This window comes from Cyprinodon tularosa, unplaced genomic scaffold, assembly GCF_016077235.1.
Source record: "Cyprinodon tularosa strain WSP-4 unplaced genomic scaffold, ASM1607723v1 ctg703, whole genome shotgun sequence".
Lineage (NCBI taxonomy): Eukaryota > Metazoa > Chordata > Actinopteri > Cyprinodontiformes > Cyprinodontidae > Cyprinodon > Cyprinodon tularosa.
In genome coordinates this window covers 271,121-407,068 of record NW_024039456.1, presented here as the reverse complement: position 1 = coordinate 407,068, position 135,948 = coordinate 271,121, and the positions used below count along the sequence as shown (strand labels likewise).

Below are 135,948 nucleotides of genomic sequence, written 5' to 3'. Positions count from 1 at the left end.
TTTGGTTTTGATTTTAAGTTATAGTTATAATAATGGACAATTGGATTGAAGTCATTTTTAATTCTTGGGGTTTTTACATGAATTAATCAAGGTCACTCTAAAAGATTAAAATTAGCCTGACGCTTCAAAAATAATACACAAAACACATTAAGGATAACTTAAGACTTTAAGGTTCTTCTTTGCAATTATCACCCAAGCTGAGATATATATAGGCTATATATATTATTATTTTATTTAGTTTTTTTCTTTCTTTTTTTGGTGAAAATCAATTTAATCTTTAATCAATTCTTTTGCCTAATCCAAAAAGTAAAAAAATAAAAATTGACACCAGAATAGTTTACTTTTTTAATGTGGAGTAAAAACTAATGGCCCAAATAAAGCGGCTATGATTTGGCAAACCCATCGAGGCAACAAGGTTCTCAATTTGCTTCATTACCACATTATTATGCGCTTTTTGACGCTCAATACAACTTTAACCAAATTATACAGTTTATAGACGTTAAAAGTTGAGTTTTAATTATATATATAAAAGTATTTGACTCCATAATTACCTTCAGAGAGAAGTTAAGCCGAAATCAAACCAGCGATTTCACATGAAAGAGACCGCCTCCGTCTGTGTTCTGCTCGTGGTGCTTTCAACTACACTACGTAAATGAGAAAGTCTGACTGTTTCAATTTCAAATCTACATTAATACCAGCGCCTTTGTTTAAATAACATTCATAGGAAGCAGTTTAAGCTTAGATAGAAAGATTTAATATTTTTCTAATTAGCTTAAACCCTAAAATAGATGTTTGTTTTACTCCCTAAGAGACACTGATATTTTAATTCCATGTTGTAAAATCTGTTTATACCACTAGATGTCGCCATTGTTGATAAAATGGAGAAAACTGAATTATATATGTTCGATGAGGAAAATCATCTAAGGACATAGCTCAAATATAAGGAATTAATGGTTTGTCTTTATTATATCTCAACTAAAGTGAATACTCCTCCATATGATCACTCCCACTGCTAACTGTTAAAACCTTACAATTTTCTGACAGAGAACCTGAGTGGGTACTGAATTTTCTTAGATAACAGCAGCTTGATCTTTTTTTTTTCTTTCTTTTTTTTCAGAATGTCTAGTGCAAATAACATCAAATCATACATATAATGCTTAATATAATCTGTATATTTACAGCTACTTGTATTGAGCTCCATAGAGGTTTTTTCTTTGTCTACAGCTCAGAGGGGAAGAGAAATGAGAGAGAAAGAAAACAAACTAAATCTAGAACACAGATATATATCATATTCAGCACAGCAGTCACAATTACCATTAGTTGAGGTTTGAAATAAGTGTTTGAAATGGGGACCATTTATCCAAGAACACATCACTTTTCATCTGTAATAGTGCTCTGATTTGTTCCATATGGGCTACTTTCATTACCCAATTTTCCATTAAATGCAATAGGGGGTTGGGGTTTCAGCCGGGAAACCTCGATCATTTTCTTTGTATGAAAAAAATTGAAAATCTTTAGCAGATAAAAATTTCAGTGAGTTAAGATTTTATTCTTAAATATTTATAGTAGTATTAAGGATTACTCTAAGGGGACCCATGTGTTCAGCAGCAGCCTGTTTTTCGTGGAAGCCAATGAAAAGTTGTTAAAACCCCAACTAATCCATTTTTATAAACAATAGGCTGCAAATTTAATTTAAAAAGTCTGACAATGAAAGTTCAGCTTATCTACTAAACATGTATTTCTGATAACAAGCTTAATCATTTTTTTTTTAGTAGACTCTTTGTATTGCTTAGCTCATACATGGTTCTCAACCAGAAAAAATCTCTTTCCTTAAGTTTTGAGTCAGTATAGAAAGTATCTTGGTGTCTTGATAAATAGATGATAAGATAAATTTACCAGCCTGTTTAAAATTACTTTGACGGGTTTTAAATCACCAAAATGAAGAATACATAATCATCTGTTTTTCAGCTCGACTCATTCTTAGGATGAGGAGCTGTCTCATCCAGCTCAAAGAAGAAGAAGAGTTTTTGCTCCTCCACTTTAAAACAAACCAACAGACAGATACAAAATGTCTTCTCCCTGGCCTTACTTATGAGGTTTTCTAGGAATTTCCCACTGATATATATTTTATATTCAATAAACTCAATTCTAGATACCATGGGGATATAAAATCACGAATGATTAAAACCAGAAATAAATGTTAACATGAAAAACTCACCTTCTTCAATCTAAGTATGGATTTTTCTCAACAGAATCACAATTTCTACTTAAATAAGTGTGCAAAAATTAAAAGCAAAATGAATAACCCGAAATGTAACACAAATCTGCAGCATTTTAAGGGTGTCTGAGGTAATATTTTAAAGTGCAAAATTGAAAATAAAAACAAGATGTACAACAATCAATGATCGACAGTTACAAAAAATAAGAGGATAAAATGAAATCCTGAAAGGAACATTTAACACATTTTGCACCAACGGTTTACATAGTAAAATGATAAATAGCCTTTACTTGTGTAGCACTTTGTTTTGCTTCTGTTCATAAGATATATTAAATTAACCATTCATAGGCATGATAACACCCTCACATATGCCAAGTTGTTTTTTTTTTTTTTTGGTACATCGTTTATAAATAGCAAATTACAAATTTGTGCCTAACATTTATTTAGAAATATTCAAAGTTTAGAAATTAATTGCAAATGATTGAGAAATACATTAATTATCGTAGTTTTTCAAGCTTTGTCCCTTCTGTCCCCCCAGTAAAAAGGTCTAGCTCAGCCACTGCTGGGATCTCTGAAACTCTCATAAAGCCCAGCAGAATAAAATTGTTAAGATAATTTTTATTGTTCATGTATGTGCCTGTTAAACCCTAATAATGCCTACCCGTTAAGCATCAGGTTTTCCCAAACAGTTCAACTAATTAGGACAAGATTTGGGAATGAAATAGGAGCACAGACAGAGTGGATCATTGATAACAGCGAGATATCTCTATTTGTGCATTTGTAGATTCCTTGATCTAAAAACACTGGCATATTTTGATATGACTGGAGCCAGTAAAGTCTCCTCATGTACCAACATGTGTATTATATAATGATGTGGCAGACTGTATGTATAAAATCTTTCTTTAACCGTTATTCTCGGCTACTGTCGACTCTCTGATGAAGCGAGCCTGATGGTACCATCAAATCTGTTCAACCTCTCTGTTCTGAGTAAGATTGCAATTCTGCTGAAGTTGTTTTCTAGTCATTTAACACATAAACCTTACAAAGTGATATTGAAAGTGTTTGGTCTGAGGGATCTCTAATCAGGAAAGAATCGGAAAGATAAAGTTTAAATATGTGAATAAAGTGCTTTCCGTTATAGAATGTAGATAGAACGGAGGGACAGTTCTACCTTAAATGACTAAGCTTCACCCTGCGTTTCTCTGCAGATTAATTGAGGAACTGATCCCAGCCGTCAGTGTGTGAGGACACAACCTGGACAGGACATGCACCAGTCCATCACAGGGCAAAAAAATAATATGAAATACACAGAGAACAGACATGAATAAACCACCTCACACATTCTCATCTTATAGGTAGTGAGGACCATGTGTTGACTCCCATTAACTTCCATTGAATTTCAGAGGTTTTCCATGCCCTATATAACCTGGAACATTAACCCTAAACCTAACTACTACTAGTGCATGCCAAACCTTGACCTAAACCTTAACTCCCTTCACACCTTAGCCCTAAACATAACTCTTATCAAAACAGGAAATACAGATTAATTCAGGAAGTAAAAACTGTTCTCCATTTGATGATAAAATCAGAAAAAACAGTCATCCCTTTGATGCCAAAACAGGAACCAACTGTAATGATGAGAAAACAGAAGACCCAGAATTCAACCAAATGCAACAAGTGGCACCTAAACAGTTTATTAAATTTATAAAACTGTCGCAGGTCGGGAGGGATTCACCAGAGTCAGCAACCAGCACTTCTGGACAGAGATTCAGAGAGCCGAGTGACCAGGCAGAAACAGACGGCAATGTTCCCAATGTTAATTTCTGTTTCACCTTCTCGGAATTTGAGGACAAACTTTGAAAGTTTCTGAAGAAATCGATTGCCGTGTGACGTCGCTGGTCAACCTCTGAGGATTCCTGATTCCGTCCGGGTTAGTTTGGAGGAATCCTTCTTTGGCAGTTGCTCGTTGTTCCTGGGAAAAGCACAAGGTCAGGTCCGTGAGAGCAGAGACAGACAGAATGATCAAGGGGGCAAACCAGAGTACAGAATTCGAGAGTCAGCCCAGAGTCAGAGTGATACAAGATCCCGAGAGGAAAACCCTGGAGCATAGTCAGGGCACAGGAAAGGTCAGGTCAGAGATCCCAAAACACACTGTGACAGGTCTGATAGGGTTCAAGCAAGCTCAGAGAGTCAGGGGTCAGAATCAGGCAGGCAGACAGGTAACAGGAATGTTGGAAAAACCTCATGGATGGCTCGTAATAATCTGGGACTAGTAACTGGTCTGAGAGCTGGTTATATAGTCAGGTAAACAGGTGAATCAGACGAAGGCTGATTGGAAAAAGGACAGAGCTGACAAGTGTGTCGAATGATGAATCATTTTATTTATTTATTTATTTGTTTATTTGACAGGGACAGTACAATTAAACATTGCAACCAAACAGGTGGCCGATGTCCAAGTACATAAGGCTTGTAGCCATGGGCTAATTTGCAGCCTTGGTCCCTGGTTAGGCTTTTAAAAGGTGTTAGCATTGAGGGGGAGGGAGGTTAATAACGACACACAAATGCATAAAAACACAAAAAAAAACAAAAAAACAAGAGAAGTTAAAACAAAAATGTACAGTACAGGCCAGTTTAGTGCTCACACTCTTGATTGCCTTTGAGCCATTTTTTGAATCTTGTGGAGAAAAGTCGAATATCAGTCTGTGACTTAAGCTCCAGAGGCAAAGAGTTCCAGAGATGTGATGCTTTCACTGAGAAGGCCGACTGACCCATAGACGTCCGACATCTTTTAATCCTGCAGTTCCCACTAGCTCCAGCTCTTGTCCTGATTCCTTCATTTGCATACTTTAAAACAAATTTACAGATTACCTCAGGGGCAAGATCATTAAGGCATTTAAAAATAGCTTTTAAAAATGAGAAATTTATAAAATTTTCAAATGTAAAGGAGTAAAGGTTTTAAAACAGACTTTATGGCCTGGGCCTAAACGATGGCACAATAAGACATATGAGATAAAATCATTGCATGTAAATATACTTGCGCAGCTTGATTTGATACATAAGGTCGAATCATTCGTAAACAGTTTATATTTGTCTTTATAGTTTTTGTCATTTTCTTAATATGGGCATCAAATTTCAATTTTGAATCTAAAACTACACCCAGATACTTAAATTCACCAGCCGGCTTTATTTCATGTTGATTAATAATTATTTTGAGATCATTGTTTATAATTTTCTTAAGGGAGAAACACATGGAGACAGTCTTGGTGTAATTCAGAGTTAAGCAGTTATTTTTGAGCCACTCTGATAAGATGCACAACTGTCTGTTTAACGGATCAGAGGCCTTTTCAGGTGTGTCTGCTGCCACATAAATTATTGTATCATCTGCATACATTTGACAGATGGTATCTTTGCAGATGTTTGGGATATCATTTATGTACAAGCAGAAAAGTAATGGGCCCAAAATAGACCCTTGTGGTACACCCACATTACATTTTTGGATTCCCAGATTTGACGCCATTAATTTTGACGCACTGATGTCGTTGCTCAAAATAAGATTTGAACCAGCTTAAGGTTTGTTTAGAAACATGTAGTTGTTCAAGTTCCATACCAGCACTAATGCCAGGAATCATGACACAATACAAACACAGGAGTATTTAGTTGATTAGTGTTCCACACATTTGGGCTGCAGAAATAATCTGCAATACCCAGAGATGTACCCAGGCATGCATGGAAAAGGCATTTTAAAAACAGCACAGCTCTTCAAGAGGATCAGGATTTTTAATCCATCAGTTGTTCTTTGGATGACTGGGTTGCTGGGATGACAGATCAAGAAAAGAAACCTATCTCGGTCTTTAGGTCAAGATCACATGTTAGGGTTGGAACAATGATGCATTGATTTTTGCACAGAACAGACTGGAACAGGGCCTGCATTACAGCCAGAAGACCAGGGTCCAGTCTATTCATCCACCTCCCACTTTATCTCATCATCATAAATGAACCAGACGCCATCATACCTGAACATCTTCTGTACTTGGATGAGAGGCTGACTCCCCAAACCGGAAGGAAACTGGCAACTTTTTTTCCCAAGGAGAAACATGGCCTCAGACATAGAGGAGCTGATTCTCAAAACACACTTAAATTTAAGTAATTGCCCTATACATTTCCAGGGTTTAATGCTTATACACTCCAAATTGTTTCTCTTTTTAAGATAAGCATGATGGAGTGGGCAAAATATTGTGAGGCCCTAAAGGTGAGAAAATACTACATTTGTTCTCAAATCACGCTGACTTCTGTTTAAAATTTAATCTAGGGCAGATCTAAATGTGTGCTTAATCTAAGGCCCTCGGACAGATTCAGCCTCACTGATGTGCAAAGAGAGATCACATAGACACATTAGGTTGACGCCAGTTTTTGTATAAACTCTTTAGTCTCCTGCATGAGGTGTTGAATTACATATCATGACTTGCAGATTTGCACCATCATCATGTGACTTTCTTCCTGATGTGCTTCATTTATGCAGTATGGAAAAGTCTGCTTACCTTCAGTGAAAATTCAGTAAGCAAAGTCAAATGGTTTCTCAGTGGGTAAATACTCTATGAACATTTTCTTCTGTAGTAATCCTACAAGGACAAACATTAACAAATGATTTTTTTTTTGTTACCAACCAAATTTTGGAATAATTTCTGTTCAAGATGCTCTACAGAATATAATTTAAATTTTGTTAAATTAAATTCGGTTTATTTTCAAAGCATCTGCTTACACGTTAGGCACTTAACAAAGACAGTTTAATTAAGTCTTCCAGTCAGATTGGTTCCAATCTGTAGAGGAAAACCCAGATGACTGCAGCCTGTCACTGGCTTTGAAGGATTTGCTCCTCCTGGTAGAGCATGTAGCGACAGAAGATATTTGCTTGCATTGTTTCATTGATGCTATAAAGCAACCCCTCACATTGAGCATGCAGCAGTGACAGTGGAAAGGAAAAACTCATTTTTAACATAAAGAAACCTCCAGCAGAACCAGGCTCAGTGTGAGCAGCCTTCTGCTGAGGCCGACTGGGGCTCAAGGAGACAGAAGCAGACATACAAAATGAATATAGAAGCACTGATCCATCAATACTTTCCATATTAGAAAAGGTAACAGGAAAATAGATCTGTATGATGAACTATTAATCAGATTTCAAGTAAAAAGAGATGATAAAAGAGCACATAAAGTCTGTGATGTAGCCAGAATTTATTTACAGGGGTGACTAGGCAGGGACTAATGTGCATTGAGGCAAGGCAAATTTATTTGTATAGCACAATTCAGTACAAAGACAATGCAAAGTGCTTTACATGATTAAAATACAGGAATCAAAGCAAGTAGGAAAAAATAAGGAATAAATAAAATAAAATAAAAAATGCAGAAACAAAAAAAGAATATTAAAAATAGTTGAATTAAAGAAAACATGTTTTTGTTGAACTGTTTAACTAGAACAGTGGAAGGCAATCCTAAACAAATGTGTTTTTAGTCTTGATTTAAAGGAACTCAGGCTTTCCGCACTTTTACAGCTTTCTGGAAGTTTGTTCCAGATAAGTGGAGCATAGGAACTAAATGCTGCTTCTCCATGTTTAGTTCTGGTTCTAGGTCTGCAGAGCAGGCTGGAGCCAGAAGACCTGAGTGGTCTGGAGGGTTGATACACTGATAGCAAGTCTGCGATGTATTTAGGTGCTAAGCCATTCAGAGATTTATAGACTAACAGAAGGATTTTAAAGTCTATTCTCTGAGATACAGGGAGCCAGAGGAAGGACTTTAGAACCGGGGTGATGTGCTCTACTTTCTTGGTCTTAGTGAGGACACGGGCAGCAGCGTTCTGGATCAGCTGCAGCTGTCTGATCCACTTTTTAGGCAGACCTGTGAAAACACCGTTGCAGTAATCAATTCGACTAAAAATAAACGCATGGATTAGTTTTTCCAGATCATGCTGAGACATTAGTCCTTTAATCCTGGAAATGTTCTTCAGGTGATAGAAAGCTGACCTTGTAATTGTCTTTAAATGCTTTTGGAGGTTCAAGTCTGAATCCAGCACTACACCTAGACTTTGAGGAGTTGTCGAAAGTAGATAGGCACCAGAACCCAAATGGAAATGAACAAGCATAACAACTGTATCTTCTAAATTAAGAAACATTTGTTTTTCCTAAAGCTTTTTATAATAAATAAACACATGTATTCACACATCCATACTGCCTAAATTAAAGATAGAGCAGATTATCTCTCAGCATTGACTCCTAGATGACCTGCAGAGACACATAACTTTTTCTTTACCCCATAAACATTAAACAGGTGTATGGGCTCTGTATTTATCAACGTTTTTTTTTTTTTGGGGGGGGGGGGGGGGGGGGTTACAGCACTAGGGGCTCGTTTCTTGGACAGTAGGCTGAGTAGGAAAGAAGGGTGTAAGTGAGAGGGACATGCGGCAAAGGACCATGGGACAGACTGAACCCGTGTCGGATACATTGTGCACTAACCACTGCGCCACCAAAGCACACCCCTGTAATATATCAACTTTAATGTTAGCACATTGATGTAATTAACTGTCAACTATTTGTTTTCAGTTTTTTTTTTTTTTTGAGCATTCCACTTGAGAGTATCACTCCTGCCTTCCTTTGAAGAGGGGAACTGCTTGTAAATAATGTCTACACTGGATTAACTGATGGGGTGGCCACAGTTACAGTGGCTACAGTTAATCACTGTATAAGATGAGCCCATATGTTGAGGAGAGAAACAAAACTAAACAAGCCCAGTTCTGTCCTCTATAGCTGTTAATGGCATTAGTCCAGCTGGTGTCTTGATTCAGGATGGTGTCCCAGCCAAAAAACACCAAGTAGAATGAAGCAGAATGATGAAAAGTGGACACCATGTCCTCCAGTAGCCTAAGCCTATAGCAGCATAACTATAGAATTAGCTCAGGAAAACCTAAGTCACTCGAACTATAGGTTTTATCATAAAGCTTATGCTTAGACCCAACTATGGTTATTGTTTTATTATTAATTCTACATTAGGGAACAATGGAAACTTCTTTCAAACATACTCAGATAAATATTGTCCCCAGCAAAACTGATAGATCGTAGCAGCATAATTGATTCAATTCACCCTTTAAAACTCAACTAAATGTCTCCCAAAAATTGGAATTACTTAAAAAAATTTTATACTATTGCCTTTATATATAATATTTTTTTGTTTATTCAAAATGGGAAAGGTGGTCATGAAGACTTTAAAGATTATGTACAATCAAGAGAAGGATGGAGGAGCTTTCTTGTGCTTGGATCGTAAGAGAGCGCATCCACTAGAAAACAGCAGGGGTATTAATATTTGATGTATATCCTATTTCATTCTTAACTCACCAATCTGGTCAACCATCACCTACCCACCTTTAAACTGGGCATTTAGTTTGCATAAAGTGATGCCTATCATGAAATAGCGTGAATCTGATATAAAGTTCATCAGTGCCTGTGAAGTATTTTCTGACATTTACTTATTTGTACCTTTTGGATAAAGCAGAACGGTTACAAAGGGTTAAAACATGCTTGTTTACCAAGGTGTTTGTCCAGAATATACAACCAACAAACAGTATATAACAATAATGTCTAAGTTAAATAATTAACAATCAAGAATCAAGATTATTTGTTAAAAGTTAAAAAAGTTAAAAATAGTTCTTTAAAAAATATGAAAAAGAAGAATGAGCATCCTTAGCAGGGACTTAAATATGTATAGCCGTCAATTAACTAAATATAAATACAGCGCTGATTGCTCACGTTGTTCTACTTATGAGAGGTCTGTAATTTTCATTATAGGATCACCTAAACTACGAGAGACAAAGATTATTTAAAAAAATCCAGGAAATCACTTTGAAGGATTTTTTAAAATTATTTCTTTGTATATGATGGTGGAAAAAAAGTATCTAGTCAGCATCAAACAAGCAAGATATCTGATCCTCACAGACATGTAACGTTTTAAAGAAGCTCCTCCACTTCTTAACTCTATTAATAGCGATTGTTTAAATTTATCTGTATAAAAGACACCAGTCCAAAGCCTCAAACAGTAAATCTCCTCCATGTTCAAGACCAAAGAGCCCAGAGGGACTCAAATCCTGCAGGGCCAGTTGTGTCTTACTGGTGGAAGGAGGTTTAGCTGATGCATGACCTCATTCATTCTTCCATTAAAAGGGATCAGTCACCCTGAACCCTTTGCAGATAAACAGTCCCAAACCATGATGTTTCCATCCCCTTGCTTCACTGTAGGTACTGTATGGTGTTCTTGGGATGTAACTTATCATTCTTCTTCTTTGAAACCCAACAAGTTGCGTTTGTACCCAAAAGGTCTGTTTTGGTTTAATCTAATATGAGGTTTTCCATTCCTCTTCTGGATCATCCACCTTCTCTTTGGAAAACTTCAGATGGGCCTGGGCATGTTCATCTTCAGCAGGGAGACACACCTGGCCCTGCAGGGTGGGAGTCCCTCAGTGTGTTACTGATGGTAGACTTTGTTCCTTTGGTCCAGCTCTCTACTGGGTTCTTTCAGCAGGACAATGATCCCAAACACATCGCTCAGGCAATGAAATAGAAGCTCCATAAAAAAAACATTTAAATGTCCTAGAGTGGCCTAACTAGTCTCCAGATCTCAACCCCATGGAACAGTTTTAGAGGGAGCTGTGTTACCCAGCAACAGCCACAAAACATCTCTGCTTTAGAGGAGATCTGATGGAGGAATGGACCAAAATACCAGCTACTGTGTGAGGAAATATGGTGAAGACCATTTCAATTCAATTCAGTTTATTTATACAGAGCCAATTCACAACGCACTTTACAGTTCACCAGATCATACAGTCAAACCAGAGGTGTCAAGTTACAAAGTACAAATATTTTGTTACTGTATTTAAGTACACTTTTCAGGTATCTATACTTTACTCCATTACTTATTTTTCTTCCTACTTCTGACTTTTTTTTTTTTTATTACTCATTACTCTTGGCTTCGATTTAATTTTTATAAATATTTATTTCCCGTCATGTGCTCCATCCAATGCAGATCATTGGCTCCATCCACATCTAGTGAAAACTAGTGTGATTGGATGAGTCATAGAACGCAGACACTCATTGGTTAGCGAAAGCAGCGGTCCCCGGCCCGGTGGTTAGGGACCGGTACCGGTCCGTGGGTCATTTGGTACCGGGCCACACAGAAAAAAAAAAAAATAATAATAAAATTTTTTTTTATTTTGAAAAATATAATAAATTGCGGTATTCTCTCCCAGTTACATCAGTCGGTGCATCTGTGCCTCTTGACACAGGTTAATTCAGTTCAAGACTCATCCTATCTATAACGACCTATCTTTGTGAAGCAGGATTTTCTGCGGTTTCAGCGACCAAAACAAAGCTACGGAGCAGACTGGGACATCAGGAGCACACTTCCTCTGTCATTGTCTCCGATTACGCCACGATGGGACCGGCTTATTGTTTTATTGTTTTTATTTCATTTTATGCCAGTCGTATCATTTTACTTTATCGTAGTTACCCCCCCGCCCAGCTGGTAAGTGCGGGGGGTGGGAGGTGGTTTGGATGTTGATTGGGTAAACACGATCAAGTAACAAACGGTCCGCCGCCGCAACCCCCCCCCCCCGGTCCGTGAAAATATTGTCTGTCATGTAGCGGTCCAAGCGGTGCAAAAAAAGGTTGGGGACCGCAGAGCTAAAGGACATCATCAGAAGCAAGCAGGAGTTCTTCAAACTGCTAACGTGAATTGTCTATGCCATGCTACAATGTGGGATTCAGAAAAAGATGTTGAAATGTCTGAAAGGTCGGACACAGGCGAGAGCGAATCGGGAGACGGAGACCAACAAGACCTCCCTCATCCTTGGCCCTATCTCAGAGGATTTTTCAAAATAGTCGAAAAATGTAGCTTTCCATTCATAGAGTGGCATCTGGCTGTTTTTTTTAAAGGTTACTTTATTCTTTTATATTTTCAGTAGCTTCTGGAGCACATACTTTTTCACTTTTACTTGAGTAAAGAGGTCAAGTTGATAATTCAACTTTTACCAGAGAGTTTTTAAACTGCAGATTCTATACTTCTACTTAAGTAACAAATGTGTGTACTTTTGACTCCAATGGTGAAGACTGACAGAAAGAAATGTCTGACTTCCTTCATGGGTTATGCCACAAAGTGCTAAGGTGAATTTTTGTGATTGACCAAAATACGTATGTTTGACCATAATTTACAAATACATATTTAACAATCTTACAATGTGATTTCCTGGATTTGTTTTTCATTTTGTCTCATTAATGTGCAGCCCTACCTGAGATGAAAATTACAAACTTGTTATCAATCTGGCTGAATAAATAATCTTTTTGCCTGAAGAACATTACTTAGGGCCAGTAGTTTATTACTGTACTGAAGTAGCTTTTTTAGGTATCTGTACTTTGCTTGAGGTTTTCTTTTTCTTTTTCTGAGGACTTATTACCTTTTATTGTTATCTGTGATCACATCATCACAAATATCTATCATATCTTTTCAGAATTTTTTATTCTGAACAACATTAAACAGATTCCTTCTTTTTTATTTTTAAGTATCTATATTTTACTTAAAGGTATAATGGAGTATTATCGCAAATATTTGAAAATACCCACCCTCTTCACTTTAAGAAATATGCACATGCACAACACTCTGGCCGCTCCTAAGAGCGTGCATGAGCCCATTTCTCCTCGTGCACACTGTTAAAAAGTTGCTGTATGCATCGGTCATAATTTGCAATTTTTCCACTATGTCAGAATCACTACTGGTAAGTGAAAATGGACAGCCTTACCTAGGGGAAAGAAGGCCGACACAAGGCGGCAACACAGAGTAACTTAAAAAATATAACTGCTTGAATATAACACGAAATAAAAGAAACCAATGATAAAGAAAACCCAGATTTACATAAATCAAAGTGTAACTGAAAACTCAAAAACAAACTTAAACACAAGTCCATAAAGGGCAGAATCATGATAGTACCATCCCATTTATGGTGGAATAGATTATTAAAGTAATATTTTTAGTTTTATCTCACAAAAACTTTGACATCTTTTTGTGGGAGTGTTTACAAAGGTATTCTTAGCGGTTTCTGGAAGAAAGCACATAAGAACTGAAAATGGTTGGAAAAAAATATTTAAACATTAATGTGAAATCTTTAAAAATAGAAAATAGAAATAGCTTTCCTGCAGATTTGAATGGGCATAATAACTCTTTGTTGGCTCCTCTGTGATTAATGTATGACACGGTTTCACTTACTGTCATTGAATTTAAGGAGCTAAAAAAAAAAGGAGCATTGCAATAATTACTTAATTGTCAAAAATTAGCCCATTTTCAGATCTCTTTGATTTCCTAGCGCAATTTGGTTGTTGGAGATACAAAAAAATAGGTATAATCCTTGTTCTTAATGTGATCATTTAGCTCTCACATTCATATTGGGGCCTATTTTGCCTGTGGGGGGTTTTCTGTTGCCATGCCAATCTCATAAACCTAGAAATAATCCTTAAAGTTAATGTTTTTACAAATGTAGAGAGAAAATGAGGTTAACAAATAAAAGATTACACCACATTTCTTACAAACACTTTACCCTGCAGAACCTATCATATAAATGAATTAATCCTAGGATTCACATATTTACTTTGTTTCTCCCTGTATAATTAATTTCCCCAAAAACTGATTAATTGACCCAGTTTATCTGACTTTAATTCTGTTGAACCATCGGTTTCCAACAGAGTGCTTAAATAAAGTGTGGTAAATTGTTCAACCCCTTTTTCTTTTGATAAACATTTTTCTAAATGCATCTTTCTGTGCATTTTGTTTGCTAAAATGCAGACTAAGTCATGTAATGTCAAATTAAAGATGGTAAAGTTCTGTTGTGTAAGAAGAAATATATGACTGCAGCAGTGTGGTGTGGTGGTGTCTGGTGGCGGTAAAATTATATTGCATCGCCTTAGGGGGCAGTCTGCAGTTACGGGAAAACTGGGTCAGGCTGGAGTGATTAACTGCATGTCTTCATCACATGTAGTTCACATCCCTGACTCTTACTGCTCTGCTTACGCTGTGATTAATGCCAACAACAGTGGTGTCAAACCATTATTATATAATCTATTATTTTAAAAAGAGGTGAGGCGCTGGGTGAAATGTTAACAAAAGCAATTTGTTTGAATTATTTGAAATAATCATTTATATGAAAAAAAGGCCAATTGACATAAATTTAGCACTTTTATTTTCCCCATTAAGGTATTTACTGCTTTAAATAAAGTTAATAGGGCATCTCTATGTACTGATAGATAGATAGATAGATAGATAGATAGATAGATAGATAGATAGATAGATAGATAGATAGATAGATAGATAGATAGATAGATAGATAGATAGATAGATAGATAGATAGATAGATAGATAGATAGATAGATAGATAGATAGATAGATGTTTCAAAAGGAACCTGCTAAAAGTAACTAACTAAACTCATTATCTTAAGTAAAGAGAAAAAGTGCAATTTTTGTATTGTATTTTCGTACAAAGGTAAAACAAAGTAATTGCCCTAAATGATACAAAAAATTTACAATTTCTATTATTAAAAAAACAAAACAACTCTGCACAGAAGACAGGCTTAATGTTCTACATCAAATGTTCAGTCGGTATTGTTTAAACTGAACAGAAGTCCTGCATAAGTGGTTGAATGCTTCCGGGGGTCTAATATTCTCAGCATTAAAGTTTCAAATAGCTTTAAATTCCACTGGAACTTAAAACATAATCAACATGTAAAATTTGAAATCTAATAAATGGGAAATGTCTTCATCCACGTCTCTATCATTGATTTTTCTATAAACAAAGTCAGCTCCAGCTGGACCTATTCCCTTCCCGCTCTGCATTTTTCCACTGTTTTGTTGCAGCTTTTACGTCATGTCGTTATCAATGTTTATAAAAGTGATGAGGCAGTTTTGAGAAAGTAAGGAGTAGAAAGTACAGATACCTGTGTTCAAATGTCAGGATAAAAAGTAAAAACGTTGAAAATTATATACAGTAACAACACTTATGTTTAGTTTCTATGAAAAAGATAACCCAGAGTCTATCTTTTGTGAAACTTTTGATGAATTGTTTCAAAGCCATGCATATTTAGTTGTACCTCCATAATACCTCACAAAAAAAAAGGAAGTTAGAGGTTGTAATGGAGAAACTGCATAAAGTTCGATAGATTAGGTTAGATATTTATTAATTCCTTTGTTTAAAGTAAGGCCACATTCTTTCTTTCATTTTTCCTTGTTTTCATACTTTCTTTCAGCTGATTTAAGATGAGGACAAACAATCTGAGTCCACGGTTAACCCCCCCAAACATGGTGCCAAAATGTTTTCTCAAAGTCAAAGCATAGCCTGAAAATAGCGCTTCCTGTCTTTACTGGCAACAAACTATTCTCGAGTCCTGCTGAGCGGCTTTCCCTCTCTGGTGCACCTGAATTAGAGCAGCTATGGATGTCAGGTTGTCGGGGTGTTTCCCGGCACGTTAGCAGGGAATCACCATGATGACAGCCCCAGCTTGTACTTCAGTTTCAGCCGTCTCACATTATGTCTCCTTGTTAATTCATCTTTGTCACTTGTCACCACAGTGAATGATGAAGTTTATGGGAATTACTTGGATATCACTGTGAGATAACTGTCTTTTTAAACCATCCCATCCATTTTGCATGCCACAGGTGAACCCCCTCTACAGATTGAAGGAGCATGAGGTAATGAGGATGAAAAGCTGCGGGACGTAAGCAAAGGTTAAAGGTTAATGTCTTTGGTAGATGAGCTCTCAACAAGCTGCGGCCCGTGTTGTCAGTAATAATTTTTACGGAAGATCAAGAGGAGGTCAGCCTCTCGCAGGGGGGCTGTCCCGACCACCACACATCGTGCCGCGCTTGTATGTAAACAGTTTAATCTGCTGACCGGTCAAAGTGTTTATTTATGAACCAACATGTGCAAAAGTTGACCACACTGGACAATAAAACGCATTTTCTCGCACTGGAAAAAAATCTGAATCTAGAAAAGTCATTTTTTCTTAAAATAGGTGCATTTCTTCTTGGATTAAGGAGATAAAAGAACAATTTTTTCCAATGGAACCGGACAATTTACACTTAAAATAAGAAAACATAATTGAATTGTCTTATTTTACAAGCGCATATCATCTAATTATCTTATTTTAAGGGTAAAAATACTCATTCCATTGGCAAACTATCTCATTTACCTACTCAAATTAAGGGTATATAAACTATATTTAAGATATATTTTTTAATTATTTCTAGATAGTTTTTTCCAGTGTGCTGGTGCCGCTATTTGCTAGAATGGACATTCTATAGGAAGGAGTGTTGTCCTAGTAGGTTAGAGCAGTGCGCTTGTGCTCTGAGAAGGTTGCAGGTACCTGGTTCAATCCTCACAGCCTCCACTCTGGGTTCCTGAGCAAGGCCCCAAACCCCACAATGCCCGGACGCCACACAATGGCAGCCCACTGCTCCCCAAGGGGCAGATATATTTCTCCAGTGTGAGATCAATTAAGTTCTATCATTATTATAAGCTTGAGTGATATACATTGATTTGGCCTCTGAGAATTAAGATTTGTACTACTCATTTGGTTGTTATAACGACCGATAAAACACTATAACTACTAGAGAAGGGTCTAATTGATTGCATGGGGCATGCATTTTTAGTTGGGATTCACCTCAGATTTCAAAGCCTGTAGAGCTGCTATATTTAGCAAACTCAACCCATCCTGGTTATGTAATATGTAATGTATGTGACCAAAATAAGAAGCTTGGGGCTTCTTTTCAGTGCGAGCTATTTGCTGCTAAAGATCAGTGACCTTTGGGGGGGTGCAACCTGAAAGATGAGTCAGTACAGATAGGCTGGATGGTCGTATGACAGACATGAAGGGGAGGATTTAAGATGATTGTCAGATTAATGATCAATCAGTTGACAGTTTTAGGAGAAAAGAGACATTATGAGGTACATTTATACTTGGAACATCTGAGTTACCTTTTGTAGGGGTATATGAGTTAAGAAAAAAAGCTGAAGAAGTGAACAATAAATCAGTTTTTCAAGGCATATTCTTTCAAGCATCCTTAAGAACTTTAGGCTTGTCGGCATCTATGAGCTTTTTAAGTTCTCTGCCTCTTCGTGTAACCCCAGACTGACTGATTGGGGGATGTTCAGACTGAAGTTTTTCAGGGAACATATCTGTTGCAGACAATTTTGGTCACTGAAGACAGAATGTATGACTCTGCCTGTCTGTCTAAGCTCGCTATCAGGCAACAGCCTTAAACTGGGACATCTCACAGCTGTATTGCAATGGCTGGAATTTTCAGGATAAATTCCTCCATCCAATTAAACAATTGCCGCAAGGCGATAAACTGAGAAAAAATATACAGACCTGTGAATACCTGATGCTCAGTGACCTTGAATGACACTCATGAACACAAACCCGTCAGTCATGCGTTCGAAAGTGACGACAGCGGTGTCGACCAACAACACATATTCCAAATTCCCTCATACCCTTGGATTCAAGATGTTACCTCTGACGTCAAGTTGGTATAAAAGCTCTTTTTTTGAGAGAGAAAACTCATTAAAACAATGTTAATTCTTGAGTTAAGTGTCTATGTAACCGGGGAGACTCTCTAATAGTCAATGAGAGTCATAAATCCATCCAAATGTTGCCTCTATTGTTGTTAGGCATGCTTGCAGTGGGACAAAAAAGGTCACATCAGATGTGGACCGATTGGTATGGGCCGGAGGGAGAAATGTGGGAAGAAGCTCCTAACAGATAGTTTTGGATAGGAGGAAAAGTTTAGTAAAAAACTCAAATAAAAGCAGCCTCTAATCATTGTATAATTGTTTTCACTAAAGTAATTCATTGGATGGAGTAATTCAACAAGGTATTCAGTGCTTTTTTTTGGGACTTTATGGTAATTGAATACATAGCTTCCTGTAAAATTCTTGGTTTTTCTTTCAATGTGTTTTCCTTTTTCCCAGTCACTAGGGTTTGAAAGCATTTGGGTTCAAAGCCATTCCCTTGATGCCATATGACAGCGGTGAAGAGGAGGTGTTGTGGTTCATGTCCTGCCCCCAGAAGCTGGAGGTATGACATCAACAGCAATAATGAAAGCAGCTCATCAACAACTGGACACCGGGCTATAAAAGGAGCCATTGGAGCCCAGTGCTTATCATAACTAATAGGAGCTAACCACCAGACTGGCTCGCTTTAGAGACTATTACATCAAATTTTATTTTTCATAATACAGAGGAGAAGGAGCCAACGGCAACACAGGTATGTTCATTTTGACCTATCAGTTCAAGTTAAGTAGAGGCCCAATGCCTAAAGTACAATCGAATTACTCTATTATTTTTTCATAAATAGCTATTTCTATAAACATTATACATGTAAAGGTATGAGGACATTTTTTTAGACAAGTAAATCCTAATTTCCTGAGGATTCTAACAGCAGAAGGACTTTAAATAGTATGAACATATTTGTTGAATGAAAACATTATTTTCTGTTTGTCTCATCAGATTTTTAACTGCAACATGAAAAACATGGATTTTAAAATCCTCATCATCTTCCTCTTCTGTGTTATACATCTTTCAATTCACTGCCAAGGACGTCCCCTAAGGTAATTTCCCACTCACATCCACATTGTCGAAGACAGTATTAAACTTTTTGTGGTGTTATGATTAATTTAATGTTGAATTGAATTGAATGTATTGATCATTCTGTAGTAAAAGGACAGTGAGTGAAGTGCAGCTGATGCACAACCTGAGACACCATCAGCAGGTGCAGGAGCGCCGGGAGTGGCTGCAAACCAGGATCCAGGACATCCACAATGCTGCAGGCCAGGCCAGCAACGCAGACACGGCAAACTGGAAGAAGAGATTACATCCTGATGAGCTCACCGAGCTGACACCAGAAGAAATCCAGCAGGCTTTGGACTTTCTGGAGAAGCTCCTCAAGTTAAAACAGTGATCATTTATTTATATTTTAATAGTGAGAGTTTTTTTTTTTTTTTTTTGCAGTTAGATTTTTTTTCCCAACCTCTTAGGTTTTAACAAATTTCTAGTTTATTTTGTGTTTTTTCGTATTCAATTTTTGTCCATTTTGCTTTTGCATTTTTATTTATTCAACTTTATTTATATTTTTATTTATTAGACAGTGCCTCTGTTAGGCACACCTTCCTTTATAGCTGCACTTTTGTCAACGGTTTGCTTTAAAAAGCAAAAACTGGAGGAGTAATTTTGAAATGGACCAATTATGTGTTTACTTATTCTTTAGACAAAGCCCTAATGTTGGGGTTATTTATTTGTTAATCCTTGGAATTTTTGTATGTTTTGTGTGTTCCTTAAATGTTTGATCTGTTATCTGATCCTAAAGGGCTAAAATATTTAGCCGTCTGCAGATTTATTTTTATATACAATAAATTAAATAAATTAATTCTAAGAAAAAATGATTCAACTGCATTATATGAAATGTCAGGATGAATTTAATCAAATGATACGTTTATTGTTTGTTTGTTTTATTTAGTTTTTTATTTGAGGCTTCAGATATTTCAGAACATGAGTAAAGAAACTAAACGCCAGCCTTTTATGGAATGCACTGTAATCTCGCGGTATCTCAAAACGTGACTTTAAGACCAAAACAAATCTGCTAGCAACTAGTAGTTGAAACAGGTGACGATTTCTTAAAATAAACTGTATTTTTGGTCTTTTACATCTTTTGTTAATGTTCTGTTTAATTTTTTGAGTAACCCGGCAATACATCACACTGGGATGTATCAGCAAGAGGTAATAAGAAAATATATATTTAACTCTTCTTCATAGCAGCAGCTAGCTTATGTTAGCAACCTAACGGTTGTGCTTTGAAGCTTAACGCAATGCTACGCTAACTAAACATCACAAAGTTCTCCTACCTGCTGTGCTCCTCGTATAAAATGCGATGCGAAATATTTTTGTCATGTTTTACTGAAATAATAAATCCACACACAGGAGAAGTTTGTTTACGGTTTAGCAGATTGCTGAAGTCTCACTTTACCTTCTTTTATACTGCGTTAGCTTAAACGTGACCCTATTTAAACTTGTTAAACTTAGATTTGGTTATTCTACAATAGTAGCAGAATCTTTCAAACCCAAATTGTGATTTGTGAAACCTTTTTTGTGAGGTAAATTCCACTCCATCTGTGACTGCTTAATGCAATCAAACTTAAGAAATGTTCTCACGTTAGCTAAATGTTTTATACACACACACATATATCTATTTATATATATATATGTCAAAGGTTCTTTAAAGAAGATTTTTTACTAAATGAAACCAGGTGAAACTAAAAACTTTTCCACTTGAGGAGCTCTGGATAGAGCACATTGACAGACGACAAAATTTTCTTTATCTTAAATCTAAAAAATTTATAAATTTTTTTTTTTTTACAAGTTTGGTATAATTGTTGCTCTTAATGTGTTGCTCTGAAAGCTTTAGTTAAAGATTAATCAGTTACTAAATTAGTTGACGACTATTTCAATAATCAATTAATCATGATTATTCTGATTTTTTTTGTTTGAGCCCTAATATATCAGCTTATAGTGGTCACAGATATAGTAATCAACTGCTTATATAGATCAAAATGCCTGGGACAAAATAATTTCTATACAAATGCTGTTTAAATAAATCGTTTATAGTAATCAAGAAAAACTTTGACCTTTTATATCATTTTTGAAAAAGAAGTGAACTCGGTGTTGGACATCACTCTGATCCAGGGAACCATGGATAAATATGTGTAGTGATTTCTTAATGCGGTGCAGCAGATCCGCAACACAAAACAGAGGTAGGCTAGCTTTAATTTTCTGTAGCCTATTATCTTCTATATTGTTGTTCTATGAAACTGTTCAAACTTTATTTTCAGACATGTTAAAAAAATGCACCGGCGGCACAGCAGAGCCGACACACAGAATAAGTTACAGAGGCATACTGTAGGGTATCAGAGTTATGGCTGCACACTGCGCAGTACTGTGCTGTGATTAAGCATTTGTTTCAAACTTTATTTTCAGAGTTGTTAAAAAAATGCACTGGCAGCAGAGCAGACGCACAGCACATAATAACTTACGTAGGCTACCAGAGTTATGTCTATGTACAGCGCAGTATACTGTAGTTAAACTTGCATAGTACTGTAATAAAATTCAGTAAATGCGGAGGCTCTCCGTTACATTTAATTTTTCTCATTGAAAAACCATACAAATGGCATTTAGATTACATTCGCATAAAAAATAAGGGAAAGAAACGGTAAATTCAGTTTTAGTAATCGAGCGCTTATAGTGTTCAAACTGTTCACCACGATAAGCGGATTCCACTGTGTATATATAACCTGATATATCGGAATAAAAAAAATATAAAACTTGTTAGTGTGAGTCTGTTTATGCGAAACCTTACGACTTTTATACTGTGTCTCATGTTGATTTGATTATAAAAGATTATAAAAGTATCAGAATAGGTTGTCTAAAATAATCCTTTTCAGGTCAGATTATACAGAGTATAAGTGAAATGTATAACTGAAAGTTACACAGACATATTTTCTTACAATTTTACATTGCCATATAAGATCGTTGTCATCTTAGAGATTATTATTCTGAAAGATAGACAGATACATTGGCCGACCAATATTTATTGCCAATGTTAGCTCTTTTTTTGTTGTTTTTTGTATCAGATTATACGTGACATTTTGGTGTCATTTTTTCATGCAAGCAGAGGAGGGGGATGCTATTTTGGCTTTAACAATCGGACCAAAACAACCAGCAGCAAATATCATGGATCAGGTAGACAGCAACCAACTAGACAGCTGTTTTCCAAACATGTTAACATCAATCAGGTTTGCTGGACAAAATTATCATTTTTGATTTCAAAAGGTCATAAGTTACTACTTAACACTTGATGAATTCAGCACATATAAACTTAGTAGGAGGCATTTCATCCCTACAATGACTGAATGAAATGTTACCCTTTGTTACATTTGATAAACTAATTACATTTAATAAATATGGCAGTGTAGATAAAAAAAAAAAACTAAGTCAGATATTCTTGAGGGTTTAAGTGCCCATTAGGCATATATTAGTTGCTTTCAAGAAGTTATTTTTCTTTTTCATGTAACCTCATTCCTATAAATTGTGTTAAACACATGTTTATCACTCAGAGAAATAATCTACAAAAGAGTAGGAAATCTGGTCCAGATGGGAACGGTTTAATCTGCAGTTTTTGTATGATGTCCTCTGAATTTGGATGAACTATTGTGTTTTTTTTTTTATGAACAAAGAAACGAGTGCTCTGTAAAAATGAGTGTTTGTGAAAATATATTCAAATTTCTATCAAAGAAATGCTTAAGTCAACTGATAAAGTGGTTTGAAGCAGTACATTAATTTATGCTAAATGAGTGTTTCATGCAGTTAAAGGTGCTGTTTGGCCTAATTTCTGCCTAGATCTCTATTCTTAGAGGACATACCCACCAGATTTTACATCGCTGATGTAGATAAAAAGGTTCTGCAAATAGTGTATGGATATGTTTATTAACGTACTCTATTTTTGTAATATTACAACTTTTTTCTTGTAAAGTTATGACTTTATTCTCAAAAAAAAAAAAATAAAAAAAATCTCTAACCTGGCACTAATACTCCATCCTATTTAAGGAACATTTTGCTATCTGATAATTAATCGATTTATCGAAAAAATAATCAACAGATTAATCCATTTGAGAAATAATCCTTAGTTGCAGCTCTAGATCTAATATTTGTATATTTAATCTACCCTGTCATATGTATGGAACAGGATTAGGGCCACTGGGGGAAAAAAAAGTTAACTAATCTTTTTGTTTTCTTTCAGTTTTATATGTTAAAAAATGTCAGAAATTTTTAGATTAAAGTCAGAAATTCTGAGATTAAAAGTCAGCATTCTCAGAAAAAAGTCAGAATTCTGAGAAAAGGTCAGTATTCTGAGATTAAATTCCGAAATTCTGAGATTAAATTTAGATATTCTGAGAAAAAAAAGTCAAAATTCTGAGAATATAGTCAGAATTCTGAGATTAAAGTCAGATTTTGGAGAAAAAAAGTCAGACTTTTGAGATTAAAGTCAGAATTCTGAGAAAAGGTCAGTATTCTGAGATTAAATTCCGAAATTCTGAGATTAAATTTAGATATTCTGAGAAAAAAAGTCAAAATTCTGAGAATATAGTCAGAATTCTGAGATTAAAGTCAGACTTTGGAGAAAAAAAGTCAGACTTTTGAGATTAAAGTCAGAATTCTGAGAAAAGGTCAGTATTCTGAGATTAAATTCCGAAATTCTGAGATTAAATTTAGATATTCTGAGAAAAAAAGTCACAATTCTGAGAATATAGTCAGAATTCTGAGATTAAAGTCAGACTTTGGAGAAAAAAAGTCAGACTTTTGAGATTAAAGTCAGAATTCTGAGAAAAGGTCAGTATTCTGAGATTAAATTCCGAAATTCTGAGATTAAATTTAGATATTCTGAGAAAAAAAAAGTCAAAATTCTGAGAATATAGTCAGAATTCTGAGATTAAAGTCAGACTTTGGAGAAAAAAAGTCAGACTTTTGAGATTAAAGTCAGAATTCTGAGAAAAGGTCAGTATTCTGAGATTAAATTCCGAAATTCTGAGATTAAATTTAGATATTCTGAGAAAAAAAGTCACAATTCTGAGAATATAGTCAGAATTCTGAGATTAAAGTCAGACTTTGGAGAAAAAAAGTCAGACTTTTGCGATTAAAGTCAGAATTCGGAGAAAAAGTCAGAATTCTAAGAAAAAAGTCACAATTCTGACTTTTTTCGATATTAAACTGAAATAAAATTTTAAAATCAGCTGCCATCTGCCTTACATATTATGCTTGAAATACCCCGATCAAATAAGTGTTTTGTTTTTTTTAAACAGCTGCAGTGGAACCCCGAATCCGCACTTTACGAACAGTCCGTGAAGGCAGCAGCTGCGATTCACTCGAGCACGCGGCCATTCACAGTTTCTGGTCCCTCCGGTGACTGAATGACCAGCCAGAGCTGAACTCATTCTCCCTTTTAGAGCCGCGTTGAGCTTTTATTTCCCTCCGTTTGAGCCGGTGTAGAGTTAAAGCCCGGCTCGTCGGCTCCAAACGATGCTGCTGAAGTTGGAAAGTAATGAGCGAGGATGCTGAAACTGCTGGCAAGCCCGCTTTGTTCGGAGGAGCGCAAGGCTTCTGTGCCGCCGTCATTCCGCAGCTGGTTCCCTGCTGCTTTGTCTTCTCCTGGCCCGGTGAAATTGACCGGTATGTGAGCGTCCTTTTAAATATTTATTTTCTTCATGAACACAGATAGGTTTTAGTTCTGCCTTTATGTGATGAGGACGGCTCTTTGTTTGTGAAGAACTAAAGAAGAAAGCGATGGAGGCAGCGACCTGAGTCACATCCTCCACGGGACTCTGCTTCCTTTGTTGTTAAACAACATGCAGCTATAAGGGGACATTTTACATTTGCTGGTGAAAATGTATTTAATTATTTGCTATAGATGAGTAATTGAGTAATTAGTTTGATTCCCCTCTTTTAAAGCAGCCTATTTGCCTATTGCTGTGTCAGTGTCAGCAGCCCCTAAATAATTGATCAACCCTCATGACTCTCACCTCCTGCTTTTAATAGACTGCCTCTTACATCTTTGTCTGAGCTATTCTGTTTTAGATAAGTCTATGGACTTGCTCTATCTTTTTAAAAGCGTGTTATTAACCTGTGTCTTGTTTATTTATTTTTTTAACTAAGAGAAATTGTTTTTTTGTTGTTGTTTTTTTGGCCCTCAGGAGCTGAAAACAAGAAGGGAAATATTTCAGCTAGACTACTTTTTGTTTTGGCAGCGTGAAATCTTGGCTGTTGTAGATCTGTAAACCTGTGAGAAAGATGAGCAGATCAGCATACCCTGTGTGAAATATTGCCTCTTCGGTTCCTTTGTTCCCTCCACCCTGCTGCATTTAGTTATCGGGCTATTTATATTCCCCAATTAAGTGTTTTTGAAGCATCGAAAGTCATCTTTGGCGGTGTTCATGTATTAAATATCACCTCACAGAAGTGTAAAAAAATCGTAGAAATTGTGCAATTTTTATGATTAGCTTCCTTTCAGACGTTTTACCTGAAAGACCTGAACTAGAAGCTGAGGTGCGTGCATGCATTCCTCACATTTCTTCCTTTTTTCCTTTTTTTTTCCTGTGGTGACCCTTTCTCTTCAAGGACATTGCCACAGCGGATGCACACATTTCTGTGTTTGCAGTGATCTGGATCTCAGAGAATTTACGCAGGAAGGCACAGTTTTGTTTTTCACAAAAGATAAAATGTTTTGTGTGTAGAATTTGCACCATAATGTCAAACTGATTTTAATCCAACTTTATTTTAAAAGGGCCTTGTGTATATCTAGTCTTTTCTACCTAGATGGACTGTTGGGGAAACAATCTATCTTAGACTCTGTATCAGAGGTGTGTTTGCTTCACGCTCAGCGGTCCTCCTTTCATTTTATCACCGGCTTGCTGATCTTGCTTCATCACAGTCTGTCCTGTTAGTCCTGTCTGCGTCTGCTCACCCAGACAGTGAACCAATTAGCCACTCAATCAGTCTGGTAGGCAGCCCTGCAACCTTGCTTTCCAACGCAATTTGAAGTCCACCAAAATCCAGGAAGCCTGTTTCTTTTATTGACCAACCTTTCAGCTGCCATTAAAACCTATATTTATAGCGTACAGGTTTTGTTTTCATTAAATTATTTTAAAGAATCAAACTCAAAAAGTTTTTTTTATATAAACATTTTTGAGTTTAGATTCTTCTTTACTGGTTAGGGCTTCTTTAGAATAGAGGTGGGCAATTAATCGCATTTGTAGCCTAATCGCAGTTTCACCTTTTAGTCACCTTCAATTATTTTAATGTTATAATTTTAACTTTCTGATCTGAATTCCTGAAATAAACCAACTATTTTAAGATATTCTTACACTGGAAAAAGTATAACCTTTATCGCTTAAAGAAATGATGTCCAGATATCACATCTAAAATATTTTACTTCACAGAATCTGAATTTAATCACTTGTTATGACCTGATTATTTTATGTTGATATAAACAATAATACTGCATTTGACCCAACTTAAAAACTTTGCCCTGTTACAAATGATGATTTTCTTAACAATTCAGTCGATGAACCAAACTAATATATAGAAACATGAATTAATGTTTGTATTGACACCAGATCATTGATTTAAATATAACCAAATTATAATTTTCACATTTCATTTGACTTTACTTCAAAAATAATTTCCATTTCCCATCTTACAAACTATAACAAAACCACCTGGCCAACAGATTAATTCAAATGTATTTATTAATTGTTAACAAAGCCTTAAATTGTGTTAATCTAGGTGGTTTAAATTGACGTCAACCTCGTAACCTTGGCAAGCGGTAGCAGTTAGAATCTGACGCTAACACGCTCACCACCACAGCCCTCCTGGTCTTTATAATACTGGAGGCTCCCGCTGACAGTGAGTTTTATAGTTTTTACGGCAATAGTGGCCCATTTTTATGGACAGTAGACTGAAAGGAAAGGGGATATGAGAGAGGGGGAGAGACATGCGGGAAAAGACCACAGGCTGGATGCGAATCCAGGTCGCCCGCATCAACAACTAAAGGCCAATTTATGCTTCTGACGCATAGCCTCTGCAAACATCAAATCTGTCTCAGTGCGTGATTATGCCCCCCGTGCAGAGGTTCTGCTACCATCGTTGCGCACCTCAAAAAAATCCTGACTATGCGTCGGATGCTCGCGAACCCGCGCAGACCTCAAGTGGAAGTGCACAGACAAAAAGCAGCTGTGGTTTGTCCTTGGTATGCCTTTCCGGCTGTCTGTGTGGTCGTCCTTCTCGATTCGGTGCCAGGGCACACCGTTTTTAAAAACCGAGGAACAACTACAATGGACAACCTAGGCGTCCTGCTTTGTCTTTTTGCCAACTCCATTAACAGAACCTGTTCCTCTTCGATGTCTAGAAACTCTAGAACCATCTCCGTGACCATGATATCTTGCAGATGTGCCATTGCTGTTTTGGAAGATAAACACTCCCGCCAGTGCCACCGACGTTCTCGTGACCATCAGCCGAAGTTCTCTCGAGTTCTCGAATATGCTCCACCTTGCGCTTTGGTGGGAAACTGCTATGGTCCCTAGAAATTCCAGACCGACTGTTCAGAAGCATACCAGCAAAACTGGTTCGCGACCAGACCCAAGCAACATTTGATGTGTGCAGTTGCTGAAGTCTAATCTGCCCTTAAGGCCTCCATACATGGGTCGTATGCGCTAACCACTTCGCCATCAAAGCACACTCCGGGTATCCAGCATTTAACTCAAACAAAACTCCACTCTGCCTTAAAGCAATGTTTGTTTAGCTCTGGATGTAGCCCGGTTGAATGAGCTAGGGCTTTTGGCTAGCTAACATTAGCAATTAATTGTCATAACGCCGTCGGTAAATGCATAAACCCTCTCAAACGTCAGCTAGCAAATATTAACTAGTTAGCCAGCCAGCTATAACATTGATTATATGCAACTGCTTTGCTACTTGCGTTTATTTATAAGCAACCCAGGATGTAGAGACGACGAAAATGGCGCTCTCTCACTGTCTGGGACTTGGACTTGATCACCTGCTCTGACTGCAGCATGCAAAGCGCAATTCACATGTGACTCAAATGAATAAATATATATACATATTGAGAGAAATCAATATGTATATTTAGATAAGAAACCTTTGTACATTTATTATGTTCAGGTTAAATCAATCTTGATGTCTCAAAATCCAAAAAGAATGAGTTATACAATCAAATCAAGAATTTTATCCAGTTTAGAGTGACAGTCATTAGTTTGAAGCTACAGCTACATGTTCGCTTTTTTCAGTGTATTTCTTAAAACCAAACTTCTTGGAGCTTAAATATGTGCATGGAAACAAAAGTTTGGACTGATATTTGCATTTATTCCATTATTGAAGGTATTGCTAGTTGAAAGGCTTGAATATTTAGAACGTTAAGGGTGTTTTTATTCCGTGTAAAACTGTTCAAGTGTAAAGTGAGAGTTCCTGTTTTCTCCTGCTTCTTGTGTTTCTTCCATTTGTTGTCTCTCCGGTTTTACAGTGGATAGTTATCATGTTTCACTGCAGCTTCTCCCAGGAGAGCCAGCTTCTCTTCATTAGTAGGACCTGAATGTGTTTTTGTCGTAAACGCTCTGTGCTGCTGATTAAATTGTCAACAGCAATGCTGCAGATTTACTCAACAGCGTACAGTAATTAACATGAATCTAGGGAAGGAGTCTTTATTATAAAATAACTATTAAAATGACGTTTGGATTAGAACATGTTTTTTTCTCATTAAGGACATATTTTGTTTACTTTCTTTGGTATTACATCATATGCTAATATTTTGTAAATGATTCTGTCAGTGTGGGAATAAGGCTTTTTTTTACAGATATAAAAACTATGATTTTATTAAAGAGAAACGGCACAAAATTTGTTGACATGCTGTGTTAAATTGGAGCCGCATTGTTTAGTCATTCAATGGATCCTGCGGAAAATCAATAGTTAGCTGTGCTCATATTGACTATTTTGGTGAAGGCATTTAACAAATTGATGTTTTCAGCCTCCATGATGGGAGGAATTTCTGTCCATTTGAGCTTGTTTTTCTTTCTCTTATGGACTTTTCTTTACAGTAATGTTTTGTTTTTTTAATGCTGCAAAACATTTTTAAATTGATATAGAGATGAACGTTATCTATTCAACATAGATGAGAAGAAGATTGATGGATAAGAAAAGACAGTTTATCTGGTGTTAAAAGTAAAAATAGTTTCTCTAAAGTTCTGTCTAGGGCTGCAACTAACGATTATTTTAAAAATCGATGAATCGGCCGATTATTTTTTCGATTAATCGATGAATCGGACAAAAAAAAAAATTTTATATTAACCTCTTTATTCCAAAATAAACATTTTAGACAGAACAAACAAGCACACAAGTACAGGTTGCTCATTAACTGTCCTGGTGCAATATGAAAAATAAATGTTTGTGTAAAAACTACGCAAACTTACATGAGAAATGTAGCTGTACATCCACAAAATATAGTCTACTTTGTTTCATAAAGCGCAAAAAGAGACAGGCATTTTTGTTTTTTAAAGCCCCTAAGGGGTTCAACAATAGGCCCCCCCATTTCAAGAAATGAGTTTTTTTTAGACTAGAAGAGTTCTGCCTTTTAAGACAGGAAAGTATAGCAGTTAAAGTTGCTGCTTGAGAAAATACTGAACCATAGAGATAAAAATAGCCCTGTGATTCAAATTATAAATTGTATTTGGAATAAAAATGAGAGAACTAGGGGTGCTAAAAAACACATCCTCCAAAGACAGATATTTACATGGAAATGTGGCAGATAATTAATTGACATATTACTGATCTTGCTGGATTTTGTTCTGCTTTACTTCCATAAATTGCAGGATCTTCTTTTCTTTATCTTTGCCAGAAGATTTAAACTTTAAAAGCCTTGCCCTCATAATTTGCAAGTTAATTTATTTATAAAGAAAATATAAACGCTGCTTAAACAAATGTAAATGAAATTAAAAGTAAAATAAGTAGCCAACCTTATCACTGTCTGTAACCTACTAACAAGGTAAGGAAAGCATCAGATGAGCTACCTGAGAAACTAACGTTACGTTTCCCCACTTTAAAACCAAACAAACATGGTTACTCATCCTGCTGATCAGCTCTCTTCACTGCCATTGAAGGCTCCAACGTGTTTTCTTTTCAGGTGCTGCGTCATAACAGTGGTGCTTCCGTGCCATGTTCATTTCTTTTGAAAAAAGTTGCATGTTATCACTTTTTTCACTTTACAAAGCGCAGGCTATTTTAATTATTGTGATCAATTTGCGCCGTCAATCCCGGCGCATGCGCGCTTCATTTGCAGTCTGGACGCTGAGGGTAAACTCCTCACTAAAATCCTGCGGCTCTGACTGCCGCGCTGAGAGGGATTCCTGTGGGAGAGGGAGAAAGGCGTTGGGATGGGGGAGGCGCCCCACGGCAGGCAAAAGCCGCCAGTGACGCCGTAAAAAGTCGCCAGATTTGTCGCTAGTCGCTTTTTTGAAAAATAGTCGCTGGAGGGGTCTGAAAAGTCGCTGAGTTGGCAACACTGCAACTGCGGCGCTGACTCGCTCCGCCATATTTTTTTTTCTTCCCCGGCGGCGGCGGATGACGCATTAATCGCGCGACACAACTAATCGATGATGAAATTCGTTGCCAACGCTTTTAAAAGTCGATTTTTATCGATTTTATCGATTCGTTGTTGCAGCCCTAGTTCTGTCCTTCCGCTATAAGGTCAAAGCTCAACATGGACGACTCCTGCAGATTTCTGCCTTTTCTAACTCCCCGATTACCATGCTGTAAATGCAGGGTCGGCTCTTTCTCATAACACTGCATTGTGGGCTTAGACACAGTGATTTAAAAGTCAGACATTTCTCTGACCACAATATCAGTTTTATGCTAAATAAGGACTCTTATGCACAGATGAGCTGATTTTTTAATTGTTCTTCCGTGCTGGCCATGATCTTACTGTGATTCATTTTTCTGCAGTTAAGAACCGTCAGCAATAAATTCTATAAACAGTCTAAAGTCAAATAGGGACAATATTTTCAGTCCAATTCTCCTGAGAAAGCCTGAGCTCAGTCAGGCTCCTGAAATATTTAAAGGGTCTTTAAAGTTTCCTTGAGATTTAGAACCACAGTGTGGGTATTTAATTAATGATGCTAGCCTGATAGTCGACCAATCGAATTCACTTTATTCACTCGTGTAAAGTCGGGCACCACTCGGGAGAATTCGGTGATGCAACAGTTGGAACAGTTGCTTCCCTACGACTTTAAAAAGTATTCAGTCATAAACAATATCCCATCTTCTTGGTGATCTTCTCCTTTATTGTCTCCTGCCTCCTTTCCTCCTTTATCATGTCTGTTTACTTTCCCCATCCCTTCATTCCTTTCCTTCTGCCGTTCTTTATTCCTTGTGTCCTTACCTTTATCCCTCCTTTAGTCTCTGTGGTGCTTATAATGGCTGTTTTTAATCTCTTTATCAAAATGGGATCATAACAATGATTGATTAGTCTAAAAAGTGTTAACCTCATTTTAATCCCAGTCTGCTGATCTAAAAGATGTTTATCATCATAGGGATTTACTGTGTCTCTGTTCTTTCTCTCCACAAGTGAGCAGCGTGGTGTGTCCGGGTCGGACTACCCCCGCCGGTCGCAGTGCCATCCTGTCAGAAACATGAGTCTGTGTGGGGCCGGGGCTAACGGTGGGGCCAATGGTGGGGCCAATGGTGGGAGCAGAGAAAGAGGAGGAGGAGGAGAGCATTTTAGGGAACAGCGTCGCCGCTCCAGCGATCGCTCTCGGGACTCATCGCATGAGAGAGGGGAGAGCCAGCTCACGCCATGCATCAGGAACATCACCTCTCCGACGCGACAGCACGGTAATAATGACATTCAAATGAAACTGAAACATCCTGAAATATTTCATCAAAACTGATTTCTCCTATCATTATCACTTTAACTTCTGCAGATCGCGAGCGCAGTGAAGGAGGCTCCTCATCCAGATCGTCCAGCCCACGTCCTCCGAGAGTTTCTCATTCGTATTCACATATAGGTCTGATTGGTGGGCAGATACCGCGACCTCTGGGGCCCCCCGGGGTAAACCACCACTCCAAAATCTTAGGCCAAGGGCCCTGCGACATGATCTATGTGTACGACATCGGTAGCAAAGAGCACCGCAGTGGTCTGCGACCAGGAGAGAGAGTCACGCTCATCGTGGACAACACCAGATTCGTGGTGGATCCTGCCATCTTTACAGCTCAACCCAACACCATGCTGGGCAGGTAAAAAGCTACAAGAACTAGTCTGTTTGAAAACGCAGAGCTGCACCTAAAAACTGAAGCAGGAAATACACACATCTGTCATTAAAGGACTTTATTGACTGGTTTTTCATTGAGCATTAAATGAAAAGATGAGTTAATTTTAATGCTCAGTGATGGAGATCTGTTTTTTTTTTTTGATTATAAGATTAGGTTAAATGGACTTTAACACTTTATTGTGTCAGCAAAGATTGTATAAAGATTAAAATACCGATTTTTCTAAAAATGTAATCTTCATAAACGGGAAATCCGATTAATCAATAAAATTGATTAATCGCCCAGCCCTAAAATCAAGCTTATCGAAGTCTAAAACTCTGAAACACTGAAATATTTCATGCTGCTGACAAATCCTTATCATTCTGACTCCAGAGTTTTTAATTGCGCAATTCCAGCTTTGATCTGCAAAAATGTGAGTCATTTAACAATAGCTGTGTCTGTGTCCAGTCTTATAGTTAATACGAATAATCAATGTCAGCCTGAAACTAATGACAAGAGATCGACCAATACAGCTTTTTTAAGGCCCATTTTGATAATTCCATGATAACAAATGTTACAGAAATCTCAGTTTAAAAACAAATTAATGCTCGGATTGGCTAATACCATCACAAGGAAAAACAGGAATGAAAAATACCTAATGGTCACATGTTACTGGCTGCCGTTAGCCTCGGAGGTCCGCTGGTTGCCATGGTCCTCTCAACTTCGGAAATGTTTTTTAAAATTACGCATTAAATCGGTAAATGGACCATATAGTGAGGCTTTAAAGAACACTCACCGGCCACTTTATTAGGTACACCTGTCCAACTGCTCGTTAACACTTAATTTCTAAGCAGCTAATCACATGGCGGCAACTCAGTGCATTTAGGCATGTAGACATGGTCAAGACAATCTCCTGCAGTTCAAACCGAGCATCAGTATGGGGAAGAAAGGTGATTTGAGTGACTTTGAACTGGGCATGATTGTTGGTGCCAGAAGGGCTGGTCTGAGTATTTCAGAAACTGCTGATCTACTGGGATTTTCAAGCACAACCATCTCTAGGGTTTACAGAGAATGGTCAGAAAAAGAAAAAACATCCAGTGAGCGGCAGTTCTGTGGGCGGAAATGCCTTGTTGATGCCAGAGGTCAGAGGAGAATGGCCAGACTGGTTCGAGCTGATAGAAGGGCAACAGTGACTCAAATAACCACCCGTTACAACCAAGGTGGGCAGAAGAGCATCTCTGAAAGCACAGTACGTCGAACTTTGAGGCAGATGGGCTACAGCAGCAGAAGACCACACCGGGTGCCACTCCTTTCAGCTAAGAACAGGAAACTGAGGCTACAATTTGCACAAGTTCATGGAAATTGGACAATAGAAGATTGGAAAAACGTTGCCTGGTCTGATGAGTCTCGATTTCTGCTGCGACATTCGGATGGTAGGGTCAGAATTTGGCGTCTACAACATGAAAGCATGGATCCATCCTGCCTTGTATCAACGGTTCAGGCTGGTGGTGGTGGTGTCATGGTGTGGGGAATATTTTCTTGGCACTCTTTGGGCCCCTTGGTACCAATTGAGCATCGTTGCAACGCCACAGCCTACCTGAGTATTGTTGCTGACCATGTCCATCCCTTTATGACCACAATGTACCCAACTTCTGATGGCTACTTTCAGCAGGATAATGCGCCATGTCATAAAGCTGGAATCATCTCAGACTGGTTTCTTGAACATGACACTGTACTAAAATGGCCTCCACAGTCACCAGATCTCAATCCAATAGAGCATCTTTGGGATGTGGTGGAACGGGAGATTCGCATCATGGATGTGCAGCCGACAAATCTGCGGCAACTGTGTGATGCCATCATGTCAATATGGACCAAACTCCCTGAGGAATGCTTCCAGCACCTTGTTGAATCTATGCCACCAAGAATTGAGGCAGTTCTGAAAGCAAAAGGGGGTCCAACCCGTTACTAGCATGGGGTACCTAATAAAGTGGCCGGTGAGTGTATAATATTCTTGCCTCAAATGATCTTAAAACGAACTTTTATTGAACCACAGCATCAGTAAGGAGAACTTTTAACTTAATGCTCTGTGTGCGCTCCATTCTGAGCTGCTGCTGCCACAGTGCATGCTGGGACAGCTGTCAATCTCAAGAACGGACAAGTCTGCTCTGATGCATGCTGGGTAAATAGGGAGGGGCGAGAACAACATCTAGGGACTTCCGTTCTCGGTCTGCTGTTCTTGTGAATTGGAACAGTACTAGTGCTGAGGCTGCTGACGTTTCACGAGGACATGAGAACGCACAAGTACACATATTGGGAAACAGCCATTGTCTGCCTATACAAATGGGAGCAAAATCCATTTGATTTTGAGAAAATACGGTTATATACACCAAGCATCCGTCCTGATAATGTAGAGATTATCCTTTAAGAGCCTTAATAAAGCATTAGCCTTGTTAATGCAGTTTGCCAAACCTTCTTGCTAAACCAGGTCCTAGAAAAGGATGGTTCTTGCACCATGTCTGTCTCTGTCTCCAATGCGCCTCCAACTGCCGCGACTCGATCACCCGCAAAATGTCTGCGCTGTGGTGGGAGGGGGTGAGCAAATACACTACCTGTCAGCGGAGTTGCGCCCCGAGCTCTCCCATACCTTTGTATTGCAGAGGAACGAATGGGCATAGACAACTTTTAACGAGAGTCTATGGGCAAAGAGTTTTGCACCCTACGGAAATACATCCTCAATCCGACGAACAATTGAATGACGCTTTATTAGTCAACTAATAATGTATTTCAAAAAAATTTAAATGTTAATTTAAGGGCAGTGGTTAGCGCACACGACCCAGTTATGGAGGCCTTAGTTCTCGCCACAGGCGACCCAAGTTCGCATCCGACCTGTGGTGCTGTAGTGGTCCCTTATGTAAAAATATATATATTTTTTATGTCTTAATCATGGTCATTGGGTGGGTGGGCGCCCTCTATTGGCCAGTCGCTACTGGTACTAGGATTAGACAACATCTCATCGATTTTTATTAATTCATTACATTTTTTTAGTTTTCATTCTTTGGGCTTCCGTAGCTCAGACTGACATCAACTCATAATTTTTGCTCTTAATGTCCGCTCATAACTGATGAACTAGCTCACTGAGTGATACCACCAGCTGCTAACATTTATTGAGGAATTTTCATTGTTGTGATACATGATTATTTTTAGGGGTGTGCAAAATAATCGTCATGATGATGCATCGTGATTCTAATTGTCGTGATCTACTGCATCGATTCTTGACGCCAAGTATCGATTATTAATTAAAAAAAAAATTATAAATAAAATTGCATGAATGGTTGGTGAACATCAGCCAAAAACAAGTGTAATACAACTTCCAGTCCAGTAGATGTCGCTGCGGATGTGTTGACGTACGCTGCCTTGTGTCACAAGCATTTCCGGCCGCGGGATACTGCGCCGAGTCATTCAAAAACAAAACATGGAGGAGATTGAGAAACTTTGTCCGGCTCCATCACATTTCAAATCCGATGTTTGGAAGCATTTTGGTTTTAAAACAAAGGTAAAAATGAAGTTGATATATTGTTACAGTAATATTTGTTTTCATGGCAACACCTCCAAAAGTCATTTTAATAAATACAGCTATGTATGAATGCAGTTGCTTTCAGTTATTTATCAATTGGAAGACACTACCCAGATCATACTCAGTCAGCCACTGGTAATGGCTGTATTTTTTTGTAACAGTGTTTAGTAAAAATATTGCAATGCATCGCAATAATTCAAGTATCGTGATACATCGTGATAGAATCGCATCGTGGCATGTGAATCGTGATTCAAATTGAATCATGACTTCTTTGGCAATACCCACCCCTAATTATTTTACAAACCTTTTTCACAGCTTGTATTTCGTTGCCCTTTTAATTAATACAGTGTGAGCTGTTGCTGCGTGCAACGATTGAAAAAATTGCACAGTGTACACCCTTAACAAGTTGAGAAAAACAAAGCTTAAAACACAAAAATAACAACTAAAACTCCAGCAGTCATTTTTGAGAAAACCTTTGTATGAAGAGATGCAGTTATACTGGCGTATAAATTTGAAATGTCTTATAATGCGACTATGCACCTTTAAAAGTGCATAGTGCAAAAGCGCACTTCTAGTCTCTGTTTATATTGGGTCAGCTTGATTGAATTTTAGCTTCTTTTTCTTTTTTTTTTTAGTGTGTATAAATAGTTTGCCTGGATTGCTGCTCATGTCTTTATTGGTCCCCAGTTTGACGTAAAATGTTGAGCTGCAGGATTTATTTTTTGCTTAGATACATTTTAAACAGGAGGCCCCCGAGTAGTCCAGCTTGTCCTTCTGTATTACAGCCTTAACGTGGGGTATGCACCTCTACTTGTCCTAATAAAGTCACTTAGCTGATTTTCTAAAATCACAAAAAACATTCTCATTGGAAAAAGTGAAATCTAACTAAACAAACTAATTTGCACTTCATGCAGAGAATAACAGGCTGCGGTTTTATATGAGCATAACTTGGTGAAGCTGTGATCCGATTGGTCTGTCCCTAATAGTCATAACTAACAAATCTGAATAGTATCAGTGTTTTATGAATCAAGCTAATACTGTTTAACACTTGGGGGGAGTGTTGGTCGAGTGGTTAGAGCAGTGCGGTACCTGGTTCGATCACCACTGCCTCCACTCTGGGTTCCTGAGCAAGACCCTTAACCCCACACTGCTCCCCAAGGATGGGTTTAAATATAGAGAGTGAATTTAGCCATAGTGGGACTATAAACTATGTGTCTGTGTTTTCAGGATGTTTGGTTCCTGTCGGGAAAACAATTTCACTCGGCCCAACGAGAAAGGAGAGTTTGAGGTGGCCGATGGCATCAGCTCCACGGTGTTCCGAGCCATCATGGTGAGATTCCAAGGACACCCGTCTTTCTCTGCCTCACTTTTATTTTACCCTTATCTCCTACTTGTCCTCACTTTCTTTTTCTTTTTACTTGATTATTTCTGTTTCATGTCTTACTTTTAGTCAGTTTTTTTCTCCTTGTTTCTTCTCCTTTCTCTGTCCCGTCATCTGCTGTTTCCTGCATCCCCAGCATTTTTTCTTTCTCAAGTTCTCCTAAAAGTTTCTTCACTCTTAATGTTTTCCCTTTTCTCCTTTGGGGAACATTGAGTTCCAACTTGTTCTGCTGCCCGATTCTCATGTTTTATTCACTTAAATTACATCTCTGTAAATCCATCCATGCCTTCTATCCAGCTCAGTGGTCAGTATAAAAATATATTTCATGTTAAGAGCAGCCAATTTGGTTTGACTGTATGCAGTAAAAAAAGTATTTTTTTTAAAGGAGAATTCCGGTTTTTTACACTTTAAGCCCATTTTCTGTAGTGTTCAGGATGAAATCGAATGATCGACACCAAAAGTTTGACAATTGCTCCTGTCTCTGCTTTTTGGCTCATGCAGAATCCCCCCCTGGCTGCTTCAGAATGGCTTCCATTGTGCATGTCCGATAATGTCCTTAAAACAACCTTAAACGTTCTTTTTTTTAAATATGCTACTCACCGTGTCGTCAGCGCTGTTCAATGACGTTCCAAAAAAAGTTTCGTAAAGAAAAAACTTTCCTGTAGTGTTTTATTTAGCATTTTGTAAATCCCATTGAGTTCTGTTGGAATAGTCAATATTCCCCTGCCACCGGAAACGGAAATGGGGCCTGTTTACACAGTTGTAGTCTTTTCGCTTCACTCTGTGTACTCCGACGTCGAGGTGCTAACGTCTCTGTTAAACACTTTAAAAAACTCTGAAAATGGAATACGAAAGGTGGATTCTTGATTCTCGACGTCGGAGTACACAGAGTGAAGCGAAAAGACTACAACTGTGTAAACAGGCTCCATTTCCGTTTCCGGTGGCAGCGGAATATTGACTATTCCAACAGAACTCAATGGGATTTACAAAATGCTAAATAAAACACTACAGGAACGTTTTTTCTTCAGGAAACTTTTTTTGGAACGTCATTGAACAGCGCTGACGACACGGTGAGTAGCATATTAAAAAAAGAACGTTTAAGGTTGTTTTAAGGACATTATCGGACATGCACAATGGAAGCCATTCTGAAGCAGCCAGGGGGGGATTCTAAATGAGCCAAAAAGCAGAGACAGGACCAATTGTCAAACTTTTGGTGTCGATCATTCGATTTCATCCTGGACACTACAGAAAATGGGCTTAAAGTGTAAAAAACCGGAATTCTCCTTTAAAGATTTATATCCTTTCTCATTTGTTTCTTTTTTTCTACTTCTTCTTGTTGAATATTCTGTTTACAGAATTGTCAAATTTTAAACACATTTGAACGTCAGGTTGATGAGTTGGCCATTAAAAATCATTAAGTCATTAAATTATTATTTTTTAAATTAAGGCCTTAATTGGCATTAAAATTCATTAAATTTGATTGTCATGGCATTTAAAATCTTTATAAAAAAAAAAAAACGTTTATAAAAACAATTTTGTCAGATATATAAGATAGAACTGATTCCGCATTTTTGCGCGGAACTGCTTCCCGTTGATCGTAAAGCCGAATGTTTGGAAAGAAAGCTTGAGGCGGAGAAAAAGCTAGAGAATGGGAAAATGCTAATTTAAACAAAAGTGGCTGGAAAACCAGGAATTCGAGACATGGCTGGTGCCTGTCGACAGTGAAGTTGACAAAGGATTAAAAAGCATTAAATTAGTCACTCATTCCTGTATAAACCCTGTAAACTGGCTCCTACAGCGTGGAATAAGCTCCAATCTGAGCTCAAGATGTCAAACAATATTTCATTGGACTTATTTCAAGCAGTTCTCAAAGATAGGCAACAAGCTTCTATTAAACAGTGTCACTGCTTTTGAATAGTTTTTATTGTTTTATATTTGTGCATATGTATTAATTGGTTTTATTTTTTGTAACCAGGTTGCAGTGTATTGCTGATCTCTGCCCAGGTCCCCCTTGAAAATGAGATCCAGATCTCAATGGGGTTTACCTGGTTAAAGAAAAATGAAAATTACCGTATTTTCACGACCATAAGGCGCACCGTACTAAAAGGCGCAGTCTCAGTTATGTGTCCCATTTCTGTATTTAACACACACATAAGGCGCACCGGACTATAGGGCGCGTTTTTTATATACAGGTACATGTCCTCTACTACCTTTAAATACCTCTACTGCGTATTTAAAAATACAGCGGGGGAGAACCTGAGTATGACTGTGCTTTATTCATGTATTTATTACAAAGCATTAATCAAACCTGGGAGCTGGCCGTGAGACAGACACGTCGCAGATGACAAAGCGCTGTGGTCACTCCTAAATTAACTTAAAATCCTGAAACCTGCCGACGGAATATGTTCGCTTTTATTGCCGGTATCCTGGTGCCTGCAGCTAAAATTATTTAGATGAAAAACACCTGCCAGCCGCCGCGTGAACCCGGAGGCGACCAGGCCCAGAGGCTGCTGTTGAAGGGATTTCTGCTGTCGGTGCACCGCTGGTATGTGGGGGTCTGAGCGCCTCCGACAGAAATAGATAATCTGGATGAACTGACTGCAATTATTAAGTTTTCAGGTGGACTTTCTCACTTACAAACATATTAAAACTACTTTATTCCCACTGATCACAGCAAATATAGCTGCAAGATTTAGATTATTTAGATGAAAAACACCTGCCAGCCACCCCGGTGAACCCTGCCCAGATGCTGCTGTTAAATTAAGTTTTCAGGTAGAAAAATAGAGCGGGAGCAAAACTGAGTATGATTGTGCTTTATTCATGTATTTATTACAAAGTATTAATCAAACCCATCAAAGTCATCATCCTCTGTTTCTGAATTAAACAGCTGCGCTAAATCAGACATGCCAGTTTCCCCTTCTTCGCTGTCAGAGTCACTTTCCGTGCAGCGCGGCTCCTCAGAAATAATGCCGGCTTTTTCGAAAGCTCGAACAACAGAGCCAGCAGACACGTTAGTCCATCTACAATCCATCCGCAAACGGTGGCGTAACTTGCCCGGCGCTGCCTTCCAATTTTCGTCCCGGCGCTGCCTTCCACTTTTCGTCAAACCACCTGGTCTCCTCACATACACCTGCCTCAGCCACTCTTTCATCATCTCCTCATCCATCCAGCCCTTTTCATTTGCGTTAATATCATATGTCATCAGAGCGCTGTGTCTGTTTCGCTGTCAGCTCCCAGATCAGCTTCTCTGATTGGTTGATGCGGCGCTTCCAGCAGCAAAACTTCAATTTTTCCATCTCAAGCAGCAGCAGCGCGTTGGTGGTGCGTCAGATGCTTAAACGCTCCCGACGCAGCGCCTGCTGCTCAAAATGCGCTGCGGGACCTTTTGCTGCGCCTATACGCGTGTCAACCATTGACTTTGCATGTAAACTCGCTGCTTCTGCTGCGCCTGCTGCGTCCGGTTCACACCGATGTCGAGCGGTTGAATAACAGCGAGCAGAGCTTAATTTGTTTCCCCATGTTTTTCACATCAGCTGTGAGATGGGCAGGCATGGAGTCACATATTAACAGCGATGGTGATGAGTGGAAAAAAAACACCTGGTCTCCTTACATTCAGCCACTCTTTCATCATCTCCTCAATGAGGTGGTCTCAAAAGTCGCAGTTGCAACACACATAGGGCGCACCGCACCAAAGGGCGCACCGCACATTTTGAGGGGAAAAAAAGACGTTTATGTGCGCCTTAGAGTCGTGAAAATACGGTAAATGAAAGTTTCCTTGGTCTATAACAAAAAGTTGAAAACAACAATCAGAATTAAAGATGTATTTGAAGATGTTGAAGATCTGAACCACAATTTTAGCTTTTATTTTTTAATAGCTTTTGGTCGTACATCTGAAGACATTTTCATCTCAGAAAGCTGTCCACTGCTGTTCCATGGTAAAAGGCCTTGGAGAAAAAAAAAAAAGCCTCTAATTGTGTGTATAAATCCTTAAATGAAAAAAGCTCAAGTTCCAGATAATTTCTGATTCAAAGAAAACAAATGAACGTACCAGCTATGAAAACTCATTTGAACCCATCTTTGCAGAGTTGATGTAATTCAGCCACATTGGAGGCTTTTTAAGCAAGATCTGAACTTTGGCTAGGCCACTCCGAGGTCTTTTTTTTTTTTTTCTTCAGTCATTCAGAGGAGGACTTGCTGGTGTGTTTTGGATCCTTGCTCTGCAGCACATTTCAGGTGTGTTTCAGCCTGAGGTCATAGGTGTCTTCCCAGACTGAGAAGCACTAAAACAGCCTCAGACGGTCACATGATAACCTCCGTATTTTGCTCTTGGTGCGGTGCAGGCTACTCTGGGGTGATATTAACATTATCCAATCTTAATATTGCCATGATGACTTTTATATGGCTACCAAAAAAAACCAAAAAAAACCACAATGCTAAATTACTTCTCTGCTTCAGTTAAATAACAACAATCCTGACCCCCACTCCCTCCTGAAATAAAACTGCAACTACGCAGACATAAATATCAGCCCAGTTTTACTTTTCTGGCCGATACTGATATTCCTAATATGAATATTGGCATTGATATCAATAATAATGTCGTGCATCCCTCATTTTGTCCTAATAATAAACAGTGAATTGAGGCCTGCAGTACTTAGATGTTGTTCTCAAGTCTCTTGTGATCTATAGGAGATACCAACGCTGCCCTGGAGTTCTTTGCTTAGCTAGCTGTTGCTAGGCAACATCCCTGTACTATGTTTTCTCCATTTGTTCCGACTGTTTTCTGCTAAAGTACTACAGTTGGAATGCACAAAATTATATGTAAAACCTAGCCAATATTTGCTTGAAATCTAAATATTGGACATCAAGCCTTCCACCGACATTTGGTCGAGGATGAGGAAGGTGAACAAAAAAAAAACAGCTTCAGCCACCGTTCCAGATTTCTCTGTTGTCTTACATTCAATACTTTTCATTCTGACAACCATTCCTGAGCTTCCAAGACCTCTGCGCTTATATAACCTATTGGCAACATACCTGCACTTGAGTGGACCAGCCGACCGTAAACAGGTAGAAAAAAAACAACAACATCTAAACAGAGAAACAAGAATGAAATTATGAATCTTAATTTACAAACTAATCTACATAATGAAAGAGTCTGCAACATAAACAATGTGATACAAGATAACTCAGAAAGTTACAGAAAAACAAACAAAGCATTACTCCAAAGAAATCCTCTAAATGGTAGAACCCTGCAAGGTAATCAATGACATCATCTAGCTAATTTAGCAGGGAATACTTGGACAAACAATGGTGAGTAAAAAGGAAAACAAATACCATAAATATACTTTGAAACAAAATACACAATATCAACCAATAATCTAGATATAATAGCTTCAACCCAAACATATAGATGGAAACTGCAACATAATGCTAACACAAACAAACCCGGGATAGTAAGTGAAGCAAAGTTGCAAACTAATGTTTAAATGTAAGCATTACTAATCAGAATAAAGACTAAGGGACAAGTGGTGAACACACTTTGTCACACTCGTGTGCAGCGCCTATAGGTTACCCACCTGATTCATGCCTCTGACACAGGAGACACGCTGAAGCAAAAAATGCTGGTTAGATAGACATTTTTAAAGTTTTAGAGACAGATAGCTAAACCGTAATTTACAATAAATGCACGGAACAGGAGGGAAAAAATACACAATAATTGTGGAGAAAAAGATCATAGGGTCGTCCATTTGAGCTTAAACATATCAGATTTTAGCTAAAAAAAAACAAACAATCAATTACCTCTATGATGTGTATCGATTTCCATTCTTTCTCATTTATCATGTGGTTTCTTTAGGGGAAGGTTAGTAGCTCTGAGTTATTTTAGCTTACTTCATGTTGGTAAACAGGTTATCTGAAAATGAATGAAGCTTACAAACCCAACACATCATCAGCGGGACTTTTGAAGACTGATTTTTAGTATTTCTAAACTTAAGACTTTGGCAAAAGTAATAAGAAAATTTGCTCATAATTTCTATTTTTTTAGCAAACATAATCTAGATAATTCAAACTGAACTGACACTTAAAAGGTTCATTTCGTATTATTTTCAGCCTGAAAGGGAAAATATGTGTTTTAAAAAAACAATGTTTAGAAAAATCAGCCTTCAACAGTAGAGATGAAAGGAAAATACTGAGGGAGGATAGCGAGTGAGGCAGAACAGGAAGTGGGTGGAGCCAAAGGTTTGTGTCCTTTATGACCGAGGAGTCTCCTCTGGTTTCCATCAGTAGAAACTCCTGGGAAACTGTCGCTGTGAGAGCAGGAAGGGACAGTGACGTCAGCAGCTTCATGTGTCCTCTCCTTTCTCTCTCTCTCTCTCTGTGACGTCGCTTTTTTTTTTTATCAGTTGCTCTCCATCCCTCCCTCTTATGTCCTCCTCCTCCTCTCTCTGTGAGGAAGCATTAATAATGGCGGTTTGTTTTCCCTCCTCTGCTCGTGTGCGCGCCTGACTGTCCTCCTCACTGCGTGCTGTTATGTCTGTGCGCGTGCTTGCACTGGTGAAAATGGCAGGATTACTACAAGTCGGGGATAATCCGCTGCCCTGACGGCGTTTCCATTCCCGAGCTGAGAGAGGCATGTGACTACCTCTGCATCTCCTTCAACTACAGCACCATCAAGTGCAGAGATCTCAGTGAGTACACCAACTCCTCAACCTGCTCTTTCAGTTCTTCCAATGTGTGAAGCCGCGGAGTGATGTGCTTCCCGTTTCTGTTCGTGTGCAATTAGGTGAGTCTCTGCTTTTTGCGGTCGTGGTTCAAAATAAAATTTCATAACTTTATCACAGATTAGTGTCAGACTCACAATTTAGAAGAATTTAACGCAAGTTTTATATTTAAATATTTGAATTAACCAAGTTTGTTCCTTGTTTGTGTTTACAAACCTGGCCAGTGAAGCCAATTCTTCTCAGAGTTTTAAAACCTTTTGCATCACCAGCCTTGATAAAGATCCTCCATATGTAAAGGAGAAACATTTTTGCTTAAATGCTGCCTGCCTTTGTGCACATTTGATGCAGCTGCACGGAGCTGACAGTGGGATGTTTTTAATGAGTCGGTGCCCCTTGTTTTTTGTTCGAGTATGCAGGAGGAGGAGCTTCTGCTCTCTGCTGCTGTTTCCGCGCCTCTAAGTAGGTCATGATTAGCTGTGAGATTTACTGCTGGTTATGTGGGTAAAAAACAGACCAAGCTGCAGATTTGATTTATCCCCAAAAGGGTCCTGTCATGACTTCTTGTTTTACGCTGTGGTTATACTGGGTTTCATTGACATTAGATGCTCATCTGAGTATTGAGTTATTGTTAGAAAACTTTTGGTTTTGAGACATCACTGCAAAGTGATTGAGCAAAATATATCATAAAATACAGAAATGGGAATGACCAACAAGATATGTAATTTAAAAATGTAATGATCATTCTAATATTTATTTTCTTATTTTTTTCAATGATTATACAATTAAATTGTAAAATGCACAATTAGATATTTTAAATGTTTAATTCAAAATACATTTAAAATGATACTAAATAATGTTATTTGGAAATAAAGTAATTTTTAGATCATTGAAAGTGCTTTATATGTATAAATAACTGTTTCGGTATTCATTGTTTTTCTGGTTTGTGTGTCAACTATCACTGTTGCTAAGCGACAGAGTGTACGGCGGTAAAAGCCAACGAAGGCTAGCCCTTTTTGAATTCACAGCCAAAACTCTTCCGGTCGTCTTATTTTGAAGGACTTCAAAGGATCCAGTCCAGGTAGAGCGCGTCCTTGGAAGACGCAGCCCATGAATTCGAACAGAGCCCTTATCTGGGAGACAGAACAAAGACAGGACTAATGAGCTGATTGGAAGCAGGTGCGAACAGAGGGGTGTAGAAAGGAGCCCAACACAAGAGGGCAACAGAGGGCAATCAAGAAATATCTAAGAACTCAAATATATCCAGAAAACACCACAAAATAGGAATTAAACCAATAAAACTAGAAAACAAAGAAAAACTAGAAAAAGCTGTTTCGGAGAAACAGCAAGTGGGAATGCTTTTGCTGAATGAATAAAGCTGAAATTAACTTAAGAACATATGAAAATGTGATAGGAAGTCATCAGAAACTTCAAACTGCAGAAAACAATTGAATCATCTGAAGATTTTTGTAGGGTAGAATTATTTGGCACTAAAATGGCAGAAAGAAACTCATCTTAAAAGCTGCACAGCCAAACCATACATAATATGATAATTGATAATTATTATTGATAATAATAATTGATATTGTATCCACTTCCTAATGTTAAATCAGTGTTGTCTCCCTCCATTAGATTAAAATGTGCTGTTTAAAGTGGTGGAGGTAAAATCTCTTTGAAGCACGGTTACCTTGACGACGTTAACGAGCCTGTCAGTGACAGAGAGACATGCGCATCACTTTCGTTCCTTAGTTCTCAGGCTTTTTTGAATGGGATTATCAGCTCCGAACAAACGAGTGCTGAAGACAAACCGTAAATGGTATCTAAAAAATTCTTTCAGTCTAAGCGAGAGCTATCCTTTGTCTCCAATTGGGGTAACTTTCATGGATGTAGCTCATTCACAACCTTAATGGGAAGGAGAAATATAAAGGTTTGAGAAATCCTGCTGGTCTCATTGAATAACATGCAGCACAATGGTAGAGCAGAACTCTCAAAAGCAAAACTTTCCCTCCGAACAAACGAGCGGTGAGCCAAAACCGTATTAGGTATTCAAAAAATTCTTTCACCGTGAGCGTCAGCCATCTTTGGACTACAACTGGTGTAACTTTCATATTTCTACAATATTTCGTCTAGGCGTGGTGACGATGTAAAAAAGTGTATAATTGTCAAAATCTTGATTTTGGGGTTCGGACAGATTTGTTACCCCCGAACAAACCTTTTTCCTAGCTAAACGATAAAAGATATCGACACACTTCCTTCAATGTGAGTGCTAGGAAGGTCTGAGGAACAACTTCACCAAGGCTCATGTTGCTACGTCGAACGGTTCCCGAATGGGAGCGATACGAAAAAGTCTGTTTTTTTGAATTTTCAGTTCGGATTTTCAGAGAGCTCTCATTGGATTTCTATTGGGGAAGTGTGGACTTCTTCGTGGTCTGGGCCAAACTGTCGGAAAACCGTAAATGCCACACAGATGAGGGTTACATTTCCTGAATCCTGACAAAAATCCCTACGTTTTGATGTAAAATTTATCTAGATAGAGTAAAAAATGAGCGAGTGAGTTGAAGCTGTTCGGCATGAGTGAAATGTTTGAAAACGCTAGAGTGGCACACTCTAGCAGCTGAACATTCCGTCCATAGACTTCCATTATAAATTTGAAAATCTTTAAAAATTGTTTAAAAGTTTGAAGCTTCACTGAAGCAAAACTGTAAAAGTTAGCTGAAAGCCGAGTTAAACAGTAATAGCAGAAAGATACGGAAACATTTTAAAAGTTGAATGGTGTTTCTAGCTGAAAGTATGCTGAAGTAGTTAAAGGGCAAAGTAGCTGAAGATTTAGTGGAATTTTTGAAGTTTTACATGCATTTCAATGGGGCCAAAAATCGCAGAAAAAGCTGAATATCGCGAAAACTACGAACAATATCTTTACCAAAAGATATAGCAGAATTCTCCTGAACAAGCTGAACGTTTTGATACCAAATTTGTTGAAATCGGCTGAAAACTGTTGAACTAGTTAGACGAAGAAAAACCTACGGAATAATAATAATAACTAGAAAAAGTTGCATTTCCTGCGAAAATGCAGTGTGAATGCTGTACGCTAAACTGTAAGCTGTAAGGTTTAAATGGCAGAAACAAGCTGAAATTTAAAGTCAAAGCTGCTGAAATGGTATGGAATAGCAAAAAATGTCTAATTAGTTTCTTAAAAGTAGCTGAAGCCAACAGCAGAAACATGGCAGACATGTTATGAATTAACAGCAAGCAGAAAAGCTTAATGCCTTTCCAGAAAGAGAGCAGAATCAAGCCAAAATTGGAAAAAATATGCAGAAATTTTATAAAATAGCAAAAACGGTAACATAAACAGTAAAAAAGTTGAATCTTAACTAGTTGAAGAAAAAAATGAGTAGCTTAAGGATAGGAAGATAAATGTTGAATATGTATAATAAGTATTAAAGTCTGAAATCATATGTGGAAATGTCAAGACTTGTAAAAAAAATTTGAAATTAATTAAAATGTGTCAGTTGATCAGCATAGAGAAAACAGTGTCATCCTTAGAAGCTTGAAAATCCACAAACCAAAGTACAAGACTGACCATAAGAAGCACAGGAAGGACAGAGAGAGAAGCTTATAAAAAGAGAGCTAATAAAATTTAAGGAGCTGAATTTATCAAAAAATCTAACCTGCATGTTATGAGCCACTGTGTTGATGACAGCACCGTTGGCAGGCTTAGGCTGCATGTTACGAGGTTAGCAGATGCTTTATTACAGTGTAAATCTTAGAACCTGATTAAGAAATATGCACTTAGGTGTGGGGTCAACAGGCCTTGGTAGTGTAATTTGAAGAAATTGGTTGAGTTTGGGTCATAGCTACAAGCCATATGGCACAATGAATGAGTGTATGTAAGAAAGAGGCTTTTATTTTGTAGAGTCCCTTTAGTCTTATTTTGAAAGTCTATCATGGATGTGTGTCAAGGGAAGGGTCATGCCAGGCAGTGATATAGAATCCATTTCTAAATATGCAATCACTTGTTTTCCATGTTATTGGGTGAATAGATGCTGTGTTAGAGCATAAATGGGAGACTTTTATTGTGAAATTCGCTCTGGGGTATGTTTTGAAAAGGTCCCTAGAGTCTAATAGAAACAAGCTGGTAGAGTTTGGGTCATAATGCTGAGCCATTTGCATCAATTAATACACAAGTATAATATAGAGGCTTTTATTTTGTAGGGTCACTGGAGTCTTATTTTGAAAGTCTAGCATGGTTGTGTGTTGAGTAAAGTGGTCAGACCCAGCAGTGATATTTGATGACTTTCAAATCCTTAAATCACTCTTTCCCCTGTTATTAGGGCAGTAGATGAAGTGGCAATGGGAGGCTTTTATTTTGAAATTTGCTGTGGGGTGTGTTTTGAAAACCCCCCTAGAGTCTAATTTTAAAAAAGTGGTTGAGTTCGGATCATAATGTTGAGCCATATGCTGGGAAAAAAATATGAGTTTAATGTAGGGGCTTTTATTTTGAAGGGTCCCCGGAGTCTTATTTTGAAAGTCTATCAGGGTTGCGTGTGAAGGGAAGGGTCATGGCCAGTAGTCATATTGTATCCACTTCCTAATGTTAAATCAGTGTTGTCTCCCTCCATTAGATTAAAATGTGCTGTTTAAAGTGGTGGAGGTAAAATCCTTTGAAGCACGGTTACCTTGACGACGTTAACGAGCCTGTCAGTGACAGAGAGACATGCGCATCACTTTCGTTCCTTAGTTCTCAGGCTTTTTTGAATGGGATTATCAGCTCCGAACAAACGAGTGCTGAAGACAAACCGTAAATGGTATCTAAAAAATTCTTTCAGTCTAAGCGAGAGCTATCCTTTGTCTCCAATTGGGGTAACTTTCATGGATGTAGCTCATTCACAACCTTAATGGGAAGGAGGAATAAAAAGGTTTGAGAAATCCTGCTGGTCTCATTGATTAACATGCAGCACAATGGTAGAGCAGAACTCTCAAAAGCAAAACTTTCCCTCCGAACAAACGAGCGGTGAGCCAAAACCGTATTAGGTATTCAAAAAATTCTTTCACCGTGAGCGTCAGCCATCTTTGGACTACAACTGGGGTGACTTTCATATTTCTACAATATTTCGTCTAGGCGTGGTGACGATGTAAAAAAGTGTATAATTGTCAAAATCCTGATTTTGGGGTTCGGACAGATTTGTTACCCCCGAACAAACCTTTTTCCTAGCTAAACGATAAAAGATATCGACACACTTCCTTCAATGTGAGTGCTAGGAAGGTCTGAGGAACAACTTCACCAAGGCTCATGTTGCTACGTCGAACGGTTCCCAAATGGGAGCGATACGAAAAAGTCTGTTTTTTTGAATTTTCACTTCGGATTTTCAGAGAGCTCTCATTGGATTTCTATTGGAGAAGTGTGGACTTCTTCGTGGTCTGGGCCAAACTGTCGGAAAACCGTAAATGCCACACAAATGAGGGTTACATGGGCGACAGTGGCGTTGGATGGAGGAGTTTGCCCTGTAATCGAAGGGTTGACGGTTCAAGCCCCGACTCCGACTTTCATTGTCGTTGTGTCCTTGGGCAAGACACTTCACCTGCATTGTCTACTGATGGTGGTCAGAGGGTGGCGCCAGTGTACGGCAGCCTCGCTTCTGTCAGTGAGCCCCAGGGCAGCTGTGGCTACAATGTAGCTTGCCACCATCAGTGTGTGAGTGTGTGTGTGAATGGGTGAATGAATGTAGTGTAAAGCGCTTTGGTCAAGTCTCCTAACTTGAATAAAGGCGCTATATAAGTACATGCCATTTACCATTTTACATTTCCTGAATCCTGACAAAAATCCCTACGTTTTGATGTAAAATTTATCTAGATAGAGTAAAAGATGAGCGAGTGAGTTGAAGCTGTTCGGCATGAGTGAAATGTTTCAAAACGCTAGAGTGGCACACTCTAGCAGCTGAACATTCCGTCCATAGACTTCCATTATAAATTTGAAAATCTTTAAAAATTGTTTAAAAGTTTGAAGCTTCACTGAAGCAAAACTGTAAAAGTTAGCAAAAAGCTGAGTTAAACTGTAATAGCAGAAAGATGCGGAAACATTTTAAAAGTTGAATGGTGTTTCTAGCTGAAAGTATGCAGAAGTAGTTAAAGAGCAAAATAGCAGAAGATTTAGCAGAATTTTAGCAAAATGCCATTCATTTCAATGAGGCAAAAAATTGCAGAAAAAGCTGAATAATTTAAAAAGCAAAAGAGGTAGAAATACAAAAAGACATAGCGCACATGTCCTAAATGAGCTGAATATTGTGAAATTTGAATGGTTGAAATAGCATAAAGTATGCAGAAGTAGTAGCGTGACAAAAAAATGGTCGGAAGAATAAAAATAATAAAGAATAAAGAGAAACAGGATCTCAATAGTGTGAATGCCTACAGCATTCACACAATAATAAAGAGAAACAGAAAAACAATAAGTGGGAATGCATAAGCGTTCCCACTTATTGTTGCAGTATGAAAAGTTTGGAAGTTCCTGGTTTGACTGATCCCTGATATGTGCTGCTGGTATTAGAGGCCCGATTTCTTTAGGACAGTGTTGCTTTTTCTTCCTCCATGTGCATGGCAAAAATCACACAATAATAGCTAATGTTACACAAGTCTTAATTTAAACAGAAAAACTACAATTAGAATGTTAACAAAAGAGCGCGAATGCACACACTTCACATGATCTAAAAACATGGCTGGTGAATGCATTAATGAGTCCATGACTGCATGCATGCATTGATACAGGAATAAAAAAAACAGCTGATAACAGTCACATCTATGCAGATTAAGGTCAAAACTGCAGTTCTTCCAGAAGGTTCCAGTAGCTAAATAATTAAATATCAGACAGTGTTTAATATGAGCTCAAGGGACATTATGTCGAGCTCCATAAACAGCCACTAAACCTCTGCTTCTTTATGGTCAAACAGTTGAATGCACAATATGCTGTGTGTTTCCTGGACGGGGCCGCCTTTTACAGTTGCCTTTTGTATCACTGTTTCTTTCTGTATCTCTGCTTCTGTCTCCTTGAACCCCAGTGGGCCTCAGCAGATGGCCGCTCACACTGAGCCTGGTTCTGCTGGAGGTTTCTTCCTGTTAAAAGGGAGTTTTTCCTCTCCACTGTCGCTACAAGCATGCTTAGTGTGAGGGATTGCTGAAGAGTCAATGAGTCAAAGAGTCGATGCAATCAACTGGTTTTCCTTAGATAGAAAACTCTGAATCAATCTGACTGGATGATCTGGTGAACTGGAAAGCGCCTGGAGATGACACGTGTTGTGAATTGGCGCTATAGAAATAAACTGAACTGAATTAGAGTCCTATCAGATTCAACAAACACCATGAGAAAAGATAGACGCAGGTTTTGGGAACAGGAAGCTCAATAACTTTTTAAGTCCTCCTTTCTACCTTTATGTTTTAGAAGATGTTCATATTTTTGGTGTCAGGTGAACTATTTTTTTTTTTTTTACTGTGTATCATTTATTTGCTCATCAGGAGATCATACATATATTGATCTTACATACATTGTACAAAGCTTACATGACTTCTCCGATTTTTTGTTTTCTTTTTACACAGTTTTTTTTTCCCCCCTTCCTTCCCCTCCCCCCACATTCCCTCTTCTTTCCCAAGTGAACTATTCTTTTGCAAGTTTTGACATTCCATTGATTGGAAGCGCAAAAATACATACGTAAAACGGAAAAAACTGAATTTTCAAAAATTTAAACGGAAAAAACGGAATTTGGGAAAAAATAACAGATTTTATAGGGCCCTAAGTTTTAATTTAAACTCCATAAATGTTTGATAATGTGCAGTTTTCAATTATAAAAATTTCTGTTTAGTTTGATGCAAAAAAAAAAAGAGTTTATTAGTAGTTTATTATTCAATCACTCAGTGTTACGCAGCAGTTTATGCATACTTGGATAGTTTTTTTTTTTGGTCTATTTTTAGTGTTGCGTCGATGCCATATTTTGGTCCCGATATCGATACCCGGTACCTGGCTGTGCATTATTGGTCGATAAAGATACCATCTGTTAGAAATTGATGTGTGTGTGTATATATGAAGAACTGCATACCTCTTGGATGTAATTGCCATCATGGCTTCATGTCAAGCTGCTGCCTTCCTTTGTGAAGCAGGAAAAATTTGAATACAAGAAGAAGAACTTTTTATTGCGTACCTGGAATGGCTGACAATAGTTGAAGAAACTTTTGGCTCTAGAAATGGTATCAGTGCCCTATTTGTTAGTAGTCGCTGATACCGACACCACCATTTTAATGCAGTATCGGCGCTCTGTCCGTTACTGATATCAGTATTGGTGCACCAGTATTTTTATGAGGTTGAATTATTGTTTTTTTTTCGTGTGTATGTTTAAGTTCATTATGCATTTGTTTTCATCAGTGCTTCAGCAAAACAATAAAAAAATTAAAGGAAGCCTAAAGGAAGGCAATAAAACAATAGCAGTGAAGACATTTCTGTTTTATTTTATGTAAATTAACAAATTGAATGAAAACTTACATTAAAAATATGTTATCACATGTAATCCCAAAAAACACAGGACATGATGTAATATGATCAGCTTGGTGTTATTTAGCGTCTCATACCCCTGCCCTTCTGCTCAGGCGCCCTGATGCACGAGCTGTCCAACGACGGAGCACGGCGTCAGTTCGAGTGTTACCTGGAGGAGATGGTGATGCCGCTGATGGTCGCCAGCGCCCAGAGCGGCGAGAGGGAATGCCACGTGGTGGTTCTGACCGACGACGACGTGGTGGACTGGGACGAGGAGTACCCGCCACAGATGGGAGAGGAGTACTCACAAAGTAAGATGTTGTTTTACCAAGAGAGGTCCTGCTTTGATTGCATGATCAGAAAATGATACAAAGCGATACCGGGAAGCTGTTTAGATACTCGGCTACATTAATATCATTTCCAGCTGTCAATTCAATTCAATTCAATTCAGTTTATTTCTATAGCGCCAAATTCACAACACATGTCATCTCAAGGCACTTTACAGTTCAACCAGATCATACAGTCAAATTGATACAAAGTTTTCTATCTAAGGAAAACCAGTTGATTGCATTGACTCATTGACTCAAATACAATCCCCCACACTAAGCATGCTTGTAGCGACAGTGGAGAGGAAAAACTCCCTTTTAACAGGAAGAAACCTCCAGCAGAACCAGGCTCAGTGTGAGCGGCCATCTGCCGAGGCCGACTGGGGTTCAAGGAGACAGAAGCAGAGATACAAAAAGCAGCTGTAAAAGGCGGCCCCGTCCAGGAAACACACAGCCAGGCAGACGAGCTCCAAGGCAGCTCCCATGCCAGAGGACGAAGAGAGCACATCCACTCAGTCACGGTCAGAGAAACAGGACCACACTGGAAAACAGGCCGATCTCCAACATCTATTAACAAGGGTGTTGATAGAAGCAGCACAGCTGATGTTTTTTTCAGGATGACGTCACAGCCAAACAGGAACAGACGAGGCAAAGCTACTCTGAGGAAAAGCAGAGAGAGCAGAAGGTTAGAGATTGAACTAACAGATTCTGCAGAATAGGAGAACAGAGAGAGAATGAAGCAGAATGATGAAATGGGGGTCCCTATGTCCTCCAAAAGTCTAAGCCTATAGCAGCATAACTATAGAGATAGCTCAGGATAACCTGAGCCACTCTAACTATAAGCTTTATCAAAAATGAAAGTTTTAAGCCTAGCCTTAAAAGTAGACAGGGTGTCTGCCTCACGGACTAAAACTGGTAGTTGGTTCCACAGGAGAGGAGCCTGATAACTAAAAGATCTGCCTCCCATTCTACTTTTAGAAATTCTAGGAACCACTAGTAAACCTGCAGATTGAGAGCGAAGTGCTCTGTTAGGAACATAAGGAACAATCAGATCTCTGATATAAGATGGAGCTTGGCCATTTAAGGCTTTATATGTGAGAAGGAGGATTTTAAATTCTATTCTTGATTTAACAGGAAGCCAATGAAGAGAAGCCAGGATAGGAGAGATATGATCTCTCTTTTTCATTTTCATTAGAACTCTGGCTGCAGCATTTTGGATCAGCTGAAGGCTTTTAACTACAGTTTGTGGACTTCCTGATAGTAAAGAATTACAATAGTCCAGCCTTGAAGTAACAAATGCATGGACTAGTTTCTCAGCATCACCCCTGGACAGGATATTTCTAATTTTTGCAATGTTCCTCAGATGAAAGAAGGAAATTCTAGAAACCTCTTTGATATGGGATTTAAATGACAGGTCCTGATCAAAAATAACACCAAGATTTTTTACTTTATTATCTGAAATCAGTTTAATCCCATCCAAATGAAGTGACTGGCTAATCAGTTTCTTTTTCAGAGACTCTGGTCCAAAGACTATAACTTCTGTTTTGTCTGCATTCAGAAGCAGAAAGTTAAGAGTCATCCAGGTTTTTATGTCTTCAGACATGCCTGTAATCTATGTAATGGGTTAGCTTCATCTGGATTATAGACAGATATAGCTGGGTATCATCAGCATAACAGTGGAAATTAATCCCATGCTGTCTAATAATTCTACCAATTGGGAGCATGTATAAAGTAAAGAGAATAGGTCCTAGCACTGATCCCTGTGGTACTCCACAGGTAACCTTTGAGCGTGTTGAAGATCTATCATTAACATGAACAAACTGAATTCGATCAGATAGATAAGATTTAAACCAGCCTAGTGCTGTTCCTTTAATTCCAACAAAATATTCAAGTCTTTCTAAAAGAATATTATGGTCAACTGTATCAAATGCAGCACTAAGATCCAACAGGACGAGCACAGATACAAGTCCATTATCTGAGGCCATGAGAATATCATTAGTGACTTTCACCAGAGCTGTTTCAGTGCTATGATGAGCTCTAAAGCCAGACTGAAACTCTTCAAAAAGTTCATTATGGTGGAAGTGATCGCAAACTTGTTTGGCAACTACTTTCTCAAGAATTTTGGATAAGAAGGAAAAATTGGATATAGGTCTATAATTGACCAAGTCATCTGGGTCAAGAGACGGTTTCTTAAGCAGAGGTTTAATTACAGCAATCTTAAAAGCTTTAGGTACATATCCCTGTAACAGAGATAGATTAATCACATCTAAAATGGAGGAGGAGATCAAAGGGAATACCTCCTTAAATAACCTGGTTGGAACTGGATCTAACATACAAGTTGAAGGCTTAGATGAAGACAATAATTTTGCTAATTCAGAGAGTTCAACTGGATCAAAGCAGTCTAAACCCGGTTCAGATTCCATGACTACCTCAGGTACAATCGCGGATAGAGGAGTGCTTATGATCTTATTTTTAATAAGATCAATCTTATTTATAAAGAATCCCATAAAATCATTGCTGCTAAGAGCAGGTGGAATGGACGGTTCAACAGAGCTATGGCTCTGGGTGAGTTTGGCAACTGTATTAAAAAGGAATCTAGGATTATTCTTATTCTCCTCTATTAATGAGGAGAAGTATGCTGCTCTTGCTTTACAAAGGGTCCTCTTATACAGCAGTAAACCATTTTTCCAGACTAGGAAGGACTCTCGCAGGCCTGTGGAGCGATATTTTCTCTCCAGTTTCCTAGCATTTTGCTTCAAAGTACGCAGCTCTGCATTAAACCAAGGAGCAAGCTTTCTATTTTTAACGGTTTTCATTTTCAAAGGAGCTGCGTTGTCTAAGGCAGTACGCAGAGAACTAGCAACCCCATCAACAAAATCTACAACCTGTGAAATGGAATAAGCTAAGCTTTTGCACTCTGCAGCACTGCTCAGCGACACAGAGGAGAGAGAAAGTGAAGCCGATTCTTTAAAATTTATAACTGCACTATCTGATAAAGATCTACTAAAATTGAACCTTCTTTTGGGGGAGGAGAACTCTGTTAAAGTAAGGTTATTAGAAAGTGGTCAGAGAGGACAGGGTTGTGAGGAAATACTGTTATTTCTTCACATTCTATGCCGTATGTCAGCACAAGATCCAAAGTATGAAGATGAGAATGCGTGGGACTATTCACATTTTGAACAAAGCCAATAGTGTCTAAGATAGCATTAAAGGCTGCTCTTAAGCTATCGCCTTCAATGTCAGCATGGATGTTAAAATCTCCCACTATGATGACCCTGTCAGTATTTAATACCAAATCAGAAAGGAACTCTGAAAACTCATCAAAAAATTCAGAGTAAGGACCTGGTGGACGATACAAAGTTACAAAAAGAAGAGGTTTTCTTGCCTTGAAATTTGGATCAGGGAAATTAAGGGTTAAATGTTCAAAAGAGTTGTAGGAATTAATTGTTTTGGGAGTAATCAGTAAGTCAGACTGGAAGATTGTTGCTACTCCTCCTCCTCGCCCAGAACTTCTGGGGATGTGAAAATTTAAATAGCTTGAAGGAGTTGCCTCATTTATGCTCACATAATCCTCTTGCTGCAGCCAGGTTTCTGTAAGGCAAAACAAGTCAATGTGATTATCACAAATCAAGTCATTAACTAGTAGACTTTTAGAGGAAAGCGATCTTATGTTAAACAGACCGCATTTAATTGTTTTAACTTTTTCCCCAATTGGAGTTATTTTGATTTTAATTAGATTATCATGATTTACTCCTTTGGGAATCTTTGCTAATTTATTAGATTTTGGTCGTGGGCAAGACACTGTCTGGATGGAGTAAAGAGTGGGTAACAGTAGAGAAGCTGCAGAGATGTGTGTTAAACTACAACTCTGCTTCCTGGTCTGCACCCTGGGTGGTCAGGGTTTTGGAGGACTAATAAATGTGGCCAGATTCCTAGAAAGAAGAGCTGCACCATCCAAAGTGGGATGGATGCCGTCTCTCCGAATCAGACCAGGCTTTCCCCAAAAGGATTGCCAATTATTAATGTAGCCCACGTTGTTTTCAGGGCACCACCTAGACAACCAGCGGTTGAATGACGACATGTGGCTAAACATGTCATCACTGGTCAGATCAGGGAGGGGACCAGAGAAAATTACGGAGTCCGACATTTTTTTGGCAAACTTACACACCGAAGCAACACTAATTTTAGTGACCTCCGATCGGCGTAACCGGGTGTCATTACCACCAGCGTGAATAATAATCTTACTGTATTTAACCTTATCCTTAGCCAGTAGTTTCAGGTAGGATTTGATGTCGCCCGTTCTGGCCCCCGGCAAACATTTGACTATGGTCCCTGGTGTCTCTAATGCCACGTTTCTGACTATGGAGCTGCCAATCACCAGAGTGGGCTTCTCAGTGGGTGTGTCACTGAGTGGGGAAAACCGGTTAGAAACGTGAACGGGTTGGTGGTGACCAGTGGGCAGAGATCCACGACTACGCTTTCTGCGTACAGTTACCCAATCGCCTGGCTGCTCAGGCACTTTTGGAGGACAGCTACGTGGGGGGCCTACTTTAACTCCTGGATGTTCAACAGCCTGAAGCCTGGATTCTAACTCTGACACCCTCGCCTCCAAAGCTACAAAAATACTACACTTTTTACACATCCCATTATCACTAAAGGAGGCAGAGGAATAACTGAACATCTGACACAGAGAGCAGGAGAGAGGAGAGGAAGAAGGAAGAGTTGGAAAAGAGTCAAGGGAGGGAGAGAGAGAAGCCATAGCAATGCTAAGCTAGCGCTAGCCTAGGCTAGCTACTTCTTGCTATCAGAAATAAAACCGTGTGAAACTGACAAGTGCTCAGTAGAAAAGTGCAGCAGAAGGTGCTATGTTTTAAAGTAGTCAGTTAGAGTTACTTAGATACAGAGATATCACAGAGAAAATAACTTAACTTCAGATGGAGATCCTCTGAACAGCTGCACACTCAGTTAATCCAAACAGGAAGTGAACAGGTCCAAAAAAAAAACTGTCACACATCTGCAGACCAACGTCGTCCTTCCCAAAGGAAAGAACAATGTTTATCTCTGAACGGCTGCTTCCTTTAACATCAAACTCACTTCATCAAAGGCTGTTTTAATGATTTCGATCTCTTTTAGTGAGTTTTACCATTTTTTTCTGACAAAATTTTAAAAGAAAACAGATAGATAAATTTTTTTTATTTAATATGTACTTTATAAAGCTGATTTCTATAGCTGCCAGTTAATGAAACATGATTAAAGTTGTAGGGAATTTTATATTAAAATGTCAAATCATTCTGGCTTAAGCATGTATATAAATGTACTCTTTATCAGACAAAAAGGAAGTTTTTCCTCTCCATTGTTGCAACATGCATGCTTATTGTGAGGCATTGCCTTTGAGTCAATGAGTCGATGCAATCAGCTGGTTTTTTTTTAGATAGGAAACTTTCAACCAACCTGACTGGATGATCTGGTGAACTGGAAAGCACCATGAGATGATTCGGAAATAAACTGAACTGAATTAGAGTCCTATCAGATTCGTCATACACTATGGGAAAAGATAGATGCAGGTTTTGGGAACAGGAAGCTCAATTTTCCGTAGCATTTGTTCATTTAGCCAGGCTTGTTGCAAACTAAAATAAAATGAGTAACACTGTTAAAGACATAGAGCCACAAAACAATAGTTTACAAAGACGGAGCCTCTTCCAGCAATCCCCACTAATGTGTTTGACATTGATAATCACAGTCAAATCTCAAAATTCTGCTTGATTAATGTTTTTATCTCCATTTTTTAACAGTCATCTACAGCACCAAGCTCTATCGCTTCTTCAAATACATCGAGAACAGAGACGTCGCTAAATCAGTGCTGAAGGACAGAGGACTGAAAAAGATCCGTCTGGGAATAGAAGGTAATTTACTCTTTAAGAGGGAAAAATATTTTGAAATCCTTTGATTGTTTAAATATTACATTTGTTAAACAAATGTAACAAACAAAAAAAAAACTCTTAGAATTCTTAGAATAAAAAGAACCAAACAAGACAAATTGCTTTTTTTTGGCCAGTAGGCAGACAGGACAGGGGGTATGAGAGAGGGGGAGAGACATGTGGCAAAGGACCACAGGCCGGATTCGAACCCGGGTCAGCCGCGTCGAGGACTAAAGGACAGGTTATCCTCCTGCAGCAGTGTGTCCCAATGAGCTGGACTCAGACATTTTTGATGTATGCCACATATTGAAGTGTGGTCTGCGTGTTATTCCACGCCAACGCAAGAGAGACAATCAGGAACTAGCTGTGGGTCTAGATACGGCCGAGGCGGCGAGGAAGTGGGGGGCAAGTTTGTGCAACAACGGAGGGACATGAGGGCGAAAAGAGCGGGGATCCAGGTTGAAAAAGGGTCCCAGCGTTCTCAGCCAACTCGCTCTTCTAGCTGATCCATCTTCACGAGTCGTTTTCTGCAATGGCGGTCATACGAACAAAACAAGCCGGTAAGGAACCACACAGGAAATGCACAGTGTAGAAAGGATGGAGATTTGACCAGTCAAAGGCCTCCTGTCTGCGGTCACTAACAATTTTGGAGTGGTGTCTGGGGGCGAGGACGCCTCTGCGTTCACTGCGACACACACAGACGACCTGGTTTGGAAGTATAAATCAGCCTTAAGGCCTCTGAACATGTGTTGTGTGCGCTAACCACTGAACCAGCGAAGCACGCCCTGAGAAATCCCATTTTAAACATAACATAGATCACAGAAACATTCGCAGGAAAACATCCAGAAGAATAAACCAACCAGGATAGCAAAGACCTTAAAGAAGAGAATTGATTTTCTCTCCTTCAAAAAGGTTTGGCTGATCTATCTGCATCGTAACGAGTCATGGCGGCGTTTTCTCTGGACTGTTGCTGTGATTAATCAAAAAGCTGCAGTTGATTTAACTTTGCTTCATTCCTCCCCAGGTTACCCGACATATAAGGAGAAGGTGAAGCGACGTCCAGGAGGTCGCCCAGAGGTCATCTACAACTACGTCCAACGCCCCTTCATCCGCATGTCCTGGGAGAAGGAGGAAGGAAAGAGCCGCCATGTGGACTTCCAGTGCGTCAAGTCCAAGTCCACCACCAACCTGGCCGCAGCTGCAGCCGATATCCCCCAGGACCAGCTGGTGGTCATGCACCCTCCAAATCCACAGGTGGATGAGCTGGACACCCTCCCCCCTCTGCCAGGTGCTAACGAACTCCACCAGCCGATAATCGGGCCGGCGCCAGATAACCACCCAGGAGCTCAGCCTTCGCAGCCCTACGACGGCCCAAACCAGCAGGAGAACCAGAACCAGGGTCCTCGCAGCCACCAGCAGCCACACGGCAGCAGCAGCCACTGTCAGACGACGTACCACTACGGTCCGGACCCCGACACTCCGTCCCCCTCAGCATGACCTCCTTTCATCACTCAGCGCCTACGTCACAGAGAGAAAAGAAAGCAAAACCAGACTATCCTGACTGCCAAGCGCACAGTCTGACTTTTCAAAATAAAAGCACCTCTGTACAATGTGAACGCTCCCATTCCTCTTCTTCCTCCTGAGGCAAACCACCAGTCTGCCTTCTGCTGCGACACATCACAACCGAAGAAGAGCTTCGAAGCACATCAGCAGCCGTTGGTTTTATTTATCCGACCAAATCAGCCGCAGAGTTAAGAGCGCAGATTACGGTTTGACATTTCATTGGAGCGAGTGTGACTCCGACTGATTGGTCGATTTGTTTTCAGTGCCTCGTTATAGTTTGATATTAGCCCGATATATTTAAAAGCCTTTATAAAAAACCAGTTTTACACAGAGAATTCACCCCGTTTACGGATTTATCGTCACTGATGTGAGCACACAAGATGTCAGAAAAGATGGACTGTTTTTTTAAATAAACTCTATTCACAAGTTTCTGGTTTCTTTTCTGTTGAAATCTTTCTTTGTAGCTGAGCTCAGAGTGGATTATAATATATAAAAGGGAATGTTCCTCATTACCAGCTTTATATTGAACTCCAGCAGGGCTGCCCTCTGTCATCGGTCCTGTTCAGAACCTTTATGGACAGGATCCTGGGAATAGCCGAGGGCCGGAGGGGTTTGGTTTGAGGAGCAGTGGCTCTCTCTCCTGCCCTCCTGCAGCGGGCACCGGGCCGCTTCCCTGCCGAGATAAGAATCAGCTCCAAGTGTGATGCCTTGGTGCGTTACCAAGAAAATGTGGCCTGTCCCTTTCAGGTTAGGGGACAGCTCTGCCTCAAGTTCAGATATCTTAGACTTAGATTTATTTTGTATACACAAGTGTAAACAAAAACAATTTTCGTTTAGAACAGCTCTATAGTCAATTTCATTTTTTAAAGTGCAGCCTTGATAAGGTAAGATGCAGTTGTTGAGCTGCTACTACTGCCTCCAGCTCCTGAAGCGCTCGCTTCTCCTGGCTCAGGGGAGGAAGAGGACGATGATGACGATGCTGTGAGGGTGTTGCAGCAGTGATGCCATCGGCAGCTTTAGCAGCGACCGGCGATGCTGGAGGAGGTGTGGAAGCCGGAGGAGCCGGCTGGGGATGTTTCAACATTTGGCAGGGAAGCATCTAGAGTGCTCTCCTCATTTTCACCTGCAGAGGGCAGTGCTTCCCCTCTAGATGCTGAAGATTTCCTGGGAACAGTCTCAGAGGAGCCTCCATTCACACAGAGCTCTTTGTTCCCATCTGCGTGGTACAGCATCAGCCCCCCCGGCCAACAGCGCCCTACAGTACTGCTGGATGCAGCAAAGACCCCGTCAGAATGATGGTGCAGCAGTTACATATCTCCTTTTTTAAAGAGAGTTCAAGTCAGAGATTTTCCATTTTGTTTTCCAATGATCGGAGGTTGCAGAGCAGAACTGCCTTGGAGCGTTGCCATGGTAAAAAATCTTAGGGTCTGATTAATGAGTGAGGGGAGACTGATCTGTCTATCGATAGTCAGCCCACACCTATGGTCATCGTGACAGAAACGAGATCCCCGACACAAGCGACCGAAATGAACTTTCCCTGCATGGAGGCTGGGCATCCTGTGAGATAGGGTGAAGAGCTCCGTCATCGTGGAGAGGCTCCAAGTAGAGCCGCTGCTCCTCCACACCGGAAGGAGACGGCTGAGGTGGCTTTCTGCCTACAGCTATCAACACCTACATTTGCTTAAAAGAAAAAAATGAGTTACTGCAACATTTAATCCCTTTGGCATTATTAGTTTTAATTTGAATGAGTCTCCCATCATGCAGAAGACCGACTAGAACAGCATCAGCTGTACGTGAGAGGCTGCATGTTTTATTTATATATATATATTTTTTTATTACTGGAAGAATGGGTGAATGGTCAAAAGATCAATATGCACGGATGACTGAGGGTAGATGGATGAAGGACAAAAGGAAAGGTGGAGAGATTGCTGGGCTGGAATATAAGCAAACACAATGCATAGAGGGATGGATGAACAGATGGACATTTAGACAATTGGATAGGAAAAGGTAACCTGACAACAGCCAGATGCATGTCTCGAGCGAGACATGCATCTGGCTCTTGTCAGGTTAAGGAAAAGGTACCGATTCATAGATTTCTTTACTCTGGTAAATCCCTGAATTTTTTATTTTCCCCAAACAGCAGGAGCTCGGAAACTCAACATTTCATTTTGAAGTTCTGGTACAAATTCTTGGACTCATTCAAGTAATTTCCTGGTAAGGTTTGAATTTTATACTTGAAAATGGATCAAACTGCATCCTGAACCAAAGATCTCATATTAAAACATGATGTTAAAAAGTTCTTAAGACAAAAAAACTAACTAAATAGAATGAAACTCTAAAGTACTTGTGGCCTGATGAGCAGCTGACATTCAAAAACCTCTAAACCACAGCCTTTCTTCTCATTTTGCTGATGAACATAAATATTTAAGCAATATAAAGTCAGAATTTAATAAGGGAGAGATAAAAGAAATGCTAAAGAACTGAGGAGCAAAGCAGCCACAGAAATGGAAATTTTTAAATGAATTATACATGAAGAGCTTCCACTGAGCCCTTAATTATTTAATGCATCAGTTCAAAGTGTTCGCTCAGGCTTTAAATAACTTCCTGAACCATAAAATGAGGCATGAAAAAAGGCCATTAGATCATTATTTAGTGTTTACCTCTCAGCATCTTCTGCTGACCTCCATTCAGCTGAAGAAAGACCATGTTTTCCTAGAGGAGGCAGATCTTCCTGCGCTGCATGGCAACGTCATTTAAAAATAAAACCAGGCGCTCCGATTGGCCGAAAGAGGCCATCAGGTACAAACCAAACAAAAAACATGTAAAAAAAAAAAATGACAATCCTGCTATGACAGAAACAATTTTTATTTTAAAAATAGTTCACTGCTGATACATACAACACACTCATCATACTCATATATTTATTTGCATAAAGTATACTCTTAACATGATAATATTTAAAGATTTGATACATTATCATCAGATGGGGGGGGGGGGGGGGGGGGTATATAAACAAAGGGAAACACTTTTTTTTTTGTAGTGTCGTGTAGAAACGCTGAATCAGAAACAAGTGGAACAGAAACGGACCTCGCCAGCTGAGCTCTGATTGGAGGAGGAAGAAAAGTTGATCAAATAAAATAAAAAAAGGCCAAAGTTTCAGAGGGGTGTCAAAACTTTCTGCCTGTGTGGAAAGAACACTTCACTTTCATCTGGGAATCTGGATTATGTTTAGTCAGAGGTTAAAAAGGTGTAACGCTACTTTTAGGGTGAAATGATTCTATAATTAATTAATTGGATTGCATTAGAGAATTACACCTGAAGATTGTTTTCTTTTAAAGGTTTTAATTTAACTTTTGTTGCTTTTGGTCACTTTGATTTCCTGTCACTGCTTTTAATGTGACTCAATCAACTTTTCAGCACTGAACTGCTCTCCTGATAAGAGTTGCAATAATTTATCGGTAAAGAATATGAAAAATAAACTACAGGGTGATTTAGAAGAGCAGCTGTTTTTAACTTCCTGCATTTATGCTCCTTAAATGTTAAACTATCAATTTTTATTTATTTGTAGTAAAAGTATCAACATGAATCAGGAAAACAGACTAGCTAAAATCTCATAACTAATATTTCCGTTTATTTTAAACCGTTTTAAACAATCAAACTCCTGATCGAAGCAAAATAACCGAGCCATATTTTATATTCTTTTTTTTTTATATTACTACTAATTTCACGGTTTTCTATTGTAATATAGAGAGGCCATTTTTTTACATTATTGGTGAAAGCAAAAAAAACAAAGGGAAATTTGAAGAAAAAAAACTAATTTGTAAATTAAAGTTTGGAAAAATAAAAGAACCAAAAATTAAAGCATTTTAATAAAAAAATAGGTTTTGAGAGCAACTTCGCTTTTTTCCTCAAATGTATTTTTCATATATTATATTGCATATATATATTTTTTTGTTGCAGATTTAAAAAAAAATACATATCTGCAAAAAAATAATATATATTTTTTTAGCTTGAAAAGAAACATAAATTTGAAAATACAAAATCTGATGAAAAAAATAACATTAAAAAAACATTTGAAAGAGAAACATTTTAAAACAAACTATGAGAAAATGCATAGTTTTTATTTCTAAATTGCATTTTTTTTGTAATCTCTTAAAAAAAAAAAAAAAAAAAACTTTTAGCTCAAAATAATGAATCAAAATTCATTCCATATTTATGGAAATTTGGGGTCAAATTCTGGTTTTCACATTTTCCTGTTAATAATCATGTATTCCTATTCAGACCCCTTTACTCTGACACCCTAAAATAACGCTGAACTGTTCCACTGAACTTTGGAAAAAGGAAAGTAACCGTAGCAACAGCAAAGCCTTGAGCCTTGAGCAACATGAGCCGGACAAGGAGAGCTTCCATCAGAGGAGAGCCAAGTCACTCTGGAGGAGCTGCAGAGATTCACAGGTGGGAGAATCTGTCTACAGGTCATCTATGCGATCCAAATCCAAATAAATGCTTTTTTTAAAAGAAAGCCCAGAGCTGCTGTTCACCCATTAGCCATGCAGGGCGTAGAGTAAACATGTGGAACATACTGCTCCTTCCAAATGAGACCAAAATGAGACTGAGATGTAGAACATCGCCCTGAAAGACATTCTCTACAGTGAAATATGGCGGTGGCTGCATCATGCTGAGGGAATGCCTTTTTTCAGCAGGTAGAATCAAGCTGGTGAAATTATCGGGCTAGAAAATGGGAAATAATTGAAGGAAACCTGTGAGGCTTCAAAAAGCTTTAATGTTTAGATGTTTAAAGCTGGTAGAGCAAACATCAGCAGACAAACTACAGACTCATCAGGGCTGAAATGAATCCTTCAGTTAGTTTTTCTCTCACTTCTGAATCATGGGCTACTGTGTTTTGATCTCTTATATAAAATGCCTGTTAAATACTTTTAAGTTTGTACCAAGAAGCAAACGAAATTTAGAAAAAGCTGGAGTTGTACGACGGAGTTTTCAAGGCACTGTTCTGTTACAGTAGAAGTTGTCTTCTTTGCCCTCCAGAGTGTTTAAACAGATGCTTAGTGTATTTAGTGCTCTACTAAAACATTGAAATAGAGTCAAAATAAAAGGACATTTTCTCCTGTTCAATGTTTTTTCTAAATAAGCTAAATTTATTTGCAGGATCCACTTGTTTCTTTCCACACAGGCAAAGATGGAGATGCCCAGACCTCCTCTAAACAAAACAAAAGGCCCCATCGCTCTTGATCTGGCATTCAGCAGCCCCCTCCTCTACAGAGGTTGGTTTGAATGAACAGCTTAGTGCAGCCACAGCACAATCTGCTTTTTAGCTGGAGATCATTTGATCAAATTTAAAACATTCTAGTGTTTCTTTTTTTTTTATATATCCAGAAACTAATTATTGTTTCAGCAGTTAAGTTATAAATGAGCTGTGAGCCAAAATAAATCATGAAGTTCTGAGGACCTGTCCTACTTGATCCATCCCAACAGATTAGAATTTACTCTCCACCAGCCTGAAGTGCTTCTTAAGAGTAAATAAAGTAGAGGCAGTGAAGAAGAGCTCTTAGAGATTTGAAAATACAAACGTATGAAACACCCCGGCGAGTCGGATTCTTTGCTGCAGCAGCTTGAAGGGCCTCCAATTGAGGAATCCTGTTAAAGTCTGAGAGCAACATGGAAAATCAGGCAGATTAGCTACTTTGTGTTTAAGATCACTTTTCTTTTTTTCCCCCCCGTTTTATTTTATTTCTAATGCATTGTAGGAGTTTTAGTCTGTGAGGCCGACACCCTGTCTACCTTTAAGGCTAGGCTTCAAACTTTCCTTTGGATAAAGCTTCTAGTAAGAATGGATCAGGTTATCTCTATAGTTATGCTGCTATAGCCTTCGACTGCTGGAGGACATGGGGACCCCTTTTCATCACATTTCTATTCTCCCATTCTGCAGTAATTTAGTTCCACCCATACCCTTTTGTTTTCTCGTTTTTCTCATCACAGCAGCTTTGGCCTGATTCTGTTTGGTCTGGAGAGAAACATCAGTTTGGTTGCCGCCATCAACATCTTCCATTACTGATAACAGAGTTAGGTCTGTTTTTCAGTATTCAGTCCTGTTCCTCTCATAGACATAGCTATGGGCTCAGCTTTGACTGTGACTAACTGGATGTGTTCTCTTTCATCCTTTTGGGTATATGGTCATCGACTCTGTGATCGTCAGCTTAACCATTTCCTTCCTAAACAGAATTAAATAGTAAAAGGAACCCAGATCTGGTTCTGTTTTGGAGCTTCCCTTCTACAATCTGAAAACAATAGGTGACGGGTTTCCCTAAAAAATGAGCTTTTACCGGTTGATCAGATGAATTTGACTGAGCTGAAATATGAGGCGCCACACCTTGAATGGATGAAATTGACTGATTTTAAAGAAGATCTGACTGAATTCAGTAAAACAGGATCTGAATGAACCCTGCCTTAACAGACATGGAGTAAATGGTGCTATAATAATAAACAGCTTTTAATCCAAATTAACTAGTTTCCTTTTGCTCCATTAAAGGATGGTATCTAGATTACAGGTAGGAGTTGGAGCAGTAAAGAGACGCAGCTCTGCATTTGAATTTACTTTAATTACAAGATGCTCAAAGGTTCTTTTTTCCCTCAATGACGACCAAACATTGAAAAAAGTTTATGATGTGAAAACGACCGAAGCCAAGAGCAGCTTTTAGGAGAAGCTCATCAATAGAAGGACGCTGCAGCCTTCAAATTGTTTTATATCGACGGTTTTTGATCCAGTCCAAATTTTATTTTTGTTTTAAATTCTGTTCGTGACGCCAAACCTGCCATTTTAGCAGAGCTTTGTAGACTTAAAAAAAAACATTAAAGGGGCTGATTTCCACCTCGATCTGGACCTGATGGGACCTCTACTGAACATATATAGAGTTCGCTCCATGTGAAGCACTGCAGGCTGCTTTGGGATGAATTCTCAGTTTCTATGTCAAACTGAATGCAGGACAGATGGAAAGAGAAGCGTTTACGGTTTTAATCGGAGAAATTGGCAGAAAAGATTTTTAAATGTTTTTGATAATATCGACTTAAACTAAAGTACACCTTTAAAAAAAAAGGAAAAATGCTTTGTGTAATCTTCAAAGCGAACCATCAAAACGGTTTATTTTTGCTTCCAGCTGGCTGAGATGAAACGGTGTCCTTATGTTGGGGGGGGGGGGGGGGGGGGGGTCCTGGACGTGAACCCTCAGAGGGCGTTTAGACGTCCGCAGCATGGTGCACAAGTTGCACAACAGAATTCAGTCTTTCAACCCGTCAGAAGTCCAGGGTTGGTTGGTGGGAGGGAGGTTGGTCATTGACCTGTTTTTGCTAGGTGGGGGAGGGGGGGTCCCAGAGCCACTGCTGGACAGGAGTCAGTGAAGCAACATGTACATGTTAGCACCACATTTCTGTAACGTTTGCTTCCGAGGCCGCGGTCTGAGAGGCCGTCGCTCACGGCGTGACGAGGCGCTCGATCTGCTGGCAACCGACACTGGAAAAATGAAGCGTCATTTGGTGCAGGAGCTATCAACACCACATAGTTTGTCTCCATGAGAACCAGGCCCACCTACAAGGAATGATGAATCAAAGAGTAGGAGAGTGGAAGTCTAAAGCGGATACGTCTTTCCTGGGAATAAAAAAATCTTCAGTATTTACAAACTCAAAATACTCTTTTCAAGACGCCATTTTTTTCAGTGTAGTTGTGCACAGATTGCAAAAAAAAAAAAAAAAAAAAACTTGAGATCCAAGGAAAAAATAAAAACAAAAAAATAAAAATAAAACAGGATGACCAAACTCTCTCCATCAGTGGCTCCAGATCTTCCCTTCCAGATGCCTCACAAAGGCCAGGGCAGGTCACTGAAGTCGACGGGGCCGCCCAGCCCGGCGTCGGCCTCTAACAGAGACATGATGACCGCCATGGCGGCTTCATCGTTGCTGGGGCTGCTGGAACCCGGCTCGTCCATAATGTCTATGCCCAGGTGGGAGTTATCACCTAAACAAAGAAAGGATTCATAAGAAAAGGATGCATCTGTGTGATGTGAATGCTGAAGTATACGGAGGGCCAAACGCGCCTTAAATGTATAAATGTCTGATACATTACAATACATTTACAATGAAATTATTATTTATATTTATCTAAAGTATGATTCAAATCTTAAATGTACAATTTAATAATAGAAATAATACAAATATTAATGAAATAAGACCCAAATGCAGTGAAGTAATTCTCCATATTCTAATGGAGTGACCAGCCTGTTTTAAACGTGTTTTTTTGCGGGACTCACTCATGATGGATTGGTTGGAGTACGGGTAGCCCACAGAATCGGGTCCAGGAAGGATCCCCGAGCTCGGCAGCTCCGGTGTCCCACCGTTCTGAATCTGCAAAGGAAGCACAGAGGAGGTTTTCTCAGTCTAAAGCAGAAACAGGACAGGAGGCTCCTGGGAGCGAAGCCGGAATCCCATGTTGACGGATTACTTGATTGTCGGTTTTTGTTCGATAGAAGCTGGTTAATAGCTACAGACACATCAGCGAGTAAAGTGGGCTCAGTTTATAGGACGGAAAAAAGGTTTTGCAGGGAAATAACTTGAGCAGAACAAGTTATCTGTATCATTTTTGAACCCCTACAATAAAATCCAATCAGTTTTTTTTTTAGGAGCGAAGCTGACTTGGATGTAGACTGAAGGTAAATACACGTTTATTCAATAAATATGAAATCTCTTAGTTATTTTTGCTTTAAAGTTTGCCATAAAACGAAAACAAAAAGGTTTTTTCTATTAAACGGGTGAAAAAACTCACATTTGCAAGAGGACCAAAATTTGTACAATATAGTGTTACCAGGATTTTATTATTATACAGATGATCACAAAAATATTAAAAACTCAAATGTTTATGATTTGCAATGTGCAATGTGATTGGCTGCTTTTCAGGAAATCCCGCACCTCGAGAAAAGACTGTCAGTTTCTCACGGATGCGTCCTCACCAAGTCTGTGTTTGAGAAGAACACAGGAAGGTCTGGACTCTGTGAGAGAACCGGAGCACGCAGCATAAATATTGGTCAATTTCATTTTGTGGGGGAGTAATAGTTAACAAAGTCAGATAAACACAAATAAACATTTTGCAAAATAAATTAAAAAACGGCCATCAAAGCCAGCGTTCCTTCACACACAGCTATGCCCAGAGAGGGCTGCTGCAGACGGGTTAACGTTAGCCGTTAGCCTCAGAGGTCCGCTGGTTGCCACGGCCCTCTCAACACAAAACATTTTTTTTAAATTATGCATTAAATCAGTAAATGGGCCATATAGTGATGCTTAATAAGTATAAAATTTTCACCCCAAATGATCTTAAAACGTACTTTTATTGAACAACAGCAACAGAAAAGAGAACTTTTAACTTTCAGTGGAGCGATCTATTGAAAGCTGCTGCTGCCGCAGTGCATGCTGGGACAGCTGTCAATTTCCACAATGGACAAGTCTGCTCCGATGCATGCTGGGTAAACAGGGAGGGGCGAGAACAACATCCGGGGACTTTGTTCATTCTCTGGAACAGTATTAGGGCTGAGGCTGATGACGTTTCACTAGCACACGGGAACACACACAAGTACACATATTGGGAAACTGTCACTGTTTTCTTTCTTGTTGCGGCTAAAGGTTACGTTAGTAAAGCATCTTCAGGCTAATAGCCATTTTAGTTACAAGTTAAATCCTGACTTCATATCCAGCATCCATTCTTGTCATCAACTGAAAACGGAACGGAGAAAAAAACATTGCTTAACAGTCGCTGAAAACTGATTAGAAATGTAAATGCAAGCTTTCAACATAAAACAAGTTCATTCAAGCCTCACTTTCCTCAATAAATAGATTTTTTACTTATTTTTGAGAAAAATGACCAGCATGAAGATGCTTTGCTAACACTACTAGCCATAACCAGGAAGTAAACAGTACTGTCTCAAGAGGCGGGATTTCCTGAAAAGTAGCCAATCACAGGAAGGTGCTTTCTTAGGTTGGCTCCACCTTCAATGCTTGTGATATAGTGGAAGCTTCATGGTATTGATTCTACGCGCATAAAATATTCAAAATGCACATGGGGAGTACTTTGTATCTGCGTGTTTTAAATAAAAGGACTTGTATCGGCATTTATTATATGTAGGAACTTTTGGCAGAATTCTGACCCCATAAATAATTATGAGCTGAAAATCTTTTAGTTCTGTATAAAATACTTTAAATATGATGTTTGCATAAAAAACAAACTAAAGTCAGTAATTAAGTTAAACCTGTACAACGTATAATTACATGTTGCATATATGAAATAAAACCTTCTTAGTCTGTAAATATGTCTTATCCAGAAGGCCTCATCATATCGTTTTACCTGTTTCTAACCCTGTAATAAAATAACCACATTAAGCACTATTTGCCTTCAAATTAAACAATAGATCAGCAAAATAGTGCTTGGTTTCAGCTGTAGCACAAACATTTGGGTGACTGAGGTAACTGCTAAAAAGGTGGAGACGAGGCAGAAATGATGTTTGTTTGTGCAGTTTGGCTTCACCTTCTTGCCCCCTGGTGAGCAGGTGTCCGGTGGAGGGGTGCTGGTTATGTTCAGAGGGCTGGAACCACAGCTGGAGGGGGAGGAGCCTCGAATCCTGGAAGACAGACGGACACGTTCAGAGCTCCTGAGATCAAATACACCTCCAGGCATCACTAATCCCAGCTCTGTCCACGTGAAAAAGACTAAAGTACACATCTGACAAACACATCAAATGTCACTTGGGTCTGAGAAGAACAATAGAAACATCTGTACATCTTCACCTTTGTGCACACATATGGACAGTCCATCAAACACACATATAAGCTACATTTAATCACATTGATCAGAACTTCCTCAGCTTTAAATTAATAGAAGGCTCTGTGCATGTTTTCAGTGACCTCTCCAGAGGAGCCAATCGTTGGAGATGGGTTCACTGAGTTCATCCAGTCTAGAACATATGCAGACTCTTCCTTTACCTTATGTTAGTTTTTTTTGTGTGTGTGTGGAATGGGATGTTTCAGTTCAGACTGCGTGAAATCCTGCTCACAATTTTCCACAGATGCCTCCCCAGCTGCCAGCTCCAACAGAAGGCCTTTATTAGCCGCTAAATCACACCTTGGCCTCACGTAACGATGCGAGCGCTACAAAGCGGGCCGCAGTGATTTTCCATTACAGGAACTTCAGGTTTATCCCGTCTCAGAAGGCAAAGAGCCGATCTGCTGCCTCACCTCTGAATCTCCATCACTTCCTCCGCTATCATGCGGCCGATCTTCCCCGCTCCCGCTCTAGTGCCACCAGGGATGCCAGGGACAGTTTGCAGAGCTCGTCTCCCGCCGCCTGCCAAGCCACAGCAAACGTCATTGATACAGAGAGGTAACATATGGGCTCACAGAGGAGGGTTCACTCTAATGTTTTTCCATCAATTTACCCTCTGAGGTCAGAACGCTGTCCATACTCTGTGGGGAAGCAGCAGACTGAGGGTAATCTGATCCTTCCATTATGTGACACCTGGAGAGGAAAACGCAAATGGAAAAATGAGCCATTTTCTACAGCCTGACGTTGATCACTCATCCTGTACAGATACTCACGATACGACGGTGTTCGTAGAGACGATGTACTCCACCTCCTTGGTCCAAGGGTTCATAAAGCTGAACCATCTGCTCCTCAACGTTATAAAGGAGCCATCTTTGATTTTGAATTTGTAACAGTTGGTGTTGATCTTTTCTCTCATCTGCAGGACTAAGAAGAAAAAACAAAACAAAACACAATCATCCTACCGCTGCCTTCCTTCATTTTTCTTTATCGTTTTAGTTAACCTTTGGGCGATACCTTGTCTGTGACATTCTGCTAGGTGGCTGATGTCATCCTGGTGGAAATACTCATAGAAGGAGGTTCCAAGCAGCTCTTGGGGAAGGTAGGTGAGGATAGCTGTTGCTCTGGAGACAGAAATCCAGCAGATTTATCAACTTTTTATATCAACTTTGACTTTTAAAAAGCTGAATATTCCAAGTCTCTAAAAGGCTTTTTTTTGCCCCCAAAAGAAAACATTGTTGAACATCCTTATTTGATCATTAAGACTAAACGCAGTATGTATCCACCACTGGGTGTTTGTACAAAAACAGCCACAACAGTTCAGTTATTCCCCTTTTTAACCCGTTTTGTAACCCCTTTTATGACTAACTTCAGGGTGGGACTACGGCGCCTCTTAATCATCGCCGTATGTGTTGAGAAATGACAGATGGGGCGAGGTTGGCAGAAGTCATCCTGCTTCTCTAACGTCCCTGATTGGCCACACCAGGCCTGTTGGGGCTAAGCCAGCTCCACAAGCCTTGATTATATCAGTACATCATTGAGCATTACCTGCAAACTGATACTAGAAGAAAAATATATGCTTAGTTTGACCTTTCTGGGCTCCCATAGAAAAATTATATTAGGACAACGACTCTAAATGTAACAGATATTCTTGAGTGGATCATGTATTTATCTTAACTTATTTTAACTTAAAGGTATAGGGGAGGATTTTAGTGAAATTTTTGAGAAGACTCGCCCTCTCTACTTAAAAAAACCATCTGCAAGTGAAAATGGGGACCAGCACGTAGGAAGGGCTTACGTAAACACATCACCAGAATGATTGACAATTAGGAGGACCACTTATTTAGATGATCCACTGAGAAAAAGAAAATCCACCACTATACCTTTAAAAATCAAAGTTTAGGAGTTATGGAAATAAAAAAAGAATAACCGGGAGAAAATGAGAGTCTGTTAGCTTTTACCAGATGGAGACAATTAATGAGGAGCAGGTGAGGAGGTATCATAACAGACAAGGAGGTTCCAGACTTTCTGCTGGACAGGTAACTTAACTAAACATAACAGGAATGTTGATTTTGGCTTTATGTTAGAGAGACGGCTAGTTTGTCTGTTAGCAGTCATCAGCAGCTGTTATTCTTCACAGTCGTCAGACCAGCAGGCCTTTCTGTACGTTTCGGAGAAACTTTTTACTCGTTTCATCATTCATTTTAGCTGGTTTGAAAGAATAGACCAAACCAGATTTTGATGACTTTATAACCTGAGCTGCAGCGTTTTAACTCCTTTCAGAGCAAATGCGTTTTCAGCATCAACGGCTTCTGCTTCACATGCAAAGTCCATGTTAGAAACACATCAAAACGCTGCATCGCACGCCTCGTTCATATACGTCTGTCATTAAGCGCCTCTAGAACAATGAGGCACCGTCCACAGGCTGCAGCCATTTCCCGAATTCCTTGTTTTCCAGTCACATTTTGTTCAAATTTGCATTTTCCCTTACCATACACCCCAAGTTTCAAAAACTCCTGCTTATTAAAAAAAACAAAACAAAAAAACACTACGTCACATAGTCTAAAATCCGTGATAATTTATCCAACTCGCAGACATCGTGAACAACTATCGGTACCAGGGAGACTCCCAGAACTTCCGGGAGTCTTGGAATGTCTACCAATTATCTAGCTTTTTCTCCGCCTTGAGCTCGTTTTCCTAACATACGGCTTTACGTTCAACTGTAAGCAGCTCTGTGCAAACAAACATGAAGTAGTTATATCTGAAATAATATATAAGACTAAATTATTTTTATAAACCTTTTTATTTTAAATAGAGCATTTGTAATGCCACTGTAATCGCATTTAATGCATTTTAATGCCAATGAATGCCTTAATTTAAAAAATAACAATTTAATGACTTTTAATGATTTTTAATGACTCGCGGAAACCCTGAAAATGACAACTAAGTTTGTCTAAGTCAGTTGAAACTAAGTGAAATGCATTTTTTTTTTTTTTAACTCTCCCCTAATTCTCACCTCTGGTCGACGAAGACAAACTTGCCGTCGATGGCGTGTCGGGAGACGTACTCTGTGGGCTTCACCCTGATGTCTGCCGGGCTGGGCTGGGCGACGATGTGGGGATGTAGGCGGCCGATGGCCACCAGGCAGCTCAGGTTGCAGCCCTCGTTGTCCGGCTCGTTGTCTTCGTCCAGCCCCATCTTGGTGGGGGGCCAGCTCTTTAGATACCCTGTGCTGTGGATGGTGCAGAAGCTCTTCCGGTCAGCTGAGATGAGATGGGAAAAAAAGGGAAAATTAAACAAGAGTCAACGCTTTGTCAAGGCTCTGGAAAAATATATATATGTACAACTGACTGAAGCTGAAAACAGAAGCTTTAATTCAGATTTGAAATCAGGATAAAATGGTGACAGAATACATCATTAAAATGCCTCAAACACGTGATCACCACTAAGTAAAACCCATGATTTCAAAGAGCAAAATCATGAAATATAGATTTTAACATTAGAAAATACTTACAAACCCAAATAAATATCCTTACTATATATTCTACTACATTTTCTGCATTTACTCTCATTTAAAACATTCATCCCATTACACTTTCTTTATATTTTAACATGGAGATGAGAGCAAAAAAAAAAATTACATTTGCATCTAAATAATCCCTTTTCTAAATGGTTCTCAGAAAGATTTTAAAACTTCTTTTATGGCGACCTTTAGTTATTTATTCCCTTGTGTTATAGCTTCTATTTGTCGGATCAGATTTGGTTAAAAGCAACGATCAAATTATGGTTAAGTTCATGACGGGAGCTTTCTGGTAACCCGTGTAAAGCAGAACAAAAGCAGGAGGACAATTAAATATTTAGCAAAATGCTAAAAATATAAACTACAGTGGCTTCGTGCAAAGTGCTGCGTGACTTTGCTTTAAGGGGGTGCAAATGCCTACTGAATTTAACAATGCTTCACCAAATCCCACCAGCGACTAAGCTGGGTCACATCAACCATCTGCATGACTCATCCGTCCTCCAGCCTCCGCAGCTCACAGGGAAAACCCTCCGACAATGTAAGAAAGACTTTATAATACAGCTGAAACAATTTATCGGATTAATCCATTATTGAAATAATTTACTAATTTAGTAATCAACTAATAATTAACAAATATATAGACTCTAAAACAAGCCATTAGCTGAAAGAGCAAACCTTCTGAGGAGTAAATGAACCAAAATTGTAAAAAAACCAAAAAGTTGTTTTACGTTTTAGCCTCAGCTACTTTAAATTCTCTTTTTGTCATCTGATTATTAATCAATTTACAAAATAATGGTTAGCTGAAGCTTTACTTTGTACTAATCCGGAAAAATGCCAGCTGAGGAAACGAGATTATATGAACTAAATTTGACTCAAAAAATGATGAAGTTCTTCTTTAACATGTCAGAACATTTAAGCAACTGTAGTTTCTGAAAAACAAGATTGCTGCAAAACAAAGGAGTCCTTCAGCATTCAGGAAACTTTTTCCAACAACCTGGGTCCTGAACAGGAGCATTTAAAGACTGTTTCTGCTGTTTTTACTGAAGTCTAATATAAAACATCCCAAATGACTCGGCAAGAAAGTAAAAAAGTTCAAATTCAGGAGAGAACCTTTAAATCCAGAGATTAGATGCTCTTTCTACGAATTAAGTTATCTCTCCGTTTCTATCTTCAACCAAACGATTGAGTAAATATGTGAAACTAAATATTGTGCGCGCTGCTGTGACTTCGTGGGCTACTGTTGCATTGTGGGGAATGTAGTGTTGGTGCGGCTGTGTTGCATGCACCAACAATACTTTCCTAGGGGAAAAGATGGTATTATTTATATTTTTCGGTTGAATGGAATACAACTGCTTTGATTGCAAATGCAAATTTGAATTTTCTTATTTTACTATTTAAAAGCGGTGGTCACTAGGATCATAGAGCAGCACAGTGATGCATTTTTGCTTTATAATACATGCACTTTCATTTATGTATTTATCTTTTTAAGTTTATCAATATAATAAAAGTTTATTAATAATATTAATATTTTTTTTAAAACAATGTGTCAGCTCTTGGTTCAAAAGGCTATGTTTATTTCAATGTTTTAATAAACATTTAACCAGGCCGGCCATCGGCTTGTAGCAAATTTTTTATCTTTGACATCCCTGCCCTACCATATCGACATTTTTGATGTTTCAGTGAGTGAGTGCTTGTTGCTATGATGCGTCTTTGCTCAGCAGCTTTGCTCGTTGTAAACCAACCAATCAGTGCACAGCTCATCTAAATACTCATGATCAAACCATAAAAGGAAGAAAACCTGTCGTTTCATTCAAGGGCTTTTAACCAGGCTGCATTAGGGCTCATAGAACAGCAAATATGCCATTTTCAGCCAAACATATGTTACACTGCTGTCCTGCAGTTGTTAGAGGTTTCTCTGCTTTAGCACAGCTGATTCTGATGATTGCAGTTCAGCAAACGCCTCTTTATCAACTATCAATGTAAATCAGCTGTGCTGGAGCAGGGAGACGTCTAAAACCTGCAGGACAGCCTGATTTTGGGGATGCCTGATTTAGATCGCAAAGAAAATACCAATCAGTTTCTAAATCTGCACAGCTGGAATCCCTACAAGACTTGAAGCTATAAGATGCAAATTGTCTCCTCACTATTCAGGTGATTTAAAAAAAATGCATGATTGTAACGTAGTTTCTATTTAGGTTTCCTAGCTTAAACCAAACCAAGCTTAGTGCTAGTAATATCCCAACATGTTAGAGTTATAACGAATGCAAGAACCATTGCAAAGGACAATAGTCATGATTTTTGAGGGCAGTGACTGTTCTATAAATACACCATAGGTAGGAGATGTATTCAAGTGAGCAGACATCCTTGGTTTTATAATAGAAACACAGATTTGCCAACTGAGCTGTGATTCCTTTTTAGAATGAAAGAGAAACTAAAGGCAGAAAGCAACAAGAAAATAAAAGGTTTTCCTTTTGTGACCAAAACTACATCTTATGTATGAGAGATGAACATTTGAAAGTGTAAAGAGAACCGTGTCAATCATTGGTATAAAACAAAGAGAAAATCCATTCAGGCTGCAGAAAAAAAGCTGCAGCTGCTGCAAGAGAGAAACAAAGTCAAAGTGATTTTTTTTCTTCCAGCCATTGGTACCTTTCTTTTTGGAGCAGGTGGAGGGAAAGTCTTTATCTTCTACTTTGACAGAAGGCCTGTTGCACTTCATCCTGCAGAAAAACGACCGCCTGGCTCCAGAACAGAGCCGAGAGGGACCAGGAGTGATGTCCGTCTTCACGGGAAGACCGGCTGAAAATACAAAGCAATTCATGTTACAACAGCTTTTAAAAATAGCATGTTACCGATTTCCCACAAATAACCATTTCTACCCCTTCAGTGTAATTAAATGATCCTTCTAGTTCTGGAAAAGGACAGGAAAAAAAACTAAAAAATGTCAACAGACAGGTCAAATTTTGGTGAAATAAGTGTTTTTCCCTTTGATTTGAGCAGGTAAATAATGCTACGTTCGCACCTAAAGCAGCAAAGGCAGCAGGAGCAGCTAGATTACATGCAAAGTCAGTGGTTGACGCGCATCAAGGCGCAGCAAAACATCCTGCAGCGAGGCGCGCAGGGCGGAGCAGCAGGAGCGGCACGTCGCAGCAGCTGCTGGAGTTTGAAAAATTTAACTTTTTGCTGGTCAGCGTGCCACATCAACCAATCAGAGAAGCTGATCTGGGAGCTGGCAGAAGAAGAGGAACAGCACTGATGAAACAGATCACTATGCTCACTCCTCTGAAACAGTTTAATAATGCCTAAATTAACTTAAAATCCCGAAATCTCCCAGCAAAACATGTCAACTTTTATTATCCTGGTAAAAACGGCCTTCCAGCCTCCGTGGCAAACCGCAAAGAGGCGACCGGGCCACAGGCTGCTGTTGAATGGGATTCCTAATGACAGCGCACCGCCAGTATGTGGGGGACTGAGCGGCTAAGAAAGCGAAATAATATTTGAAGGCAGGATAGTAATCTTGATGAACTGACTTCACAGAGGGAGGAATTTTTCAGGTGGACTTTCTCACTGGAAAACATGTTAAAACTACTTTTTAAAACACTGATCAAAGCATATATAGCTGACCTACTTTTTTATCGCGCAGCCAGAGCAGCAAAGCTGCTTTAGCCGCGCATCAGAACTAAACTTGTACAAGCATCCAAAATGAAGCAGCACGCACGTTTTTCCTACTCTTGCAGCTTGCGGTCTGAACGTAGCAGAAGAGAAAATGCCAAATGGAATAAAATGATTTATGTATTCCATTATTTATTTCTTGTGTACAGTATCTAATTTACTTACTTTAAGGGCTAACATACTCTTTACATTGGTAGATTATTTTATTTACCCGTCAAAGTTAAGGCAAATACACACATTTTAAGAAATGTCACTTATTCTTACTGCAGCTCAGTTTTTCCAGTGTTCAACTGATGCTTATTTTATTCTTTTCACCTTCTGCAAGTTTCTGATCTCAATTTATTATTCTGATGATATTTTTCCTGGTAATAATCAATGAAATCCACATTATTGTGACATTTCATGGATATTTTAGCTACCAGATCCTAATTATTGAAATAGTTTTATCAAAACCCAGATCCTTTTTCTGCTCAAAGGTTCGTGACTTAGGCTGGTTTCTTTTCCTCTTTTCTTTAAGGGATCAAAAAGCAGATTAAAGTGTAAATTCAGACGGCGGATCACTGTTGACCAGATGGCTGATTGCCTAAAAACAGATATGCGTTTGTCCTTGCTTACTTTTAGCGTCAATAAGTCTCTCTCTTGGGGCTGTATCTGAAGACGACAGCTGTTCTTTGACTTTGGCGATGTCCTTGGGGTGAAGGTAGTCGAACAAACTCTGACCTATTAGGTCATTCTTGAGACGGCAGCAGAACCAGATAGCATGAAAACAACCAGAGGGAAAACAAAAAATAAGTAAGAATTAGTTTAGTTATTTAATTTCACCACATGTTGGATTCTTCCCATCTTCATTCTAGCAAACAGTCAAAGCAATGCTGATAGATCGCCTTATTGAAAGAAAGTGAGGTTTTCAGAGACCCTCTTTATTTCCATTTCCCTTCCTTTACCATCTTATTGATTTGACTGACACTGCCAAGCCTCCATTTTTTTTAAAGAAAAACAGGCTCAACACAGGAGTCGTAGAGTTGAGTTTACTACCTATTTTAGGACCTCTACAATATTTTGAGATCATTTAATTTTCTAGGATTAACTATCCTGCAGAATTCCTGATGTTTTCTCTCTACAGCTGAAGATCTAATTTTTCTGTTGAGAAGTTCACAAACTTTTTTACACAGTAAAATGTAATCCTAAATGGAGTATTTACTGGAGTGTTGGAGTTAATAATCAGTGTAAAATTGGATAGCCATGCAGAGTAACTTTTCCTCTACATGGTGTCGATTATTCGCCAGTCTCTGATAGATCTTCTTGATTTTGACACTAATGTGAGTAAAATTAACTCTTAAAATTGAGACACTAGCTATATAGTAAATTTTACACTCATTTGGAGTTGGACCAAATGTTATCTGAAACTGAGCCATATTAAACTCTGCAGGTGTTAAAGCAACACTTGTTTTTTTCTACTGTAACATAACATTTTCATCTTCAGACACGGATCTCCTTTTAATTTACACTTTATCTCTTTAAAACCATGTAACATCAGAATAGGATGCATTTTTAATAACTGTTTAAGACTTAAAACTAAATGTCATGTATGTACACATTTAAATGAACATGTTTTCCATAATTACTTAAAATCTTTACTATTATTTAGTCCTAAGAAGAAAAAAAACAAAAAATTTTTTCTTCTTTCATACAGCAACAACTGTGTCTTTTTTCATTAAGCTGCTGAATCTAAACTCTTTTCGACATTAACTTCATATCATCCTTCGGAGATAACCCCAAAGTACCTTAAGTGCCCTGGGAAAAAACTGAAAATCTAAATAATTCATTTTTTTCTCAAACTAAGTGCATTTTTTCTTGAATTGAGGAGATAAAAGAGACACTTCCCAAAGGAACACGACAATTTACATTAAAAAAGAAAAAAAAAAACTATTTCATTGTCATATTTCAAGTGTTTATTATCTAATTACCTTATTTTAAGAGTAAAAATCCTCATTCCCTTGGCAAATCATATTATTAACCTACTCAAATTAAGGGTAAATATACTTAATTTAAAGCCGGGCATACACTGTGCGATTTTTTCAATCGTTGCACACAGCTACAGCTCACATTGTGAGTTCACAGCTCACGATGTATGTTCCCACACAGTGCAGCATGACGCTCTGATGCAATCTATCTGCTCACACTGTACGTCTAAAAACCACGGCGGAGAAGAAGAAGAATATGAAGTTTGCTAGAGTGAAACGCGCTGCCTTGGTAATTTGTGCAATTTTGTGCTGAAAGCCCTAAAAAGAAAAGGTGGCGACGTATTTGGACAAAGACATGGCTGAGCAAACGTGGCTACTACGATCTGTCAGTCTTACTGAAAGAACTCCTATTCAATCGCACCCCCATGCTTCTGTGTTTTCATCTGATAAGAAGAAGGAGAAACCTTGTTTGCGCACTGAGCGATTTGCCCACGACGTCTGAATAAAAATTAAACATGTTTGATTTTCTCTCGACCGCATGATTCCTGTTTGGGAGGTGGTCGTGAGAGGCTGATCGTTACTCCCAGTACACTACACGACGCACAATCAGGCTGAAAGTTGGCCCGATCGAAAAATTCTTGCAGGACTGGAGAGTCGCCCCGAAAAGGGCAAACCAAATTTGCACAGTGTAAGCCTGGCTTACAGGACAAGACATTTTGACTTATATCTAGATCTTTTTTTTTGCAGTGTGATCCTGTATAACATCCTAGCTTTATGATGCTACCCAGACTTCAGGAGGAAGGTTTTATAGAAATGCAATGGCCTTAAAATGTAACATTTATTTATCAAACATTTCTTTTTCTTTTTACCATAAAATGTTCGCCTACCTGGCTGTAGTTCAGTATCTTGTATACAGATTCGGAAACAAAAAGGATTTTGCCGCGATCGCAGCCGACCACAAAGAGGAAACCGTCAGCAGCCTGCGTTGTAAACACAGAACGATTTTTTAACAGAGGCATCAGCTTGAAATTGAACAGTAAAAAGGCTGAGGGATCGTTTCCCACTCACCCTTAGTATCAGATGCTTCAGTTCATCGTCTGAGAGAAAGGAAGGCTTGTAGTTGGCCTCAGTGTATGGGTTAGCTGCACCTGAAATCAGAGTGGATGATCAAACTGTGTCTGTGCTCGGTAAATGATGCCTGTAAGAAGCAAAACCCTTTTCTATTTCAATGTTTGTAGCAAGCCTATTAGATAACCTCCTCACTAACACAATATAAAAAAAAGAAAACAGTATACAGGCTGTTTGCTCAGCTGCTGAAATCTCTGGCTTTCAGACCCAACTTTTCCATCCCTTGATAGAATTTGGAAAGATCTCGCCTGGATAACCTTTACATTTTCCAGCCTCTCTGAAATGGAAATTTGAACGAGCAAAAATATTTCAGTCTTTAACAAGAGCAAACGTTCAGGAAGGACGTTGTAAACAAATACATAAGATGCTGCTAGGCATACATCACTGAGCTCTTACAGAGGAACTAAAACTGCTTTTAACAAATAAAAATAAAACACGATATGAATTAAAAACACTGAAACTTTTTTATATCTCTATTCATTCTTATTTTCAGGCTAGAAAAAAATTGAAACATGAAATTCTTACTCTGCGTAGATGTAAGAATAAAAGATTAAAATAAGGCCACAGGACCAGACAGCCTGTATAGTTGCCATAGCGATGTAAATCATAATAATATGTATTTACAGGTGCTTCAAATTAATTTAAATAACGTAAATATTTTTAAAAATGTAGAAATCATTTTAAATAGACTCATTACATTCAGTTTTTGGTATTTTGATGATGGTGCACAGAATATCTACTAATACTAAAACATTTAGTTTTGCAGAAAGTTTCAAAATATGACCTTAAATATCAAAAAAGAGGATTCTCCACACAGAAGGATGAGCTCACAGAGAAGGAATTCATCAGGGCTTCTTTTGCATAAACTAAAAGGGCAACATGGAGTCGATCAGCTTGGTTTTCTTTAAAGGAATAGTACACCCAAAACATGATTAGCCTTCATTTTCTACTCACCCCCATGCTGAACAACACTCTGGAGTACTTTTTTGATATCTCAAATGCATCTGGAGATCTGGGAGGCTTCTTGCTGTCTGCTGACATTCAAATAATGGAGGTCTATGGCGCCCGAGACAGAAAGGTCCATAAAAGTCCATAAAAACGTGTCAATATTCCTCCATACTGCTCGTCCAATGTAATCCAAGTGTCCTGAGTGGGTAGCGTCCATAATTTACTCGAAACGAAGTCATTTAGAATGTTTTTAGAGCATAAACAGTAGTGTATAGGATTTCCTAATAGCGCCCCCATGCGCGCTCACGACGCTACGGAAGCCGGCAGACCAAACCAGCGCATTCAGCTCGGCAAAGAACTCATGCTCTTCCTCAACACTGAAGTCCTCAGACATTTTTCTTTCGTTGTTTCTTTCTTTGCACAGGTAAACAGCACATTTCTTCTTCTACGCTTGCATTATCGGCAGAGCAGACGCTGAATGCGCACTTTCTTCCGGTTTGGTCTGCCGGCTTCCGTAGAATCGTGAGCGCGCATGGGGGCGCTGTTAGGAAATCCTATACACTACTGTTTAGGCTCTAAAACGTTCTAAATGACTTCGTTTCGAGTAAATTCTGGATGCTACCCACTCAGGACACTTGGATTACATTGGACGAGCAGTATGGAGGAATATTGACACGTTTTTGTGGACTTTTGTGGACCTTTCTGTCTCGGGCGCCATAGACCTCCATTATTTGAATGTCAGCAGACAGCAAGAAGCCTCCCAGATCTCCAGATGCATTTGAGATATCAAAAAAGTACTCCAGAGTGTTGTTCAGCATGGGGGTGAGTAGAAAATGAAGGCTAATCATGTTTTGGGTGTACTATTCCTTTAACACGACCTTCAGATCGTCTGCACTGAAAGTTCTGTCGCCTCTTATCTTCCTGTTGACAAAACTCAATAGATTTCTCTGTTTGGCCTCAGGTCAGGCCGCTTTGCCGGCCAATCAAGCAGAGTGACACCGTGTTCATCAAAGAAGCTATTTTAAGGAACCTCCTCCTCTGCTGTTTGTCAGCAGCGGAAAGCAGGAAGTTTCCCACAGCTTCCTTTTAAAAGTTTTTTAACACGAGAATATTTAGGCTCAACGCCATCAGAAACTTCACCTTCCATTTTCCTCTAAGCTCAAATAAAACAATTCTGCTGATCTTTCTATTAAAAGAAAAGACGAAAAAATGCAACAGTTGTAGATAATAATCTAAGAACAACTCTGTATTATGTCGGCTACAGCTGCAGCTCATGACTGGAGCCTTAATTTCCTGCTTTGATTCTCAAGGTGCATTTTTTCCTTCAACTCAACTTTCCATCATTCCACCTGAACTTAGCATTCAGAACATTGTTGCTTTTTGTGGCTCCCAGAACTATCTGAGGACGTAATGACAACACAGGCCAGCGTGCTCTGTGTTTACGGAAGTAAACATGGATGGTAGTGCCGGAGCGCATCTAGCGATCTTTCCCAACCAATAAAACACTCTTTTCAAGATGGTTAAACATACAGGTGCTGGTCATAAAATTAGAATATCATGAAAAAGTAGATTGATTTCAGTAATTCCATTTAAAAAGTGAAACTTGTATATTATATTCATACATTACATACAAACTCATATATTTCAGATGTTTATTTTGTTTAATTTTGATGATTACAAATGACAACAAATGAAAATCTCAAATTCATCATATCAGAAAATTAGAATATTGTGAAAAGGTTCAAAATTGATGGCCCCTGGTGCCACACTCTAATCAGCTAATTAACTCAAACCACCTGCAAAAGCCTTTAAATGGTCTTTCAGTCTAGTTCTATAGGCTACACAATCATGGGGAAGACTGCTGACTTGACAGTTGTCCAAAAGACGACCATCGACACCTTGCACAAGGAGGGCAAGACACAAAAGGTCATCGCTAAAGAGGCTGGCTGTTCACAGAGCTCAGTGTCCAAGCACATTAATAGAGAGGCGAAGGGAAGGAAAAGATGTGGTCGAAAAAAGTGTACAAGCAAGAGAGATAACCGCACCCTGGAGAGGATTGTGAAACAAAACCCATTCAAAAATGTCGGGGAGATTCACAAAGAGTGGACTGCAGCTGGAGTGAGTGCTTCAAGAACCACCACACACAGACGTATGAAAGACATGGGTTTCTGCTGTCGCATTCCTTGTGTCAAGCCACTCTTGAACCACAGACAGCGTCAGAAGCGTCTTGCCTGGGCTAAAGAGAAACAGGACTGGACTGCTGGTGAGTGGTCCAAAGTCATGTTCTCTGATGAAAGTAAATTTTGCATTTCCTTTGGAAATCAAGGTCCCAGAGTCTGGAGGAAAAGAAGAGAGGCACTTCATCCACGTTGCTTGAAGTCCAGTGTAAAGTTTCCACAGTCAGTGATGGTTTGGGGTGCCATGTCATCTGCTGGTGTTGGTCCATTGTGTTTTCTGAGGTCCAGGGTCAACGCAGCCACATACCAGGAAGTTTTAGAGCACTTCATGCTTCCTGCAGCTGACCAACTTTTTGGAGATGCAGATTTCATTTTCCAACAGGACTTGGCACCTGCACACAGTGCCAAAGCTACCAGTACCTGGTTGAAGGACCATGGTATCCCTGTTCTTAATTGGCCAGCAAACTCTCCTGACCTTAACCCCATAGAAAATCTATGGGGTATTGTGAAGAAGAAGATGCAATACACCAGACCCAACAATTCAGAAGAGCTAAAAGCCACTATTAGAGCAACCTGGGCTATCATAACACCTGAGCAGTGCCACAGACTGATCGACTCCATGCCACGCCGCATTGCTGCAGTAATACAGGCCAAAGGAGGCCCAACTAAATACTGAGTGCTGTACATGCTCATACTTTTCATGTTCATACTTTTCAGTTGGCCAACATTTCTATAAATCCTTTGTTTTTATTGGTCTTCAGTAATATTCTAATTTTCTGATATGATGAATTTGAGATTTTCATTTGTTGTCATTTGTAATCATCAAAATTAAACAAAATAAACATCTGAAATATATGAGTTTGTATGTAATGTATGAATATAATATACAAGTTTCACTTTTTAAATGGAATTACTGAAATCAATCTACTTTTTCATGATATTCTAATTTTATGACCAGCACCTGTAAATACTGCTCTCCGCATCATCGTCTGACATGGTTGTTGTTTTTCTTGCCGCTTCTTCATATCAAGACCCAGAATAGTGACCTTTGTCGGGTATTAATGGGGTTCAGGTTGGATGAAAGCGACCTGGCAGTTCAGACACAGGTCGCATTTGAAAAGATCAGATTCGTATCAGATTCAGGACCACAGAGCCAAGTGGCCTGGGTCGGATTGGAACAAATCGGATCTGTGTTGTTCAGACTGCCATGAAAAGATCAGATAAAGGTCACATATGGGCACAAAAATTGGATTTGGGTCACTTCAGGCTGCAGTGTGAACGTAGCCTTAGTCGTCGCGGGCGACCCGGGTTCCAATCTGACATGTGGTCCTTTCCGGCATGTCTCTCCCTCTCTCATAACCCCTTTCCTGTCAGCCCACTGTCCATTAAAAAACAAGCCACTAGTGCCGTAATAACTCTAAAAAAATAAATAAATAAATAAATCTGTCATTAGTGAATCTAAGGGAGAGTTTCACTTGACTTAAAAACTTTAAAATGAGTTTTGTTTTTTCAACGCACTGTACATTTGCAGAGAACCTGTTTTCCCTTTTCTTGTATCTACAGAATCAGCCAATGTCTAAACCGGCCCCCGGACATTTCCTCAAGTTCTAACCTCTGAGTGTCTTCATGTGCTGGACTGCCATACGCAGCACCGTTAGCTTATCCAGTTTGCGGGACATTGCGTTACAGGTGGGAACGAGGGACGCCAGCTCGTCGATAAAGCTGTTCATCTTGTCCCTCCGACGTTTCTCAATCTGACTGTGAGCCTCTCTGTGGAAAAGAAATGCAGAAATCAAAGTTGTGATTATTTTTATGGACTTAATGGTGTCAGACATTCACAAAGAGCTGCTTCCTTGTATCCAGCAAGCAGATAAAACTAACTTCTGGAGTTCAACTCATTCTGGATTGTAAGATAACTGTGAAAACATACCGCATTAGGGAGCCTCTAATTAACCATTAGTTGCATCATTACAGGCCTTTAATCCCTAATGGGTAGATCTATAAAGCTCTGCTTTCAATCAGGCCAAGTGGAACTGAATCAATGTAAGAGATTAGATGGTTGGCAGTGATGAGGGGAAAGAAGGAGAAGCTGGGATTGTACCTGGCATTCTTAATCCTGCCCTGGTGGTCACTGCAAAGACAAGAAGAAACGTTGAAAAGGGAAACTGCAGACATTTGCTGGTATTTTAAATATTTTTCATCAAATCATATCAGTCACTCCAACAATAAACTAATATTCAAAATCTACAGAGAATTACAAAACCAGGAGGGAGAGGATGCATGATACATTAAGAAGAGAACAGGCCAATTATTAAATCCTTAGAGAGAATAATGGTTATTAAGTATCTGGAAGAACCATTGGAAAATAACATCCTAACTAACTAACTGAGTTATTTGTAAGTGTTAAACGCCTTTCTTTTTTTTTTACATTTAAACTCTGACTAAATGGACAATTCATGCTGGAGGTCTTCTGGACCTATGCTGGTTTCCATCACATTTTGTGGAGCAAAAATAAAAAAATCGTGGAAAATGTTGCGGCTAACAAATTTTGATTATAGGTACAAAACCAAAAGCTTTAAAGGGTTTTTGTAAAACATTAGCCTCATTTACACTACTCTCTGAAAACCGATCTGTGCCGCGCTCGGATCAGTTCACCGTGCCGCGCTCGGTTCCTTACGACTGTTCACACATCCCGCTAGCACGGTCCCTCGCCTCCTAGTGACCATCTACGGTACTACTGCTCTCTAGAGGTAAACAAGCAAATCAACATGGCGGCGCTCGTACCATTCAGAAAGTTCAGAGAGAGAGAGTCAGGCAAAAAAGGCAGCCTTTGGTGAATTGACTTGACAGAATCGGCTTTTCGGAAATGGATACGACAAAAAAAAGTCTAATCAGGGCTTACAGACGCAGGAGACAATGACAGCCGTTGAGGCTCATCACACTGCTAAACAGAATCATCACTGGAAATCGTGTGGCATGGTAGGGAAGCTAATTCTTTCATGAATGTCTGAAATTTCATGATTACAGAGGCCGACTATAAGGAGATGAGGTGGTCTGCTCATGAGCTCTTTGTTATCTGAGAACTGAGCCAGATCTGAACTGCGCCGAGCCCTACTGATTAACTATGTTAGAGCGGTTCGGTTGTGTCCGGCACGGTCCGGTTCAGTTGTGCGTGCTATTTACACTTAGCAGTTAACCCGGTTACCGTGTTCGGACCAATCTCAGCACGGTTTCAAAAGGTTTCAATTGTAAATGGGGCTATAAATGCTCAATTTAAAGCTAAATGCCAGCAAAGACACAATCAGTTGGAAACAGATGTCTGATGAATCCCCTCCATTAAAAGACTGGATGGCAGTGATTCAGGACGTCTTTCTAATGGAGGTACTGACATTCACATCGAGACAGTAGGAGGAAAAATGTAAAGAATGCAGGAAACTTTGGTGGGATTTCAAGAACACAAGAATGAAGCGATACCCGCTGTTCCCCAGCTGTTCAACCTTCTTTTCTTTTATCCTATCATGTTTGGATGTCGTTTCATTAATACGATTTAAACAGCTGAAACATCTTATTTCATGTCTGTTATGTATTTTGAAAAAAGACAAGCAGACAGAAATGTGAGATATTCAGGTTTCTAAAGACGCAGAGGGAGGAGAGAAGGTGAGGAGAGAAGAATTTGGCCCAAAGCAAATCAAGTTTGTTTTCTGAGCTCGTTTTGTCAATGCGTAAAATCTGAAAACCAGATTCTACCTTTAAACAACTAGTAAAACTTTAGCAAACGATGGGAACGCTGGATGTAAAACAGCAACGCTGTTTATTCTTCCAACCTCCTTTTTATAGAAGATAGATTTTAAAATGTCAGCAGACTTTGGGGAAAAATAAGGGGAAATAATCTACATGGTCTAATGCAGCAGCCTCAAAGCTCGGTCCTTTTCACGTTATAATCAGGAGTAAGAAAGTGATTTAAAGCAAAACAAAAGTCAACTAACAAAAAACAACTAAGATCTAACATATAATAAAAACATCTCTTTACTCTCAGTGTGTTGGTGAGGTTTTTACTGAAGACATTTCTTTCTTTTCAATGATACTTCATTCCAAACAATCATTCTCCACTGAGAGGAATAAAGTAATCAAACTAATTTTAAATCAACTGAACTATTAGGAGCCTAAAGACAGAGTATAACCATGAAAATCAGTGTCTTACCTGCCCAGTTTATCCTTATCCGGATCCATGTCACTAAAACAGAAGAAAACTGGTTTCAACAATAGTTAACTAAATAAAAACATTCAAATGGTGACTGGACTTTAAGACTAAGATGTAAAATAGTTTATGATTCAGGATATTTGATATTAGTGTAATAGATAATGCAATAAAGTTAATTATTTCCTAAATCTAATAAAAAGTTTTTTGTAACTTACTCAAATGAGAAGCCATCAATTCTGGAAAAAAAAAAAAAAAGAAATTTATCAATGAAATTGTTACTGCAATGATTAAAACCAGATGTAGAAAAAAAAAAACTTTTCTAATTACATCAAACCACAATAAGCATGAAATAAATATAACTTCTTTCTAGTCTATGACGGAGTATTCAGACCATTCAAAGAAATACTTTTTTAATTAGTCATAAAATGAGAATAAGTTATAATACGAGGTCTATGATAATACATTTGTAAATTATGAGAATAAAGTTAATATTACGTAAAAAAAAAGTCCTGGTATTTATTTTACTGGAGGAAAAATTATGAGATTACAAGTCTTAAAATTAACAGAATTAAATTGTAACAGGAAAATAAAATTGCAAGATTACAAGTTTAAACTAATCTAAAAAAAATGTTACAAGAATAAAATTATTGTCATATTGTTAGAAAAAATTAGCAAAATTTAGGTGAATAAAATCAGAATATTAGAGGATTCAATTCTTAGCACAACAAATGCATGATATTATGAAAATAAAACTGTAAAATAATGAAATTAAAGTCATTTTACTACCAAAACATCATGAGAATAAGATATCAAGATTAAGTTCAATGTCATAAAACAAAGACATGACATAAGAATAAAGTTGTAATGTTTAGACATTAAAGTTTGAGCATCATACAATTTAAGTTGTAACAAAAGGTCTCAACATTAACAGAATTAAATGGTAATGTTACCGGATTAAAATTGTAAAATTACGTGAATTATGAGATTAAAGTCCTAATAAAACCAAAATTAAATTGTAACATTACACGACTAGAGCTGTAACAGAAGGAAAATGATGCCAATAATAAAACGAGACAATTGTCTTATAAGAACTTTTGAAAACTTTATTATTGAAATTTAGTTCTTCTAATATGGACTTTATTCTCATAATAAAATAAACAGCCTTATTACAGCTAGCACTCCATTGTACCCATTATTCTCTAATAGCAACTATTCTCTTTAACTGTGTTTATTAAACTCTCATCTTCTTGTCCTTACTGGTAGTCTGAGGTACTTCCTTTCCTCTTGCGGTTGTAATCCATGCCAGGTGTGCTGATGGAGCTGGAGATGAGGTCAGTGGAACTGGGGGACATGAAGTCAGTCATTGTAGACGATATGTCCATCCGCTGGTCTGCCATCAGGTCATCTGCACAGCAACGGCAGAAAAGGTTGGAGCAGAGAGTCTTTGCTTGAACATAAGAATATTCAGCAGCCGGAGGTCAGGTTACCAACACTTCTGTTATGGCTACAAAAGGGTTGCAAATACCTAAATAAACGTCGCTCATGAGTTGGTTTCTAATGGATGCTTTCAGAGAGTCCCATGCAGAACTATAAATGCTATTAGCAGATAATATTACAGGGTTTTTCACTCAGTGTCTGATGATTCCCTTGCATGTAAATCACCATCTGTTCTATAACCATTATGTGCTGGGAGGTTTATATTTGATGCTCTGCAGCTAAATAATCAGTGGAGAAAACACTGAATTTCAGATGAATCTCAATAAATTACAATATCATTGAAATAGTAATTTATTAAAACTTCTACATTAAATCGATCTAGGACATTTTAACATGTCTGTTACCCAAAATTAGTTCATAAAATGTATATTTCATGATACTGATAGAAAAACTGTATTCTAAGAAAAAATTTCCTATTTGGGCTTAATTATGGCCATGGTGATCCTGAATGTTAAACACACTGTCCACAGCTAATGTGACTGAAAAATATTACAGGTGAGCAGAAGAAAAAAAAGAAAATAAAGTGTAGAAGGAAGCAGGAAGAACCACAGCTTTCAGACGACTGCAAAGCCACCAATAAAACTCCAAATAGATGGCATTATTCATGCAAAAAAAGATGGCGCCTCAGTTTGAAGTCTACAGAACATTTACATGCAAAAAAATCTATTTTCTTTACAGAAGCAGTCTAATATTCTGCCCTACTGAGAAACTAACTTTTGGGTTTTCAATATGTTTAACCCAATGGATGCAGCACTTGGAGATTTAAATCTGTGTTATTTTTCTACGCCAGATTTTAATAATTTACATGTAACGCTCAAATAAGACTGACATACCATAGCCCCTTTTTAAACACAGACACCGTCTTATCAGAGCTGAACTCTGCAGAGTTCCTCACGGCCTCTGAAAACTGACTTAGGTACTTTTTGCAACTGTGGTAATTTACATAGAAATCAGCAGTTTCTCGCCTAGATGTATGCATGAAACCTCAATTACGTGTGAGCACACTGCACTACTGGTTGGCAGAGCGAATCTGATTCAGACTATTGTGCAATCTTTAAAAAAAAAAAAAAAAGCATCTTTTAACCGTCAACTTAAGATTTTCTTCACATCACATTAAAGTCGGTCAGAAATAGAAGAAATGATGCATGGCTGAGTCAGACCGACAGCAGTACTTTCACCAGAGTGATGCCTGTCATGAGTGAGAGTTAACAACTGGAAGCAGGTTGCTGACTAACCCCTCAATCCCACATCCTTCCTAACCGCTTCGCTTTGCTCCAGAGCGCCTGCGAAAAATGACGCCTACAGCCTCCGCGGTTCCTCCTGTCTTGCTCCGCTCCGAGTTCCTTGGAGCTCGAGGAGAGCATGTGCGATATTATTATTTGTTGATTCATAGGAACACAATACAAGGTATAATAAATGCTTAATCTAATATGACATAATAAAAAAAATCCCCATCATCCGTGTGATTTATTTCTAACTTTTTCTTTTCGTTGTGGATCTTTGTAATAGGGATAATAAGAATGATTTAAAAGTGTTTTGTAATCTGCATTTGTTTCCTACTTCCAAAATCAGCATCTCTTCAGCTGTGCCTGCGATAAGAAGTTTCTTTTGAAGATGTGGGATGCACTCTTAGAAGTTGTTGGAAATGAATTTGACGAAACATTTAAGCCTTTCAGAATAAAATAAATATTCTGATCTAAATTACCAATCTGTTTCCTGGTATGTTCAATTAAAAATAACGAGCATCCAATCAAACTGCCTTCTTTTTTTGGGAATATATACAGTCTATGCACAAATTAGCAGCTACCGATCTGTCTTTACCCCATTGTATTTTGACAAACTGGATCTCATGGGTTTTCTTTTTCCAGTTTGGTACGATTCCAATGGCAGATCTTGACCTGGCCGGCTTCAAACGGACTGGAGCGGAGCAAAAAATAGCTTAGCTAGGATGAAGATGACGTATGTGGATCAGAGCATGTGAACGTGTGGAGCGCCTTGCAATTCACGTTCCCCGCTCACCTTAATTTTAATGCCACTCCGGCAAAATCGCTCCACGCTCACCCAGACTAAGCAGAAAGGCATTTTGTGACATTTTTCCTTCATGTAATGATGTCAGGGCTCTGGGACAAGTGGCGTTTGATTTAACGATGTGACCGATGCATGTGTATCGTCTTATTTAACTGGCTGTTAAATTATCGCACCGTTTCCCAGCTGTGAAGGTAAAACCTCACTCCATTCATGTTGCCCTGTGTTTCCTATTTAATTATTAATTTATTTCACTAGACTTAAATGAAATAAATGTAATTTTACAAATTTTATAATCCAACATTTTTAATTGACGTGGTGAGCGCATCGGAGCGAACTGGAGTGGAGCGAAATTCTCCCTTCGGCCTTTGAATTGAAAACCGCTCTGCACTCCACCATATTTCTTCCACTCTGCTCCACGCTCCGCCCACTTGTTCTGAAGCGGATGGTGACAGACGGAGGAGTAGCAGTGGATGTGGAACAGTTCTAAATGATTAACATGACATGTGCTAATGCTCCGCATGACGTACGTGAGCAGGGCGGAGCGGTGACAAAGGATGTGGGATCCGGGGGTAATAAAACATGTGGAGCAGCAATCAGGCTGCAGGAATCTGAAAATACAGCTTGGTGCCGAGATTTAAACGGGTAACTATGGCAATATCTGTATGAGCCTACTGCAAAATCAGAGTTAAACAGAAAATTTTACTACTAAGGCTACGTTCACACAGCAGCCTGAAGTGACCCAAAGCCGATTTTTTGGCCCATATGCGACCTGTATCTGGTCTTTTAATGGCAGTCTGAACAACACATCCGATTTGTTCCAATCCGACCCAGGCCACTTGGCTATGTGGTCCTGAATCCGATACGAATCTGATCTTTTTAAATGCGACCTGTGTCTGGACGGCCAGGTCACATTCATCCGACCTGAACGCCATTAATACCTGACAAAGGTCACTACTCTGGGTCTTGCTATGAAGAAGCAGCAAGAAAAACAACAACCATGGCGGGCAATGATGCGGAGAGCAGTATTTATGTTTAACCATCTTGAAAAAATTGTGTTTTTATAGTTGGGAAGGATCGCCTGATGCGCTCCGGCACTACCATCCATGTTTACTTCCATAAACACAGAGTACGCTGGCCTGTGATGTCATCGCGTCCTCTACTGTGCATGCGGGACACTTGCATTGCTGCAAGGATCCTCATGAGAGTCCGAAAATACGGCCACATCACACCCATTCTCCACTCCCTTCACTGGATTCCTGTTTCTGCAAGGATGGAATAAAAGGTCTCAATTCTCACCCACCAGTGCATCTATGGAAATACCCCACTATACCTGAAGGAACTGCTCACCCCTTTCACGACAACACGATCCCGCTGCTAAAAACACTCAAACCACCTCCTAATCCCCAAGACTAAGCTAAGCACCGTGGGCGATCGTGCCTTCTGCTCTGCCGCTCCTCGGACCTGGAATACCCTCCCTGGTCATCTGAGGGAACAGCAGACTATTCAGACTTTTAAAAAACATTTATTTTTAGCAGGACGTATGACTTTAAACATTTTATTATGCTACTGATTTTATTCATAAGTGTTGTAAAGCGATGTTTATTTTTCAATCTTGATTTTAACCTTCTAAGATGATTTTAGCTGTAGGACTTTGAGATTTTTTCTTAAATGTAAAGTGCATTACAAATAAAATTTATAATTTTTATTGTATGAGTGCAATTCACAAAGAAGATCACATACAAGTTGCATTTATTTGGAAATGTGAACGGCAACACAAAAAAAAATAAATAAATCAGATTTCACAAAAATAAAAAACATCGGAATTGAGCATCAAGGCCTTCAGTGTGAATGTAGCCTAAATGTTGCTTTATCTAACAGGTCACACTCACCACAGATGTTCATCACAGCCTCTGTATTAAAATCATCTCCTTCCATCCACTCTTGAGCCCTTAACTGTAAACACACAAAAGGATGACATTTAAGCCCTTCAGATACTAAACTTTTTGGTCTGCTAAAGGCATTATGAGACTATGCATTTAGGAAGAGGGCATTAGCATTCAGTTCTTCATGGCTTTAGGTAGAAATCACAACCAGATGTAGCAAGTGGATCGATTACTGTAAAATTCCACTATTCAGTCATTTAATCTGTCAGATATTTACCCAACAAGCCAGCATTGAGTCAAATTACTCCACTGCTTCTGGGCGGATTACACACAGCAGCTGGTGGTTGACTAAGATTTAAGAAACTCTTTGGCTGTAAAACAAACCCAAGTCATCACCCCTCCATCTTAACGGTCTGTGCTGATTTGCCATTGAAGCTTGTCTTCAAATGTACGGCATTACGGTCCACTGTCAGTTTTGTGATCTAATTTTTAATTGTTCCAGGAGTCAAGTGGTTTCTTGTGTATAACTTTGCAAACCCAAAGTGGCATCAATGGGGAGAAGACCAGAGTGCTGGCAGACGGCCACCACAGCTCTTCCTGAATTGATGGACAGCAACAGATGGTTCTTTAAAACGATTGATTCATTTCTCAGCAGCCCTGAATTCATAAACTGGTGACTATTTCTATCTGATGCAAATAAAGGCCATGACAAATCAGATCTCTGATGCTTCAATCTAAGCCCAAATGCTTTGTGATGAAGCTGAATTTAATTTTTTTACCCCTTTAAAGACCAGGAAGTGCCATGATTTACAATCCAGCTATATCATCAAATTAATAAAACACAGCAAGAGAAAACTTTTAGGCTAGTCTTTCAATTGATGGTCAGTATTTTCGGGTACATCGGTCATAAAAACTTACAAACATTATCTTGTGATGGGAACCTATGAGAAGTGGAAAACAGAGCTCCTTCCGATACCTGGAAAGGAAACTTGAACAGGCCTCTTGGACGTGCCTGGTGCCGTCTGGATCAGTCTGGTCCGCTCCGGGTCTGCTTTGCTTCAGTCTGACCTAGTTTCATCCGCTTTGATGTGCTTTGCCTTAATATGATGCGATCCTTAAACAGCTGCCCCGACCTGTCTGCCTCTGAAAAGAGGAAAATAAAGTCAATATGGAATCTGTTAGTGAAAAATAGAAATAAAATGTGTTTAAGTCATTACAACCTGAGCAGTTAGTTTTGTTTTTATTATTAAGGTCTAACTGAAACTTTCCCTGGGTGTTACCCATCTCCCTTTTTATGATGACAAATCAAACAGCTCTGTGAAACCTGCGGCTAAGGTGTTAAGACTTATTCAAAAAGGTATAGTTGCAATCTTTATAAACAACAAACATTACTCATTATTTCTGGAACATGGAAAGCAGCAGCATGCATACATCTGTGTTTTTTTTCAATCAATTTATTTATTGTGAGTTTTGACAGCCATCTTAAATTTAGTGTTAGTTTTTGTCTTCAGGATGAAAACTAATATTAGTTTTAAGCAAATTTTAGTCATTATTATACATATGCGATAGTTTTAGTTGACTAAAACTCAAAAAGATTTTTTAAACAGTTTTATGTTGCCCTTCATAAAACAGCTAAATTTACAATTTTGAATAACAACCAGATTATTTACCAGACTGACAGCTCTTGCCTAGATACTACAGCTGCTGGGTATAGAATGAAAACCTTGATTTACAGAATTCAAGTTAACTTTTCTGTGAATTAATGTTCTACTTTATATAAAAGTTTCTCACAAAAGCTGTGAAAACAGCAGATCCAATTCAACACATCATATTGGTTTGAATAGAAGACAGACAAGCTGACAAAATGTGCAATAAAGGAATGGTTTAAGACATAAGGTTTCCTTCCCAGAGCAAATATTTTCTGATGTATGAATTGTGCATTACACACAGTTTAATCAATCATCTGTACTCCAATAAAACCAAAAGAACAAAAACATTCTTCTTTCTACTTAAAAAAATTTGTCTCCATTTCTAAGAAGTTGCCCTTTGGCGACCACTGCTCAGGGGTCAAAATGGATTTAAATTCACTTAATCAATCCTGAATGTTAAACATAAAAAAAAAAAAAAAGGAATCACAGAGAACCTAAATAAATACCTTATAATGACATGGGGATCCAGACCTAAATTTCAAGTATATGTTAACTAAAATGTTGAAATATTCAAATAGATAAAAACAAGAAATATGAGAGAGAAATATCGAAGGATCTAGCTTTTCATCTGGGTTTCCTTTTGGTAGAAAAGGAATCCCCATATAAAGAACATGTATTGCCTTTGTGAGGGGTTCCACTAAAGTGTCTAAAGACTTGATTTCAAGCCACAGTTATGGTTGCATTAGTGACTTGACTTTACAAGTTAGAGAAATCATATGAATCATCCCTAAAATCCTAATCTGGAATTGTAAAATCGAACGTCTGCAGACAACTCCAAATTCACATTCAATATGGCTGCTGTAGATACAGTGTTTAAAAAAGATGCTGTAGTATAAATATATTTGCCTTCGTGATGGGCTAAATCCCAGTAAACTTATATTGCTTAGTATTGGATATCAATCCAAGGCTGCCAGAAAGGCGGTTATAAGGAGAAGGATTCTATATGCGCCAATTTCAACATAATTCAATTCAGTTTTTTGATACAAAATCAATTCCCACAGCATATAATCTCAGGGCACTTTACAGAAAATAATTTATCAGATCATCCAGAAAAAAAAGCCTATAGTCTGTATTTATTTCAGAATGTTTTTAACAGTTTTAAAAGCATCAGCTATCACTGAAGTCTACCGTTAAGTGACCTACAGTAGAAAGAGAGAAGGTTTCTAATCTGTACAGATTGAATGACTGCCTTTAATCTAATCAGAGAAATGTTTACATTTTCTAGAAATCAGAAGATTAAACAGCCTTGAATCTCTTTCCATGGATCCCTGGGGGCTCCAACGTTTGCATCTAAAACTGCAATATGAGCATGTTGATTAAAAAAAACATGGACGTTATCCTCTTTCATTTAAAGTTTATGTCACATTTTAGTTCATAATAATTGGCTCAGTTGTTTTCATACCTTTAGTTGTCCTTGATTGTTGCTGCCTTTTCTATCAGGCCACAGATAAGTAATAAGAGTCTATGATACATGCAGATAACATATCGGGGCCATATCGTCAACACTCAAAGCGGATATATCGGAATTAGAAAGGAAAAAGTTATATCAGAACTGTCCTACAAACATCAGCAAATCCAACTTCTTTTCCAACTACAGCGTATCCAACGGACGGGTGCCCTCATTCCCAAATCCAAATTTTCACACAAAAGACAATCCTTTTTCTAGCAGGTGTTCCTGAAATTTGGCCGCTAAGCTCCATTTCTCGGACCGTGTCCGCCCTGTGACATCTAGACACTTTTTCTCTCTGGGGTCTGATCAGTGCATTTCCAGCACGACGGCTCATTAGGCAGAAAGCTGTCAATATTACACTCAAATGAGGCAGAGTCTCTAAATAATAATGAAACATTGTTAAAAAGGGTTTCTCATTTGCACGTATACATGACCTGTCTGTCAGAAGATCTTTAGTCAGTGAGCTGAAAACATGGAACCACCTGCCTGCATCACACCCACAAACTGAAGGGCAGATTAGACTTCTGCATCCGCACACATCAAATGTTGCTTGGGTCTGGTCGCGAACCAGTTTTGCTGGCATGCTTCTGCACCGTCGGTCTAGAATTTCTAGGGACGCACAGCAGTTTTCTGCCAAAGTGCAAAGGGGAGCCTATTCTAGAACTCGCAAGAACTTTGGTGGCGCCGACAGGAGCGTTTATCTTCCAAAACAACTGTGGCACGTCTGCAAGATATCACGGTCACGGAGATGGATCTAGAGTTGCTAGACATCAAAAAGGAACAGGTTCTGTTTAAGGAGTTGGCAAAAAGACCGATTAACCTTTCTTTGTAGTTCTCCATTGTAGTTGTTCCTCGGTTTTTAAAAATGGCGCACCCCGGCACCGAATCCAGAAGGACAACCACACAGAGGGCCGGAAAGGCATACCAAGGACCATTCACAGGTGCTTTTTGTCTGTGCACTTCCACTAGAGGTCTGCGTGGGTTTGCGACCTTCCGACGCGTAGTAAGGATTTTTTTGAGGTGCGCGACAACGGTTGCAAAACCTCTGCACAGGGGACGTGGTCGCGCACAGAGTCAGATTTGATGGCTGCAGAGGCTATGCGTCAGAAGCATAAATTGACCATGACTCACCTTGTGTGCGCAAACAAATTGATGAAGGAAAGCGCTCCCGCCCGTCAGCAGACAAAGAGCCACCTTTGAAGGCAGGGGTGTGGTGTCCAGGTTCAGGAGGGTTTCCCAAACAGCTGGTCTGTCAAGCCAAACCAGCCAATGATCAGACAATAAAACACTGCTGCTCATCAAAGCTGCAGGTGGATCTGATCAATCTGATCAGATATAGTTGCAGCATAGAAGATAAAAAAAAAATGTTTCACTTTACATACGAAAGAAAAATCGGACAGTTTAACAGTTTCCAAAAGGTATTACACAAGTCAGACTGTTGTTAGATAAAACTAGACCAGTGAGCTCCATTACAGGGATAAAGTACTGATCTAAGAGGGGAACTGTCATGATTGAACGCTGAAAGGAACTGGTGCTGGAGTGGAAACTGGGTCACTCGGTCTCTATGGCCTAAAACCAGTCAGCCTTAATTTCCATCCACCGCCTACTTCTACCTCATCAGTGAGTCAGCAAGACATTCAGCTCTTTCTCCCTGATCCACACTCTGCACCCACTCAGAGATGCAGGAGAAAGCCAGCAAACCTGCTACTGAAAAAGTAGCAGGATCGTCAGAGTGAGAGGGCAGCCGGGGCTCAAGGCTTTTACTTCTGCCATTTCCACTCTTTAGAATTGATGAAAAGCTATTCAAGTGTTGCCGAGTTAGGTTAAGGAAAACATGAAGATATCAGTTAAATATTTAACAGGTTTTAACAACGATGTTGTTTAGCAGTTTAGTAAAAAATAAACTATATTCATCACCTCTTAATTTTCAAAGGGAAGAAAAGAAGGACAGAAATCTCCTGAGAACGGAACCATTTTTATGCCCTTCTGGGTCAAATTACATGACTGCTCATCAAGCATATGAATGAGAATAACAAGGCAATTTCTGCACGCCAATTAAAACACCAGGAGGGAAATGGGTTACTGGCACAAGGGTTAAGATTGGCTTTAAAGTTGCAGATGTGATTTGGTTACACATCAACAGAATATCAAACAGCACACTGACCCACATCAGTCAAACAAAATTAAAGCCACTGATAGGTGACGCAAATAACATTATAATCATGCAATGAAATGTCTTACTTTCAAATATTGCTTTCAGAGGTCAAAGAAAAGCTTATGTTGACAAAAGTCACACGTTCAAGCACGCCACACCAGAGCCTCTGAAGGACTGTTTCTTTAATCCCTCTCAAGCTGAATTTCTAAGAATTACCACCCGCTGCCGCTGTCCATCTCCTCCAATCACCCACTTTGCAACATACCTGACCAATCCTTTCCAACCACACCACTTTAACTGGTGCACTGTATGATTCACTTCAATGAATCTTTTATCATAGATCCAACAAAATTATTTCACTATCAAATTCTCATAACCTGAAGCCAAAAAGCCCGCCCCCCCAAAAAAAAGAGTTTAAAAAAAAAAACAGCAAAAATAAAAATCTTTAAAACATAAAAGGAATCCTACAAGATGTTAAAATCAGAAATGTATCCATGTGTACTGACTGAATCCTCATAGACCCATTTCGGACTGATTGACTGATTTCCATTATCTGAGCTCTACACAGAACTGTGTGTCTACAGGAGTTAACATTTTTACTACTGGTTTCTAGAATTTCTAAAAGTAGAATGGGAGGCAGATCTTTTAGTTATCAGGCTCCTCTCCTGTGGAACCAACTACCAGTTTTAGTCCGTGAGGCAGACACCCTGTCTACTTTTAAGGCTAGGCTTAAAACTTTCCTTTTTGATAAAGCTTCTAGTTAGAGTGGCTCAGGTTATCCTGAGCTATCTCTATAGTTCTGCTGCTATAGGCTTAGACTGCTGGAGGACATAGGGACCCCTTTTTCATCATTCTATCTCTATTCTCCCACTCTGTAGAATCTATTAGTTCAATCTCTAACGTTCTGCTCTCTCTGCTTTTTCTCAATGTAGCTTCATCTGGTCTGTTCCTGTTTGGCTGTGACTCCATCCTGGAGAGAAATATCAGCTGTGCTGCTGCCATCAACACCTTTGTTTCTAGATGTTGGAGCTTGGCCTGTTTTCCAGTGTAGTCCTGTTTCTCTGACTGTGACTAACTGGATGTGCTCTCTTCATCCTCTGACATGGGAGCTGGCTCGGAGCTCGTCTGCCTGGCTGTGTGTTTCCTGGACGCTGTGTTTCCGCCTTCGCGTCAATGAGTCGATCAACTGGATTTCCTCAGATAGAAAACTTTGAATCAATTTGTATGATCTGGTTGAACTTTAAAGTGCCTTGAGAGGACATATGTTGTAAATTGGCGCTATATAAATAAACTGTATTGAATTTAATATTTTACTGGGAGTCTCAGAATATTTGCTTCGAGCAAAATTAGGGATGTAAACAAATTACTTGACTTACGATTGATTGTCAATTAATGGTGTATCAGATAAACATTCCATCCAATTGACTTAAACATAAACCTTATTATTGATTTCATAAACCAATTCAATTTAAGGAAAGAATATTGAAATTAATTTGATATGAAATTGATAGTTTGAACTTTAAAGGGAGAGACTCGTCATGACATCGACATCCCTTATTTTGTGACGTCATTAGGCTGCCAATTACCTTAGTACTGCTTTTTCTGAGGGAAAAAAACAACAGAAAACAAAAACAAAGAACGATTTATTTGATTTGCTATGGGGAAAAAATGGAGATTAGATTTTTCAGCCATATTGCGAAGCTCTAGTCCAGTGGGAGCAATAATTGTCACCGGAATGGCTTCATTGAGAACTATAGTCTACTTGTAAAATGTCCTAGATTGCAAACCAAACCTAATGAGAAATTAAAATCTACTTTTGGTCAAAAAAACGGAAAAATGGACATTATATAAACAGAAAAACTGAAAAGAAGGTGCTACCCAGACATGTTCATAATATTAGTGTACTCTGTTCCTTTTTATTTGTATGTGCGTTGTATGATCAAAAATAATAAAATATAAGTGACAAAAAAAAAATATCTACTTTTGGTCAGGACCAAACAAAAGGGACCAAAGGACTTTCTTGTGTAAATATATGCTTAAAGTTGCCTGAGTGCATTGGTTCTACCTTGCAGAAAAACCCAACCAAATAATCCCTAAAGCCTTTCAATTTGTTTAGATAACATGTGCCTATAAGTAGAGCTCTACTCCCAAAGCGAAAAGGAAGGTATATCTAGATAAATACCAACCTGATAAACCTCATCTTTCATCAAGAGTTTGTTCTTGTATTATATACCGCTTGAATAAATATTTTACAAAATAAATTAGATTTCTTAAAAAGACAAGAAATATGAATCAATCAGCAGCTACTATTAATAATGGTTAAAAATGTGCTTATTTTCATAGTTTGACGCAGGTAAAGCCTAATTTATGATTGAGCACATTCACAGACAACAATAAAGGTTGTTAATCATGGATGCAAAATATATTTTTTGTTCAGTTTGGGTTAATTACTGCTTTGAGTAGATAGTTTTTTATTTGTAACCAAATTGCGATTTAGCATTTGTTTCTTTAGTGTTTTTTTTTTAATGACTTGATGATCATATATTTGCATATTCACAGTTAATCTAATTTTTCAGCCCCTATGTTTCACTCTTGGTGGAAAGAAAATTAATTGAACTCCATCAAAGTACTGGACACTTGATGGACGAATCCACAGATTATATTTTTTCTGAAGGCGCTCATCATCCCAGACACTGAACATGAAGCTGCTGGTTGCGTAACATCTCATGGCCATGCAGTCATTGATACATTGATGGCACTGCTCCCGGTCACACAGCCAACTCACAGATCTAGGATCTGGCATATATGCCAGTCTAGACGGTGAAAACCTGCATCGCTCATATAAGTACCACAGGATCTTCTCTCAATTTTTTATTTTAGTGTTTTAATTTAGCTTCATAGAACAATTATATTATCAACAATTGCATGCCAAGTGAGTATGAGGATATTATGCAGGAGAAAGCACATACAAAATAGTGAAAGGTTGGTATGTCAAACAGGAGGAAAAAGAAAAAGAAATAAATTAAAGACTATTTCATTTGTCAACAACATATTTTATTTAAACAGCTTTTATATTTTCAGTTCATTTTATTGTGACGTTTTGTTTAGATTCCTTTTCCCTCACATCATTGTTTCGTTACAGCTAATTGGCTGCTGAGCTGAGCGATTTCTAGGATTCAGATCAATCCTGAAAGCTAGCCTGCCCCAAAGCAAGTTTGCAGTTCAAAGTACGTTACCATGGTGATTAGCCTTGCTAAGAACTAATTCAGCTTCATGGGGCCAGAAAGTCAGGGTTAAACCTGAAATTGTCCCACTAACCCAGTAATCATGGTTCGTGTTACAGGCCTCTGGTTTATTGGGTGTGTAAGGGGCTTAACTTTTTTCATTTTTTCAAAATAATGTCCAAAAATCTAGGTAGCTCCAGAACGGTAACCGACCTACTAGCCCTTCAACAATGGCTCTTTTTGTTATTTTAACTATTTAACTATCTACTTTTCATTTAAACTATTCCTAAAAAGGATAATACAGATTTTTGTTGGGAGGTTTTGTTCTTCCTAGTACACTCACAGCAATGCTGCAACACAGGTCCGGTTTAATAAGGCCCTGCAGATCAACAAAGTGTTTCAGCAAAAAAGAGGTTTAACCAGACACCACAGCGGTCTCTCCATCAAGCTACTGTATTTCATGCCAAACACGGAACACGGAAAAGTGTCAAAAAAAAAAAATCTGTATGAGTTTCAGATTCAAATCCGGTCGTGTGACATTTCCTGTTTTTATCAAATTTTCTTTAGTCAAACAGAGGGCAAAAATGGCTCTTAGCATTGTAAAGGTAGCAGACCCCATCCTAAATAAAGATTTCTGCTAAAAGCAGCAGTCCATAGATTTGAACTGCACTGTTTCCATCCTCAGAGACCCATTTCAAGAAGGCAATAGTGACATGATGAATAATCAAGGTGAACAAAGCAAACGCTTTTATGAAACCAAAAAGCTCACAAGTTTAATCAAAATAAGATGCATTTAAGACTAATTTACCATGTCAATTTCAGCAATCGAACAGATGTGTAACAAGTTCCAAAGTCTAGAGCTAAAATAAAATGGCAGAAGTCATTCAGCAGCATTTCCACCAGCTCATAAGAGGCCTGGCAATGAGCCATTCATTTGGTTCAGGTGTGAGAAAGAAACATTTTAGGAGCAGCAGCTCTCGAGGATTGGACATGGGCATCCCCGCTCTAAATGATAAGCCATAACCCAGGTCAACGAGTGTATCTTGATCAAATCTGCCTACGTCATCCTACTCTGCATGTGTATGTGTGTGAAAGGTTACAGAACAAGTTTCATGTGTAGTAAAATCATAATGCCAATTAAACAAGTCCGTTACAGCTCTTATCAGATACTCCATATCTGGACATCATGTCTTAATGAGTTGGAAGAGCTTTGTAGCTGTGACTGCTCCCGGGTGGGTTCGATTTTCTATGTCCATCATTGACCCTGCAGTTGATTTGATATCAACAATCCCTTATCCCTACCCTGCAACTTCAACTTTTCAATTTGATCTCTAGTATTGGAACACGCTCTCAATCATGTAACGTTTAGCTGCACTACAGAACTTTTACCATTAAACATTGTGGACCAAATCTCAACCAAGTGAATCTGCAAGAATTCGATACAATTTGATACCATTCAACCCAAATTAGTAACAAAAAGATTGAGCTTTTATACTACAGCTCTGGAAAACCTTACAAGATATCATTGTTGCTCTGCTGTGGGTGGTACACAGAGGGGGTTTTGGCAGTGTTATACAAGAATAGAACAATGAAAAGGATGTTTGCCTATAAATACTTTTACTTTTAAATAAGATTAGGCTGTATTTTGAATCAATATCGATATCACCTGAGCAAATTTGACATTTTTTCTATACTCTTATAGACTAAAATAAAATAAAAATAAAAAAAATCAAATGAGAGTAGTTCAGCAGGTGCTGAAATATTGGCAGTTCATGCATTTCTATGACGCTATAACGCTAAAGTTATATCCAATATCATGACTTTAATTGGTCTTCGAAAAAAATTGAATTCAACAATAATTCTGACAAAGATGCAAAACTGTCAAATAATTTATCTATAAACATGCCACCCTAATAAGTCAATGAAATGGATGTGCGCCTATTCATATTCTCTACCTTGAAGATGAATTTAGCTGTATTTTAAATGGATATAAATATCTGCTGGTATTTTTTTCTGTCTTTATTCACTGTGTATTCACCCCCACCCCACGCACATTCGATACAGCTTTGCATAAGAGTAAAAGTCATGTGTGAATCAGGACTCCTTAAAAGCTATTTAAATTTTATAGGAAAAAGCATGCGGACATCATGATGAAAAGTACAACTGCTAGAGAAAAAAAGGAAGAAACAAAAGTAAGAAAATGAAATATGGCACATTACCTACATACGCATACATTTCTAACAAATAAACAAATAAAAACCAAAATGCTTACCCAGAGCAGATACATATAGTTGAAGATAGATTTCAACACTCACTAATCATAGGCTACGTTCACACTGCAGGCCTCGATGCTCAATTCCGATTTTTTTGTGAAATCCGATTTTTTTTTGCGTTGCCTTTCACATTTCCAAATATATGTGACTTGTGTGTGATCTCCTGTGTGAACTGCAGTTATACAACGCAAGCGTCCCAAATGCGCAGTAAAGGACGCAATGACATCACAGGCCAGCGTGCTCTGTGTTTACGGAAGTAAACGTGAATGGTAGTGTTCAAACACATCTAGCGATCTTTCCCAACCATTAAAACTCAATCTTTTCAAAAGGGTTAAACGTAAATACTGCTCTCCGCATTATCATCTGCAATGGTTGTTGTTTTTCTTGCTGCTTCTTCATGGCAAGACCCAGAATAGTGACCTTTGTCAGGTATTAATGGCGTTCAGGTCGGATGAATGCGACCTGGCCGTTCAGACACAGTTCGCATTTGAAAAGATCAGATTCGTATCGGATTCAGGACCACATAGCCAAGAGGCCTGGATCGCATTGGAAAAAATCAGATCTGTGTTGTTCAGACTGTCATGAAAAGATCAGATACAGGTCACATATAGGCAAAGAAATCGGCTTTGGGTCACTTCAGGCTGCAGTGTGAACGTAGCCAAAGGGACCATTCCTTATACCTATGGTCCCCTGCTAATGATAATCAGGCTGGTGCTTTTTAACTTTTTTTTTTTACCAGTTATGAGATGTTTACTCCTGGTATCATGAGTATGCAGAGGACGACGGACTGGAATGCGCCCGAACAACCTGGTGTTATTCTTTCCGAAAGTTTGGTACATCATGCATGCATTCTGGTATATATTTAACTCAGTAAGTCACAGGAGTCTAAGAAGACTGAAGATTGGATACGAGGGGGCATTAAAACCAGACCATGACACAGCTCGTACCTTTTCGAATCACCTTAGGCAACACTTGTATTTTCAGTATTACATTCACACTTACTTTTTCTTATTATGCGGGTAAGTTTGTTTCTAAAACAATTATTTTTTTCCCTATTACCACTATTTTTTCTTAATAAATCAACAGGAACATTTATTTTTATGTTTTAAAGAAGTAAGTATCCCTTTAAAAGCCAAGATTGACTGATTTTACCACTGCATAGGACTGTTTTCTCTGGAACAGAATCAGTCAGTTCATGTATCAAACTATCATATCCAGTATGAGGATGACAAACTTCAAAAACAGTCAATTTTTTGGATTCAAGATTATCACAAAATTGTTTCTCAGTTCTCTCAATTACCACTTGGAATTTTATCCTTCGGGGTGAAGGTAAGAATATATTGGCAAGATTAGAAAAAAAAAAAAAATAGGAAAGTGGTCAGATATGTCCGAAATAACCACGCCAGACTCCAGCGAAGTATTTTGATTATTAGTAGCAATTTTATCAATTATAGACTTGGATAAGTCAGTCACACAAGTATAAGTAGTAAAATAAGGAGGAATACAAAGTATTGTTAAAGTAATTTATAACATGTTATCCCTAGATAACATTATTTCAATTATTATTTTTATTCTTTAATGCATAGAGATTCCTCTACTTTAATGTTTAAGGTAGTAGGATTTGAATCGAGTGGATGACAGATTAATCTAATGATAAAATTTTTGCTTGTACTAGTATTTATGATAATGAAGAGAGAATTAGAGTAATCATCGTCCCAGGACAAATTATCACAAACCAAAACATGTAGTCTGCAGTTCAAATATAAACACACTCCTCCACCTGACCTTTCAAGTCTAATCTTAAAGTCGTAGGGAAGCGGCTGTTCCAACTGTTGCATTTCCAAATTATTCTTATTTCCTATATTAGCTGCCATATATGAATCAGATGCTATGACCAAAAAAAATTGATTAACAGATGATTGTTGTTATATTAGTGGCCGAATTTAGGTGTACATAACTAACTGGCCTGCATAAGATAACGAAAAAAAATAAAAACAGATTTTAAGACAGGATTTTTTTTCAAAATAGAAATTTTCAAAATTTTGCGACAATATCTTCTGATAAAGAGTAGATTTATATACAGGTTTAAGACAGAATGATTTGACAGTTAAATATGACTTCCCTACGACTTTAAAGTAATAGTAATAACCCTCCAGGTGAATTTTATCATTATATGAAATTTCACTTAACCACGTTTCACTGCAATAATAAGTAGAGATAGTAAATAAGGTTAGACTTCTGATTTTAAAATGGATCACAGAGAAGTACTGTCATTTAAATATTTAAGATGTTTAGGACTGTATTGTTTACAGGTAATATCATCATCCCAGTGCTGAATATCTCCATTAGTGGCATCAAAGTCATCTGAAACCATCAAGCAGAGATGGTCCTACATTTAGAGGGAAAGCAAACACATAACACCAATAAAATTACAACATAAATCAGCTCACATGCTTCTGTCCAAGTTTGTAAAAGTTTTGACATCACCTCCATGTATTTGTTGTGTTGCTACATGGTTATTGGCGGATAATAATCCTCGTAAACAGAGATGGAATGCGGCTAGAACATCAACTTGCCACTTTTGGCCCAAGCTTCACGGATTATCTTATATTTCACCTGGGACTTATTAAGAGGGATGATAACCAGCAGAGGTCTCTAGCACGGCTGCGGTTTAGCCAAGAGGGTTCAATGGGCCCTGAGACACTTGGGCGGAGAGTGCAAAGCGTCTCTAAACACCTCGACTAACATCTTTGAGAAGAATGCGGTGGGATGCTGCAGCCCCTGGGTAGATTGTATTAACCCTAATACTCAGATGTTATTTTGATGGCTGCAGGCTTTTAAGTCGATGACTTTAGCATGTAGTTTAGCATTGCTGCCACTCAGAGCGAAATCCTGATAGGTTTTGCTCGATGTTGCCAATCTTCACTAAGTGATCTGTGATGGTGATCTTATTCTCCCCAAGCAGGCCAGCTATAGATGCCAAAGTCAGGGTGCTGCCTTCTTTTACAGGTGCCAGCTCATCAGCCTCAGATTTACTTTCACCACACGCTGATATAGGAGGCATGATCTTAAGGTTCGATTATCCAGAGTTACGGTTTAACCCCGCACTTAATCACCAGGAATTGTAAAGATGGTCCAGTTCTATGACATAGCTAGCATAGATTGTAGGACTGAGACAAACAAGAACCTGTGTCAGCAAAACATATTAGCCTCCGAATGATGTATCAGTACATCTCTTAATAATATTGAGACCTAAAATTGTTATCTCATGTGTTGTTTTACCCTTGCAGGAAAATAACGGTTTTAAAATAGAAAGAAACTTGTCTTCAAACATATTTTCCTTAAGATATCAAGTATTGAGCATTTTTCTTCATACCAACACAGTGTGAATCTCTAGTATAACAATCCTGTTCTTTATATTGCTAAAGACACAGTCAGCATTGAATGATAGCAATTTAAAGGAATAGTACACCCAAAACATGATTAGCCTTCATTTTCTACTCACCCCCATGCTGAACAACACTCTGGAGTACTTTTTTGATATCTCAAATGCATCTGGAGATCTGGGAGGCTTCTTGCTGTCTGCTGACATTCAAATAATGGAGGTCTATGGCGCCCGAGGCAGAAAGGTCCATAAAAGTCCACAAAAAACGTGTCAATATTCCTCCATACTGCTCGTCCAATGTATTCCAAGTGTCCTGAGTGGGTAGCGTCCAGAATTTACTCGAAACAAAGTCATTTAGAATGTTTTTAGAGCATAAACAGTAGTGTATAGGATTTCCTAAAAGCGCGTTCACGAGTCTACGGAAACCGCGGCAGACCAAACCAGACGAAAGTGCGCATTCAGCTCGGCAAAGAACTCATGCTCTTCCTCAACACTGAAGTCCTCAGACATTTTTCTTTCGTTGTTTCTTTCTTTGCACAGGTAAACAGCACATTTCTTCTTCTACGCTTGCATTATCGGCAGAGCAGACGCTGAATGCGCACTTTCGTCTGGTTTGGTCTGCCGCGGTTTCCGTAGACTCGTGTACGTGCTTTTAGGAAATCCTATACACTACTGTTTATGCTCTAAAAACATTCAAAATGACTTCGTTTCGAGTAAATTATGGACGCCACCCGCTCAGGACACTTGGAATACATTGGACGAGCAGTATGGAGGAATATTGACACGTTTTTTGTGGACTTTTATGGACCTTTCTGCCTCGGTCACCATAGACCTCCATTATTTGAATGTCAGCAGACAGCAAGAAGCCTCCCAGATCTCCAGATGCATTTGAGATATCAAAAAAGTACTCCAGAGTGTTGTTCAGCATGGGGGTGAGTAGAAAATGAAGGCTAATCATGTTTTGGGTGTACTAATCCTTTAATGCCTGTTCCTCCAAGTCCAGTGTCATTCCTTCGATACCAAGCATGGCTGTTTTTTTTAGCAGGAATCTGAAGGCAGAAGTTGGGATTTGGAAGGACCGTGTCATTAAAAACCTAGAATTGATTAGTAGAAACTATTATATCAACTGGGATGCGGTACTTTAAGTGAGACAATGTAGACAGAAGAAATCAGTCTGAAGATTCAGACAACTTCAAAATGAGATCCTTACACCACTTTAGCCACAAAACTGGGCTTTCTGCATGACTCATCAGGTTTCCAAACTGAGTAAAATCACATAATTATACAGCATAAGTCACAGTAGGCCAGCCAGACAGACCACAGTTTTTGTAGCCGTTTTTTAATGTTTCCTTTCTCATCACCCCCTGTCCTACTTTCATTAATGGCCGTCACGTTTTTTTTCTCCTTATTTTTTTTTGTTTTTGTTTTTTTATAAACACTACCTCTCTTTTTAATATAGTCTTTTTCATCATATTCTGCCAAAACTTTGCAGCAAATCTTTGTTAACACAGTGCCTTTGGAGTAGCTTATCAACGCAGATATGTACTAATGCGTATTGCTACTTGTTTAGAAATAAAAAGAACACCACTTGCGTGGGTCTGAAGTTCACCAGGCAACTCCTTTCTGTCACGAAAAGGTTAATGCATAAGCTACTGATAACAATAAAGCCAAAAAGTAAAGCTCATATGACCAAATAAAGGTTGCATATTTTACCACTAATATCTACAGCAATAACCACCAGAAATAAGCATAAGTTCCTTGGTCTATGTAATAAGTACCTGGCTAAATAAAAAAAAAAAACAGGTTTTAACTTTTTAAGACGGGTAACACCACAGTAAAGTCTGCTTGGTAATAAAACAATGGCAGAAAATAGAAAACAACAGTTCAAGACAACTTTTATACTCTTTTTGTAATATTTCAAAAAAGCAAAAAAAAAAAAACTAACTGCAAAGAAATGTTTTCTATTTTTACTTAGATGATAAAAGTTTTTACATAATTTTATATGTATTTAACCAAACCTGACCCTAAATTTGAATATGGCTGCTTTCCATACAAAACCAGCTAAAAGCAAAAGTTCTCATGCAAGCCTGAAGATGTTTGTCCTCTTAACAAAATACTTTGCCTCAAACAACCTCCTTTAGTAAACTTTGTTAGTAGAATTTATGTCAAAAATGTAGAAAAATAATTTACTAGTTTGCGTTATATGACTCATCCAATTACACTAGTTTTCACTAGATGTGGATGGAGCCAATGATCTGCATTGGATGGCACACATGACATGAAATAAATATCTATAAACATTAAACCAAAGCCAAGAGTAATGAGGAACGTTTTTGTTTTTTTTTTTATGTAAGGAATAAGAAGTACAGATACTTGTGTTAAAATGTAATGAGCAGAAGTCAGAAGTAGGAAGAAAAATAAGTAATGGAGTAAAGTATTGTTAAAGAAAAATGATTATTTTTTAGACTTTATTACAGTTAATCTTATGGCATGTGTAAACACTCTCACTTGAACATATTTCTTAATTTTGAACAAGGCTGTGTTAATGATTTAAAACTACTAATGGGTAAGTATTTAGAACACAGGCCATAAGATGAGTATCTCCTGGGGGGTGAATAACAGTTAAGCCTGCAGGAGAGATTTCTGCTTGGTTTACAGAAGGTCAAAAGTCTTCCAGAATAAACAACCAGGGATGGTGAGGCCCCCCGCATTCCACAAGCTGTCTGTGAGAGCTTATCTTGTGTTTTATGACTTTAGGAATTCTAGATGCCAGGACAAGCTTTCCGCCTTTTCTTGTTAAAACAAAGAAGCAAATGACCCCAGATGTTTGCAGTAAATAAGGGGAAGCCCTAGCAGTGTCAGAGATGGCGTTTGGTTGGAGGACCGAGGGCCAGCCCCTTTTTGAATGGATTAGATACAAGAGGATAAAGCTTTCTAAATAGAAGAAAAAGATCAGATTTTCCCTTGCAACTCTCCAAAGATGTCTCTGTACTCTTTGCTTTCTTTCCTCCTATGTCAGGTAATGGAATGTATGTCTCTGTTGTTCTGCAGTTTCTGGTGTAGGTTTGTGCATTGTCTTATTTCTAAAGTGTATGCATTGTCTTATATGGGATTAAACTCTGTAATTCTGTGACGTCAACACGCAATGTTGGTTTTATTACCAAGCGCAGCTCGCCGAGTGGACCTGGGGAAGGGAAGAATCAGAAGCCAATCTTTTTCCAAAGTTAACTATGTTAGAATATTTTCTTCCTTTACAGTATAGATACCTAAAAAGTGTACTTAACTACAGTAACGAAGTACTTGTACAACTCTGATCTCTGTGAGCCTGGTAACTATTAAGAAATTTAATTTTGTTCAAATTTAAATCCAAGCTCCGACTTTACAGTTAAAAAACTGAAAAAATGTGGCCTTGATTAAAAAGGTAAAATAATCAGGTAGTATTTTATTTGTGTAACCAAAATGATTCCCGATCAGTCTGTAAAGGGTCCAGTTCCAATTTGATAAAAAAGTAAATAATTCATTAATATCAGGGTTCAACTAGCATGTGTGCTGTGGGTCGGAATTAATGTAGATGTCTTGTTTCCAATCAGAATATTCTCTGGAGCTGTTTTTTAGGCCCCGTCCACACGAAGCTGAGCCCTGGCCTAAACGCACAAATTTTTCACCAAACCAGCCTCTCATCCATACGAAGCCGGCGTTTCGGGGGTCTGTAAACGATCTTTTTTTTATTCAGCCTTCAGAGTGGGAAGATTTTGAAACGCCGTTTTCGCGTTTCCATCTTTAAGCTCTAACCGCATTTTTTTTCTTACACGCATGCGTCATAGCGTCGCTTCTAAACACGCATGCGCGACACAGTATCACAACAACAATGGCGCCGTACTGTGTTGAATGGTTGCTGCTCATGCTACTCACCCTGCTGTCGGGCTTACAACAGAATCTTCTTCTTCTGGAATATCTCCAGGAAGAACAGAGCAATATCGACCACATAGTTCAGCACCTGAATTTGACTGAACCAGAAAAATAGACCCGCAGGGCAACCATGTATAAATATTAGTGCGCATGCCCAACATTTCGTCGCCTATTTTTGTTTTGGCACCACAGCGCCACTTACAGGCCTGGCATACATTTTGCAGCGTTTTCATGCAATCGTGTGGTCGATCACATTTATTTTACGTCTCCGTCTTTACGACAAACGTTCTGGAAAATATTAACGTTTCGTGTTCGTTTTGACTTCGTGTGGACGGGGCCTTAATTGTCAAAAAAATCTAATTCTGCTGTAGTGAAGGTGACCTTTTGGCTTAATAAGAAGAACATTTCAATCAATTCACAATTATTCCAACTCCTTGAAGGTAGAACATTCATTCAAAACAATTTGTTATGCAAGTAAGGTTTTGTTCATTATGGGTCACAGCTCTAACATAGCTGTTAGCTCTAATCCAGCGGGGAAATTACCCCCAAAAGCTCCTGTGTTTATGACATTAGAGCTGTTCCTTACCACTTTTTAAGATTATTTTATTGCATTTTCAGAAGAAACCCACAGACCTGTTATAAAAATCCAGCTTGTATCTACTAAGGCAGGGGTCTTCAATGTTTTCCAAGCCAAGGACCCCCAAACTGATGGCGAGATGGAGCGGGGACCCTCTAATTATATATACTGTATGAAATTGTGTTATATCCAACTGGTCCTATTGTCACTCTATTACATGGAGTCATGTAAACAAAAGTAATTTGTCCCTGGGATTATTAAAGTATTTCTGATTCTTATTCCTGGTTATTGGAACAGGTGTTGTGAATGAAACGGTGCCCAGCTTGAAAGAGCTCCTTTGTGTCCCTGAATGTGTCCATTGATGACTGAAAGACATCTTCTGCCTCCATTTATCTGTTTACTACAGTTCACTGAATTCATGTTAATGTGGATTTAAAGACATTTCAATTAGTGGAAAAAATTACAGGGGGGAACACAGGCGTACATTTCTGAGGGACTGGTGTGGACATGTCCCCATCAATAATTTCCAATTTTTTCCCCTTTTCCGCTCAATTCATGCAGCCAAAGGTAACAAAGGTTGGGTGCAGCTATCTGTGTTCAGAGCGTTTTGAGTCTCTCTCTTGCGCTGCTCCCGTGTCCCGCCTCTCGGTCTAACATCATCAGATCTGTCGCATTGAGACACCTGATTTGCGTAGAGAGTAGCTACTTGGTTGGAGGAGAGACACACAGCAGCACTCAGTGATGTTTAACCTACAGCTACTGCGATGTTTAAGTAAAAGTTAGGAGACAGGTTGGTTAAAAAAAATTTGTGATCATACCACTGAACAAATCTGTTTGACATACAGCTAAAAAGTGCAACAGATTATAAGTTTATACAAGTTAGTATTATAACGCAAGAAGCTTGAGAAAAATAGTTTGTTCTTCTTTACTATAAAAGCTGGGCAACTCAGAGGACCATGACTCCCAGTTACAGGTTAAAATTAACATGTTTTCGTATTGAACAGACAGAAATTTAGTTTCTGGCATCATTATATTAGTAAATATTAGTAAATAGGTTCATTAAACAGCAGAGAGAGAGAAGTAGGGTGAGCTGCAGATTTAAAGGTGAGACAGATTGACTGGGATATGCAACATGCAATAAAATATAGCTCCAAATTTACCAGAAAGTTAATGAGAAAGAAATATGCTATGCTACATTTAAAATGAAGCATATCCATATTGTTCTGTATGGATGCGATTGAAATTCTAGGAATGCATGATATATCGATGTTGGCATCGGAATTGGCTGTTATTCATTATTTGTGCTATACATTAATGTTTTCGGGTCTTATATATGTAATGCAAGACATCTCTATAACTATCTATAAATATAAATATCAGTGTATTATGGTTCTCTTGTGTTGTCAACAATAGGAAAGCATTCGATAAATATATGTTGGAGCTCATTTTTGGAAAATACAAAAACCTAATGAAAGCGTTCGCAAAGCAAAACTTTCTTGTCCCCCATGCAGTACCTCTGTGGCCCCCCTAGGGGTCCTGCACCCCCTGTTGAAGACCTTTGCTGAACGTGATTATCGATAAAGATTGAATTTAAACTATATTAAAAAAAATTTGTTTTATGCAAATATGGGAATCCCACGTATAATAAAAGCACACAGCGCTTGGCGCCTGAGCACCCATAAAAAAATCTGAATTTAGGATCAGCATTTGGGGCAGAGCGCAGAGGCATAGCCAGAAAATTTCTATAAGGGTGGCCAGTCAATGAGCAATGTGCACTGAGGGGTGGCGGAAAGTTGATAGGTGCCAGAACCTCACGGTCAATCTAGAACAGGAAAATTAACAAGCACAACATCTATAGTTGCTAAATAAAGACAAACTATACTTTCCTACAACATTTGCTGACAAACAGACACATAAATATATAAACATCTGCGCTTTCTAGATAAAAGGTATAGTGGATGCAATTCTTTCAGGTTTGAGTTTTGGGAGAACATTCTTTCCATTGGCATTACTTACCTACTTTTATTAATAATCAGCATAAATCAGCATTGAACTGATATTTACAAGTACTAATATCTACATAAATTGATTATTTAATACGTTTTATTAAAATAGTTATCAACAGTTTCACTGAAGACTCCTAGATGACTTGCAGAGACACACACTTTTCTCTTTACCCTTTAAAACACAAAATCTAATTCTGAAAAGAGCATGAAATATTAATATTAATATTAAATATTCCACTTGAGTATTACTGCTGCCAACATCTGTGTTCGAAGGGGAAAAAATAGTAGGGGTGGCCAATGATTGGCTAAAGTGGGCCATGGCCACCTCTGGCCCCCCATTTTGCTCCGCCCCTGGCAGAGCGACCACATTTTTATATTGATGTTTTATAACCCAAACCAGCAGCCTGCCCTTTCATAGCGATGGGTCATCAGTGTCTGGGAAGCTCAGGATGGATGCTCTCAGCCTACTAGATCCCCACCAAGGCCTGTTTACATCGCTAGCCTGCTAGCAGCATTGTATAACTGAAGTCATGCTTGGTTAACACACCTGCACCAAAACAGAAATAAAGCTAATTTCTATCAACGGTTGATAGAAATTAGCCCCCGCGAGACAATGGGGTCGTTTCCAGCTCTTAAATTGGCTAATATTAGCATTTAGTATCAGCTAGCGGAGGAACGCAAACTGTCATGGCTTGGCCAGCGAGCTAATGTCCCTCCTGTTCCACAAAACCGCATTGGCATGACCACAGAGCTGGGAAACAACGACGACAACCATCACGGATTAACGCGCCCCGGTAAAAGCCACAGAGCTGTGTTATCCACAAAGCACAGTTCTTACGACATGTCGTACTTACAACATCGGCGATAGGGTCCGTCTATCCATTGAACTCGCTGGTAATGTCTGATAGCAACACAGAAAACTGTGACATAAACGGTTTTCAATCGATGACCCAGTTTCTGTTCGCCGTCATGCCTGTCGGACCACTAACCTAGTTTTTCGACCAATCGGGTTCGAGATTCCGGCATCGGCATCCCATTAGCTAATCAGATGTGAGATCGGGCTGGGAAATTGTGACGGACGCGGAAGCTGACCAATGGTGGGTCGATTAGAACGGAATGCAGAAGTCAGTTTGTGTGTGAGCGTGTTACGGAAAACACAATGCAAACAGGCCATTTAGCTGGCGCTGTGCCCGATAACCCTGATTATCATTTTTAGTCTTTAAATAGACTGAATTATTGTGTTCTTATATACTTTATGGCCACAGCATATATGAATAGTTTTTAATATATTTTGGATTTTTATTCTTCTTATTTTCACCTTTCATTTAAATTTTATCTTAAATGTAAAATTAAATTTTTCAAATCTTAGTATTTCTTGGGTTTTTTTTTTTTAATGCAATGTTTGCCTTAAACATTTAAAGAAAAATATTTATACAACCAATGCCTCATTTGTTTTGTCCTTATCTTGCACATCTACGCCCTCTACTGGACAGAATTTGCATATACTGTGAATGTCTCCTGCAGATGTGATTTTCTTTTTGCATAACTTTCTTAAGTTTCATTTTCAGAAAGTGAAAAAATATAGTAATAAATATTACAGATTTACGGAAGAGGATTAGGGCCACTGGAAAAGAAAAGTGAACAGATTTGTACATTTTATGTTAGTATAATATGAAAAAGTCAGAATTCTGACTTTCATCTCAGAATTCTGATTTTAATTTCAGAATTTTGACTTTTTTCTCAGATTTCTGATTTGATTTGATTCTCAGAATTCTGACTTTTTTCTCACAATTCTGACTTCAGTTTCAGAATTCTGACTTAAATCTCAGAATTCTGGCTTTTTTTCTCAGAATTCGGACATTAATCTCAGAATTTTGAATCTTAATCTAAATGGGCACCATGAAGGAGCACTCAGCTTCACTGACAAAGATGTGAGTTGTTTGGGAGGGCCAGTAACACATTTGTGGAAAATGACTGAATTGGGCGACTTTTTACGTGCCAGAGGGGTCCCTGGTGAAGCTATTTCATTAATGGAAGAGCAGAAGGTGATTAAAATAAGAGAGATAGTTTAGTCTCTAAAACAGACATGGCTACGGCTTGATGCTAACATGCAGAATTCATGATGTAACATAATAAGCTGTTAGAATTCAGCAAGGATTCTAAGATCAAGGTCAAAATTCTGAGATTAAAGTCAGAATTCTGACTTTTTTTCATATTATACTGAAATAAAATTAAAAAATCAGTTAACTTTTTAAAAAAATTTTCATTGGCCCTAATTTCCTTCCGTACAGATTTCCTTTTACTCGCACCTTTATATTCAACAGAAATTCAAATATACCTGAAATAAAGATTTTTTTCCTCTGTTCTTTAGTACATCGTGTTCACAACATTGCTCTGTATCTGTTTTATAACTGCATTGGCATTCAAAATAAAAAAAAAATTAATATTTTGATCGTTAGTATTCTTTAATGTTATTAAATAAGTATTAGTAAAATGTTTATATATTTCATGTTATTCATAAATAAACTTTTCTTCAACTTTGTATTCCAACAGGGCCAGCCTGTAAGCAAATTATTGCTTAAAGCAACTAGCCCAGGACAAATAGGGGCCCCAAAAAGGACTTTCGAATGTATTATATAATCATAACAAGAAAAACGCTAATTCATGACAATTTGTGTATTTTTTCATCATTTTAACTCATATAAATAAAAAATAAGTATTGCCAGATTGATACACAAATGAGGAAGGATGAGTGTAAACCTATCAGAGCCTAATTTATCTTTAGAGAACAGACTGAAAGTGATGAGAGTGCACTGGGTTCAGAAAAGGAAAACCTTCCAGACACCCTAAAGCACAGATGACCTCATTAACCCATTTACCTTCTGAAAAGGAGATCTGATTTCTACTGAAATCTTTGGGTAGCTCTGAGGACGGCCTGTAGTCTCCCTGTGACTGTTGCATCTGCAGAGCAGAGCTTTTCCAAATTCAAACCGAGAAAGAACTAGATGAGGTTTTCCATGGTAGAAGAATGATTGAGTGATAATTAACAGCAAAGCTCTGTGTCAGATTTCTTAAAGTGATCCATGTCATCCATGACTTTGGAAACAGAAAAGCTTGGATCAAGAGTGAGTAGAGTATGTAGGAACAGAGCAGTAACATGAAAAAGTAGTATGTGCAGGCAAAGATATGTTATATTTTAAATACGCTTTGGCATATAGTTACAGACATTCACATGTTTAAAAAAAATATTTATTCAGCTTCAAATTTAATTTCCATTTCTACCTGCTGCGTTCTTTGAACTAACGATCTGCAGTTGTTTTTAGAACAGGCTCTTAACAATCCTCTTTCCAGATCTACACTAAGCTCCTTAAACGTATCCACTGAACATCCAGTGACTGCTGTCAAACATCCTCTTTTATAACAGCCAGAGAAGCTGCGTACCGTTAGCAGTGATCTCTACTGGCAGGTTAAGAGGCTTAGGCATGAAAAAAGACTTTTTGCAACATCCTCTACCTCTTGGTTATAAATGTGTCTTGGTAATTTAGAAATATATTAATAGTTTCCTCTGTGTTATATTTTCAAAATGCAGTGAAAGAACCACACACTTCAGTGTAATTTCGTCAGATTTGATGTAACTAACTATACAAAATATGCGCGTGACTGCGGACGTAGAAAGGAATGGATGCATTTTATTATTAAACTAAATATTGTTTGAATAAAAAAGTTATTTTGGATGCAGCCGGGGAAGTTTTAATTTTTTCATTTGCCATAAATGGTTATGGGAAACTATCTCAGTAATTGTTATTGTTTTTCAAAGACTATGAAAGAAGAATAGATCAACCATGATATATTATTGTTTTGAATAAATCTGTCTATCATAAACTAATTAATCGTAATTTAACCCAAGGGCGTAGGTTTGATTTCCACTTTGGTAGGGACACTATTGGTCTGATGTCATTGGTCTTTTGCAAAACATGCTCTTTTTTATGCTTAATGTGAGCATCGGGGCACATTTTGTTTAAAGAGAACAGCAGCATTTCTTGCTACATTAATACAAATCTTATAAGCACTACACACACTAGATGCTGTTTGTCAATGTTTAAAGCATCACTGGCTCTGATGAATGTGGAATTAGGACTTTTTTCCACTTTGAAAAGCTTTGTATTTAAACTTACCAGGGCCTGAGACAGTGTCTATTTAACCAAATATAGTCTAAATATGTTAATTTTTCCTGTTTTCTTTTGAAGATATAGAATTGTGCAGAGGTAAACAGAGGTAAACTCCACTCTTATTTTTTATCTAATATGCTCTCTCTGTATCATGCAAAATAATACATTTAAGGGAAGGTAAATAAATGTATTGTATTTACATAAGCACTGGAACTCTAAGAGGAACTTACACTGAGCATTAAAAATGTTAACTTCACTATACAAGTTATACATCTGGGCTGTAGTTACTGTGTGTAGCCCATTACATGTATTTTATCTGAGGCTGAAACAATTAATCATATTAATCGATTATATAAATAATCGTCAACTAATTTAGTAATTTTTATCGTTAGCTGGAGTATAGGGCCACTAAAATATGCCTTTAGCCGACAGAGCGACCCACTTAGAGCAGGAATTATACCAAGATTGTAAAAATATGTAAACATTTTGCATTTGAGATAAAAAAAAAACCAAATTTTCTCTTTTAATGTTCTCCATCCAGAACTCCTCAAGAGGAAAAGTTTCTGTTTCACCTTGTTTCATTATGATTAGAGCCCATATGCAAATAACAGAGTATTAGGGCCAGGCTAGAGATTTTTATTTTTTTAGGAATAAATTCGTAACATTATGAGAATAAAATCGTAGAATTACGTAAATAAAGTCATAAAAATAAAAGAATAAAGTTGCAACATTACAAGAATAAAGTCTTAATATTTTGAGAATAAAGTTGAAAAATACAGAGAATGAAGGCATCATACCGACCAGCATATGATTTTAGACAGATTTATTTTATCATTTTGTTTACACAAGTTTAAAACAAAATGAAATTTCGTTAAGAACAGCTCTCTAGACAATTTCCTTTTTTTTAAGTGCAGCCTTGAGACCAGTTAAAAAGTACATAAAAACAGTAATATAAACATAAATAAAATAAAGTAATATAAACATATGACTGTATATTTACAGTTCTAACATTTCAGTTTTTTTTTTTTTATAAAATATAATAAAATACAATAAAATAACCCATTTAACAAAACATTCAGCAGTCTAATGGCAGTGGGGAAGAAGCTGTTCTGGGATCTGCTGGACCTGCATCGGATGCTTCGAAGTCTCTTCCCAGAGGGCAGCAGGGAGAACAGTCCATGGTGGGGGGGTGAGGGGTCGTTTATAATGCTACAGGCTCGGGAAACGCAGGAAATGTCTTTAATGGAGGGAAGAGGAGCCCTGATGATCCTCTCTGCTGTTATCGCCACTCTTTTCACTTTCTTTTAGTCTGAGGCGCTGCAGCCTCCACACCACACAGTGAGACAGCTGCTCAGAGCGCTCTCTATGGTGCTTCTGGAGAAGGTGGGGAGGATGGGTGGGGGCAGGTGGGCTCTCCTCATCCTCAGCAAGAAGTACATGCGCTTCTGTGCCCTTTCGACCAGTGAGGTGGTGTTTACAGTCCAGGTGAGGGTGTCTGTGATGTGCACCCCCAGGAATTTGGTGCTGCTGACCACCTCTACAGCTGAACTGTTGATGACCAGTGGAGCGTGGTTAGGCCGGTTCTTCTTGAGGTCCAAGATGATCTCCATCTTCTCCATGTTCAGGATCAGGCTGTTATCTTTGCACCAGTCCACTATCTGCTCCACCTCCTCTCTGTAGTCCTGGTCGTCTCTGATGAGGCCCACCACTATGGTGTCGTCTGCAAACTTCACGATGTGATTGGTGGTGAACCTGGGGACGCAGTCGTGTGTCATCAGGGTGAACGGAAGGGGGCTCAGGACGCAGCCCTGAGGGGAGCCTGTGCTTAGGATGATGACATCAGAGGTGTTCTGTCCAACCCGGACTGACTGAGGTCTGTTGGTGAGGAAGTCATTTGCAGAGGGGTGTATTGAATCCCAGCTGTTCCCGTTTGCCGATCAGATGCTGTGGGATGATGGTGTTGAAAGCAGAACTGGAGTCCAGGAACAGCATCCACACATGGGTGTTGTTCTCCTCCAGGTGTGCCAGGCTCAGGTGGAGAGCAGCAGATGGCGTCCTCAGTGGAGCGGTTGCATCGGTAGGGGAACTGGAACGGGTCGAATGTGGGCGGCATATGATGGCCAACCAGCTCCACCAAACAGCCACCTGAGTCCAGTCTGACATCCTGTCCAATTTAATGCTGCAAGGCTAAAAGATTGAATTATTTGTTAAACCAGAGCCAAAGTATAACTTCACATGATGCTCCACATTCCTCATTTTAGGGAAGAAAGTGCTTCTTGTGAGAGTTGTCATAAAATACAACTTTATTCTTGCAATATTAGGACTTTATTCTTGTAACTTTATCACTTTATTCTCATAATATTAAGGTTTTATTCTAAAAAAAAAAAAAAAAAAAAAAAATACAAATCTCTAGCCTGGCCCTAAAACTTTGTCGTATGTACACACCCAAGATCTTTGAAGTAAAATAATCGCCACTGCATTTGTCCAACACCACTGTAACATTTTCACTTTATGCCAAACCTTCATCCACTGGGACTAAACTTAATTTGCGGATGAACATGCCAACCCGCCCTCTATCCCTGTAGCAAAGGAGCGTTAGCATATGGTGCTGAGCCCTTAACTTAACTAATATGACCACCAAAAATAAAAGAATGGATACAAAGATTAGATGGAGGACATGATGGAAAAAATGCATGAACAGACATGAATGAAAAACTGAGGGGAAATAAATGTGAGCGGCAGCGACAAAGAATAGCTAAAGCTAGGGAAGAGCAGACATGGCCTAATTGTTTGACACTTTTCCAGGGGATTCTTTTTTATTTTTCAATTTTATTTTATTTTTATGCTTAAAGGGATCCCACATGAAACAATGACTAAGTGTTTGCAGCATAACACAGTGATTCCCAACTGGGAGTACGCGTAACAATAGTGGTCCGCCAGTGCATTGGAAGGGGTCCATGAAAATATTTTATGTCTTAGGTTGTAAAATAAAATGGGGATTGGTTTTAATTTGTAAGGACCCAATAGAAAAATGAAACAGCTTTTTTATCAACCTAAAAGTACATTTTTCTTGTTGCTGTTTTTCACACTGAGCTATCGGCGCTCATCAAAGCAGCTCAGGTGTCTTGATGAAAACAGCTAATTAAGTCAGTCTGACCATGATTATTGTTCTGAATTCTGTTCCAAATTCATCGAGTTTAAATGTGATTATAGGGGAGTTACTCAGAGGACCTCCAGTTTTAAATATACAGGTTTTTAATATGATTTAATTTCGTATCTTGCCTTCTTCTAACTTCTAGGGAACATATTTATTTTTTTATTTGAGATGGAGTGAATAAAATATCTAATAATTACATTTTCAGTATATCTCATTATCCATGAGATAACAAACCAATATGACACAAAGACATACATCTGTAGTTTTCTTTTTGTTGATGAATTAACAAAATGTTTCCTGACTTAAGGGACCAAAAGTACAAAGAGTTCTGTTTTTCTTAAATTTAGATGATTAGCTTTTTAATTATCTATCTATCTATCTATCTATCTATCTATCTATCTATCTATCTATCTATCTATCTATCTATCTATCTATCTATCTATCTATCTATCTATCTATCTATCTATCTATCTATCTATCTATCTATCTATCTATCTATCTATCTATCTATCTATCTATCTATCTATCTATCTATCTATATTAGGTCATTAACATAAAACAAAGATCTTTACAGGAAGGTGAAGATATCTTATTACAATAAGGGTCATCAGTTAAAAGGCCTCTCTGCTGCACTCTGCTGGTCAAAGAGCAGAAGTGCAGGTTAGGAAACTTAAAAGCAGCATTATTCACAACATACAGTATATTGATGAAAATTGTCATTGCTAATCTCAAATTGAGAACTTTTGCCCTTCCTTACTAGGTGGCTTTCTCTCATGTGAAGCCAAATGTTTAATAGTCTTTAACTGAAGAAAAAGCCTTAGCTATAATGGTACAACCAATATTACACTTCTTGTTATGAGGAAAGGCTATTTGGTTTGTTATGGCAGGGTTTCACAACCTTTGTTGACTTTAGTACCTCTTTGGGCATTTTGCCAAAACAGTCAATTGATTGATTGACTGACCTTATTCATCTTACAGTGGAGAAATGTGCATGGGAGTATATTCAATATATATATATATATATATATATATATATATATATATATATATATATATATATATATATATATATATATATATATATATATATATATATATATATATATATATATATATATATATATATATATATATATATATATATATATATATATATATATATATATACTGTACAACCAACAATGCTAGCTCTGTATCAACCATATGTCTACCGTCACTTTACCTGTTATTATTGCATATCTATTGTATACTTCACTCATATTTATTTAACTCTGCAATAATTTATACAATCAATCATTTGCACAGAACTTTACTGTTGTCACTCTATACCAGTGTTTGCAACCTTAGCCTTAGCCATTTAACTGTTCACACCAAGTGTGATGGCCTTGTCTGTATATACTTAATATATGTTTTCTATATATTTTTAACTTTTTTTTATATATATATATTTTGTATTCTTTCTTTTTTTCCTACTGTACTGTTCACTGTGATGCAACGCTGCAATTTCCCCATTGTGGGACAAATAAAGGATTATCTTATCTTATCTTTTTGCATGTTCTCCCCATGCATGCGTGGGTTCTCCGTACTCCAGCTTCATCCTACAGTCTGAAGAAAAAGGATTTTAGGTTAACTGGCATCTCTAAATTGTCCTTAGGTGTAAGTGTGTGTGCATGGTTTTATTTTTTTTTGGGAGTCTCTGTGTTGCCCTGCGATGGATTGCCGAGCTGTTCAGAGTGTACCTGCTGTTTGCCCCATAGACTGCTGGAGATAGACATCAGCCCCACTATGACCCCCCACAGAGTAAGCATGAGAAGATGGATGGATGGATCATTACATTATCATCACATAATGGAAAATTATGAACTTTATCACAATATGCTAATATTTTGAGAAGAACCTGTAAGTTGGAAAAAGCCTATATTATTGCAGTTATATTAAGTTACCACTAGATGGCAGTGTCTAACAAAAATAACAGAATATTAAAATCGTTTATTTTTTTATGTCTAAACTGATGTCTGTCAATTCCAGGAATGAAAAAGCTTAATACAAACATAAAAGCAACACGTGCCGTATATGATTAGATTTACTTCAATGTTGTTTTTTAATTATATTTTAATCCATCTGTGATTAATGTCCAGGTTGTCCTGGTCTTTTAAAGTTTTAATGGTTGTGTTTATTTTAATTTGCAATTAAAAATGCCCTTAATCTTAGTATTTTGTTTTAGTTTACGAGCATACCTAATGAATGACATCCATTTATTTTATTTTCCATCCTGTGGACTTTGGTGCGATGCTTTGTCAGTATTTTACTGACTGTATAGATCTGTGTGGAATAACAGCAAGAGTAATTCATGCGGAAGAGGATTAAGGCCACTGATTAAAAAAAAAGTTAACTGATTTTTACATTTTATTTCAGAATAATAATAAAAAAGTCAGAATTCAGAGATTAAAGTCAGAATTCTGAAATAAATTTGAAAAGTCAGTTAACTTTTTTTTTTTTTTCAGTGGCCCTAATCCTCTTTTGTACATTCATGTATGTACATATATGTGAATTTTTATATGTATGCTTTTATGTGTATATATATATATATTTGTTTGTTTTGTTATTTCCTCTTTTGGCTCCAATAAAAAAAAAAAAAAAAAATGCACTTAACCATTTCTTTTTTCTAACTCGGAGCTCAACAATAAAAAGTCCCTACAATCTAAACATATTAGTTTTTAGTTTTGTTAACTACCCACAATAAAAACGTGCAGCACAAATTCAAAACATTTTGTTCCAACTCTCATTTATTTACTTTACTTTAAATGTTTGGTTTTAATTCAGATATTTCGGTTTAAAGAAATATTTGGAGTTCTATACAAGTTAAGGGTGCTGATAAATCCGAGCAGTCCGTGAAGGCGTCGCGCCTATCACATGGCAGGTGATGTTAGTACAGAGACGCGCTCACAGCGGCGGAGCGACGCTCAACTGTACATTCAGGTCGGACCAGCTTGTGACATCTGGGCGTGATAGGGCCACGCGTGGCCGAGTCGTGGAGCTGGCCTTCTCCCACCAACATCTCTGGAGGTTTCCTAACGACAGAATCTCCCAGGACTCGGCTTTAGTGAGTTCAATTTGACTATTGTGGAGGTTTCTCTTTACTTTTGGTTGTTTTAGGAGTAGCTGCTGGTTTATTGCAACAACAAAAAAATATATATACAAGAAAAAACAAACAAACAGGAGGAGTTTATAATGTTGCTTTAAATCTTTGCTTTTATTGTGTAATTTAACCTTTTTTTTTTAAACTTTATTAGGTTTCGTGGAGCCAAATGAAGCCTGCATATTTCATATTCTTAACCATAAAAGAGCTGATCATTTGCTACAGCTGTTTTACTTTAGATCTAGGCTATTTACTGGCCAGGGATGTTGTGCAACACAAAATAGTCACATGACGCCTTTAATTTCTGCTTGACAGCCAATTCAACTTGTGGACATGCTCCAGGAAAGCCAGCACTTTGCTTTGTTTTGTGTTTCAGTTTTCTCTCCCTCCACTTGCTCTGTCTTTTTCTGTCAGCTTGGATCTCTCATCCATTGCCTCTCAAAAGCCCCCAGGCTGTGTTAATGCAGACCATCAATTTCTGACATCATGAGTTGAAAGACATTGGGGGAGGAATCTATTGCTGCTGATCTGCTCATCACTGAAAATCAAGGCTTTATGTGTGGCTCCCCTCAGCTGTAGCATCTGCTGCATCTAACTCTGCAAACACACAAACTAACAGACATGAATGCAGGCATGGACACCAACATCAGAAAGGGCCGACTTGAGAGAGCTAAAAGACCCTTCTCACTGTGAATGCAGCCGGCCGGTGCCTCTTTCTGGTGCAAATCTCATTTAAAAAGAAGAGAGTTGAAAGGCATCATTGCTGCTCACAACAGTGAATTGATTAAGGCTCCTCTGGTTGGCACTTGGGTGGCATTAGCACTCTGAAATGAGAGGAAATAAAAGCTGCAGCCTGGGTGAAGAGGCAATTGATGAAAAAAACCCAACCCTAAATGATAAAAGAAAAGTAATGTCTTCAAAGTGTTTACTCAATCAGAAATACGAACCAAACTGAGTAGTTTTTTAGGATGGTGCCATTCATATGCATGCAGCAGATGATGGCACTCATCCCCCTGATCAAAGCGGGTCGTGTAATTCCAAGTGTTCATTTTGCTCTGCAGCCGAATTGGATCTGGTGGTTTCTCTGTCAACTGCTGTTCCTCGCGCCGTGACTGTGGGTTCAGCAGATATCTTTCACTGCTGCTCTATACCAGCCAGGAATAAAGCTGAGGAGACGGAGATGATTGGAGGATGCAGAGAGATGTCCAGGAGATTAATGCAATGAGAGGGAGGGGAAAAAAAAGACCTTTAGCTGTTAGGATACAAAGAATGATAATTGACTTACTTTGTTCATAAAACAGGAGACATGTTTTATGCATGGAAATGTAGTAAAGCAGAAAAAAATGAAAGTTTGTTAGTTCGTTAAGGATGTTTTTTTTTTTATATCACTGTAAATAAGGAAATTAGTATGGCTGAATTGATTACCGTATTATCCGGACTATAGAGCACACCTCAATATAAGCCATACCCACTAAAAAAACCCACAAAAAAACTGGAAACGTAAATATGTAGAAACGTAGTTATCTCCTGAACTGTCTCCCACCACACCTGTAGGGGGAGCTCTACATAAAGCCCCTGGAGTAGGGACAAATAGGAATGCTAGCTCTCGTTAGCTTGTTGTCTCGCAGCAGTAAGAGCTTCTAATGAACGATGGGGCTTCGTCAGCTCTTTATTTTTAGCTCTTCAGGAATTGAGCCCAGTCTTTTCATTGGTTCTGCAGCTTTAAAGAGGCAATAAAAAATTTCAAAAAGTGTGAATTCGAGACATTTGTTTTCAGCGTACCTGCTGCTAGCATGTTCTTGTGCTAAATTGAAATAAGTCCCTCATTCTTTTATTTAGAGCTTTGACTTCCCTCTCTCGTTAGGAAAAATCCACAAAAAAGCTGCACTTTCTTATAAGCTGCATGGTTCAAAGCATGGGGAAAAATGTAGCGACTTATAGTCCGGGAAATACGGTAATTGGATTAATGATTTATCAAAGTAGTCATCTAATCTGGTAATAAAATCTTTATCTTTGCTGAAGTAATAACCTTCTTAAAAATAAATTTTTACTAATTTATAAATTTTATTAATTTAAATTTTTTCTTTTTTTTTTTTTACAAAGATTTCCTTTTTGGAAAATCCACCAATCCACTGCATGGGCTTCCACAGTTTAGGGTGACATCAGTTCATCCTTTTTTGTTCTTAGATGTCTCCTCATAAGTGATAAACTAGCTCACTGCCTATGTTAAGTGTGATATAATGTTTATTCTGAAACGTTAACTTGGCTAAACCAGGCTGATTTCTGTCGTTCAATTTGAATTCTACATAGATAATCATCTGGAAAGGCTCCTGTTGAAAGTGCTGGTGAATATTCTCATCCAGGTCATATTTATTACAAAAAAGTAAAAAAATAAATACAATCCACTGGACTTTGTTTCCAAGTTTGAAGATGCTTCCTCTTCCCATCCAGGAAGCTTTTTTAATTCAAAATGTCAGAAATGGCGGCGATTTCGAGGCTTTATCGAATGGAGCAAAAACGGTTGGTTCCTGTTGAAAGTGTTCGCAAAACGGAGGGACAATTTTTTTAAGGCTGATTGGGTAAATCACCAAGAGACGCCTGTCTCCCGTGTTGAGTTTTTAGCCAATCACAGCAGCAGTAGTTTGATTTGTTTCTAAACTAGCCAAGTTAACTGATAAATCAAACTCTGATGCTATGTTCAGACCGCAAGGAGCACAAAAACATACGTGCTGCTTCATTTTCGATGCTTGTACAAGTTTAGTGTTGACGCGCGGCTGAAGCAGCTTTGCTGCTCTGGGTGCACGGTGGAAAAGTGGGTCTGAGGCCCATAGGGCGGAGCTACCCTATCATCTCTTTACCTGTACCAGTGGCAGCTATATTTGCTGTGATCAGTGGGCAAAAAGTAGTTTCAATATGTTTTTCAGTGAGAAGGTCCACCTGAAAACGTAATCTGTGCAGTCAGTTCATCCAGATTACCATCCTGTCTTCAAATATTATTTCGCTGTCGGAGCCGCTCAGACCCGCACATACAGGCGGTGCGCTGTCATTAGGAATCCCATTCAACAGCAGCCTATGCCTCGGTCGCCTCTGGTTTTTCATGTGCGTAATCCACACTGCAGGCACCAGGATAATAAAAGCGAACATGTTTTGCTGGCAGATTTCGGCGTTTTAAGTTCATTTAGGTGTTAATAAACTGTTTCAGAGGAGTGATCATAGTGATCTGTATCATCAGCGATGTGTCTGTCTCCCTTCCAGCTTCCAGATCAGCTTCTCTGATTAGTTCAAGTGGCGCGTCGAGCAGCAGAAGTTCAATTTTTCTAACTCCAGCAGCTGCTGCGTTTGCAGCCTCAGAGGCCTTCAGCTGCTCAAAACGCGCTGCGGGACGTTTTGCTGCGTCTTGATGCTCGTCAACCATTGACTTTGCATGTAAACGAGCTGCTCCTGCTGCATTTGCTGCTTTAGGTGTGAACATCCCACCCAAAAAAGAAAAAAAAAATTTGGGGGCTTTATTAATTCATAAATCTCCCAACAATCCATCTTGCTTAAGCTCATAAGTGAAACGTGATTGTTTTAAAACATTTTTTTTTCAGCCAAATATCACTGCCCTTTGACATATTAACGTCACCTCCCACAGGGGATGATTGAAATTAGTTAGTTTTTGAAAGCAATAATTGTCATTTATCATTTTTATTGTAAAACATGAAAGAAAAAAAGTATTTGGTATAAAAACAAATAGATTAGATTTTCAAGCCATACCTTCAAGCCCTAACTTAAGGTAGCTATTTAAAGAAAATATCTAGAATATAATCCTTTACATACATGAAACTACAACTTTTTTCCATAAAGGATGATGTGCCATTTGCAATTTTATTGGATTTCATAATTAGAGTTTTTTTCAATATTCCTAATATTTATTTAGAAATATCGATGTATTAAAAGCGTCTCATTTTAGATAAATAAAATAAAAGATAATTGGTTGATTAATTGATTACTAAAATACCAAATAGATCTAGCCCTAGAAATGGGTAAGTTCATTCCATCTTAAAAATGGTTTCAGACAAGGATAGACCGACAACGATATTTTTTGCTGATTATTATACATTTTTTTTTAATACCCGCATCAGCCTTATACATGTCTGTTATCCATTCCCTGATTTATTCAGCAGCCATGCATTGCTAGTCCCTCCATTAGCTATCCATTGTTCATGTTATTTAATAACCACCCATCAGTCCATACATGCACAATCTTGACATCCTTAAAACCAAGTGTTTTGTTTTTGATTAAAACCTTTTTTCTATATTCTATATTTTCTAAAGTGATTGGTTGATGCCTAATAAGAGACAATAAATGGAAATTGGCACCAAAGAAGCTGTTGGAACAACTTCTTTGGGTTATTTTAGCAGGTCGCCATTTGGTGCAGATTTATAATTGACAAATAAACCCATACAGATTCAGGCATGGCATTTTAGAGCATTCAGTTTACCAAATAAGCATCTTTGGAAAAGCAGATGAGAACAATGCAACACAAACTCCATAACAGTTGCAACTGCTTTTATTTAATATTTGGGTCTATACCCACTATACCCACAACTTTAAGTACAACGATACTCAATTAAATGCAATGATAAGTAGGGATGCACGATATAAACGGCCCCCAATCGGTATCGGCCTTAAAACTAAATATCGGACATCGGCCACCCCACCGATATTTAACCCGATATTTGATCAGCTTCTGAATTTCTAAAGACAAAAAAAAATAAAATAAAATACTACTTCTTCTTCTTCCTCAAAAACGTCTTTTTTACAGACTTAAAAACTTCTAAAGATGAGGGAAAAAATATTGATACATTAAAATATCCCAATATCTTCATATGCTGATATATTGCCATTTAAAAACACCATATCAATCTCTTTACTAATGAAATATTGCTATATGTCATCGTTATGCTACGAAATCCCCCGAAAATTCACCAAATGTTGCCATATTTTTATATGTTGATATATTGACGCGGTATCGATCTATTTTACTAACAAAATCTCACAAGAATTTGCAAAATATCACGAGAGTTTGTAACAGAACGATGAAATTTCACGAGATTTTTAAAGTAAAATAGATCGATACCGCGTTTTTAAAAATCAATTTGATATCAGCATATGAAAATATATTTGAGTATTTTATTTTTCAAAGTGTCAGAAATGGATAACAAAACTGCTATTTTCAATGACTACTTATTTTTGTCCAGCTTTAACATTGGTATCGATATCGGTTATCGGCTACATGAGTTTTAAAATATCGGCATATCGGATATCGGCCAAAATCCCAATATCGTACATCCCTAATGATAAGTCTTCTGCTAAAACGTAAAATATCAAATTTAGGTTTTTTAACTAGTTTCAATCTGTTCTTGGTTTCCCATTTACGGAAATTCCCAGATTGTTGGAGCAGTTTAGCTGAACGTGTATTTTTCAGTGATTATGGCTAAAAACTGGCTTTCTAAAAACCGATATAAACCACAGAAGTAGATGCAACTCATTAACCTCTAGTTATCTGCACACCTTTTGTATGAGCACATTTCTGACCTATGAATGAGAGCGTGAGCATCGCTGCAGACAAGTCTCACCGTAGGACTTGTCAGAAATAATCCCAGGCAAAGCGGCTGAAGGGCGGAGGAGGAAGGAGGTGAGGATGGAGAGAAGCATGAAAACGATTAAAAGGAATGAATGTCACCCAGAGCTCAGGAGAGTGGAAAACACGGGTGCAAGCTGTAGGAAATGAGGGGGGGAGAGGTGGTTGCGGATTTTTAGTGACAGATAGGAGGTGGGAGGATGTGTTGAGTTACATAACGCTGTGAATGTTTAAGATGAAAGAAGTTTTTCATTTATTTACTCAAGATGTATTTTTTTTTAGCTTCAATCTGTAAGTCAATTCCAGTGCAGAAAGAGGTAGAGGTCCAACAACCATTGCCACAACTGCAATAGTGGGGGAGCCTTCTGCCTCTAGTTGATGAGTTGATGTCATACACGTCACTGCGTTTCATTGGTCCGAAACATTTCTGTATCGAGTTGGCCTCTGGCTACTGAAAAATACATTTTTCAGTATGTGAATTCACAAATCTGGTTACAATTAATCTTGTTTGCAATGTGACCATTTTTGGTCTTTTAAAGAAATTAAGGTATAAACATTACACTTTTTTTTGGCACTAGTGGCCCTTATTTGACAGAAGGACTGGGCAGTGAAATCATATAGGTAAACATAGCAAAATAATCCTGGTCAATAGCAATAGAAAATATATTTGATTGAATAATCTGTAATTTAATAGATCTCTGAATCAGAGCCGCGCAGATTTTGGGGGTTGTGGGGAAATGGAAGTATTTAGGTGATGATGGTCACGGCTAAGCGAGGTTAGTGGTAGGGCTGACAAGTTTTTCAAGGTTAAAAGTCATGTTTAAAGAGAAAGTGGGTTATATTTCAAATGTAACATTGTTGTGCCTAAATCCTAATCGGGTATTGGACAGTTAAAAATCTGATTGCTGCAACATGTATTAAGAAAGTGGTTCACAAACATTTCTTACTGGGCCCTCCTTTTGTTTTACAAGAAAGTTGTCCCATATGGAGCCTAGGCGGAAGTTCAGCTGAAGAAACAATTACTATTCGCCTCAGTCACCGGCCAATCAGCATCCATAGTTCATCTTAAAAAAGGACTCCTATCCACATCTCATAGAAGGCGCCTTAAGCACAGGCAGCGGTCAGGCTATGTCGAACTTCTATTGAGATGACCCAGATTCAACCCACCTCCATCCCCTCCTCCACCATCGTAGCTAAGACTTCATCAGAATGCCATTCCTCCTGGACTTTTACTGCGTTCCCTGTCTCATCTCAACCGGTCCAGCAGAAGACCGCCATGTTGAGCCTGGTTCTGCCAAAGGTTTCTTCCCAAAGGGGAGTTTTTCCTCTCCACTGTCGCTTCATGCTTGCTCATCATGGACAGGTTCTCTCAACCTGTGTTATCCAACTGGACTTCCATCTTCCAGGTCCCTGAGTGAAGCTCTAGTATCAGCTCACGCAGTCCACTGGATCTCTCCATACAGCTCAGGCAGACCGTCTCGCCAGCCAGCAGTCTACAGACTGACCAACTTCATCTATCTCCACTCCACCACTAATGTTGCACCGATACCAGTATTGGGCCGGGCCCCGATCCAGCACTAAAATGGTGGTATCAGTATCTGCGAGTACCAACAAATAAAGCACCGATACCATTTTGAGAGCCATAAGTTTATTCAACTATTGTCACCCATTCCAGGTAGGCAATAAAACGTTCTACTGGATTCACTTTGTGTTAGTCTTTTTTTCCTGCTTCACAAAGGTAGGCAGCAGCTTGACAAAGCCATGATGGCAATTATTTTACATCTAAGTAGTATGCAGTTCTTCATATATACACACACGCATAAATTTCAAACAGATGGTATCGGCCAATACTGGACAGCCAGGTATCGGGGCCAAAAAATGGCATCGGCGCAACACTCTTGTTTACTTCTGTTTATGCATATCAAAGCAAATTCTGAGCTAATGTTTCTTGCCGAGGTCTGAGCGCCAAAGACTTAATTAATCGTATAAATAAAACTCTTCTAATTATCTTAACTTTCTGTGTGAGTTTTTCAGATTGAACTATTAATAGTGACATTGATGGTGAGTCGCTACTGTTAATTAGCCACTTGCCTGCAGGTGTATTGCTTACTGTGTCAAAGTTGGTCAAAGAAAAAATTAAAAATGACACAATCAAAAGACATTTTTCTTTTTTCTATTCTCCTCTTCATTCCACAAACTTCTGTGAAGTCACATGCAAATGTGCACCTTTAATGAGCTTTAAATGCATTTTACAAATCTCAACTTCTTTATTCAATTGCATTTATCTCATAGGAATGAGGAATGATGGATGTGTCCGGTATAAATTCTGATATTTGGTGTTTTTATTTATTTTTCTATAATCTGGTAACGGCTAATTGTTTCTGAATCGGAAATCTTGTTAAACATTCTGACATAAAACGGTCAAAAACTCCAATATTTTGGAGGATTTACTTCCTTGGCATCATCATCATTTCTTTTCTTTTTTTTCTTTTTTTTGTAGATTTAGAAAAAGCAAAGCATGTCTAAAGAAAACTGAAGGTTGCAATTTTAAATCTAAAGCCCACAAAATGATAATAAAAAATCACATATATATATATATATATATATATATATATATATATATATATATATATATATATATCTTGAAGTTTGGTTCTTGTAGGAACAATAAACATTTATATTCTAGCTGATTTGGTTGGTATAGAGAAAATGTTCCCACTGCTACAGTTGGACTGCTCCAATTCTGGGGTGCTGAAAGCATATGGCTCCAGTGGGGCGCTAATCAAAGCAAGGCAATCAGGTTTTATATGTTTAATTAGGTTGATTGTTCTCATGTTGCATTCACAATGACGCAAACTCGCTTTAAATTAGAGGAAAACTTGCTTTGTTGGCGACCAAACAGATGCTTTCCTTCCAAACTTGAGTCTAAATGGTTAGAAATTCTCTCTACTTTTATTTACTAATGGCTAATTCTACTTTTAAATATCCTTGAATGAAAAATAGAGTTTCTAAAATTGATCTCTCCTAATTTTGGTCCGACCTCAAGTATTTACAGTGTAGATATTTAGTCAAAGCCTAGCTAAAGTCAATGTTTACTTATTTTTTCCTTTTATGCTTTTCTTATCCAAAGAAATGCAGAGAGAAAAAAAGGTATAAAACTTTAAGAATGGGTAGAAGGAACCGAAATCTTATATTAATTCTACTCCATTATGCATTTTAAATTATCATCAATACAGGTCCAAAATAATCATTTAAGTGGAAATGAAAAGTATCAAATATCAGCAACTCATTCTGTCCTGTTTGTATCTAGTGATTTAAGCCTGTATTTAAATATTTTTTTGAATTGTTGCATATTTTTACTTCAGATCTAAGATCATTTCAAAGTTTTACTCAACTTTCAGATATTCACGGTTTTGGGTGCTTTATTAAGAAGCTTTTGTTTTGAAATGCATTGCCTGTTAAATCATAAACCCCATCTCTGTTCAGAAACATCTTCTATAGGTTTTCTAATATTTTGTTTAATACTTTAAACATCACCTCTGAGGCACTTGACGATAAAATTAAACAAAAAAGGGTTGCAGTGCATTGGTGCAGGGTAGAGCGAGCCATGGGTCTGTTGTTCAATTCCCGCTTGGTTATTTAAATTATAATTCACTTGAAATCACTGTCACAAGTACAGCGCAAAAAAATTTAACTCTCTGCATTTAGCCTGTCCCCTTGGTGAGCAGTGGGCTGCCATTTGCGGCACCCGGGGAGCAATGTGGGGTTCAGGGTCTTTTTGCTCAGGGAGCCAGAGTGACAGTCTGTGGAAGCGGATTTCGAACTCATAACCTCAGGATTCCAAGCTCTATGCCCTAACCACTAGCCCAACACTCGCCCATGTTGCAATTACCCGTCAGGAGACACCTTTCCCGCATCTCCTTCCCTTCTCTCTACCCTGTTTCCTATCAGCCCACTTCCAAAATACAGTCCAAGTGTCACAAAACAAAGAAACTATCGTTAAAAGTCAGGTTGGGAAGTTAATTTGATCATCATCTTCTTCATGTACCCTAGTTTTTAAAAAACGTATGTTTGTTGCATCATTTCAGCTTCTTTTTCCCTCTCAACCACACAGATCCAGTTCTTTTGTGATTGAAACAGTACCTTGTAACGTGATCGGTTGTTGCTCTCGTCCATTTTCTTTGCACCTTGCGAGTTTGTGTAACCCTAGTCTGCTGCAGCCAAGACGCTGGTCTCTGAAGTCAACCTCTCTAAGGGATTATTCCGCTCTCCAGACTTGGCTGTGGAGGTAGAAGGGAAATTCTTTCCTCTTAACCTGAACAGGAAGGAAGGTAGTCAGAATGGATCCTGCAAACTAAGTGATGGTGGTCAGAGAAGGCCAGCGTCTGAAGCAGCTGCCAGAGGGTAAATAGATCCCGTTCTCCACTAGCCAGGTGTATTGTTCCTTCAACACAATTTAGTCTAGCCATCTATCATGATTCACTCTTAAATTGACCCCGATTACTTTAAATCATGTCCTCTGAACCAAGATATTTTCTTTGGTATTATAAATAAATAACATTGTGCACCTAAGCATTTAAAAGAGTATGTTCAAGAGTGGAATGAACTTCTAGAACATTCCCCAAGATTAAAGGGGTATAATCATGTTATATTTCAATATAAAAAGACCAAAAACCATTTGATCATGATAGGATGGGGTTATTTACACCAATTGTCTGTACTGATAGTCTGTAGATTTCCATCCATTTTGAGCCTAAATGGAATTGCAGCACTTTGGACGACATATGCTGATATGAATCGATGTGGCGCCATCTGCTGGTAGGACTGCAGAACTATCAGAAAGCCAGAAGGCAACAAATGAGGCAGCGACTAAATGTAGCCTACCTCTCCTGTACTGCCTCATGGTAAAGCGGTGCTTTAACCTGATAGAAGAACCACCGATATTCAGTGATGGGACTAACGGCGTTACTAACGCCGCTACCTTTTTTAGTAACGAGTAATCAAAATTATTACTCTTACTGTAACTATAACACAGTTACAATTGCCGACACCCCATTACTGCGCGTTACTCAGATCGTACAATGAACCTTTTTTCTTG

The 135,948-nt window shown here is 38.4% G+C and overlaps 3 protein-coding genes and 1 long non-coding RNA gene across 17 annotated transcripts in view; 3 read left to right on the top strand and 1 right to left on the bottom strand.

Annotated features, from left to right (window-relative positions):
- The first annotated feature begins 18,423 nt into the window (after positions 1 to 18,423).
- On the top strand, positions 18,424 to 19,144 carry LOC119772237. Its single transcript, XR_005279236.1, has 3 exons — positions 18,424 to 18,552; positions 18,795 to 18,895; positions 19,002 to 19,144. It is a non-coding gene; the product is annotated as an uncharacterized LOC119772237 (long non-coding RNA).
- Positions 19,145 to 24,247: 5,103 nt separating this feature from the next.
- On the top strand, positions 24,248 to 60,116 carry LOC119772236 (BTB/POZ domain-containing protein 10-like). The gene is made up of 8 exons (XM_038268591.1): positions 24,248 to 24,560; positions 31,516 to 31,781; positions 31,871 to 32,183; positions 36,997 to 37,099; positions 43,713 to 43,833; positions 52,489 to 52,686; positions 58,494 to 58,604; positions 59,644 to 60,116. The coding sequence occupies exons 1-8, from the start codon at positions 24,433 to 24,435 to the stop codon at positions 60,114 to 60,116; spliced, it is 1,713 nt and encodes a 570-aa protein (XP_038124519.1). The 5' UTR covers positions 24,248 to 24,432.
- Positions 60,117 to 67,541: 7,425 nt separating this feature from the next.
- On the bottom strand, positions 67,542 to 115,765 carry arntl1a (aryl hydrocarbon receptor nuclear translocator-like 1a). Of its 2 annotated transcripts, XM_038268596.1 has the most exons (21): positions 115,613 to 115,742; positions 98,361 to 98,478; positions 95,047 to 95,213; positions 94,077 to 94,140; positions 89,920 to 90,067; positions 88,878 to 88,898; positions 88,663 to 88,695; positions 86,563 to 86,592; positions 86,074 to 86,231; positions 81,277 to 81,356; positions 81,096 to 81,188; positions 78,860 to 78,977; positions 77,222 to 77,371; positions 74,069 to 74,315; positions 72,070 to 72,176; positions 71,829 to 71,979; positions 71,669 to 71,748; positions 71,469 to 71,577; positions 70,762 to 70,855; positions 68,501 to 68,594; positions 67,542 to 68,208 (listed from the first exon to the last, which is right to left on the bottom strand). In XM_038268596.1, the coding sequence occupies exons 4-21, from the start codon at positions 94,120 to 94,122 to the stop codon at positions 68,051 to 68,053; spliced, it is 1,917 nt and encodes a 638-aa protein (XP_038124524.1). In that variant the 5' UTR covers positions 94,123 to 94,140; positions 95,047 to 95,213; positions 98,361 to 98,478; positions 115,613 to 115,742; the 3' UTR covers positions 67,542 to 68,050. The 2 variants fall into 2 exon arrangements, with proteins under 2 accessions (XP_038124524.1, XP_038124523.1); XM_038268595.1 differs by lacking the exon at positions 98,361 to 98,478 and having other exon boundaries at positions 115,613 to 115,765.
- Positions 115,766 to 125,005: 9,240 nt separating this feature from the next.
- ppfibp2b (PPFIA binding protein 2b) overlaps positions 125,006 to 135,948 on the top strand; it is a 156,930-nt gene continuing 145,987 nt past the window's right edge. For all 13 annotated transcript variants that reach the window (XM_038268575.1, XM_038268573.1, XM_038268578.1 and 10 more), the window contains exon 1: positions 125,006 to 125,187. In XM_038268575.1, the coding sequence (XP_038124503.1) occupies positions 125,008 to 125,187 (180 nt within the window). In that variant the 5' untranslated portion in view covers positions 125,006 to 125,007. The remainder of the gene's footprint in view (positions 125,188 to 135,948) is intronic.

What these genes read in the sequence shown, in the direction of transcription:
- LOC119772236 (XM_038268591.1), top strand. Translation starts at nt 24,433, where the DNA reads ATGAGCGAGGATGCTGAAACTGCTGGCAAGCCCGCTTTGTTCGGAGGA. An exon ending in CTCTCCGACGCGACAGCACG is followed by an intron (nt 31,782 to 31,870) that starts GTAATAATGACA and finishes TAACTTCTGCAG; the next exon opens with ATCGCGAGCGCAGTGAAGGA. An exon ending in CCCAACACCATGCTGGGCAG is followed by an intron (nt 32,184 to 36,996) that starts GTAAAAAGCTAC and finishes CTGTGTTTTCAG; the next exon opens with GATGTTTGGTTCCTGTCGGG.
- arntl1a (XM_038268595.1), bottom strand. Translation starts at nt 94,122, where the DNA reads ATGGAAGGAGATGATTTTAATACAGAGGCTGTGATGAACATCTGTG. An exon ending in TCTACGAACACCGTCGTATC is followed by an intron (nt 71,749 to 71,828) that starts GTGAGTATCTGT and finishes TTTCCTCTCCAG; the next exon opens with GTGTCACATAATGGAAGGAT. An exon ending in CTCCAACCAATCCATCATGA is followed by an intron (nt 68,209 to 68,500) that starts GTGAGTCCCGCA and finishes TTCTTTGTTTAG; the next exon opens with GTGATAACTCCCACCTGGGC.